The sequence below is a fragment of the Mauremys mutica genome, chromosome 10 (genome assembly GCF_020497125.1).
Source record: "Mauremys mutica isolate MM-2020 ecotype Southern chromosome 10, ASM2049712v1, whole genome shotgun sequence".
Taxonomy (NCBI): Eukaryota; Metazoa; Chordata; order Testudines; family Geoemydidae; genus Mauremys; species Mauremys mutica.
This window is the reverse complement of record NC_059081.1, coordinates 47,619,498-47,742,593: the sequence shown is the minus strand read 5'-3', so window position 1 is coordinate 47,742,593 and position 123,096 is coordinate 47,619,498. Positions and strand designations below refer to the sequence as shown.

The 123,096-nt window shown below is 41.0% G+C and overlaps 1 long non-coding RNA gene across 1 annotated transcript; it reads left to right on the top strand.

Moving 5' to 3' along the window:
• Positions 1-5,824: 5,824 nt before the first annotated feature.
• Positions 5,825-114,199, top strand: LOC123378185. Its single transcript, XR_006582497.1, has 5 exons — positions 5,825-5,976; positions 65,760-65,825; positions 66,579-66,671; positions 112,915-113,073; positions 113,746-114,199. It is a non-coding gene; the product is annotated as an uncharacterized LOC123378185 (long non-coding RNA).
• The last annotated feature ends 8,897 nt before the right edge of the window (positions 114,200-123,096 follow it).

Below are 123,096 nucleotides of genomic sequence, written 5' to 3'. Positions count from 1 at the left end.
TTTTTATAAATTAAATATTCATTAGAGCAGGTGTCCCCACTTCCAGATGAGTGCTCTAGTCACCAAGTTAGAGAGCCACTTTCTCTCTCTGGTCCAATGACTATAGAGATGTTTGTAGAAGATTATAATTTAGTAATGCTCCCTCATAAGGGACAGTATTATGAACATAGGAATTTAGAGATGTTCTCTGGAGGCAGAGGTTGGGAACACTGCATGGCTGTGTGAAGCAGTTCACCAGAGATGTTCTCCAGAGCAGGGATCTGAAGCTGGGTCTCCAACATCCCAGGAGCATTCCTTGGTTGTTGGGTATAAGGGCAGCAGTACCACCACAGTCCTTCAACCTCTCAAGAATGGTATTGAAGGCACAAGATGTGTCAAGAACCTAACCCTCAGTCATGTCTCAGTCAAATGGAGCATGGACAGAGGTGTTCTTCTCACCAAGGGCTGAGGTAGGCAACTCAGAGAGAAACAGAGCAAAAAGGAGACCTGAGTTGGCAGGAGTACAGGTGACAATGCAATACAAGAGTGTATAAAACAAAACTTAATAAGTCCACTTGGAACAGAAAAAAGTAAAGCAGTATATTCCCAAGGAATAAATATAGTGTAGATAGGACACTTCACAGAGAACTAAGTGAAGCAGAAATTAAAAATTCAGAAAAGATTTTAAATATGCTGTTTTATGTTCAGCTCCTAAAGCAATATTTTGGCACCTATATAAATGGACTAACTGAACACCCAACAGCAACCATTCAATGAAACAACTCACATGTGCAAAGTTACACATGTGCTTAAGTCTGTGAAGGATCAGAGTCTAAAAGAACAAAGCATTTTTAGATGAACAAGCAATACCATCTAGAGATGAACTAAGAGTAATCAGTTGTTTGTGTTAGCAGCCTCCCTTTAGGGCTAAAAATGTAATTAGGGCAAAGTGGGAGATTTTCCCATTGAAAGTAAATGGGTACTTTGTGTCTTTGAAAATCTTTCCCTAATAGTCTAGATTAAACTAGCAATTGTGAGATACTATATAGAATATCAGGGTTGGAAGGGACCTCAGGAGGTCATCTAGTCTAACCCCCTGCTCAAAGCAGCACTAATCCCCAACTAAATCCCTAAATGGCACCCTCAAGGATTGAGCTCACAACCCTTGGTTTAGCAGGCCAATGCTCAAACCACTGAGATATCCCTCCCCCCATATGATATGAAATAGCCAAATACAGAGTAAAGCAGATAGTTCTGCTCTTCCTCTTGTTCTCATGTCTTATAACACAAGACCCATTCCTGCATTCCTGCACTGAAGCCAATGGGAGTTTTAGGTGCACAAAGAATGCTGAGCCCATAATACAATCGAAATGTGGCAGCATGTGCGTTTCATGAAGTAACATCATGCTGTGAACAGTGAATTGATGTGACAAGGGACAAAGAATTTACTGAAAGCATAGTACTGTAGTAGAAAGTATGGATTGGCAATTAAATTGGATATAGAACTACTTTAGTTACAGAGAAGAAATCTGAAGTGAAACCGTATCTTAATCAAATTACACTTGAATTGAATTGAATTTGAAAACTGAAATGTGTTGTCAAAAGATCTTTGTTTTCATTCATATTTTTATATTGGATATTGAGAATGAGGAAATAATTTAAAAATAAAATAGAAGTTCTATAGCCTTTGGAGCCCATTACACTACATCTATTCTGTTTTTGTCAACCACTCACATTCTTCCCTTGGTTCTCATAGCAGGTGGCATGTTGTAATGGGAAAGCCCCAAGAAAGTCAGCAGGCTGCATACACTAAAGCAGGTGAGCAGGCAATAATCTCATGAACGCAGAGAATCAACTGTAGTTCTACTGCTCTTTTCAGCACTGCACTTGACTACTGTGATTCTGCTTCAGCAAATTACAAACTCATATTGTACCTTTAGTTTCCCACAGTCAGAGACTAAGGGTGAAATCCAAGCCCCATTGAAATCAATGAGAGTTTTGCCATTGACTTCAATGGGCCCAGGAAATCACCCTATAAAAGGAGCATGCACAGTCATGTTCCTTGTATTTATGTTTGTGTAATGTAAACATTTTGCAGTGCAGGAGACAATGGATCTAGCTAGCTGTTTAAGATGTGAACTTTGGCAAATAATATCTTCCAGGTCAAATGCACCACAGGACAAGAGAAGAGAGCATCAGGTCACTTGACTCACTGAAAGATATGGTTTGAGAGAGCAGAACTGTGCACTTGGTAGTTGTCTGTGAAAGTTTATAGGAATTGCCATATTTAGATCAGATTCAAGGTCCAGCATCCTGTCTCGTTCAGTGGCCAACAGCACATGCTTCAGAGCCAAGTATATAACCCCTCTGGAGGTAAATTTAAGATCATCTACTCCCCACATTAGGTTCTGGTTCTCTCAAACACAAACTGAATGCAAACCAGCCCAGTTGGCCTGAATGGTGCTAAGAATGGGCTCTTAATAGTTTTATGTGCTTAATTTCTAGTCCATATGTAGAATATAGATGTTGGTTGTCACACTTGGGTTAGAGAGCTCCTTTCCAAAACCAAGCAGCACATGTAGTTTTCACTTGTTCTTTAGCTCCTCTTTTTCTTTAGTTTTAGATTTTTTATTGTTGTCCTCATTTTTTTATCACCTTTTTAGTGCCTACATATTTTAGATCCTTCAGCTTGCAAGGTTTTACAAGCTTTTTTATTAATATTAAAAACCAAAAAGGTTTACTTGCTTCCAGGTGGAGTTTCCTATGATCTCTAATTTACACTTAAAAGTCAAAATAAAACCTTGCTTCTGTTGCTGATCAATATTAAACAGAAAACTCAAAAAGATGGCTCTGGACTTCAAAATATACTTCTTTTGCCAAGATATTTTCAACCTTGAGAAGATCAGAAAAATAAGCGTGGGAAGCTGTTGACTGCAATAGAGAACCATTAAGCTTGTCTCCTTGCAGAAAAAGCAGTCTGATCACTACATCTCACATCTGTTCTTTTCAACCTAAAAGCATAAAAGAAAATGAGACATTACACAGTGTGCAGGGGAGGGAGGAGGTGGGCGAAAATCTCAATGGCTCAATATGCCGGTACATGAGAGTGTTGATTCTATTGTTTTCTCCAACTGTGAAATCCTATTCCATTTAGCCTTAGAAATTTTAATGTATGAAGGAGGATTCTAAACATGTATTTAACTACAAGGTTGAGGACAAGCAAACTGTCCTGGGATTGTTTAGCTGAGTCAACACTGTCCTCAGGATGCTTCTCCGAAGAAGTCAGAGCTTGTTTATAGCCTGATTACCACTGGTTTTGGTACTAAATACAGATGACAAATATTGGATCAAAAGACTTTCTGATCCTCTTCATCTAAGGATTAATTCAATATAAAAAGCAACCCAACTTCTTTGTCAGTGTTTGCCATTTACCTAGAACATTCTGCAGTGGCAGCAAAACAAATCAATCTCACCTGATGCATGGGCACAATGAAGAGCTAGTAGAGGTCTCAGATATATTAATTCACCTGATGGCGTTTACACTAATCTCATGGAAAGGTCAACCTTGACTGTGGTGTTGAACAGTGAGATTTGAGATCTTGAGAATACTGACCTTCGCTCCTAAAATTCCTGGGCAAATTACCTGCAGTTGACTTATTTACCTAAAAATACCAACAAATGTATTCTGAACATACGGGCAGCTTCTTAGTGCAGGACAATATCAGACGATCATACAGTTAATCATCAGTCTCTCGAGCTAGCCTAAGTAATTTTCTAGTTATTTGAAGATAGCTTTGCATGGGAAAAACAAAAGATATAGATCTTTTGACGGACAAAGTTCACTAGGGCTGAAACTGATAGCATGCATCTTTAGAAAGGTTCACATTGAGAGGGTTCTTCTGTGCTAGGATCAGATAGAGTGATTTCTCATTTCTGTTATGGTTTCTGATATACACTAAAATACATGGTGCAGAATCGTTATGCAGCATTCAGATCTTCATGCCCATCAAAAACTTTAGGGCCGCTAATCAGTCTTCCAAGTGTTTTGTGAATAACACATACTCTGGCTTGACCTTCCATAGCAGTCCTGCTATTATTTAACATTTCACATTATCTGAGCAGACTATATGTTACATTATAGCCTCTCTTCCAGTAATTTGACAAAAAAAGTAAGATAAACATTACTCCGGAAGCGTCCTGTAGAAGAAGGTCATACTCTATGCATATGATATTATAATTAGGATCCTAACAAATTCACGATTGTGAAAAATGTGTCACAGAACATGAAATCAGACCACCCCTGTGAAATCTAGCTATGGAGGGCAGGGGAAAGGGCAGGGCTGGGGGTGCCCCAGCCGGGGCTCCTGCAGGGCTCCCAGCTCCAGATGCTAGTTCCCTCTGGGCTGGGACGGGATGAGATTTACTCTTCTCCTGCACAGTCACTCTGGCGGGGAGGTCAGACCCACCTCCGGGTACCTACCCCAGGTGCAGGAGGTGGATCTGATCTCCCGCGTGCTGCTGGAAGCCCCCTAGCTGAGGGCTCCTAGTTCCGGTGGATTGGGGAGGCACAGGACTTGCTCTTCCCCTGCACTTGGAGCACCCTGCAGCTGGTGGAGGTAACTGGAGGTGGGTCTGATCTCCCCGCAGAGATGGCTGTGCAGGGGAAGAGTAAGTCCCTTCCCTCCTCAGCCCAGGGACTAGCAGAATTCACTTAAAAATAGCTTTTATCTTATTGAAGTTGCAAAAACATTTGAAATAATAAAGATTTCATCTGTTGCTTAAAAGGTGTATTTAAAAAGAAATCACCTTCAGTGACTATCAAAGAAACATTTTGAATTCTCCCCCATAACATCTTCACATTCAGATGTAAGAAATGGGTAAAAATTTACACTGAGAGTAGGATTGGGTTTTTTGTTTACTTCTTCAACTAGTTTACACTGTGGGATACCCTAATTTTCTATGGGTAAGTACAGATGCTAAGCAATGCTTACTTTGAGCCACAGTACTTAACATACTATATTGAGTGTTCTTTTTCCCCCACTAGCAATTAAGGAAAACTATATAATACACTTTTACTAAACTGCTTTAACTGTTGCCTGGTAAATTATGCCATTAGATCTAAAATAAACATCATATATAAAGTATGCTTTTTTTAACACTAGTTTTTTGAGAACACTTACTGTTAATTTAAGGGGGAAAAGCTGAAATTATTGGGAGGCAGATGTAAATACCAGAAACTGGCCTCTTATGTACTAACATCTTTCAACATACTATATTAAAACCTTATTTCTTTCTTTTTGACTTTTTTACAATTCTAAAAAATGTGATGTTACAAGGCTTCTAAAATGACAGGAACTATCACAGAATGGTGGCAAATTTGTTGCTTCCCCTCCCATCTTATTTAGCAGGGTTGTTCCAAATGAAAATCTCAACTAGCACCAATTGCAGCCCTTAATTGTACAAGGACATCAGATGGATACCTTCTAGCCCACCCAAGTTACAATCATTGTAACTTAAACCCCAAATTCAGAGCAGCTGGCTGCTGGTGGAAAGTGGACAAAACCCACACAGAATTTTGCTATGGGGTAAAACTTCTTTTCAGACCTCAAAGCCAACAATCAGCCTCGCCCCTGACAACAGCAGTGATTCAGCAACTAGATCCAGGGTACATCTGAAACAGGGAGCACACAATGGCTACTGTGGTCAGGCAGCAAACTGCCCTTTCCTTCTTCCCCCTCCCATAAGGCAGTCAATCACCAGGTCCTAGCACCACCCTTAATGGCAGGAGTGTTGTGTGGAACAGGTCCACACTAGGTTTATAATCCCCTGAGCCAACAGGTGGGGAGAGCAGGGGAAAGAAGCAGCCTCCACCTGCTAAAGGGAAGGGGGGTAGAAGGAAAGGAGAGGATCAGCTGCTCCCAGTCAAGCTGTCTTCCCTGTGCATGAAGATGTCTCTGTTGTTCCTGCTCTGTGAAAGCCCCACTTGAGGCTAGTGAGGTGAGCATATTAAATGTTTGGTTTCTGCTGTTTGAAACTAATTTACATTCAGTTCTGTTCTATTGCTTGTGTAATGATAGGATCATAACACTTGTTAGAGAGAGGTCTAAGTCAACAGCCACTACCAAACATCTATCTGACTGTTTAAAATCTGAATTTCATGGCTTGGGCCAGTCTTCAGTTACTCGTGTTATGCTGGTGGCATTGAAATAAATCTCTTCCTTTTACTGTTAGTGTATTGCGGATGTTAATGTAAGCTTGGAAGAAAAGAGAAAGGCAGGGAATTTCTAGTGTTAAAGTAGGAAAACTTAATTTTACTCTCAAAATGGTGGTGCTGGTAGGTTACAGAAGTAGGGCCTGAAGTTGCAGGCTTTGATCATGAAAATTCTTATTTGATTAGTGAGTAAGGTAATAATTGGAGATATACCAATCTCCTAGAACTGGAAGGGACCTTGAAAGGTCATCAAGTCCAGCCCCCTGCCTTCACTAGCAGGACCAATTTTTGCCCCAGATCCCTAAGTGGCCCCCTCAAGGATTGAACTCACAACCCTGGGTTTAGCAGGCCAATGCTCAAACCACTGAGCTATAAATCATTGTTGGGGGATTGTAGGTTGCAGCCCCAACAATGATTTATAGTTTGAGAGCATTAATACAATATATGTTTCTGCTCCAAAGATGAATGGGGTCTCAATCTTGCAAACCTTATTTATATTAGAAATCAATGGGGACTACTCACTGTGTGTAAGGACTACTCATGCGAGGAAGGGTTTGTAGAAGGATCTGTGTAATCTGTAATGCTGATAGACATAAAACAAAAGTCTCTTCATAATTCACTGAGCTTTCTGACAGTAGTTTGGGCCATATTTCTATAACTTAATGTCTGCCTTTCTTTATGCTGTGTGGGATGTCAAAGTGGGATTATCATGGTAGAAATTTTATAACTGAGGAGGGATGTTCAGAGGTGCTAATTCTTAGGACTGCAGAGAACCTATAGCTTCTATTTATTTCAGTTGGAGTAAGGGCCTAGTGTTCGGTGGTTAGAACGGAGCATTGGGAAAGGGGTTCTGATTTCTATTCTATTCCCTTCCTTTCTAAGGACTGATTTTCACACCAGCAGAGTCCATGGGAGTCCTGCCATTGACTTCAGTGGAAGCATGTGGAGAGTTATATGCACACCAAGGAGCTCAGTAAAGGATTGTGTCTCTTTGAGCTCCCTCAGTGTGTGCCTCTCCATGCCACAGTTGTGCTTTAAAGGCACAATCTAGTGCTAAGCATCACTAGGCTTCAGTTTACCTATCTGCAGAACAGGTATAAAACATCACAGTGATGGTTACAATTAATGAATAACTGTAAAGTACTTAGAGATCTGTGGATGAGGGGGGCTTTATGGGTGCAAACAATTACTATTTTTCCTGTGATTATATGCATCTCTGCAAAAATGTTGTAGACTCAAAGCTGTGTCTCCTAATCTGAACCTCTGTCACTCCCATTCCATAAATTAGTTACTACTGAATTCCACCAGTTCCAACCATAATAGCTGCATTTAGCCACAGTTCTTAACACTTACAGTACAGTATAATATTATCTCTATCCAACTCCTACTGTAGCTAATGGATGGCTACTGACTTCAATAGGAATTAGATCATGCCCCATATCCACCCTTATTTTTGCATGTGTCTCACTGAGGACCTACCCATACATCTGTTTTTTCCATATAATAATTCTTATGGAAATTCCAAAAGCTGTCACAAAATAGACAAGAAAAGATTACCTTAGGGTTCTATATTTGTGCATTCTAGGTGAGTCAGAGAAGCTATAATATGTATCTACCTAGTCTTCAGAAGATAAATTCAGAAAGGGGGCAGGGAGTGGAGAAAAATGAAGTGGTAGGAGGGAACATAATTTAGTTTGTTTTTACAGAAACTTTAACTTTTGATTCAAGTTGCAAAAGATGAAATCTAAAGAGGACTGCCAATTGTCTGAACTGATGTTTCATCATTGCTAGTGTAAGGAAAATAAAATTCTGTAATTAATTTTGTTTAGTCCTTTCCCAGTTACTTGTTACAGAGATAGCTGCCACATCTAATTGTGTTTGTGGAGTCCCTTAATTTGCATGAAAGAAGATAATATAAATAGAAAAACTAAGGAGGAAGACAAGTTCAGATTACTAGCAGAGGCAAGCTAATTTGTTCTTCATTAAATGCTAATGAACCTAGCACCCATGTTTTATTTGTTCTTGCAACACAGCAAAAGTGAACGATATACAGATACACCTCTACCCCGATATAACATGACTTTGCATATAACGCAGTAAAGCAGCACTCCGGGGGAGGGGGGAAGGGGTGCACACTCCAGCGGATCAAAGCAAGTTCGCTATAACGTGGTTTCACCTATAATGCAGTAAGATTTTTTGGCTCCCGAGGACAGCATTATATTGGGGTAGAGGTGTATGTTAAATTAAAGGACAGCTTTCCTTGGTGTTTCACTTTAAGTGTGTTTGGAGATCTAAGGTAATTAAATATAGCTGTATGGAGCAGCATTCTTAATAGGGCAAACCTAAAATGATTTGGAAGGTTGTTTAGGATAAGTACCCAATTTGTAGATGTTTACATGAACTGTGGTTGACGTAGTCTGTCCTTGTGGGACAGACTGTTACATAATGTAAATTCATAGTCACTTCACAGAAGTTGGTGGAGAGGTTCTAGATCAGTGGTTCTCAACTTATTTACCATTGTGGGCTGCATATCCAGCTCTCTAGTATGTGGATGCGGCCCACATAACACACACACAGCCACCCACCAACCCTGTGTGGCCCTGAGGATGTCACATGGGCCTTAGCTGCGTACTGATTGGGTCGCAAGGGGCCTGAGAACCACCGTTCTAGATTAACACTGGTGTTGGACTCTGGCCCCTTATGGCTAAGCACAGATCTGTAAACTTGTCTCTGATGAGACTGATTTTGAGTAACTGGATAGCCCTTAACCACCTTGGGCACTCCTGAAAATGCTACATAAGTAGCTAAAAGCATGCCCACAACACCACTGGCTGCGGTTCGCTGCTCCAGGCCAATGGGGGCTACAGGAAGTGGCAGCCAGCACATCCCACGGCCCGCGCCGCCCCCATGGCCTGGGACAGTGAACCACGGCCAGTGGGAGCCACGGTCAGCCGAACCTGCGGACGCAGCAGGTAAACAAACTGGCCCGGACCACCAGGATGCTTACTCTGGCGAGCCGCGTGCCAAAGGCTGCCGATCCCTGGTTTAGGGGCACTCGGGATTTTTAAGGCTAAGGTTTATTAGCACCCAACGCCTATGCAAGCCCATAAATGGGCATCCAAATAGCTATTTGTGTTCATGTATGTTTTGAGCTTTTTGATCTTAACTTCTCTGTGCTCTTTAAAGTGCAGATACATTAATGAATGTTTGTAATGCACGTTGAGATCCCTGGACGAATATTCAGCCCCCAGGATGTCTACTATGAACTGCAGTTTTTAGCGCAATTTTTTCTCAGGAGCTGCCCATGTCTCTCCAAAGATGCTTTTAGCATATGAGGAATGATTGCACAGTGGACTTAACCTAAAAAGTTGGATTAAGAGTGAAAATCATAAGGGTTTATTTACATAGCAGGAATGAGGGATGAACTTGAGGTTAGTTTGTCCCTATTATAAACCGTATTTGCTGTTTCCCATCTTCACTAAAAGTTCTACCTCCTGCCCCACCCCACTCCACTCCCTTCACTGCATGCCTCACATATGTAGAGATTGGGGGAAGAGAAGAGTTAGAGGTCAAACTGTATATAGCACTTCTATATTTTCAGAATGTGGAAAAATAGCCATAAATACAGATACTTCAGGCAAGAGTGATTTGCGTAAGTGCAGCACACACAGAACTGCTTCAGAAGTCCACCAGCAATCAGGAAAGAAATGTTGGGTTTGAACTTGGAATAACTGTTGTGCATAGCCAAGACAGGACAAAGTAGCTTGATTCTGAACACCATTCATTTAGTTTAGCTCGAGTAAAACTGGCATTGTACACAATATACAAAATTGGGGGTTGTTTATTGTAAAGATTGTATGCTGATTTTAGATTAAATAGAAATATGGTGTTCATATTTGTGCTGATTAGGAGAAATAACTAAAAAAAATGCTAGGAACTCAGTGGAATTTAGTGTGTTTATAGCTGCAGAAATGAGCCTAAATCAAATAAGAATTGAAATTGATGCATTATAATTATTCTTTGCTATTATTATTGTAGCTTGTTAGGAGCCCACATCATGGACTATGACCCTGCAATACTATTATTAATGTAAGTGAATCTCTATACGATCAAAGACGTACTCAACATTTAGCTGTTTGTTTGAATTTTATCCAGATTATATTGCTCTTGAGGTACACCAACTGAACAGGAGAATTCATGGAAAAAAGCTTTATTTTAATGTTTTTTAACCTGCTTCCAGCTGGGTCTCCATTTCTTGCAGTCTTTCAGCCTTGTTTCCTGCTCCAACCAAAACTAGTAAATACAGAAGCATATGAAAACCAAAAGAATATTTAGTATCTTCTTTTAAAAATGTTTTAATCTTGCAAAAAGATTTAAGTTAGGGATAAAGCCTTGGATTATTTCTTATTTGTTCACCCATCCCTGCCAAGTTGGGAACTACACTTGAGGATTCACCTCCAAACAATGTAATGCATTGGGAACAGAAAAGTCTAGAAGTAATTAGGAAACACACTAGGAAGTAAATTGGGATCAGGACTGGTGGGGTGTTTTTTATATTCTTTACAAATAAGTTGCAGTGTACTGTCTCTTTTAGAGGCCAATAATGTGAGGGCCTGATGGAGTCATTTGCACTTGCAAAGCATGGCTGAAAAGCCAGTGGACCGCCCCCCATCTTCCTACTTGGCCTGCTTTACTCTTTCTCTGATAAACAGTATGTTTCCCAAAGGCTCCCATGACTGGTGTAAACTTTTATTATAAAACTTTCTTTGTGGCAGCTACTCTGCATATACCTGTGGGTTCTAGGGGCTCTAACTGCCTGATTTTTATTTCAGTGAATTGAAAATCCGTTTCTACAAATAAAATAAATGATGGGTGTGCTGGATTAGGGAGCAAAAAGCTGCTGTTATCTTTGCAGCTTCTCTTTGCCTTGCAGCCTCTTTCAGAATCTGTACAAGTGTCTTTGTCAGCTGTCCTAATGGCTGTACACCATGTACATTCCTGGGCGCTGGACTTGGTCCCATATGTGTTGACATTCCTTGTGCAACAGCTGATGTGACAACTTGTATCAAAATACCACAGTAACTTCTTCCAATACGTCTTCCAGCATGAGGTATCGATACTTCACTTTAACCTTGGAGTTCAAAACAGTGGCCATATAGTTTCCTGTTTGATTGGAGTTCTGTTACTGAACCTTGTTGCTTCTGAGCATGTTAAAAAATGACACTCAAATAGTTAAAGGATTCAGTCCTGAAGGCTGTCAATTTCATACTTACACCTGTGCACTGTATTTGTGAAAAATATTAAGAGGGAAGAAGAGCTCTTTCATGTAACCGTTTAATTTGTGCCTCCCTTCCAATTGACACTTTTGGACTGCTTAAAGCAGCACTTTCTAAACTTTTTGTACTTGGAGTCCTTCCAGAAACAATAGCTGAGAGGTAGGTAGAAGGTTGCACAGATTCTGCACTTTTTCTCTTGTTGCTGCTTTTCTTTTTTGTGTGATTGAAACAGTATTTTAATAAATGTTATAACATGGGGGCCAATCTTGCAAGATACTGAGTGTATCTTGTGAGATATTGAATGCTTGAATTCCTATTCATCCTATGGGAGATTAGAGCACTAAGCACCTTACAGCAGTGGCTCTCAACCTTTCCAGACTACTGTACCCCTTTCAGGAGTCTGATTTGTCTCGCCTACCCCCAAGTTTCACATCACTTTAAAAACTACTTGCTTACAAAAGCAGAAATAAAAATACAAGTGTCACAGCACTCTACTACTGAAAAATTGCTTACTTGCTCATTTTTACCATATAATTATAAAATAAATCAATTGGAATATAAATACTATACTTTTTAGTGTATATAGACCAGTATAAACATGTCATTGTATGAAATTTTACATGTACCGACTTAGCTAGTGCTTTTTATGTAGCCTGTTTTAAAAATAGTCAAATATCTAGATGAGTTAATGTACCCCCAGAAGAGCTCTGTGAACCCTTAGGGGTACATGTACCCCTGGTTGAGAACCACTGTCATAGTTTCTGGTCCACTAGCTCATGTTTAGTAATCTTCCATCATATCTTGTATCCTAGTGCTTTATTGGTTAATAAGCATAATCCTATTTCTAGTAAGCAATCTAATGTGTAATCATATTAGCATCTTGTAGATCATATCAGTGAAAATGAATACTAATATGGAGAATTAATAATACAGCAAAGCTTTCATGTTAGATTAATAGAAGTGTATTATTCCTGCCTGTTGGCGCACATTTAGTACTATGAAAGGAAAGATACACTAGACATAAGAAAGCTTTGAGAGAAAAATTCTCTGGCCACCATGAAAACACTCTTTGGAGTCTGATAACTCATTTGTCTGGAGCTTGGAAAAAATGTGGGCTGGTTACTAATGTCCAAATACTTGGTTACATTTTTTTGCATTGTTCCCCACTGTAAATGAGGGGGGGGGAAGAGAATGCTTAAGAAGGGATATAAGTTTTTTCAAAACAGTTGTGAATTATCTGCTAGCAGCCAGATCTTATCAAACTTTACTTTCTAAAAAAATAATTTTAATTAAAAATTAAGATCCAGTTCACACACTTAACTCGTGCTCTCTTTTGAGGTGGTCCTAGCAGCATTACATATTTAAAGTTTAAGGAATATTGTTGGAATCACTAATACATTTGAAGCTGAAATGAACCTTTAAGTGTACCCTCTATATGACACAGAATGGCTATTGCAAACCCGGAACTGTGAACAGTCTCATCACCGATATATGCCATGCCAAATTTCTCTGTCCTTCTGATTTCACATCCAAACTGTGTACAGTTCTTGTCTCTGATCCTGCATTATTAAATGTTTGGAGCCTGTACCTATTGGGTTTCTGGGAACTGGGCGGGCGGAAGTTTGGAGCCTGTATCTATTGGGTTATCCGGGAGAGGGGGCGGGCAGAAGTTTGGAGCCTGTAGCGGGGTGGCCACCTGCTCCTGTCCTGAAGGGCTTAAAACAGCCCTGGGAGCGAGCTGTGGTAGGGGAAAACCTGGGCTGATTGGGGTGTGGCCCAGCTGTGGCTACTTCCCCAATCAGGCCACAGCTGGCTGTATAAAGAGGATGTGGGCCAGGAGCCCAGGTAGTCTCTCTCAAGGAGCAGAGAGAGAAGGGCCTGGCTGCCTGGGACCTTGAGTAAGGTACTGGAGTAGAGCAGTGCTGGGGAATAGGGCAAGGGACCTGGGGAGTTCCTGTCTGGAAAACCCCTAGGCTGCAGGCCTAAGCAAAGGCCTGAAAAGGTACTGGGGTTGCAGAGGTGCAGCCTGGGGGTAGATGGAGGCAGCAGGTTCAAACCCCCTTTACCGGTGATGAGTGATACGGACTGCAGTCTGCCCCAGAGTGTGGAGGCTAGATGAGGACTGGCAGTGAACACTGAGGCAAGGTGGGGATTCTGCTGGGAGGGGAGCCCAGAGAGTGGGTGTACTGCCAGGGGGCAGCACCCAAGGGACAGGGGCACTGGGGTCTAGGAGGAACATGGGGCCAGCGACAGCCAGACATGGGCCTGCTGAGGGTGCTCCAAGGCTGGAGAACTAATTCCCAAACTGGACCAGCAGGAGGCGCCGCAGGGGCGAGTCCTGCATCGCTACAGAGTCCCACTGAAATCAGCGAGGACTTCTGTGGGCACAGGGGTCTGTCCAGGCATTGTAGTAGCAGGATCAGGGCCCTAGTTGGCATGTTTAAAAGTGTTTAGTATAATAACTGTTCTAACAAACTTGCTACTGCTTCTAGTTATGTCACAAAAATTGTTTTTAAGATTTTTTTTTTCAGTGGACTCTCTGGGATCTCCTTTCCGACAAGACTCTGTCATGGCAGAAGTATTTTGGCTGGATGTAGCTACCTCCAGATCATTTCAGATTTTTTTTTCCTTCCTGATTCTTGAACTGATATTTATATCACTTATTTGTATTTTGAAACGTACCATATAAATATAACTTTAATAATATAATAGAACCTATGAAAGGAATAAGAAGGAAACATATTTTAAACTCATTCTATACTTGGAATATGAGATGTCTGAGCACATTGGTAGTAGATTTGAACTCCTGAGGGCCAGATTTTCAGTGAGACTCCCTTAATGCAGTCTCATGACTGCTAATTGTTATGTATCACTGGGTGAACTGCACACTGATACAGCACATGCTGAGGATCTCACTGTAGTACTACTTTGCTCCTTTTCTCTCACCTGGCATCCCTGCCTCACCCTATTCTTAGCTCCCAGTACTCAGACAGGCAATCTGAATATAAAGTAGCAATTGTAGTAGAAATAGCTAGACTAGCCAAGTATATTGTGTCAGTACACAGCATCCTTCTTCCCAGTTCTCCCCTACGCTGCCAAAAGTAGTTTCAAGCTTTCTGGGGCTCTTCTCCTAGCTCTAACTTGCTGCTTATTATCTTCTATCCTGTCCCAGCAGCCCGTACCTTGGACTGCTTTAGCCATATCTATTTATCCAAATGTGACTATCGTGTGTAGCATTGTTCAGATGTTTGGTTTTGGTTGTTGCTTGGCACATATTCTCACCATTAAAAACATATGCCTTATTTCCAGTTTGAATTTGTCTAGCTGCAATGTCCAGGCATTGGATTCTTGTATCTGTCTCTCCAATATTGAAGAGCCCATTATTAAATATGTTTCCCATGTAGATACTTATAGACTGCAATGAAATAGATAAAATTCAAAAGTAGATAAATAACAATTGGGTATGTCATTTATTAAAATTCCATGAACAAATGATCTTTTACTCTGTTCATAAATTTGTCCCTCTGATTTAGCCATGTGGAATGAAAAGTAGAGAAGATACCCCTTCAGCTATGTATCCGTCTGGATAAGATGATGATCTTGCTGTTGATCTATGGATCAACCAATGAGGCCAGCTTTCCCCTACAATGATCTCAGTAATGTCACTTATAAATGAAAATAAAAAACAGTCTAAAAATGGCTGAAGTATTGAGCTCCTATTTCCTTAATGGTGGTGGGAGAGAGAAAATGCTGGACAATTAGGGACCTGATTTTTTCAGAGGTCCTGAGCATCTAAAGACTCCATTGGCTTCAGCTGGAGCTATGGGTGCTCAGCAGTTTTTAAAAGCAGTCCCTTTATTATTTTGTTACCTTTATTTCCGTATTGTACTGGACACGGTCCTTCTGTTTAGAAATTCCCAGCTGTTTTTATTCAGAATGATCTACTCCGGCTCTCATTGTCACAGGTTAGCATGTTTACAGACCCTTAAAATATTTCAGGGTGTCCTTTTCCCCCTCATCGTCATGAGGAAATAATGCTAATAGTGGAGCATTTGCTTCAGCATCCCTATAAGTTGTGAATGTGAAACAATGGGAAAGCTTTCAAATTTGTTGTCAAATAAAGATGTTTTCTCCCCTCTTACAGTACCTTCAGTGGTTGGAATAAAATATCTCTATTCTTAAATTTTATAATTGCAGCAAAATTAAAAATCTGAGCCAGATCCTCAACTGGTGTAAATCAACATAGTTCCATTGAAATCAGCTAAGGATCTTAACCATATTTTCTATTGTATTTTAGGAAGTGTTTTCTTTGGGTCAGGATGTGATACCTTGTATGAACAATGAATAATACTTTATGCTCAGGGTGGCCAAACTTACTGATCGCTTGAGTCGCATATGGTAATCTTCAGAAGTTCGAGAGCCAGGGTATGCTGGCCAGGACTCGAGGCTTCAGCCCCATGGGAAGCACCTGCTGGGGCTTGTGGTTTCCACCCTGCTCCTGCTGAAGCCCTAAGCCTTAGCAGGCATTCACTGAAGGCCTGATATCCCCCTCCCCACTAGGCAGATGTCCCCTCCACCCCCAGATTTTTGCCAGGGTTTGCTGGCCCTGCTCAGTTACATGGTGCTACCAGGCTCTTTCCCTGCATGTCAGCTGCTGGAGCCAGCAAGCTGGGAGCTGCAGCTCTGGGAAGAGGGAGCAGTGAGCTGCAGGGAGGAAGGTGGAGAATGTGGGAGTGGTGTGGAGCTCTGCGAGCTGCACTTTGACTGTAAAAGAGCTGCATGAGGCTCGCAAGCCAAATTTTGGCTACCTCTGCCTTATACCATGAATAGTCCCATTGAAGTAAGGTATGTCTTGGTGGGAACAAGGGTGTCACTGTGCGGCTGAGCGTGCTGCTTACTAACTCCTAGAGAAGGTGCGGTGTCATTAGACTGTTGGCTACTCTTGTCTCTTTGAAGGCATATGGCTACTTATTTTTTAAAACATGTATTTTTAGGCTATTCATTTTTTCAAAACAATATATTTTCACAATGAATCATTTAAACATAGCACCATAATTTACTTTGCAGTTAGTCAAGTGATTACAAACTCTGGGCTCAGTCCTGCAATCACATCTATGTGTATGAACCACTGACTCCACTCAGGGGTCTATAGTGTTCAGTGGGGTTCCACAAGGTCTGTGTCTGCCCATGAATGTTTGATTGCACGATTACAGCAATCACTTCATCCATTGCTGGAATACAGGCCCTTCGAGGATGGAAGCAGCAGGCTTTAACACTACAGTATATACCCACTGTTTTGAAATGTGCCACTGGGGTTTTAATAACCAGGGTTCATTATGACTGGTTTTACGTATCATCCAAAAACAGCTTAAGTGCTCCACCAGATAAATATTGTGGCCCTTCTTTCTAAAAATACTTTTTTTTATATTATTTTACTTAACAGAGAAATCTACAGTAATATTCCTATTGTCAAAATCCTTTGCATTATCCAAAGCTGGGCTGTGCCTTCATTGCCAAAAGGTGTTGCTCTACACAGGGGCAGCTCTATATATTTTTGCTGCCCCAAGTACGGCAGTCAGGTGGCTTTCGGCAGGATGCCTGCGGGAGGTCTGCCGGTCCCGCACCTTTGGCGTACTGCTGCGAAATTGCCACCAAAGCCGCAGGACAAGTGGACCTCCTGCAGGCATCCCACTGAAGGCTCCTTGACTGCAGCCCTCATGGCAACCGGCAGGTGCCCCTCTGCAGCTTGCCGCCCCAGGCATGTGCTTGGTGTGCTGGTTCCTGGAGCCACCCCTGGCTCTACAGTGAGATAAAAATTAACTGTGCTAAGCCATGTATGTTTACCTCAGTGTAGCTAGATGAGCTCAACACTATATCCCCTCACGGAGGCCAACCTTGCCTAGCTATGTCAAAGTAAAAAATTTAGCCTTGTCTCCATTAGGATTTTGCAGTGATTAGGTAACTCACATTATGTATCTCACTGTAAAGACTCATCTTTCTGGTAGCAAAGCCATAGCCTCAGGTTATTGGCTAAAGTTGGCTGATATTTTGCCAACATCTTCCCCTCCCCACCAGCCCAAAAAAGGGATGTAACTGGAAACAACATTTCTTGAAGGAAAATACTTATTTTATTTAAATGGGAAATTTTGGATTGTTTGTTTCTCCTCGGTCTCCCTTTTTTTCCTGTTTCTCCCCTCACCCCCGACTTATCTCCTTCCCTCTCCACACCCACAATGCACACAGTTTACGTTTTCAGAACTTCTCCATATTTGCAAAAGTTAGTGACCAAAAAAAAAGTAAATTTGCCATTCTGGAACTTTTCCAAAGTTGGAATTTTTTTCAAAGTTTCATTTAAAAACAAAAATCCTTCAAACAAAATTTGTTTTAATTCTACATTTTCTTTCTGGGGGGGGGGAAAATATTTTCTCACCCAGTGCTGTTATTGGCAACTCCTGCAACCCTTACTCATGTGAGTATTCCTCGCTAATGTAATTGGTTCCACCAGAATCAACAACACTACTTATGTCAGTAAGGAGTATTTGCATGAATAAACCTCAGATTTTTGAGATAAGTATGCTAATAATTTAAAAGAATTAAAAACATGCCTCTTCACTAGTGTTCTTTCACTGTATATGTGAGTGAACATGAATTAATAAGGGATGAAAAGTAGAAAAGCAGCTCTCAAAGTTCTGCAACTTTTCCATCTTTGGAGATAGTTGAAAATTTTCCAACAATTTTTTTTTCAATTGAAAATGCCTTGTCACTTGCAATAACATTTTGCAGATTTTGTTTTCATTTTGGTCAAATTTCAGTCAAATTTTTCATTTTTAAATAATTTCTAAATGAATAATTTTAAACTTTTAAAAAATGTTTTTTAATATAGGGGAAATACTTTCTCTCAAATGGTTTTACTTAGTCCCCCACTCCATTTTTCCATGATGGAAAAGATAAAAGGTGAGTGGTTATTTTTTTCATAAAAATGAAATTAAAGTTTTCCAATTTAAAAATAATTTGTTTACAAAATCATAAAAATGTGATTGAAACTTTTTCAAATGAATAGAAAAGTTTATTTTTTCTACCTTCTCTACATATCTTTGAATTTCATCTGCACTTTTATATCTCTATGCTGTTTTCCTTGCCTTTTACTTGTGTGTGGGGGTTTGTTTTTGTTTGTTTGATTAAATTTCCCCTCAGACATTTTCCTCTTAAAATATAATGGAAACACTGAAAGAGAAACAAACTCACATTTTTTTCTGTTATCACATTGAGTGATTTAGGTGCAAAGTTGGCAGGCCAAAGTTGTCGGTGACTATCTGAATTGTGACAGAATGTCACTTGGCCTATGAATCGTGTAATTTGAGAGTAAAGCCAGGCAAATAATGGCAAAGAAATTATAGAACATTTTATTCTGTCCATGCCTTTCCCCTCTACCTCAGCAACAAGCTGGGAGGAGTGGCACAGGAGGCCATATGTCACCTGATTTTAAGGCCAGAGTCCCCCAGCAGTGAAGTGGAAAATGGGCACCTCTTTGGAAAGGGCATCCACTGAAGTGTTTATGCCCTGGAGGAATAAAACAGTTCTGACATCCATGCCCGTTGTTCTTGATTGCAGCAGTTTGAAGTGGGAGTTGTCATGATGTGCCTCATTGTTCTGCTTTACCTCTTGCATGGTTACTGGCCTAGAGAGACCCACTTGTTTCTTTTCTTTTTTGAGCAGTGTTCCCTTTACTATATTCCTGCTCCTATCTCACTCCCAGGGGAGGCTATGGCTTGGGTCAACCAGTGGCATAAGTATATCATGAGGAGAGATTCTCTTCATGCCTTCTGGTTTTGGGCTGGGGAAAAAAGGCCACGAATGAGGCCTCTGATCTAATGTATTCTAAACTAAAATGAAACATCTTAACATAACACTAAGAATCCATATCCACTCCATGCCCAAGTAAACGCATGCACAAGGCTCCTTATAAAGTCCTTGTTTATAAATTGAAGTGAGTGAAAATGGAATGTCATCCTATTTCTATTCAGTAGCTTCTGTTGGCTTTTACCATGATCTTAATGCTATTCAAAAATAGTTGTTACATTTTATGTATTTTTCAAGGTCTGTGTTGGCTATTTCTTGCATGACCTTGTTTGATCTCTTGGCTGCCTTCACTGCTGACTGCTGTGATGCTTGTAGAAAAGCCTGCAGTTCTAGTGACAGATTTCTAGGACAGATTTCTGATGGACTAGTTTGCCCTTCTGGATGTCTTTCCCTTTCATTCTCTCTAGAGTCAAAAACCATCAGTGCTGTTACACTGTGTTCTGGTGTTGCAGCAGCTCTGCAAGGGCTTCACAAAAACAAAATTTGAAGGTTTCCTTATAAGAAAGAGGACTTAAAAATGTAACCTCCTTATATTTAGAGAGATTTCATGTACTGTTTTAACACATTGGCTTGTCTCAATATGCTAAAACCCTGATATTGGACAGAATGGATGTCAAAAGCCCAAAATGTGATACAGGAAAACATTTTTTAATACAACACATAATTAACCCATGGAACTCATAGCCACTATATATCATTGAAACACTGTTTATTAAGATTAAAAAAGGATTAGACATTTGTATGGATACTGAGAACATCCAGTTACATTCAACAGACATTACTATTTTTTTTTCTTCAAGGATATGAACCCTCATGTTTCACGGTGTAAGTAAACCATCATCTAACAGGTTAGAAGAAATTATTCCCTATGGGTGGTTTATTCTACTATGGGGGCTCATGCACCTTTCTTTAAAGCATTTGGTACCAATCACTATTAGAGATGGGATACTGGTCTAAATGAACCGTCGGTATGTTATGATGATAGCTCTGTTCTTCATCTGACCTCTGTGCAGATGTAGTTCAAACTCAAATCAAACGTGATTTCAGGTAGTTCTACCTTCTGTGTCAAATATTTCTATAACAATAAGGGCTTGTCTGCATGAACAATTACTTCATGGCATGTCTGGGAGTGAATCTACCTTGCATTAGCCTGGCGGGGTCTAAGTCTCCTTGTAAATCCTGTTGACCAGCAATCTAACTGTCCATGTGCACTAACAGAGACAAGGTGGGTGAGATATCTTTTATTAGCATATGTCCACACTACCTGCTGGATTGGCAGGTAGCGATCGATCTATCGGGGATCGATTTATCACGTCTCATCTAGATGTGATAGATCGATCCCCGAACGCGCTCCTGTCGACTTTGGAACTCTACCAGGGTGAGAGGCGGAAGTGCAGTCGATGGGGGGAAACTGTGGACGTCAATCCCGCACCGTGAGGACAGGAGTTAAGTCGAAATAAGATACGTCGACTTCAGCTATGCTATTCCCGTAGCTGAAGTTGCGCATCTTACATCGACCCCGCCCCCCAGTGTAGACCAGGCCTTAGATCAGATTCTGCTGGTGAGAGAGGCAAGCTTTCAAGCCTCACAGAGCTCTTCTTCAGGTCTGGGAAAGGTACTCTGAGCATCACAACTACAGCTAGACTGCATACAACATGTGCACTAACATTTCATTAGAGTGCTTTGAGCTAGTTCCATTTTAAAGAGGACTGAATCAAGACAATCTAATGAACTGTTAATGCATGTCAGCAGAGTGAACATGGAGTGTTAGACCCCGCCAGGCTAGTGCCAGATAGACTCATATCCCAGCTTGTCATGAATGAATTGTTCAGGTAGACAAGCCTTTAATAGAACTATTTTAGTTATTACCTTTTTGTAAATCAAATTTAATATTTAGGTTTTAAAGACTAACTCTTCTCCTTGTTATATCTGAACAATACTACCTTATCTTTTTGCCATGAGATGGCAGTATTATGTTGCTTCCTTAATTGTTTCATTTGTGTTTGGTCCTGATACATTTTTAATATTTAGTATTGTTAACTAATTATTCATGGTTGAAGTGTCTATATAGCTTGTGTACACAGTATATCCTATATATGTATACAAACTGTAACTTGAAAATATGTAAAAGGAACAATGGCAATATTTTATGGTTCTGACCTCACAAAAGGATTGTATGTCATGGTCCTGGCACTGCACCTACGAAATATGATTTTAAAAATGAAACTTCATCTTGGCTCCAGGTTTCAATAGTATTTTGAGGATCTATCTTTTAAAGGCACTCTGCATTATAAAATTGTAATCATTCTTATTTCAAGCAGTATGCAAGATTTTATTAAAGCCCCCCACTCCCTCCAGGAGGGCCAAAGGGTCAGACCATTCATATTTTACATTTTCCTGTCTTGTTTGGGAAAACACACATTAGACTCAACAAAAATCTTATATGCAGCTCTGGGCCAACAGCAAGATGTCAGTTTTTCATAACCCAGAATCACAGATAATGAATTGCCCTGAAAATTTTAAGAACAGGCAATTCTGTGGTGCAGGGTTTTCTTTTTAAGGGGAATTGGGTTCACATTTTTATAGACTTTGTGAATGCTTTCCTTAAATCAACTTCTGGACAGGATCTGTGCACCTCTCTAGTGGCTGTCAGGAAACAGGTTAAATGTTTCCAACCAAAGATTGAATACCCACTTGCATCCGAAGAAGTGGGTATTCACCCACGAAAGCTCATGCTGCAAAACGTCTGTTAGTCTATAAGGTGCCACAGGATTCTTTGCTGTTCCAACCAAAGAGAGGCCCATAGTTGCCGGCCTTAAAATAAAGGGATTTTCAGGCTGTCAGGCTAAGGAATTAATTCCACCCAGTTCATTCTTCCAGGTATGTGCTGTGGACAGCTTGAGGCCTGAGTGTAGAAGGACCTCTTTTTGAAGAGGATAGGAGCTGGGTTTTTCCTCTGACTCCTCCTTCAACTTTATCACATATGAAACCTTCAGACTTGGCTGAAACAAGTCAGACCTTCTCAAGACACTGAACTTCTGTCAAAGAAAGCCCTGATTCATAGTATCTGTGTTTGGTTTGTGCCGCTTCCAGCAGCTCCCTTTGGCCTGGAGCAGCGAACCGCAGCCACTGGGAGCCGCGATTGTGTACCTGCTGTGTCCGCAGGTTTGGCCAAACTGGCCCAGCCTGTCAGGGGCTTTCCCTGCACAAGTGGTGGAACAAGTTTGGGAACCAATGCTGTAGTGTTTTCAATGGGAGGGGGGAAGGAACTTTTAGAAACGTGTAAATAATGTAAACAAATTAAAAAGCTCAAGCACCAGATGACAAATATCAAGCAATAGTTTGAAACTGAAGCTTGCCAGCTCCCCTTCATAGCACACTGAAGCCCCACATTTGTAATGGAGTGGCATACCATTCAAGTAATACCCTACTGCAGCTAGATATTCCACTAACCACTTGGTCCCAGTGCATATAAGATGTTTGGCAAGTTTCGAAAGATCATTCTTCAGGGAATAGAACTGAAGCCAGAGTTGGAAAGAGGTTGAATTTCTTGAGCCATACAGTTGTAGGATACAGGTGGGACAGTCTGAGTGGGAAGTAAGGATTTCCAGGGTGAGGTGGAGTCTGGAAGGGTGCAACAGTTCTTTATAATTTTATAATGCCTTTCATTTGAAGATCTAAAATGCCTTGCAAATGCTAACAATTTTAAGCCTTGCAACTCTCTTCTGAGATAGAGAAATTAGGGACAGTACTCATCATTTTAATTCTGAAAGGTGCATGAATGCCAGAAAATCATGCTGAAAAGGAGCTACTTAGCTGTGATAGATATATCTTCATATATCTTCATTCAAGGCACAGAGAGAGTTGGCTGGGCAGGTGTCCATGAAGCAATGTCAGTTTCTGCTTCCAGCAGCTCTCCACAACTCCTCTCTGTTGAGCGGTTGACATCAAAGGGAGAATGAGTCTGAGTTGAAAGAGAAATAGTTGTTAATGCTAAGCAATTTATCCACATTCTCTAAAAGGTCTACCTGCCCCACTGACCCAGAACAGAGATACCACCAATGATGGGGAGAAGAGTAATACTCCAAGAGAATGAACACATGGAAGTATCATGCAAAATGGCTTTCGTGCACAGAAAGTAAGATCTACTATAAAGTCTAAGGGAGTGCAAGCATTTTGGCCAAATAGTCTTCAAACTCTTATTAGGAAAAGTCTTTTAGAGCATAAATAAAAGTGAAACCAATTGGCTTCTATTGAAATGACTGTAAAAAATCCATGGGCTTTAGTGGAGTATGTATCTTTTCTGTAGGGTGGTTTTTTTGTTTTGTTTAAATCATCCTATAGAATTCTACAGCAGGTATAAAATCTGTTTAAATTCTGTGAGTCGGTCCAAATAGTTTCCAAAAATCTTCACTTCACTTTAGATTCTCTCTAACTTTTTCATACAGGATAAACTGACATGGATTTAAATAACAGGTGTGTGTGTGTGTTTAACTACATTTTATTTTACATATAAAAATTCTACTGTAATGTGGTGGTGGTTTCTGAGGTATCAAATACTATTGTACCATCTTTCTGCTTTGAGCTGGAAAGACCCTAATCTACTTGTACAGTTATCCTGCTCCCATGTGTATTGATCATTAAGTCTTCTTTTAATGTACTTATAAGTACTTAACTTGAACACATTGGGTGAAGTTCTGCAGATGGGTGTAACTTGGATATAGGTATGTAATTTGCATTAAAGTCAATGGGAGCAACGAATGATCACATAAGGTTGGAATTTTGCCTTTCAAAACAGTTGCTTTTTTTAATGCAGACTTTTTCTGAATTCTTTACAGTACACAATATGCAGCTTGTTTCTCTGAGGCCAATGTTAAAAATGAAATAAAGTTGCATATAAAACTACTGGTATACTGGAGTGTATGTAAGTTGTCACTTGTTAACCTTACAGTCATATTTCATTTAGCCCCTTGATTTTAAGTGGCCTCTGAGGCCCATTGTAAAAGTCATCTCAGGACTTTTGCAGTATTGTACAGTTTCATCCGCATGTTACTGTCTGCATTTTTAGTGCTTTCATAATGTGGGTAGTAAAACCATCATTCCATACCCATTGTGCAGCAGTTTAATCATAGATTTTAAAATAAGAAAAGTCTACATTACTCCCTATTAAGCCCTAGTTAATGAAAAGTAAAAGTTAAAAGGTGCTGCAGCAATTGTGAATGCTATTGAAATGTGCTTTTGCATACAGAGGAGGAAAAGCTCCTTATTAAAAACTGGAAGTGCCTTCTGGCCATAGATTTTTGTAATTCTCATATACTGGCTAGGCGGCTTTTTGCATTTTATTAAAAAAGAAACCCTTCAATCAAGAATTTTTATTTATTCTGATTAAGCTTTTTTAATAAAGTTTAAACGCTACCAAAATTGTGGGTAAGCATTATTGAAATGCACACAACCACAAATGCTCCTGAAGAAAGAAAAGATGTTCTGTTTGAAACTGAAAGCTGCAGACTGGCAGTTTCGCAGCTAGTGAGAAACTAAATACATCTTTTACTAGCTTTCTTTCACTCTTTGGGTCAATCACTCTTCGAAAGTCTGTATGTACTGATAAAAAGATGCCTGAACTTGAAGGCAATGCCTGGAGATAGAATAGACACAGAGTTCTTGTCTACATGGCTAGTCAGTGTCTGGCAAGCCAAGTTGTGAATGTACAGCATGCTAGCTTGCCATGCGCTAACTGAGCACATGGACCATCTGGTCACATTCTACAAGTTGTACACGTACTATGTAACTTGTAGTGTGCAACACCAAGTCAATGGAGTCAGCTGGTGTGCGACAGGCTAGTGTCACACCCTGGCTTGCTATGTACTAACTAGATAAGTTTGAGATTTAGGGCTTTCTTATGACCTTCTATGCGGGGAGGGGTACAAACATTTACTGAAGAAACTATGGGCCAGCGCAGGAGAGACAGCTCAGACTGGGGGAGAGTAGAAGTGGTTTAGGCACCATTGTGCTTTCTGAATTATGGGTCTGGCCAGCAACTCCCACACAGTGGAGCAGGCCTGAAGGGGCATATGACCTGCGTGGGTGCAAATGTGGGACAAGGCACACACAAATATTACTCATTCAGGAATCTAAAAATGCTGTGGGTTTAATTCTTTTAATGCAAATAGTTCTTTCTAGAATCTTGATTTGCTTATCTGATGTAAAATATCTTACCCAAATAAAAATGGGGACATCAAATTGAGTGGACTGTATATAGGTAACTTTAATCTCAAAGTGATATCCCTGAAAATGAGAGGCACCTGAGAGAGCTGCTTTGGGGCTTTTCTGAACACTGCAGCTGGAGGTGTAATTTCTAGCTTGGGGTAGATGTAAAAGTTCTAGCTCTGATAGAGCCAGTGTGCTAAAAATAGCAATCTGGCCATAGTAGTGAGAGAGGCATGATGGGTTTCAGGCTGGATTGTACGGGGGAGCTAACCCTAGGTATGTGATTAGGGCAGCTAGCAGTCTTGCCAGTGCAGCTGCAGCTACGTTGCTTGATCAAAGCGAGCACAGATATGGCTACCTGAGCTGGAGCCTACACCTCCAGCTCCATTGTAGACATACCCTAAATTGCAGCACTTATGCATATATACACACTTACCAACAGTATGTTATAGGTTTCCCTTTGCCTGATCTGCAGAAGATAGGAGTCTGGAACAGTCTACTCTACCTTGAGAGCTTTAGCTCAAGTTGTAGCAGGTCATGCTTTTAGCTTTGGAGGTCTCCAATTCATTCCCAGGCATGTGGGCCAAGGTGGTGACTGTCATACGTTGTTACCATTGCGCTGCTCTAAAGCTCAGAACAGCCGGCATGCTGGCTATGCTAGCCATATTCCATCCCCTGGCTTGCCCCTTGCATCCTCTGGCTTGCCCCTATGCCAACATCTGTGCCGCAAACTCTGCATTCGTAGGGACGCTCATTTATCTGAGGGGGAATTCTGCAGGAGACTGTTCTCCCTTAATGAAGTAAAGGAGCCATAGCAGGGGACAGAATCAGGACAATTGAATTCCAGGGTGAAGATTGCCTTCACATCCTGCAGCTTGTGTGTGGGGGAGGGCAAGATCAGGGCTTCTAAAACTGCAAGGGAGAAGCCCTGTCCTTGGCTGCACTCCCTCAGTCCCAAACCAGCAGGGTCTCCCTGAGCCCTCAGGTGGTTTAAAAGCTCATGATGAAACTTCCAGTGAGGTCTGGTCATCAAATCAGCAATAGCTTTATGTTTAAATATTATCAAAACATGACAAATTTCAGTCCAAAATGACAGTTTCAGAGAAAATTTATGAGCAGCTGGAGACTGACATTTACAATCAAATAGCCTTTTTAACCTTACTTTCATAATGCCATTATCATTACTTTATGGTGTGGGGTGAATGCAATTCCATATACAATCTGGTTTTGTTCTCTTTTTTTCATTTTAAATAAATTGTGCCAGTTTCTGTTCTCTTCCCTTTCTGCTAAGACAGACCTTTTATGTTGAAATATTTCATAGTCTACTGAGCTGGAACACAGAAAAGGCTAGAGTAAGAAACAAAAGAGCAATGTGTCCTAGTGGATGGGGCACTGGACTGGGATTCAGCAGACCTGGTTTTATTCCTGGCCTCCTGTATGACCTTGGGCAAATTGCTTTATTTTTCTGCCTCAGTTTACCCATTTTTCAAATGAGGATAAAGATACTGACATCCTTATGTATTTTTTTTACAAGTTATCACCTGCAAATAAATAAATAAATAAAAAGCCCATATTAATCCATTTGTTAAGAGCCTGATTCTTCTCTCCTTAAAGCCAAAGGGAGTTGTGCAATTGATTTCCATGGGATCAGGATTGGGCCCTAACTGAGAAGTGTTAAATGAATCATAGCATTAATGGGGCCTTGATTATTTTTCAAAATGACACATGCTGCATTAATTAACAAAAAAACGAAACATGGGTGCTCCTAGTGACTAATCAGGCTGCTTACAGAACAAATCAAGCATGGTTGCTGATTCAGTTTAAAAAAAAAAGTGGAGAAAGAAATCCTAACAATATGTAAAATGCTTGTCTAATGCACATGCTTTTCTACTGCACCATTTTCTGTTCAGCAGGAGTGGGGAGGAGAGTTGGATTTATTTGAATCTGTTTCTCTGATGGCTAGCTGATCAGAGACAGATGATCTAGATATAAGCGTCCGGAAAACATCCAGAAGAAAGATAATTTTTCCTGACTCCACCCAGGACATTATTGTTGGTAAATGCAGTGTTGTAGCCATGTTGGTCACAAGATACTAGAGAGACAGGGTAAGTGAGGTGATATATTTTATTGCTCTAACTTCTATTGGTGAGAGAGACAAGCTTTTGAGCTACACAGAGCTCTTCAGATCACCCACCTTGTATCCCTATGTTGGGAGACAGTTCTGTGTGTCCTACACATCCTGAGCCCTAAGCCATTCCAGGGGGACTGTTCTAAATACAAGAACTCCTGAGCATGGAGTGTGGAGTTGGCTCTTTGGAATGTCTGTTTGATTATTAGTTTAGGAAAATAAGACCCAATATTCCTCAACCTTCCCCCATTTTACTCAACCCAAACTCAAATGTTTGGAGATCTCTCTCTCTCTCTCTCTCTCTCTCTCTGTTAACCTTCTCCTTCTCTTTTTCTTCTCCCCCTCCCTTTCATTTCTGGTTTTCATTTTATGAGATTGAAACCAGAATTGCCAAAATAGCGTGGAAGTCTCATGTGTATGAAAGTCTGTGCATGACATATTGAGCCATTTTTTAAAGACTCCAGAAGTTGAGAATTCACATAAAAATCTGAACACCAAACCCAAACTCCATGCTTTTAGAACTGAAAGTCAATGTAGGTACTGATTCTGTGTATTCCTACAGGAAGACATGTCTGTCACTTACACTGGATTTATATCAATATGACAGAACAGAATCTAGCCCTGTTTCTTCTTAAAATAGACTAATAAAGAAATTCAAATGAAAAATTACCGGATAAAACAGGTTTTGTTCTTTTTAAAAAATATTTAGAATGTGTAGAAGTTCAAAAATGTCTTAGTGCTCCTGCTATGCAACAACATTTTAAACAAAATAATGAACATCTGAAAATTAATGTTATCCAGAGGCAAAGTAACCTTATTATACAGAAAACACCAACAAACTCATGCTTGCATAATATATAATCCAGTAGTTTAATTTGTAAACTTGATCATTGCTCCTAATTGAGTTCATTAGTATTTCAAAGTCCTATAAGACGTTTAAATACTTGTTTTAATTAATATTTAGTCTTTAATGCTGTTTAGAGTCTCCCAAACTTTCAAAATGGTCTTGTAATTGCTTTTCTAAAATTTACCAGCTGTATAAACTTTATTGCTACAGGGACACAGATGCAATATGACAATGAATTGGTTAATTAACTGTTTGTACTCAACTATAGTAGGAAACTTGCAAGTGTTTTCTAACAAAGACTTGTTCATCATTCACAACTTAAAACTTCTTCCTGTTTCCATTTATTATTATTTTTATTTTAAAATTAATAAGAAAATAGTTCCTAACCTGGTAATGTCAGTCCCAACTGTGGTATCTGCTGAGCAAAGCCTTTGAAGAAGCCACAACTGGAGCAGGAGATGGCAGCAAAATGAGCATTCAGAGCCTTAAAACTTTTAACTCTTCAATTAATAAGCCCTGGTCTACACACAGCCCCTGGTTCGAACTAGGGTACGCGAATTCAGCTACGTGAATAACGTAGCTGAATTCGAACTACCCTAGTTCGAATGACTTACCGTCCAGACGCCGCGGAAGCGAACTCCGCGGCTCCAAGGTCGACTCCGGCAACTCCTCCTGCCGCGGTGGAGTACCGGAGTCGACCGCGGCGCTTCCGGAGTTCGAACTATCGCGTCTAGATCAGACGCGATAGTTCGAACTCCGAGAAGTCGAACTCGCCGCGTCGACCCGGCGGGTAAGTATAGCCGTGGCCATAGTTTCATACCATGCTAGGGCTAACTCAGTAGTTTCACTCAGCAGTTGTTGCAGCTCAAAAACACTCATGCTTTCAGGTTCAGCAAAGATCTTAAAGAATTTTTCTTACAGCTTTTGTTTTCCTTTTCTTGAAGGGGAGGTTAATATGCCAACCAAATGCTACAGTTGCCCAATAAAAGCAGCACTGGTTGGAGCTTGGAGATTAACCAATTACACATCACTTTCTTTGTTCAGCCCATTTTATAAGCAACACTCTAAAATATGTGCTATGTCTATAGCTCTAGTAAGGGAATTCTAGCAGCATAAAACACAGAATTGCTTTGTCATGTTGTGGGAAGTCTGATATGAGGAAAAAAAAAGAGATGGTTATAGTTGTTTGATACAATTTTAATGTAGAGATATAGATCAACCAGATTCTCTGCTGGTATAAAATAGCACAACATTTTGATAAGTTTGGTTTTTTTTCAGCTGTAAGGGAATAGAGCTGTATGACTACCTGACTTTTTGGTTTGCTGGGCGAACCGAAAGATTGGAAAAAAAAAGTGTTTAATTTTTGAAGCATTTTGGAAAATATTGAAAGATAATGTTTAGATTTTTTTTCCCAAACCTTTTGGTTATCTTTCTTGACTGAAACAATATGTCACTTTTGACATGATTTGTAAAATATTACTGTCAAACCAAATCTGCATTTTTGGGCTGTGGGGCGGTGGTCTGAAAAATCTTGCCCAGCTCTGTATGAAAAATGATGCTTTCAATGGAGCTATGCTCACATACACCAACTAGGGATCTGGCCCCTCAGGGTATAATCTGTTGCTTAGTCACCACTGCAGCCTTTGTCTCTTCTTCCAGCCTCCCTTTCATTCCTAGCAATAACATTCAAAAGCACTTACTCCCATCTATCTAATTCCAAGGTCTAACTATATCACAATCATTAGTATTTCATGGTTGTTAGCGGGGTTCTCTCTATTTTCCAGAGGGGAAACTGAGGTATGGGGTAGCGTAAGATTAAAAATTTCAAAGGAGGCTCCTAAATCATTTAGAAGCCTGATTCTTATTTGCAAAATTACTGTTGAAAATGGAACTTAAGCTCTTAATCATTTAGGGACTTTTTAAAATTTTTACCTTTTTATGGGTCAGATTTTTCAAAGAAGCTTAGGCATCTAAAGATGCAGATGGGCATCTCTTGGAATTTTCAAATGCACTTAGGCACCTAGGGCCAGATTTTTAAAAGGTATTAAGGGCACTTAACTCCCATTGAAATCAATCAAAGTTTCATACCTAGAAATTTCAAAAGCACCTATCATCTGCTGAGCTGGGAATTAACCCAGGTATCCTGAATCAGAGTTCTTAGTGCTGTATCCACTACATCCACTTTCCTATCCTATGACCATGCTTAACTTTTTTTTATACTTTATATTAAAAAAAAAACCCCTAAAGTTTGAGCTTTTAATGTGCTAATCTTGATATTAAAAGTTGCTTTATAGTAGGACTGTTCATTAATTGCAGTTAACTCACGCGATTAACTCAAAAAATTAATTGCAATTAATTGCACTGTTAATAGAATATCAATTGAAATTTATTAAATATTTGTGGATGTATTTCTACATTTTCAAATATATTAATTTCAATTACAACACAGAATACAAAGTGTACACTGCTCACTTTATATTATTTTTAATTACAAATATTTGCATGGTAAAAATGATAAAAGAAATAGTATTTTTCAGCTCACCTCATACAAATTCTGTAGTGCATTTTCATGCTAAAGAAATTGCAACTTACAGACATAGGGTTTTTTTGTTACATAACTGCACTCAAAACCAAAACAATGCAAAACTTTAGAGCCTACAAGTCCACTCTGTCCTACTTTTTGTTCAGCCAATTGCTAAGACAAACAAGTTTGTTTACGTTTATGGGAGATAATGCTGCCTGCTTCTTATTTTACAGTGTCACCAGAAAGTAAGAACAGGTATTTGCATGGGACTTTTGTAGCCGGTATTGCAAGGTATTTACATGCCAGATATGCTAAACATTCATATGCCACTTCATGCTTCAGCCACCATTCCAGAGGACATGCTTCCATGCTGATGACGCTCGTTAAAAGAATAACATGTTGATTTAAATTTGTGACTGAGCTCCTTGAGGGAGAATTGTATGTCTCTGGCTCTGTTTTACCCACGTAGAGTTCTGCCAACTCCAGGAGTTATATTTAAACTGTCCAATAGCATCTGCAAATTCCTGAGGTTTTATTTCATATTAATCAGAACTCACCATCTACACCCACCCACCTCCTTAACCCTATGGTAACAAGGGTAAGTAATCGCAGTCACCCTGGCTATTCAGTGAGGGGGGATGTGTGGTTAAACTCATTCAGTTCAACAGGATAAGTCAACTCTATTGTACTCAAACACGTCTGAAGAAGCCCTGTTTGTTTTATTGTAAGCACATTTAAGGATTTTTTTCCCCCTCCCACACCATACACTTCAGCTTTTTGCTGTAAATGGGTCTCTTTTTACACACACACACACACACACACACACACACGGTTCTGACAAACAATTTATTTTTTATTTAAAAGACATACAGCTCTTTGAAAACAAACCAAGATGCTTCATTAAAACTTTTAGCTCGACTTAAGGGCCAAAGGCCTTCTAACAGAAACACAGATAGTCACAAAGCCCTTTTCAATAGATTTTTTTTTTTTAAATTTGCAGCTACCAAGTTTTATCACATGTTTGTCCCCTCACCATTCTCTAACTTAATCCTTTTATATTTCTTACAAATAGTCTTTTTCTTAAGCAGGGTTCTGTAACTCTTTGTACGGACTAGATGGTCAATATAACTCTGTAAGCAGGCATCTTCCAGTTTGGTTATTTTCTTTAAAACACAGTCAGGGACTGCACTAAATTGCACAGCATTTATCAAGGTCACCCCTGGTACTAAATGTTCTTGGGTTAGGCACAGACATTGTATAGCATAACCTCTGGCAATAACGGTGTTTAATAAGCTTTCCCAACACAGCTCAGCACACAGGCCCTGGAGCTTGCACTTTATATCCACTGAAGTCCAAGTCACACAGTCATGGTGCCGTTGGGCTGGCGCATCTATGACACAGCCTTCACAGTCTTAAACACTGCCTTAGGGAAAAGCTTTTTGAAGGGCAGCATAAACAAAAAATGTGTACAATAGTCCGCATGACTTTTTTACACTCACGACGTGGCACTGGCTCAGTTAGCTCTATGCCAAGCCACCTCCTAAACTCCTCATAGCCATCATCCTCAAAGTCGTCTTCAACAATTTGTAGCGGCGTTGAGCAAAAACAAGATTGGCCCAGTTCATCCTCGCTGCTTGAAGCAATGCTATCCAGGGCCTCCGGGTCCTCTAGAAAGGCATCATCAAGTTGTTGTTGAGAGATTTTCAGAAAAGAAACAGTATAAGCACTCCACTGCTTGTTTTTAGATTTACACAATCCCCGGTTCCTAACCCATTACACCCCCTCCTCGAATGTCGCTTCTTAATCATTCATTTACCTGTGCAATGTCTTTTCCGTTCACCTTGTTTGCCAGTGACTCCCACGAACTGCAATTGCATTCCACCTCTAAGGAGGTGGACAAAGAAAGGCCACCATGCTCATCGGGGTGATCGCAAGCAGTTGGGTTTTGGGTTCGGGTTCCGGCATATCCATCAACGGCTGGGCCAAAGGGCTCCCCTCAGTCACTCCCTCCTCCTCCTTGGAACTGTCACTGATGTAGCACTTTCTCCACGGATGGTCCAAGACCCTCGGGGCTAAAACAAAGTCCGAAGTTCTCACGGGGGTGGTGAAGGAGTCCATGTTTCCTTTCAGCAGCCTTTCCACAATTTCTAAAACACATGTCCTTGGTAAGAGATGGCCTCCTCTGTCTGGTGCTGGGACTTATGGGGTAATGGTGCTGCACTCTGGCAGAGGGCCTTGGGAGGAATTCTTAGAGGGGTCACACGACCCACTTCCAGATGGGTCACCCCACCCCCAGAAGTCACCCTGATTGGTCAAAATCTCCTCTCAGGGTGGTCCTTGCAGTACAAAACTGATCCTGATTGGTAGAGGGTGGTGGGAGGAGTTATTAGATGGGTCGCATGACACACCTTGCTTCCAGTCATGTGGCCACCTTGACACTGGAAGTAATACCTCCATGGGGTGAGACTTCTGGTGACAGGAGGGAGGGACTTAAGGGGTGGGGTCAAGGGTGGGGCTTAAGGGTTGAATGGGCGGGGTTGGGGTTTGATTGATGGTAGGGCTCGTATACTACTCTTGGCACACGTTGTTCATTGTTAAATCTGCAGTGAAAGTATTCTTAAAATGTGAGATTTCTAACGATAGCTACAACACTCAACCCAAGGTTTCAGAATCTGCAGTGCCATCCAAAATCTGAGGGATGAGGGGTGGAACGTACTTTCAGAAGTCTTAAAAGAGCAACACTCTGATGTGGAAACTACAGAACCCGAACTACCAAAAAAGAAAATTAACCTTCTGCTGGTGGCATCTGACTCAGATTATGAAAATGAACATGTCAGTCCACTCTGCTTTGGATTGTTATCAAGCAGAACCTGTCATCAGCATGGACGCATGTTCTCTGGAATGGTGGTTGAAGCATGATGGGACTTTATCACATCTGGCATGAATATATCTTGTACACCAGCTCCAACAGTGCCATGAGAACACCTGTTCTCACTTTTAGGTGACCTGAACAAAAATCAGGCAACGTTATTTCCTGCAAATGTAAACCATCTTTTTTTGTTTGAGTGGTTGGCTGAACAAGAAATAGGACTGAGTGGACTTGTAGGCTCTAAAGTTTAACATTGTTTTACTTTTGAATGCAGTTATTTTTTGTACATAATTCTACATTTGTAAGTTAAACTTTCATGATAAAGAGATTGCTCTACAGTACTTGCATTAGGTGAATTGAAAAATACTATTCCTTTTGTTTTTACAGTGCAAATATTTTTAATAAAAATAAATAGAAAGTGAGCACTATACACTTTGTATTCTGTGTTGTAATTGAAATCAATATATTTGAAAATGTAGAAAGCAGTCAAAATATTTAAATAAATGGTATTCTATTATTGTGTAACAGTGCTATTAATTGCACAATTAATCTTTTTAATTGCTTGACAGTCCTACTTTATAGTACTGCAGCTGTAAACAATGCAGTTGAATTTCATTATTTTTTTTTCTATAGTATGACTGGCTGCCCATGTTGTCAGGCGTATTTGGGTAGATAGTGCTGACACAAGTTTTAAAAAATGTAGCAGAATACTTGATTGATGATGCAGTTGACTTTTCAGTGATGTGACTTTGATCTATGTGTAACAAGGTCTTTGAGAGACAACTGAGGAATAGTGAAACTCTGCCATCTTCCCATTATGGAATAATTATCCCATTTTCACCTGAACTAGGATGGGGGCAAAAGTTTCAACAAATTTGCTTAAGTGATTCTTAGAATTAAGCATTCTAAGCATAGGTATTCACTGGTTAGTTCTTTTCTCTTGATATCATAAATAACATTCTTGATGAAGCACTGTAGAAATACTATAACTGACAAATTAAAGAAACAATGAGAACACTCTCAAGTTTTCCAAAATGTTTCTTTAAAGCTTTCTAAGTGTACTGTCCACTAACTCTTTAAGGAATATGAGTCCATGTGTTTGTAGCAAGATAGTGTGTACACAGAGACCAAATCCAGATGTTATAATATATTGAATCCTGTGGCACCTTATAGACTAACAGACGTTTTGCAGCATGAGCTTTCGTGGGTGAATACCCACTTCTTCAGATGCAAGTGGTGGAAATTTCCTGGGGCAGGTATATATAAGCAAGCAAGAAGCAAGCTAGAGATAACGAGGTTAGATCAATCAGGGTGGATGAGGCCCTGTTCTAGCAGTTGAGGTGTGAAAACCAAGGGAGGAGAAACTGGTTCTGTAATTGGCAAGCCATTCACAGTCTTTGTTTAGTCCTGAGCTGATGGTGTCAAATTTGCAGATGAACTGGAGCTCAGCAGTTTCTCTTTGAAGTCTGGTCCTAAAGTTTTTTTGCTGTAGGATGGCCACCTTAAGATCTGCTATTGTGTGGCCAGGGAGGTTGAAGTGTTCTCCTACAGGTTTTTGTATATTGCCATTCCTAATGTCTGATTTGTGTCCATTTATCCTTTTCCTTAGAGACTGTCCAGTTTGGCCGATGTACATAGCAGAGGGGCATTGCTGGCATATGATGGCATATATTACATTGGTGGAAGTGCAGGTGAATGAACCGGTGATGTTGTGGCTGATCTGGTTTGGTCCTGTGATGGTGTTGCTGGTGTAGATATGTGGGCAGAGTTGGCATCGAGGTTTGTTGCATGGATTGGTTCCTGAGCTAGAGTTACTATGGTGCGGTGTGCAGTTGCTGGTGAGAATATGCTTCAGGTTGGCAGGTTGTCTGTGGGCGAGAACTGGTCTGCCACCCAAGGCCTGTGAAAGTGTGATGCCACAGCACACCTGGTTGCTGAGCTCTGTGGCTTTATCCTCACACACAACTATTTCAAATTTGCTGACAATATATATCTCCAGATCAGTGGCACCGCTATGGGCACCCGCATGGCCCCACAATATGCCAATATTTTTATGGCCGACCTGGAACAACGCTTCCTCAGCTCCCGTCCACTCACGCCCCTTCTCTACCTACGCTACATCGATGACATCTTCATCATCTGGACCCATGGGAAGGAGACTCTGGAAAAATTCCACCACGATTTCAACAGCTTCCACCCCTCCATCAACCTCAGCCTGGACCAATCTACACGGGAGGTCCACTTCCTAGACACCACGGTGCAAATAAGTGATGGTCACATCAACACCACCCTATACCGAAAACCTACCGACCGCTATGCCTATCTTCATGCCTCCAGCTTCCATCCCGGACACACCACAAGATCCATTGTCTACAGCCAAGCACTGAGGTACAACCGTATCTGCTCTAACCCCGCAGACAGAGACCAACACCTAGAAAATCTCCACCAAGCATTCTCAAGACTACAGTACCCACACGAGGAAATAAGGAAACAGATCAACAGAGCCAGACGTGTACCCAGAAGCCTCCTACTGGAAGACAAACCCAAGAAAGAAACCAACAGGACTCCACTGGCCATCACATACAGTCCCCAGCTAAAACCCCTACAACGCATCATCAGGGATCTACAACCCATCCTGGACAATGATCCCACACTTTCACAGGCCTTGGGTGGCAGACCAGTTCTCGCCCACAGACAACCTGCCAACCTGAAGCATATTCTCACCAGCAACTGCACACCGCACCATAGTAACTCTAGCTCAGGAACCAATCCATGCAACAAACCTCGATGCCAACTCTGCCCACATATCTACACCAGCAACACCATCACAGGACCAAACCAGATCAGCCACAACATCACCGGTTCATTCACCTGCACTTCCACCAATGTAATATATGCCATCATATGCCAGCAATGCCCCTCTGCTATGTACATCGGCCAAACTGGACAGTCTCTAAGGAAAAGGATAAATGGACACAAATCAGACATTAGGAATGGCAATATACAAAAACCTGTAGGAGAACACTTCAACCTCCCTGGCCACACAATAGCAGATCTTAAGGTGGCCATCCTACAGCAAAAAAACTTTAGGACCAGACTTCAAAGAGAAACTGCTGAGCTCCAGTTCATCTGCAAATTTGACACCATCAGCTCAGGACTAAACAAAGACTGTGAATGGCTTGCCAATTACAGAACCAGTTTCTCCTCCCTTGGTTTTCACACCTCAACTGCTAGAACAGGGCCTCATCCACCCTGATTGATCTAACCTCGTTATCTCTAGCTTGCTTCTTGCTTGCTTATATATACCTGCCCCAGGAAATTTCCACCACTTGCATCTGAAGAAGTGGGTATTCACCCACGAAAGCTCATGCTGCAAAACGTCTGTTAGTCTATAAGGTGCCACAGGATTCTTTGCTGCTTCTACAGAACCAGACTAACACGGCTACCCCTCTGATACTTATAATATATTAATACTTTACTATGATTAAGACCATTTAGCTAATGGTCAGTTTCTCTTTCCCTTTTTAAAAAGAGAAGTCAAAAGGACATTATGAATCATATTCATGCCATGAGTAATGATATTGAATTCATTTCTTTTCCATTCATCTTTGAAATCTTCAGTGCACTTTATCTCACTGGGAACAATGCATTATTGTAGTTAAAATCACCAATTAGTAGACCTGTGAGCAAGTAATAGGAATAGAAACAAACAATATATGAACTAAAATGAACCTCCATCCAAAATGCAAACCAACACTTAACAGTGAGAGTCTGGAAAGCACCTGTATAGCTGTCTATCCATTTTGTGTAATTTTTATAGATGCATATCCAAGGGTCAGTTCAACTCGCCCCCAAACATTAGGGTGCTTCTATAAAATCCTTAAGTTTGCTCTGCTGTCTTAGGATGAAGAGGACTGAGGGTAACTAAAATACAAACATGTAGGTGACTCTTTTAATATCCCTTATAAATATCCCTTATAAAATCTTGCTACTTCCATGTTGTCTAAAATCTGTGAGTTAATAATTAACTTACTCTCATTAAAGTCATAATATTATTGCCTGAGGCCAGGCTGCAGGCTTGGACTCATAGGCCATAACAGTACATATCATTTTCAGACTGCTGCAATTCCATGGCACTTTGGGGGTAATATGAAAAACAGAATAACAACCTTATATCTGATTATACTGTAAAGTCAAAGCTAAGCAAGTGTATCATCTAGAAGCTTGCATTGTCTGTGCCATCACAAATCATCATCTGTGTTCTCTTAAAGTTGACTCATTAGGAGATTGGGATTTAGGAAATAATCTGTTCTAAAGAGGTGGTTTGTGGTGGAAAGGTAATGATCTTTGGAAAAAAAACAGAGTTGGTTTGATTCTACAGGCATTGCAGAGCGTGAAATGTTCTGCATGAAACCTAGTCTTCTATGTATCATCTCAGGTCTTCATGGAAAATTAGAATCTGTTACAGTTCTTGGGAATGGAGGTTCTTCATAACTCAGAACAAAACATAATGGTTTACAACCAAACATTAACTTAAGACGGCTTTGAAACTTTACAAGCAGAAGAAAATTCTGCTTTTAACTGTCTTAATTTAAATGAAACCAGCACAGAACAAGTTTCCTTAACTGTCAAATCTTTTTTTAAACTTTATTTTTTTAATAGTTTACATTTAACACAGCACTGTGCTGTATTTGCTTCTCTCTCCCTCTCACTGCTGCTGCCACCTGACTGCATACTTCTGGTTCCAAATGAGGTATGTGGTTGACCAGTCAGTCTGTAACTCTGGTGTTTGTAACTCAAAGGTTCTACTGTATTATCAATTTTGTATAAAACTATTTTTAACCACATACTATCATCTCAAAAGGAAAGTAAAAGGTTGCCACAGTGGATGTTTAAATTTGCTAATGAGAGTGAAGTGAGTTGATGAATGTTGAATTGTTCTTTGGCAGTTTTAATGAAAGATTATCATTCATTCTCTTTCTTTCATGGACATGTGATTTAGCTTGTTGAAACAGAGTTCTCAGACTTGTAGTCAGCCTGTTGAAAATAGTATTGTACTGTCTAGCCCAGAAGTCTGGTAGCAGCATGTTGTATTGACATGTAGGGAATTGCAATTCAGGATATATTAGAACCTTAATTGTATTCTATGAAGTGTCAAGGGCTGAAGGAATTGCTCTCAGATGGCCCCTCCTAGCTACTAGCCAGCCATGATGAGCTGTGGAAACACACAACTGGCCTTTCACAAATGGAGGCAGGAGCTGGGGTAAATTTGTTTCATTCCATTCATTTCAGTGGAAGAACACTAACTTACATCAGCTGAAGATCTGGCTCAGGATGACCAGAGTGGGACATAATAATTATGATAAATAAGAGGGAAAGAAAATGGGTAGGATGTGAGGAAACCTACTTTCATCCAAGTGTGTGTGTGTGTCTTGCTATTTATTTATTTATTTATAAATGGTGGTGGCTCAAAATCTATAACCATAACAAGAGGCTGAAAGAGGAGTTTAGGTGCAATAAGCAAAATCAATCCCCAATTAAGGTAATGTAAGTGAACTACTTCAATTCCAATATATAGGTCTGAGACTTGGGGCTACTGGGCAAAAAATAGGTCAATTTTAAGCAGAACTATGATAAAAAACAGGGAATTTCCCCCAATTTTAAAAGAGGAAAAAAGTCCTTTTAATGACTGTCATGAATCTGTTACCAGATTTACTTACACTCATGGCTATCAGATAACAAATTAAAACATAATTGTATCACTCTTTAGTGTTGTACATTAATCCATGCTGACTCTGTAACATATTACCCATCACAGATTCCAAAGACTGCAGGTATTGACACCTCCCTGACTTTTAACAACCCATAGCTAGTTGTAAGTCTAGTTCAGTGGGGAAAAAAATCACCCACAGCTGCGAAATAGTTTAGTTTTCCCCTCCCCCCCATCCCAGTGTGTGTGAAGGACTCCATATGTGCACATATGCTCATGCAGCATGTCAAAGCCTGGCAAATACCTTGCCAAGTATAATTTAACTGTTACTTTAAAAAAAATGGTTGGTTGGGGCCTAATTTCCAAAGGTATTTAAGCTCTCGGAGATGCAGATAGGCATGTAGTGGGATTTTCCAAAGTACCACATCTAAACTTTTGGCAGCCTATTCCAAGAAGAGCAAGTTTCTGCACCTGTTTTCTCCTCATGAGTACCAACTACACTGAACCCTTCTACAGGGGCTGCTTGTTTGGATGGATCTAGCAAGAAGAATTAGCCCATATTCTTAACAGTAAAACAGCTGCGAAAACCCCCCTTAGCACGAAAGTATTCTGTCTTTGAAATACAGAGACATACTCTGTTTTGAGTAACTTGGCAAACAAGCTGTTCTATCCGAACAGTCCTAGTCAGACAAAAGTTGCTTTAAAGTCAATGGCCCCACCCATCCCCCACTTTACCTTGGACCCTCCTCTTGGTTGCTTTCCCTGTTTTATACTTGCCCTCTCCGGGTGACAAGCATGCCCCTCTATCAGGCTGTTTGACACTTTTCCCTCCAATACCTTGCCCTTCCATTTAAGATTTATGGAGAAGCAGGACTTCCCGCTGGGGGTGTTACGTTGAATCAAGAAGTGCCTTTTATTCCTTTCAACTGGATGGCTTTGAAAATCACAGTGATAGCTGTTCTAGATAGATAGATAGATAGATAGAACAGCTATCACTGTGGTTTTCAAAGCCGTGTGTGTGTGTGTGTGTGTGTGTGTATTTTTAAACGTCTGAGTACTCTGACTTTTACTATCTGTTTTCTCTAAGCCCTGAAAGAAGAAATGAACAGGGATCTAAGTAAGGGGTGAGGATAAGTTTTTCTCCAGTAAGAGGATACCAGGGCATTGGTCTGGAAGGGGGCAGCAGGGCACTGGAGTAGGTTCTGTGTGTGTGTGTGTGTGTGTGTGTGTGTGTGTGTGTGTGTGTGTGTGTGTGTGTCTTCCCATGTCACTTGCAGGAGTCATTTCTCCCTCAAAGGAAGAGTGTTGGGGGAAAAATTGTCAGACACTTAGGGTATGTCTACACTACAAGACTATTTCGAATCAACTTAAGTCGAATTTGTGGAATCGACCTTATGAAGTCGAATTTGTGTATCCACACTAAAAACAGTAATTCGACTGTGTGAGTCCACAGTAATGGGGCCAGCGTCGAATTTGGAAGCGGTGCACTGTGGGAAGCTATCCTACAGTTCCCGCACTCCCCGCTGCCCATTGGAATTCTGGGATTTCCCCCCAATGCATGCTGGGGGAAAAATGTGTCGAGGGTGGTTTTGGGTAACTGTCATCATTGAACCGTCAATCACGCCCTCCCTCCCTCCCCGAAAGCGCCTGCGGGCAATCTGTTCGTGCACTTTTCTGCTCAGTGACAGCACGGGCACCACAGCACTGCGAGCACGGAGCCCGCGGCAGTTATGGCCGTTGTCAACCCCTCGCACTTTATCGTCCACCTCTTCCACAGTCAGCTGCTGAGAAATCGGGCTACTTTTCAATGGTGCTGTGAGCACTGGTGGACCATGGGGGACGTTTTACCAACATCAACGTCGGGTGGCCGGACAAGGTTCATGACGCGCGTGTTTTCAGGAAATCTCGTCTGTTTAGACGCCTGCAGGAAGGTAGTTTCTTCCCGGACCACAAAATAACTCTTGGGGATGTGCAGCTGCCTATAGTGATCCTCGGGGACCCAGCCTACCCGCTAATGCCCTGGCTCGTGAAGCTCTGTGCAGGCGCCTTGCACAGCGACAAGGAACTCTTCAAGTACCAGCGAGCAGCGTGACCTGTGACTGTTCAGTTTCTTTACAGAGAAGCTGAACCTGCCCCTGTTTCTTTACCAAGTTACTGTTGACTAGCATCTGCAGTTACATACCCCGTCCACCCCGCTTCCCCCACTTCCAACACACGTTTAAAAATAAAACAGATGGTCCTCTGTGACTTTACAAAGGTTTCTTTATTGATGACTTTGCATTAAAGGGTTGAAACTGGCATGCAGACTGTGCTGGGTAGGGTGTGCGGTGATGTAAAGACCGCCTCTAAACTCGAGGAATGACAGGCTCCTGCTCCCAGAGCGGTCTGCAGTGCCGGACTGGTTGTTTCAATGGAGCCTGCCATCCCTCCTTTTTGGGACTCTGTGTGCGGGGGCTATGTGGCCTTGCGGCGGGGGAGGACGGATACAGATTCCTCTGCTGCGTGGCTCTGTGGTCCAGGACAGGGACCGTTGCATGAGATCTGTAACCCCCATCCCCCGCTACAAAGTCACGTACCCCCCCCCCACCCACACAGAACCTGCAAACCACCTCCCATACCGACCAGGGTGCCTACTGACTGCACTGTGTGTGTGACCTGCTGCTGATCCTGCCCCCGTCTCTGTACCCTGCTAAAGATGACTGTCCTATGCAATACCCTACCCCCTTCCCCACCCACCCCTTCAAACGCAGCGTTGTGTAAAAAAGCATGAGGGAAACAGTAATTAACAGCAAAGTATTTTTAATAATTAACCAGACAGTCAGGGGATGAAACTGGGATTGGGGCTACGGTGAGTCAGGAAGGGAAGGAATTCTCAAAAATTAGGGTATGAGAGCTTTTGGGTACTTGAGCACTCTGCTGGGGTGCAGTGACAGTTTTCATGGCCCCTGGCGCCACTCCTTCTGGTTACTTTGGGTGACGGGAGGTTTGGGACTTTGTGGCGGGGGAGGGCGGTTGCAGATACACTGCGGGGGGGCTCTGTCCTCCTGCCTGAGGTCCTGCAGAACATGCACAAGGCGCAGGAGCATGTCCGTTTGCTCCCTCATTAGTCCAAGCAGCGTTTGAGTCGCCTGCTTGTCTTCCTCACGCCACCTCTCCTCCCGTTCGCTGTGTGAGCGCTGCTGCTGAGAGAGGGTCTCCCTCCACTGGCTCTGCTGGTCCGCCTCGGCTTGGGAGCACCCCATAACTTCAGCGATCATCTCGTCCCGTGTCTTTCTCTTTCGCCGCCTAATCTTTGCCAGCCTCTGTGAGGGGGATGCTGTGGCAGGTCTGGAGACAGTCGAAGCTGTGTGATGGGAAAGAGGGAGTGAATTCCTTGCAAAGATACATTTCTGCAAATAATGAACACAGTCTAGTCTGTGTCTGTGAACAACACCATGCACAGCACCTATCTCGTCCGCACTCCTGCAGCAGGCAATCCGGAAAGCATAAACTCTGCCCCTGTTCTACCCCATCGCAGTGTCCCCCGACCCTTGCACTTCTGGGTTGAGATCCCAGTGCCTGATGGTGCAAATTTCATTGTCGCGGGTGGTTCTGGGTAAATGTAGTCCTTCCTTCCTTCCTCCTGGAAAGCAATGCCAGACAATCATTTCGAGCCCGTTTTCCCTGGATTGCCCTGGCATACGCCATAGCGTGGCAACCATGGAGCCTGTTTTGCCTTTTGTCACTGTCACCGTATGTGTACTAGATGCCGCGGACAGAGGCGATTCAGCAGCGCTACACAGCAGCATTCATTTGGTTATCAGCCATACTGCACCATCTACCACGCCAATGTAAATTGGCAAGGTGATGACGGGTAGCTGTCCTATTGCACTACACCTTCTGCTGCTGTCATAAGTGCCCCTGGCCGAGATCGGCCGGGGGCGCAAAAGACAAAACTGGGAATGACTCCCCGAGTCAATCCCTCCTTTATGGTATCTAAAAATAGAAACAGTCCCGCCTAGAATATGGGGCAACTGTACTAGGGTTTTAGTGTATCAGAGAACTACAGAGCACAGCCGCTCTGTGTCAGATCCCACAGGAATGACGAGCTGCGTGCCATTCACAGGGGGTGCCCCTGCAACAACCCTACCTGTTGCTTCCCTCCTCCTCCAGCCTTCCTGGGCTACCGTTGTAGTGTCCCCCCATTTGTATGCTGAAGTAATAAGGAATGCAGGAATAAGAAACAGTGACTTGTTAGGGAAATGGAATGAGGGTAAGGCAGCCTCCAGCTGCTATGATAGTCCAGGCATTACAGAATCTTTTCTTTACACATGAAGGGCGGGGGCTGATGGAACTCAGCCCCCTGTTGCTATGATGAAGACGGTTAGCAGGCTGTCTACCTATGGGCTGATGATGAGGATGGGTACCAGTCGTATTGCACCATCAGTCAGCCATGAGGCCGGGGGGGGGCGAGGATGCTACCGTAGCGTGCCGCAGCATCGCGTCTACCAGCAGCATTCAGTACACATAGGGTGACATTTACAAGAGTCAAGAGACGATTTCTTTCCCTTTCCCTTCTGGGGGTGGGTGGGGGGCTGTACATTGACGAGCTATGCCCTGAACCACCGCGGACCCTGTGTTTGACCCTAGAAGCATTTGGAGGTCAGCCAAGAATGCAAATGATTTTCGGACACAGCGGGAACTGTGGGATAGCTTGCGTCCTCCGCCCCCGCCCTCCCTCCTTCCCTCCATGAGCGTCCATTTGATTCCCGTTACACTTGTCACGCAGCAGCGTGCTGACTCTCTGCTACACCGTCTGTCCGGAGATTTTTTTAAAATACTTTGGACCGGGCGTAACATTACGGTAATTTTCCTAATTAGATGCAGGAGTCGCCGAGCGAGATCGCCCTGAGGAGGGTCACTGAAGGAGATAGAGAGCGCATGCTGCGTGAAAGCCAGCACAAACCAGGGCCCTATGCAGCCGTGCTCGGGGAGGCAATGCTCCCTGAGTACCTCATGAAAGCCTGGCACGGAAAGGTGTGCTACTACGGAGCACCCAATAAGGCAGCTCTCCCCAGGAACCTCCTGCGGAGGCTTTTCGATTACCTCTAGGAGAGCTTTGTGGAGATCTCCCAGGAGGATTTCTGTTCTATCCCCATATATATAGAGACCTCCTTTTCACATACTTCAGATTCCTGTTATATTAAGAATAAAAGTTTACATGTTTAAAGCACTTACCGAGTGATCCTTCCCCTGATTCAGGGTCCGGGTTAACAGCCGGGGAGGGTTCGTAGGGGCTCTCCGTGAGGGTGATGAAGAGATCCTGGCTGTCAGGGAAACCAGCGTTGTAAGCGCTGTCGCCTGCCTCGTCCTCCACAAACCCTTCCTCATCTTCCCCGTCCGCGAACATCGCCGAGGAACTGGCCGTCGACACTGTCCCATCGTCAGAGTCCACGGTCACTGGTGGGGCAGTGGTGGCAGGCTCCATAGCGTCGGTTTGCCGCTTTGATTTTTTGGTAGCCTTGTCTGGGGTCCTTGATTTTCACGCGGTGCTGCGTTGCATCCTGGCTGTATCCTCTGTCTCTCATGGCTTTGGAGACCTTCTCGTAGATCTTTGCATTCCGTTTTTTGGAGCGCAGCTCCGAAAGCACAGACTCCTCGCCCCACACACCGATCAGATCCAAGAGTTCCCGGTCAGTCTATGCTGGGTCCCTCTTTCTATTCAGAGATTACATGAACTCCTCTGCTGGAGAGCTCTGCATTGCTGCCGGTGCTGCTGAGCTCACCCCGATGTCCAACCACAAAATGAGATTCTAACTGTCCAGACAGGAAAAGGAATTCAAATTTTCCCGGGACTTTTCCTGTGTGGCTGGTCAGAGCATCCAAGCTCGGACTGCTGTCCAGAGCGTCAGAGTGGTGCAGTGTGGGATAGCTCCCGGAGCTACTAAATTCGATTTGCATCCACACCTAGCCTAATTCGACATAGCCATGTCGAATTTAGCGCTACTCCCCTCGTCGGGGTGGAGTACCGAATTCGAACTAAAGAGCCCTCTAGGTCGAATTAAATGGCTTCCTGGTGTGGATGGGTGCGCGGTTAATTCGAATTAACGCTGCTAAATTTGAATTAAAGTCCTAGTGTAGACCAGGCCTTAGATTAACATAATTTGCTGGGGAATAGTCAACATGGTTTTTGTAAAGGGAAATCATGCCTCACCAATCTATTAGAATTCTTTGAGGGGGTCAAAAAGCATTTGGACAAGTGGGATCCAGTGTACACAGTGTATTTAGATTTTCAGAAAGCTTTTGACAAGGTCCCTCACCAAAGGCTCTTAAGAAAAGTAAGCAGTCATGGGATAACCGAGAAGGTTCTCTCCTGGATTGGTAACTGGTTAAAAGATAGGAAACAAAGGCTAGGAATAAATGGTCAGTTTTCAGAATGGAGAGAGGTAAATAGTGGTGTCCTCAGGGGTCTGTACTGGGCCCAGTCCAATTTAACATATGCATAAATGATCTGGAAAAGAGAGTAAATAGTGAGGTGACAAAATTTGCAGATGATACTAAACTACTCAAGATAATTAAGTCCAGGCACACTGTGAAGAGCTACAAAAGGATCTCTCAAAACTGGGTGACTGGGCAACAAAATAGCAGACGAAATTCAGTGTTGATAAATGCAAAGTAATGCAGATTAGAAATCATAATCCCAACTATACATATAAAATGATGGGGTCTAATTAACTGTTACCACTCAAGAAAGAGCTCTTGGAGTCATTGTGGATAGTTCTCAGAAAACATCCTCTCAGTGTGCAGTGGCAGTCAAAAAAGCGAACAGAATGTTGTGAATCATTAAGAAAGGGATAGATAATAAGGCAGAAAGTATCAAATCCATGGTTCGCCCACATCTTAAATATTGCATGCAGATGTGGTCGCCCCATCTCAAAAAAGATATATTAGAATTGGAAAAGGTTAAAAAAAGAGCAACAAAATTATTAGGGGTATGGAACGGCTTCCGTATGAGGAAGATTAATAAGACTGGAACTTTTCAGCTTGGAAAAGAGACAAGGGTGGGTATGATAGAGGTTTATAAAATCATGACTGGTGTGGAGAAAGTACATAAGGATGTATTATTTACTCCTTTTCATAACACAAGAACTACAGGCCACCAAATGAAATTAATAGGCAGCAGGTTTAAAACAAACAGAAGGAAGTATTTTTTTCACACAACGCACAGTCAACCTGAGAAACTCCTTGCCAGAGGATGTTGTGAAGGCCAAGACTACAACAGTGTTCAAAAAAAGAACTAGATAAGTTCATGGAGGATAGGATATTAGCTAGGATGGGCAGGGATGGTATCCGTAGCTTCTTTTGCCAGAAGCTGGGAATGGGCAAGGGGGATGGATCACTTGATTATTACCTGTTCTGTTCATTCCCTCTGGGGCACCTGGTATTGGCCACTGTCGGAAGACAGGATAATGGGCTAGATGGACCTTTGGTCTGACCCAATATGGCCGTTCTTATGTTGCCTAAAACAGTTGGGGTGCTGCTTTCAGTTGAGGCCTCTGTTAGTATTTGTTAGCAAATATTTAACACTTTTAGTCCTTTTCTTTCTGTATATTTGCTTCATTTATATATTAAGTATTCTTTAGAATCTTTATGATATTAATAAGTATGTTGAATTTTAATGCCCAGAATACTGATCACTGACACTATTCAGGAATTCTTTGTGTTAGAGGCACCGGGGATTATTAAATATAGTCTATCTCCAGATAGTTTGGGAAACCATTCCCTTAATATATATACAGTGCTTGCATAAGCATATATAAATCTGGGAAACTGATAAGAGATGATTGTTATAGCAGATGTTGTCTGTTGGGGAATCACCAGGAAAGAAGAATTATGAGGGAAGAAAGACCCACTGAAATGTATTATCATGTTAGTTCTCTCAGCTGTAAATAATCATGACTTCACACAAATCAGGTAAATTGAGAATATATAAAAAATGACATCAATGTGTTTCTTTTGTTAAAGAGGGTTTCTTTGTTTGAAAACCCTATATAATGACACTGGCACGATAACTTATTTGGAGAATGAATCTACTGCATCCTTCCAGTTACAGTGAAGAAGAGAGCCAATGCCAGCTCTTTAGCATATCACATAAAGGGGGTAATGTATCTCTTCTTTCTGTATTCTATATAGTACTGAACTAATCTCTGATAGATATTTGATTAAACAATTCCAACTGAGCCTGTTGGATGACAATCTTGAGTCGTCCTCAACTCAGACACGCAACACCTTTAGGCATTATAATAATAAAATGATATGTAATGAGAACATGATCACAGTGAAACAGTTAACAATGTTGACATTTAAACTGTCACATTTAGGTACCGGTCTAAAAGCTGTCACGCACTGAAATGTTCTCATCTTTCCGAGCATTTGTCCGCAGAAGGCGGAATAGTGGATTTACTTTCCTTCACAACCATGAGAGTGATAATAGCAGCAATAATTTTAAAATGAAATATTAAATCAAAAAGTTCAAAAGGAGGGTGGTTTCTGTGACAAAGTCAGCAGCTGCAAAGTCACAAATACATGCATCCCTGACCCTAAGCTACATTAAGTTTAATCAATAATACTTTTTCAAAGTGAATCCCTACATGTTCACAACAGTTTAATCATCCTAGAGTGCATAGCTCTTAAAATAGAAGCAAATACATCACAAGCCTACCACAGTGGAATATATTTCTGTGTATTAACCCAAAGCCTGGTCTACATCATAAAATTAGGTTGGTTTAACTGCATCACTCAAAGGTGTGAAAAATGCACACCTAAGTTCCTGTGTAGACAGTGCTAGGTCAATGGAGGAATTCTGTCAACCTAGCTACTACCTGTTGGGGAGCTGGATTACCTACGCTGACAGGAGAATCCCTCCCATCGGCATAGATAATGTCTATACTGTGCAGCTGCAGTGGCACAGGTATACCGCTGTAGCGTTTTATATGCTGACAAGCTCTACTTCACGCAAATAAATAGATTATGATGATAAAAGCGATAGCCAGTGGCATCTCTTGGGGGTGGACTGAGAGGAGGAGTTATAGTCTTAATGTCTGAAGGACGAAGAGTTACAGACTTAATGCTAAATTGACAGCTAGCCAGGAGGGGAAAATGCGATCCCTGGTCCAGGGGCCGATCTTTGGAAGCAACCCTGCAGCCTCATGCAGTTCTACATCACAGGTGTGCACCGTGATCCGTTATTTCATATGTTTTCACCTTCCTCCATAGTAATCAGTCTTCTTGAGCAAAGGGGGAATCTAGTTCTATTTCTCTGAGACCAAACAGCTTTGTAGGTGTAGAGATACACATAGTTCTGGCCCACAGAGTCCATACGCTAAGTATCCACCTGCTGGATGCTCACATGGTGGTCTCTTGACTCTTGATACAGAAGTCATAGGAGCAATGCCCTAAGCCTTTCTTCCACCGGGGAATGGAGACAGGATTTAGGAAATGTCAAATTCAGTCTAAAATCATTCAATTAATGTAATTAAAAGGTAGTGGGGAGGGAAGTTATCCTGGGCAGGATGTAGATTGTCTTTATTCAGGTGGGAGTGACACTTTAATAAAGTAACAAAAAGGATAAAGGAAGCATGAAATATAATTGCAAAATAGGAGCATTGCTGAGGATATGTGAAATGAGCAATCTTGGTGCTTTCTTTGACAACAACTGTTTGAAAACTTTATATTATAGTTCCCTGCTGCACTGATTTAGTGGAGGAAATGATTTTAATAGACTTTTTCTCCCAGCTCATTACAGTCTGACCAATTTCATTCATTGTGTATAATTAGGACTAATTATAATGTGGTTTTTATCTCTGATTCGTAATTCATTTGTTTCGCCATTCAGTCTGCATTTCACTGACAGAGACCAAATTGAGAGCAAGGGTTTCAATGAAGTCACAGGCCAAATCCTCAGGTCCTTACTCAGTTTTTCGGAGTCCTTATTCAAACAAGCTCCCATTGAACCCCATATGCTCTGCTTCATGCGAATGATCAAAGGGGATAATTTTCTAGGCTTTTCTATTCTTCCTCCATGACCCAACCCCTAAAGCCCCTCCACTTATGTCTGATAGAGTTCATGTTCACAGAATGATGAAGTTGTGAATGTTGGTCTCTTAGTAATAAATTTTGTCATTGTGCTCTGGAGGTCTGTAGGAAATAAACTTTTTCCCCTGGGATCTGAAAAAGACAGGCATACTGTGGAAATACTTAAAAATACAGAGAAATTTTCAGAAGTTCCAGTGATAGACAATCCAATCCCATCAGCTCTAGAAACAACCCCAGTGATGAGACTTCCCATCTGAACAACTTCTTCCATGATGGGGGGAAAAGTGGACCTTTTGTCTGAAGTATCTGGTACTAGCTAATTGCGTGATGGCTAGATGGGTCACTAGTCTGATTCAAGCTGGGAATTCCTGTTTTACAGTCTGGAAAGAAACCAGCTAATGTTTTTGCACCATGCTGGGAAGTAATTTCAGTTTTAGCTCTTGTGAAAGGCAAGGCCTCTAACAATATGTAGTAGCAGACAAAACGAGAAGAAAATAGCAGGTTGCTGATTTACAGGTTGTTGAATGGGGAGATGGTGTTGGTCAGAATACTGCTATGGCAAGTCTTCTAACATCAATAGGTCTGCATGGATCAGCTCAGCTCATCTTACATTTCATTGTGTGATCTCTCAACTGTCAGCAGTATGAGCTCTAGACTGGTTACAATTATATAACTTTCTTTTGATGTGCTTGGTCAAAACTTTCAAAAAGTTTTTGCTGCTGCATTCCAAACAAATACATTCTTCTTTTGTTCAGAGAGTGAAACAAGAAGAATAGCTGCATATACATGCAGAGAATACATGACTAAAGAATAGGCCAAGTCAATAGCCACAGTCAGAACAAGTGGAACAGCAATATGACATTTGATTGCTGGAAAAAATATAGCAAAAATGATATACTGTTGAGCAAATGTATAGCTTTCAGCTTGGACAATGCTGCAATGGTTTATCAGGCAGACAGATAATTCTGTAATCAAAAGGCTAAAGTCAGTGAACCCTCTGATTGTCTATGCTCACTGCTTTGTGCCACTTGGGAGATCTTTGCAGCAAGTTTAGAATAAAGGCATTATATCAGCGTCACTCAAGAAGACGAGAGCAGACATCTATTGCCTCTTCAAGCAGCTGTTATATTCCAAATCTGTCACAGAATCTCTCTAGCTATTTAACTGGAAATCTAAATCAGCAAGTGGCCAGCTCCTAACTTTGCGTATGAACTAAAGCAGATCTTTTAGAAAAACATCCTGTCTTGATTTTTAAAATTGCCAGTGGTGGAGAACCTATTACATCCCCTGATAAGTTGTTGCAGTAGTTAATTACTCTCACTTTTAAATTGTACCTTATTTCTAGTTTAAATTGGTCTAGCTTCAGCTTCCAGCTATTGGACCTGGTTATACCTTTGCTTTGTCTGCCAAGTTTGAACAGCTCTCTATTATGAAATTTCTGTTTTTCATGTAGGTACTTCTAGACTGTGCTCAAATCCCCCCTCCCTTCCTTAACTGTCTCTTTGATAAGCTTAATAGATTGAGCTCCTTGAGTCTTTCACTACAAGACATGTTTTCCAATTCTTTAATCATTCTTGTGCCTCCTCTCTGAACCCTTTCCAATTTATCAACATCTTTCTTGAATTGTGGATACCACAACTGGACACAATGTACCAGTAGTGGTCACACCAGTGCCAAATACATAAAATATAACTTATCTATTCCTACTCAATAGTCTCCTGTTTATACATCCAAGTGTTGCATTAGCAGCTGTGTACAGTTAATACAGCATGGCCCTCAACTCTCTTTCAGAGACAGTTTCCCAGGCTAGCGGCTGTAAATATGCACTGCATTCTTAATTCATATGTGTATGACATTTAACTGTATTGAAACACACATTGTTTGGTTACACTTCGCCTACCAGGCAACCCAGATTGATCTGTATTAGCCCACCAGCAGCTTATCGTGGTGACCCAGGAGCCAAAGTTTGCCGACGCCTGAATTATTGGGTCAGCTTATGAACGGGTTATAAAAATTTTGCATATTTACTTATGCATCTTGAGGGGGAGAGGAGGGTCAGCTTATAAACAAACCGGCTTTGATTGAGTATATATGGTAATTGGTATTGTTTTGTCTGGGTTTTTTTGTTCTGCTACAACAAAAAAGCTTTACTAAAGATATTGAAGTAAATGTGACTTTGTGTGGTGTCTGTAAAGTATGTGCTGCAGCCATTTCATAAAGAGGTGAAACATTGTCCAATTTAGACATGTCTGTCATACATATACAGTAACTTCTTGCTTAACATTGTAGTTCTGTTCTTGAAAAATGCGACTTTAAGTAAAATGATGTTAAGTGAATCCCATTTCCCCATAAGAATTAATGTAAATGTGGGGGTTAGGTTCCAGGGATTTTTTTTTTGCCAGACAAAAGACATATACATATACAATGTCAAGTTTTAAACAAACAATTTAATAATGTACTTCACAATGATTGTGAAGCTTGGTTGACATAGTGGAGTCAGAGGGTGAAAGAGGGTTGATCGTCCGGCTGCTCCTCTTGCTGTTCTTTCCAAAGTGCTGGGGGGTGCTCAACCCCTGGCTCTGCCCCAGGCCAGCCCCGCTCCACTCCCTCCCCCTGAGTACGCAGCTTCCTCGGTCCCCCCCCCTCAGCCCCCAAGCCTCCTGAGCGCCGCAAAACAGGTGATTGCTGAAGGCTAGAGGAGGGAGGGGGGGGAGTTGCTGATCCGTGGGGCTGATAGCGGGGGCGGAAGGGAACTGATTCAGGGGTTGCCAGCCCACTCTGGTTCCAAGCCCCCATGGCCAAACAACATTATAAGCAAACATTGCAGAACTTCAAACGAGTATGTTCTCTAATAGATCAACAATGTAACAACAAAACAACGGTAACCGGAATGATGATAAGTGAGGAGTTACTGTACGTGATAACATGGAGGGGAAAGAAGAGAGACCCATTGTGCTAGGTTCTGTACAAACACATGGTCCACACTGTAATGGCTCTCCTTTTGGATAAATAGTTATGTTCAGAAATTCCAGTTTGCATTCTCAGTAAAGGATTGGTGTGTATCTGCGGAGGAACTAAATAGCAGGTGTATTCTAGTATTGATACGGAGTTAGACAGCCACTGCAGTGGTATACAGAAAACATCAATGTAAAGACAAGATCGTGTGGTTTTTGTCACAGTTTCCATGTACCCCTTTCTGTGATCTGCTGAAGGGATATCCTCTCATGTATCAGACCATCGCCTCTCTCTAGGCATGGGCCCACAGTCCCCTCCTTTCTGATGGGATTTGAGACTGCAGCTGTCTGCCATTGTACTGTGATTACCTGAAGCAGGTCTGAGTCCAGCCTCTGAGGTTTGCTTTCTCTCTAAGGGCCATAACGGTTACAAATGACAACACAGCTCATCCAAAGCAGAGTACTTTTATTTAAGGAGTAAAGCATACAGAGCACACACACACTGCAGTAAAAGGTCTAAATGCACACTAAATGTACCAGAAGTCACCATCATCCTCATAGGGGAGCCTGGCAGGTCCAAGTCCTTCCAACCATTCAACAGGATTGAACAAAAGACCCATATCCATTTGTTGAATCAAAAAGAAGGCTTCTCTCAAGTTAATCTCCACTTTTAATACCAAAAGCCCTTTCTTTGTCTCCGTAGGTTTCTCATACCAATCTGAACCAGTATATGCAAATCACCCCCTGTGGTGATACCTCTCTGGACCTGTTTACAGTCCCAGGATTGCAGTAATTACCCCCTTGCTTTTTTTTATTTCCGGGAGGAATTGTGGTAACACTCCCCCCACGGAGTAGAATAATCCCTTCTCCATATAACCTTCATAAATATTATGCAGTTGTCACCAAAGAAACTGCACATGGTTACAATATTTGTCACAGCCCTTATTCACATGAACAACACCTCTGAATACTCATTCTGGTGCAGAGCCAGAGTTCTAACTTTGACAATTTTAAAGCAAATGACTGATCAGTCATCATATATGATCATACAATTGACATTTAAAATACTGTGGACCAGATCTTTGGCAGGTGTAAATCAGTGTGTAGCACTAGTGAAGTCAATGGAACAATACTGATTTAGAGCAGCTGAGGAACTGACCCCACATACATGTATAATTATCGGCTAAATAATCATAAATTATTTTTTAAAAAATCCCATAGAAGAATTGCTGTGAAAATACTCCACCTCAATGCAAATGACTGAGTTAGGTAGCACACTGTCATCACATTTAAATGTTCCTTACTGTGAAGCATTACTAAAAGAGTTAAATACTCTCCTTTGTTCACAGCAGGATTCCCATTGATGTCACTTGCATCAAAGACCACATTTGACCTAACTTATAGATTATGGTTCATAATTCAGAACCTCCCACTTGAAATCAAGTTTCACCACCTGAAAGGAATTTATTTCAATGCCCCAAATATTACCAAAAAAAATTGGCACTGTTTTGTGGTGATTCTATCATATTAACTTGGTTGATCAATTTTGTAACCTTGAAACAGTTTCTGGAATACTGGAAAATAAAAGGCAAAGGCTTCTACAGAGATCTGACACAGAAATCACAGTGGAAACAGTGAATTTCATTGTTCATATTGTATCCATGACATCAGTACTCTGCTGAACAGCTGGCTGCAGGTACTGGCTCAGAGTTTGAGGGTCAGTGGCAACAAGTTTCACAGACAGTTTCTGATTGATGCCATCAGCAATGACAGTGGATTTTCTAGTGTAGTGGTGAAAATCAGTGGGGAGGTAGACTTGGCGAGTAGTGGCACACTGCTGCTAACTCATCACTGCCAAGTGAGGCAAGATTTTATCCAATCACTTCAATATGATGGACAGCAGCAATACTGCAGCAGTCCTTGTCTTAATGCAGGTTGTGAGCAACTACTGTGGTGGTACATTAAACTTGTCTGACCTGCAAATAGAAAATGGGTTAGGGTAGGAAAGTTCACATTGCCCCTAAAATGCATTGGACCTAATCAGTCTTTTATTTTAACTAATTGAGCTCCTTGTTCTTTTTCCCCCATTTGGTTTCATTTCTGTAGTTTTATTGTACTTTAACCAAGAGGACTATACAGTAGGTTATCATAAGCAAGTTCTCTCTCAAACTATACTGAGCATCTTTTACTTTGGATAGCAATTTTAAACTAACTAGATTAATGCAAACACATGAGACGCACTTTGATTTCCAACTGTTACAATATTTCATGATAGGTGATAAAATTAAACCTTGGTAGCTTGAGATCTAAATCTATCTATATCTAGTGACAAAGTTCCTCCTCTACCTAGGTGGGTCTTGCGCTTATTGGCAGATTTGCACACCTCAGTGATCTTTCCCTCTGGTAGAATCCACAGTCTGGGTCAACTCCTCCTATGTCCAATCAGGAGTTGGGAGGTTTGGCGGGAACCCGGGCCCGCCCTCTACTCCGGGTTCCAGCCCAGGGCCCTGTGGATTGCAGCTGTCTATAGTACCTCCTGTAACAGCTGCATGACAGCTACAACCCCCTGGGCTACTTCCCAATGGCCTCCTCCAAACACCTTCTTTATCCTCACCACAGGACCTTCCTCCTGGTGTCTGATAATGCTTGTACTCCTTAGTCCTCCAGCAGCACTCTCTCTCCCTCTCCCTCTCCCTCTCAGCTCCTTGTGCCTCTTGCTCCTAGCTCCTCACACACTCCCCCACAAACTGCAGTGAGCTCCTTTTTAAACCCAGGTGCCCTGATTAGCCTGCCTTGATTGGCTGCAGGTGTTCTAATCAGCTTGTCTGCCTTAATTGGTTCTAGCAGGTTCCTGATTACTCTAGTGCAGCCCCTGCTCTGGTCACTCAGGGAACAGAAAACTACTCAGCCAGCGACCAGTATATTTGCCCTCTACCAGACTCCTGTACCCCACTGGTTTCAGTCTGTCACAATATATATATGTCTGAAGAGCTGGGAAAATGAAAAGCTTTGAAATTATTATTCAGATAACTATATAGAGGTTTGGAATCCACAGTACAAATGCACTTTTCATTTTAAACACTGTCCTGATTTTTTCCCAATTAGTTATTCAAAGATCATTGTTGTTTCTTCCAAGAAATAATAGTCAGTAATATTGCAGTGAAAATGTTGCTTTTCCCCTCCCAAAATAATCATGTCTAAAAATATTTGATAAAGTCCAGTTTTGACGGTGATATAGCATGTAATGTTTTTCTCCTGTTTGGTTTGCTCCTAAATTCATTGTTACAGCTTGTGTTAGGAAAGACAAATGTGTACTTAGCATTCACCACTGAAGGAACAGACAAAAAAAGTTCTAAACGCTGAAGCCTGAAATCTCTAGTGGAATATCATAACAGTTGAAAGATTATGTTTCTGTACTTCTTCCTTGGCCACTTCTCAAATGTATTTGCTCCTGTCAAGAAAAAAAAAATCCACTGCTGAATGTTAAAAAGCATTTCTTTTTGTGTTTCAATATCTGTTTCTTAAATGTTTTGCTATCCTTTACCAGCAATTTTGACATCCTGCTGCTTCACATTATTGGAAATGAAAATCGTCTGAGTTCATGCAAGTTAGCCACGCTTTTGTTTCCCATTTTTTCTCTTGTCACTCAACACTTAGTATGTCTTATAAGCGCTTAAGTCAAGAATTGTATGAATATTATGAAGAGCCTACTTCACTCATTACATTTCTCGTAGAATAAATAGTTGAAACAGTAGTGAAAAGGTTTTTCTTTTTTAGTAGAACTATAGGACATTAGAGGATAATGTCAGAAAAAAACTTGGAGGCTTTAGTGTTCAGATATAACACCACTTCTTTATCTTCACTATTAAACTCTCTTAAAAGCTTGTCATAACTAGCCTAAAGATGATTTCTCACTCTGGAGAATTCATCAAAGATATAAACAGAACAATATTTGTATGCAGCTAACAATGTTCAGTCAAAAATGTTATACAGCAATCAATTATCCATTGGGAATTTAACAAAAAACTCTGACAAAATCATTAGGGCACTACAAACCATTGGTACTTGTAACAGAGCACTTGCATAGCCATACAGTCACCCTAACAAATATTCAGATATGAGATACTTCATAACAACTGCCTTCTGCCCCAGGTGGAGGATTTCATGTGGACATTTAGAAGCAGTGTTGTACTGCAACTGTTACCTTTATCGAACTCAGGATAGCCTGATGTCAGAGAAAAAGATCAGTTTTACAAAGGATTTAAAGGGGAACAAAAGCTATATGTTGTTGGTCTGCATTTTAGTTCAGAGTGTCTTAGAATCTCTGTAGAAAAAAGGAATACACCAATTTAGCATAGCTTTTAATACAGTAGTGTTCACAGATGGAGAAAGGAAAAATAGTCCCCCCCTACTGTACTACTGCTGTATGAAATATAGGGATATCTGTTGCGATTCGTGTAGGAGTACAGCTGTAAGGGGTAACACAAGAGTACTTGAGGAAAAACTAATATCCTCATAGAAGCTACAGTGATTCTGGACAAACCTTCAATCAATTTATCAAAATGCTTGCAATTCCCACTTCAAAGCAGGTGAAATAAATGGTCCAGAACATTTTAATAAACAACGACAAAAACCTAATGCATATTCCATTAGTTCTTGCCAACTCTTGTTCTATTAGTGGAAATCCATTCTCCATATGCTACAGTGGTGACCTTTCTATTATAAATTCAAGGACTCATAAAACAGATGGTTGAGACATCCACTCCCTCCCCCACCCTGTCCTGTTCTAAGGGACAAAGTATGCGTATTAAAAGAATCTAGGAAATGGCTATATCATAACTTTGTGACGATAAGTTATGATACACTTTATCTGCATTATTTTAAGCATACAAGCATTTGCTATGGTGCTATGGATGAATAATGTGTAAAGACTTTTTGGAGGGAGCTTGCGGGACGGGACATATAGCTTTAGTAATTGAGGCTGAAGGTAGCTCTTGTTTCCACAGGCAGATTGCTATCTAATAATCACATACTAATGTACAGTACTTCACTGACTTAACATTTACATAGCATTTAAAAATACCAAGATAGGTTTTTGCCTTTGTCAGTGAACTGAACATTTGGAAAAGAGGATAATGGAGAAAGTGGCACATAGGCGAATGTTTATTGTTAAAGCTGCAGACTGGGCCATATTCTGATCTGTTACATTTAACAAATTTAGACTAACTCCATTGATTTTTGTGCTGCAGTGGCATATTAAGATGGAAAACATACGTTCTGCACTATAAACATGGTTCTTGTATGGCAGTTTCTCAGAATTGCAGGATAAACTAAGAACACCTAAGAGGGGCAGCATCACCAGCTTTATGGCGGAGAAATCTCTTTTTCAGCACACCATTCTCTCTATCATTTTTTATGCAGATGTTCTTCTGAATCATCCTTCTGCAAAAAAGTAAATGAGAGATTGTTCTCTGTAGTAGGTGATTATTAAATGACACCAGTATAAATTAGTAGTAACTTTATTGAAAGTCCTGGATGTGGAAACAAGATTAACCTTGGTAAGCAGTGTTTTATAGGGCTCCAACCAAGTAGTTATGTATACTTCTGCTTATATTTTTATTATTTATCAAGCACTCCAAAGTATGTTGGGCACCATCCAGAATACAAATCTCTGCTTCTTACAACTTAAGAGCAAATTCTGACACCTTTACTCATACCGATTAGCACCTAAGTACTGGAGTGGTCCGACTGAAATCAACAGGTCAATTCACAGGGTAAAGTACTTCTCAATATGAATAAAAGAATCAAAATTTGATTCTAAATAGACAAAACTGGAGAGGTGAAAGGAATAGAACATACAAGCAAAATGTCTGAGACAGTTTATCAAACATCAGGTTAATTCCATATTCCCCCCCCCCTTTATTCCACCCTCCTTCACCTCTACTTTCTGTCCCTCTTGTCTCTCCAGTCTTCCCTTCTAAAAGAGAGTCCTCCTACCCTACCTCACATGTCCTTGTTCCTTTTCTCCATACTAGACCTTGGGCAGGGGTGAAAGTAGAAATAGGGACTTACCAGTACGGGATTGGGTTGGGGCTGGCTCTGGCCCCTGGAATGGGTGGGGATGGGGGGGGTGGGGTCAGAGCCAGCCCCAGTCCGCCCTGTACTGGTAAGTGGCCTCCCCCGCCCCTGCTGGGGGAGCAGCGGCAGCCGGGGCCTCTGGCAGAGGTTTAAAGGGCCAGGGCCGTAGAGGCAGCGGGAGCCCTGGGCCCTTTAAATAGCCCCCGCCGCTACTCCAGGGCTCTGGAGGCTATTTAAAGGGCCCAGGACCCCCCTGCTTCTACTGCCCCGGCCCATCAAAGCCCTGGGGTAGTGGCGGCGGGGCTCCGGCGGCTATTTAAAGGGCCCAGGGCAATAGAGGCAGTGGGAGCCCCGGCCCTTTAAATATCTCCCAGAGCCCTGCTACCCCAGGGCTCCAGCAGCGGGGCTCTCGCAGCAATTTAAAGGGCCTGGGGCTCCAGCTGCTGCTGGGCGCCCCAGGCCCTTTAAATTGCTGCCTGGGGAAGCCAGACCGCCCCGTACAGCGCACCGGCTTACTTTCAACTCTGACCTTGGGATGAATGTGAAAAGGTAAAACATGAGGATTACAACAAAAAGCAGTTAGCCAGTTAGGAGATACCCTCAATGCCCATACATACTGTAACTTCTCAGGGGACAGTATAACTCAGACTTGCCCTGCAAAGTTTTAGCTTGTGTTTATAGCTCAGTGGGGTTACTCTGGATTTCCTCCAGTGTGAGAGCAGAATCTAGCTGGTCCATTGTCTCATTTTAGTGTGCTACTGACAACATCTTCCCAGTGCAAATAAAATCTAAATGTTATCTTTAATTTGTTTCATGCTATGCTTATCTAACACTAAAAATGATTGTCCACAAAAGCATCTGTAACCATGCCACTTTTCTGTAGAACAGAGAAATGGTCAGAAACCCTTAAAATATCTATTCCATTTCCAAAGATCATTTCTTACATCCCTAAGAGAGGTTTAAATTCATTGCCTTCCCTAAGGGCACAGGGCAAAGCCCTGCGATTTGTCGTGATGTGTGGACGGGATATGTTATGACTTCGTGGAGTACTGAATTGATAGGGTCAAAGACAGAGCAGATCCCTGTTCTCAGGTTCAGGGCTTCCTGCTGTAGAATCCTGTCTTCCAGTTTAACTGCCATGTATGTGTTTCCAGTGTAGATCATCATCTCTCTTGTTACATAGCAGTGTTCTCACTTTGCTGCTCCCAAATGCTGCTTTGCTCATGTAACAGTAATTTTATATTGTTGATGCTTATTGCTGTCATTGGCATTCAGCCTATGTAACTTAATGCATCTTTATACTCTATTGATCCTGCTTGCTATGTCTTGTGTGCTGCAAAATCCAAGCCAAAATATGTATGTAGGCTGTCAGAGAGAAAATGATTGGCATCTGCCATCACTGCTTATTATGTCAAGGGCTTGACAAGTCTTTCCTTTAAAAATCCAAATGTAATGAATGTCATTCAAACCTTCCAGATGCTGCATTAAGAGACAAGCTGGATTATAGCTAGAATAATGGCTGATATGCAAGGTCATTTGTACACAATGAAATGCATACTCTCATTATCCTGCGGCTAAAAGTAGTAAATGCTCACAAAATATTTTTTTCTTAAGTCATAGCAAATCATGAAATCTAAAGGTTCTTTAGTGCCCAAGATTCTCAGCAGCAGATCACACATTTTCAATGGTTCAAAACATATTACATGTTTGTGATGGCAACACTCAAAAATTAATTTCAGATACACACCAAAAGTTTGGATATTTATCCTCCCTAAACAGACCTGTGAGAATCTGTGAATTTGAACTGGAAATCTCGTGAGAACAAGCTTCTTTACTAGATTTCCAATACTTTCTGCTTTTGGTGGAGCAAACAAAAATCCCTAACAGCCTTCTCACACTTCTTGAGTCCTTCTGTAGTGAACCATCTTTTTGTTCTAGCTGTACCATGAAAATGAAATTATTAGGACAGAAGAAATGAGTTCACTACAGCAGGTTCAGTTTGAGGTCATGTCTTGGGTTTGAATTGTCCCCCTTCCCTCCCGTTTATACTGCAATATTTGATAAAAGCAGAAACGTAGAAAGTATAATGATATTTTACAAGGAGTTGTTATAAAGATTATGTAGTTTTTGGAATGTAATTCTGGATGTTTATAATGCGAGGCAGCCTAAGATATGCCCATTACTTTATAAAACTTTAAAGTGTATTGGCTATTGTACTTAATTGGTTCCATGGTTGAGGGAGAGAGAGCTGATTGTCCTTTTGATGAGATGTAGATTTTCAGGGGCCTGGTGTCTGCAAAGAGTCCTATTTATATATGTGGCTTAGTTAAATCACTTGTTGAAGCACTGAACATTATTCCCCATTTAAATATGACCCATAATCACGTAGCATAGGAGTTACTCAAAAGACACATGAGATTTGCCAATTTAAAACAGTTCTTGTGTGCTAATTTCCAATAACTGAGTGTGGGCCTGGCACTGGATATTGAAAGATTCCAAATTTGTTTCCTTGGCAATTAAGAATCAATTAGCTGCCTCCAAATCTCTTTCATGCAATTCAGTCGTATAATCAATGCCTACTAGCATTCATAACAAAGGTTATGGATCTCCTCCAATCAGATTAATATAAAATTTCTGGATTTAAATCCAGAAAACATATGCCAGTAGTTTGATGGTAATTGTCGGAGAACAGAATAATGTATGACTCATATAATATTGCACTCTCACAATCATTTGTAAGTGATTTTTATTTGAGAAGTATATGTGTATCCTGGGGATAAGCGGTTCTGGACATTAGAGGTATAGGGTATGATCCTTTGAAGTCAGTGAAAACTCATTGATTTCAATAGGTATTGGATCAGGCTCATAGCTCTCAGACTATGACAGTTTGACAGCAAGTGTAACACATGCACACAGAGACATATTTTAGGTGATGCAGGTATCACCACTTATAGTTAAGATGTTTCCCAGCACTTCCCATTCTAAGACTGTGTTTTCAGTTGCTCATAAGTTTGCCAAACTAATAATTCAGATGAGGGTTTTATTTTTTATTTTTTTAATGCCAGATGTCTGCCTCAGGCTGCATTTTTTTGGGAAGTTTCAACTAAAATGGTTCAGTTTTTTCTGACAATGAGATGAAGGGAAAATATTTTGTTTTACCCATATTCAAAAAAATCTTACAATTGTTCCATTGAAAAGCTCTAAGGCCTCTATGCTTTGAAGCAGAGGCTTGGAATTTGGTAATGTATGTGTGCTGGGGATCAGCTTAGTGTCAGAAATATACCTTTGCTATTCCTGAGTAAAGGTTCCCAAAATTGGCCAAGTTACAAGCCTCTGGAAAAATCTCGGCTCTCACATGCTCTATAGAAACTTCTTAGAGTTTGGCAGCAAAATTCTCTAAAGATTCCAGCTACACTAAGTATTCTCCATCCCAGGATTGCAATGCCAAATATGAAAACTGCACATTTGTCTTAAAAGGCCATTCTCAGGCTTTGTGTATACATTGGCTCTCTGCTGCACTGCCTTGAGTCTGCACTCACATGTTTCTACTGTCACTCAGTCCTCTGCTGATTCTGCTTGTGGTGTCAGAGCATTGCATACATAACATGAACCTCTGCCTAGCATAGCAACCCATTCTAACCAGCTCTCGCCAGTGCCTCTCAAAGGTACCATTCCACACACTGCTGCTCTCCATCTCACTTCTGAATCTGCCTGGGATCCACACTGCACCTGCACACTGTTTCTCAGCCCTGCTTGAGACTCTGTACTAGCTAATACTGCAGAAGCTCATGTCAAATGTCTGTCACTTTTTAAAAAAAAAGGCAATATCACACATTCTGTGATAGCATGACAAACAATCAGCCCTAACCATTCTCAGCAATGCCTCAATTTTCTAAGCAGCTAACCAGTTGGTTTCTTCCAGTTTAGTGATGAAGTTCCTTCTCCACTCTTAGATAAGTTATTGCTTGAACATTTGCAGTAAAGGGTAGAATCTGAAGTAACTGAGACTGGTTATTGGAGACAACTGGCTATTGGGTGAGATGGCAGAAGGCCAATGGAGAAAACTTAAGTACAAAGTCTTGTAATAGTAGATACAAAAAATGCTTTTCTATGATATATTTTTGCTTAATGCACTCAGAGTAGAAATTAATTTGTTTTGCAAACAGGCTTAGATCTCGGTAAATTCTTAAGTTCCTTGGTCTTTAAAGAATTTATTTTCTGTGTCTGGTTCCAATTGTGGAAGGGCTACAATTTTCTATCCCTACAATACAGATTCTCTGATTTGATGGCAGTTTTGCAACTATGAGAACTGGGCTAGGTTTAGCTGCTGTAGGTAATTTTTGTTTTAGGTAGATGGGTAGTGTGGTTAGTTTGATCGACTGTATCATTTCTTGTTTAATGGGGCCACTATTTGTTCATGAATTGAATGGATGCAATTCCCAGACTGTGTGTGGTAAAGCAGATATATTCTATATCTTCTAATTTGGCAAGGTGAGATCACCTTTTTCTTTGCCAGTTGCTTTATAAGAAGCAACTAATTTATCGTGGTGGTCTTGCTGTTTTTCCTCCATAGGACAGAGCCAGATATGTTTTGTCTTCACGTTCTTCCTATTTTTATAGATAATTTTACCTCTATATGATTCTCTTTTTTTTGCCTTCTGGGGACTGGGGGGAAGTAGGATGGATGCAAACATGAGCTTGTGGAACATCTTTAAGTATATGAGAGAAGTTTGAGCACATCTGCTGCTACTTCCAAGAAGATTACTAACTAGTGCCTTAACAGGATGGCAGTGCCTGCCTGAAAGACACATACTCTTGAGGCGTTGATCTTTCTAGAAAATAGAGTCTAGGTGGTCTGTTATTCCACCTGGATAAGAGGGAGGTGGGAATGACTCTGCAGAGGGACAGTACCCAGGGTGTGTATTAAGGAATTCTTAGAGAACAGCCCAGGGAGCTTTGGGAAATAGACGGGGATGTATTTTGTTTTGTTTTGAGCTCCTTCTTTGAATAAAACCAAAACTCAGGAAAGGGGTAAGTTCTGATCTGCTAGAGCTTTTGTATTGTGTTTAGAGCCGGGGGGAAGCTCACATGCTAGATAGGATGGTTTTTGTGATGTGAAGACCTAGTAAATGGACTGAGTGACATTGCATAATAACTTCATATAAGCCACCAAATAACTATCAAATTGAAATAATTTTCTGTTACTGTTGACCTATTCAATATCATAATGGTGATCTAATGACAGAGGGATGTTTATTATAATGCAACAGTTTTGGTTTATAAGGGTTCATTTGAACTGTTTTCTGGTTTCAACTCTTGTGCTTCACACACCTTGAGTTTGAGTTGGAATATTCCCTACCTTGCCCCTGATAGCATGAAGTATCCCTGCCTTGCCCCTGGTTTCAGATAGTTTACACAGAGCTACTCTGTACTTCCATTATCAATCACCTGAGTCAGCCAACTGCCCCTTTCCCTCCCTCTGCTAAGTGATATTTAAAAGATTCATAGTATATTTACTGAGGCTATTTTAGATGCTTTGGAAAAATGGGACAATGGAAGCTCTGTGTGTGTGTGTGTGTATCAAGAGCAACAGATAGACCTTTGGGGTAAATGTACAAAAGCTGTATTAGGTTTTGCTTTGCTGGGATGATGAACTTGCTGTTCGTGTCATTTAGAGTATTGCCTCAGAACACGTAGCGTAGGTATCTAGCACAAAATCACTGATACTTTATTTTTGCCCTTGTAGTTCTTCTCCTGCTTAATATTCCAGAGTAAATAAAATGGGATTATTTTAGCAAATAATGATGTATCTTTTAAAATAAAAATCAGGTTTGAATGAAACATCATTAAAAGGTTAATACCAATTTTTCTTACACTTCAGGAACATAAATTTCACTGTTCGTGTCACCTTCACATTCTAATCCTGATTTCTAGCTGATGAATAAACAGACTGAAGATTATCTCACAGTGTACATTCATGTGTAAAATGAAATTCCCATTAAAGTTCATTGCTTCAAATGAAATATGCTTTGTAACATTTCCTGTAGAGATCCCTGCTGAGTTCTGTCATGATATGCTGCAATCCAGGCTGTCTTCTCTCATCCTTCTACTTAGCACTAGAATAATGTGACTTGTTTTTTTTTTTTTGATGCTTTGTAAAGTTTTTGACAGATGATGCCAACAATGTGTGCATTATTCAATAATTTGATTGGAGAGTAATGGCAAATGGTCTTGGGCCATCAGTGACATATTTATTTAAAAGATTTATTAAAATATTTTTAGTCCTTTAATTACATTAGTGTGATTTTAGTTCCCCATTGCCTCTGATTAACATTTTGGTGTTTATCTGTATATAAGTACGTATGGGATGAGACCTTCACCCCTGTTCCAGCCCCCAGGGGAAAGCGCTGGAGTTTAATAAAGGAGCTTTAAAAGCTAGGCCCACAATCCACTTGGAGTTGGAGTTGAATACTTGGAGAAAGCGGAATCTTCTCTTTCACTTTTCTTTCCATTGGTTCCTCGTCACTACGGTCTAGATGCTTTAAGCAAGGCCCTAAAGCTGATCCATAGCATGAAATATTCCCCAACACACACAAACATCTCTTCTCAATTATAAGACTCTCTGTACTCATCTAAAATAAGATGTATATAGATGATCACCTCATGTCTGATTTGTATATGTTAAATCATGTAATGAACATGAGCCGCTTGCAGGAGTAATGACCTTTGAAATGAAACCTTGTGAAGTTAGAACCAGATACCTTCCCTTAAAATAAAAACTTATCTGTAGGGGAAAAGGGTATTCCTTATAATCCTTCAGCACAAAAAACTAGGTAAATTTATATTCTCATTTGACATGCAACTAAATGGGGGGTGGAATCTTTATAAACTGAAAGAACTAAAAGATTTGGAAGAGGGCAAGACTTTCACCTGATCTTGTTGCCTCTCTGGAGAAGACATCTTCAGAATGGGTATAGGGCATTTCCTGGTCCTTGGTAAATAAAGGGTTAACTCAATTTAGCTCCTCCTGGCTGTTTCACAGGTGCTCAGGAAGAAGGCTATAAGAGTGGCTGATTGGGCAAAGAGCTGAGAGAGTGTTTGTGGAAAGGTAGGTTCTAGATTAGGGGTGAGGGGATAGATCACAAACTAGAAACCCTTGCTTTTTATTTTATCACTTTACTTCTGGCTGATTGTGGATGTTTGTTTCTTGCTGAGTCATTTCACCAGTTTATAAAACTTCTAGTAAGAATTTCAGACTTGCTGTTGCTAGATATTTACTCACCTCCTCCAAAGAAGAGGATTGTTACCCAAAAATAAAAAAAGCAAACACACAACCCAAAACAGAATCCCCTTCTTTGTTGAATCCTTCTTGTGTTACCACTGTTGTGTAAACTGAGAGCATTTAGATGTGATGGCTCAGCTGGTGTAAATCAGCATAGCTCTATAGATTTCAGTGGCGCTATGGTGATTTACAGTCAGGGCCCGCTCTAGGCACCAGCATTCCAAGCATGTGCTTGGGGTGGCACTTCTCAAGGGGCGGCACTCCGGTTTGTTTGTTTTTGCATTAGCGGTGGCACTCTGGTTTTTTTTTTTTTTTTGCTTGGCAAAAAATCTGGAGCCAGCTCTGTTTACAGTGGCTCAGAAACTGGCACAAAATGCTGGACACATCTGTTCAAAATTGTCTTACTAGTACTCATGTTTTCCAGAGGCTACTGTCTCCAGCGCAAACAGCATCACTTGCTATAATATAGACTTCAGCCTTTGTAAATGATTACTATCTAAAAAGGAAGAGAGAGACTAAGGGGAAAATAAAACTAGGAAGGAAGGATTCTGAGAGTTCTCTAATCTCTTTATCTCCCAGTGCAAAATTGTCAGTGGCAGCCACGTGGAAGCTTAACAGAGTTCCAGAAAAATGAAATCCACGTGCCTCTTGGTGGGAAGAAGAGCTGCTACAGTGAGTAGGGCACCTGCTCAGATTATTAAACTAGCTGCTAAATCTATTATATGAGCTAACAGCTGCCTGGTTTAAATGGAAGTGGGGTGGTGGCAGCAGCAGCATAATTTCTGTAAGAGAATTGCTAGAGAATTTCCTTCTCAGAACATGGATTGTGTAACATTCAGTACAGACTAAAAGACTCCCTCTCCTTCCGGCATTTCCTGGGAGTGAGGCGATTGATTGGGATTGAGATGGTAGTGGGGTAAAGCTCATTTGGAGTTAGGGATGTTCTCAGTTGGTCTGTTTTTGTTCCAAAGTCTGTTTTTTGATATGGCCTCGGTTTTGTAAATACTTACACACATGCTTACCTTTAAAGCAATACTTCAATATTTAAAGTTTAGTTTGTATATGTTTAGTATTGAGTCCTGTGTTTTTAAATTTTAATACATCCAAAGAACTTGACAAAGGCAACTGGAAAATATAAATAAAAAGTCATACAAAATTAGTGAGAAAATGATGTCTTAGTAGTCTAGAAATTTGGGGCCAAATTCTTAGCTGGAATACAGGGTTTCAAATCTGCTGAAGTTTCAGTGAATTACACCAGGAATGGATTTATTCCAAGGTCTCTAGACTTCAAGGCCCTAGACTAGATTAGGATGCACTGGTGTAAGGAGGTGTAAATCTAATTAACTTGAAGTTACATTAGTTGAGTCGTGTAAGGAGGTGAATGATTTCAGCAGAAATTTAAATCTGCACAGATGCCATGCTGTGGCAAGCTACTGTGGAAGGAATCTTTTGAACTGTAATCAGCTGTCTAAATGGTGTATTGGTTCTGCATCCCCAAAATGCCAATGTGAGGTCATGTGCAATGGCAATTCTAAAGTGGCAAATGTCTATAAATATCCACATATTCTGAACCTCAGTTTCAGCTACTTGCATGGGGAAGACTGGGGTGGCTTTCTGCCAAGGTCCCCACCTGAAATCTGTAGTTGCCAAGATGAAGATTGGCCTTGGTTTTGTTTTTGGAAATGGTTAGTCTCTGGGTTGGGCTGAGTAGAGAGTGGCTATAGAAGAAACACATTACATAAAATGCATTTGAAACAGCAAGGCCATGTTGTGTCTTTCTGTAGATGAGAAATATGATAGTGTTTAAGGTGTATAGTATGATAGCCCATCTTCCTAATAATCATGTGTTTTGTCAGAGTGGGGACAAGAGCATACTGAGCACCTAAATCCAAATCTCCCTATATCTTCCTTGGAGGACTCTTTGCACTAAAATATGCTAGCTGGAGGGTATCTTCTGCGTTCAGTTACATAGGAATGAGTTAAAATGCAAATCACACAAAACTACTGTGGAAACAGGCTTTTCATTTCACAGCTACAGCTTCTTGCCAGTAATGTTGTCGCCCACTGCAGTGTTGTCAGTTCCCTTAGCAGGATGGCTGCCCTCATTAACATGGTCAGAGGGAGTGCGGAGACAGGAAAAAGAGCAGTTTCCAAATAATGTCAGGTGACCAAAGTTAGGACATATAAATTCTTACTACTGCTCAGTAATTAATTATGTTAGTTGTAGTTTTCACTGTACAACTCAGATCCTGTGGCATCTCTAAGTATATGTGTTGGTAACCCATCCACACACTAACTTCCAGCTGCTGTTATACTATAAGCCTTGCACAGCTGCTGCATTCTGTGTAGATAACACCTTTTCTATATTACTATATGGTGATATGCCAGCCCAGCAATGCTTGCTCATGAGTTTATGATTTGATTACAATAAAATGACTGAGTCATGTGAGGATTCTTTGAAGCAGCACCATTTGCAGCACCTCTGCTGGTTTTCTTACACTGACCTTGGAGTAAGCCTAGTCCCTTTCAGAAATGAGCCCAAACATTTTTAAAACAGCAGCATGAAATATTGAAATTGTTTCTATTTTCATTCCATTTTCGTTTTGTTTCCAGGGTGAAAATGGACCAAATTTTTTAGTCTCCCCCCAATGTTTTAATATCAATTTTTTAAAAATTAAAAATGCTGACAAAGCCACTGTCAAAATACTAAGGGAAACATGCATTTACCAAAATAGTTCTGATGATGATGCAAAAAGCAAAAAAAAAAAAAAAATTGAAAAAGATTGAGTTCTTACCAAACCGCCCATTTTAGAAAATAAGCCGTATGTTTGCATTAAAACTTTTGATTTGAAAAATGTTGAATAGCTCTAATTCTTTTGCAGATGCTACCACCATGTTATACACAGACATGCCAAACCCATGGAAAAAATGCAGAAATTGGGCTTGTTTTTGGCTTAGTTGGCTTGTGAGTTGCTAGTTGGCTAATTTTTGGCTTGTTGCTTGTTTGGCTTGTAGCTTGTTGCTTCTATTTTTTTTATTGGCTCCCAGCAAGCAGGGTCAAGGGTGGGGAGAGAGTCAGTAGTGCACAGTGGGCCTGCCACCATCCCAGACTGCATGCTGGGGGGATCTAGTCACATAGAGTGTTAGGGGTTTTAGGGATTGGCTTGTTTTGAAATGGAATTAGCTTGATTTTTGGCTTAATGTGGAACTTGGGGCGCTTATTTACTAAGCGAAAGTTGTCAGCTGTGGTTATATACCTTTTCACCTAGCCTCCTACTGCCACTGTAGCTTCTGTTGCTCCTTGCACCACTGGCTCTGAATGTAGCCCCTTGTCTGTAAAACCAGCTTGTTAGGAGATAGATACATGTTAAATGACTTCAGGCCTCTTCAGGAAAAAAGAAAATTATATAAATAGAATCATACTCAAAAGATTAGAGATGACCTAATACCAAAGTCAGAGAAGGGTTTTTCTATGGTATATTTTTGAGTGCTTCAGCCAGTCTAGGCTTTACTGATTCATATGATGGGTTTCCAACATTTCCCTAGGAAGACAAGTAGACACACCATTTATTAGATGATAGATACTTCCCCTATTATCACTGTATCTTACAATGTTTAAAAGAATCTCAGGACATCTCACTTTCTCTGACTATTGCTATTTGGTTAGATTAATAATTTTTCAACCTGCCAGCCTTCATGAAAGGTCAGTTTGACTGGTCACTGCCACTTGTTAAAAGCTTTCTTCAAACACCAAAACTTCCTGGGACTGCATCATTTTACTCCCCAGGGTCAGTCCTACACTTTGAATCCATCTCCTGAGTCCCTGGATGCAGTTGTATGTAATAGCATAACTGACTGAGCTTTCCAGAAGCAATGTAATCACTATTCTTCTTTTCTTGCTATATAACATGTTTAATCATTGCCATCTTGAAAGCAACAGAACATTGATACAAACCTCTAACTACAATAATATAAAACAAAAACTGAAAGGAAATGCAGCAAATCTCACACTTGCTTATTTTTGCCTATTTATACTTTAGCTTATTGTCAGTTTTTCATTTAGAAAATCCTTCTTTGAGTAATTTTAGTTTCCTTGTACTTTACTGTTGTGATCTGCAAAGAGGATTAATTCACTGTGTGTTCTGTTGTGGCAATCCACTATTTATCAAAACCTTATGATGTCTTCTTTATTCATTTCTGAGATTAGGGCCCCTGCTTCCCATCTGTGTGTCACTCTCAAATTTGGTTTCAGTTGATCAGGTATTAATGCATATGTTTCCCCATTCTGATGATGACTAGAACTTGTTACTTCTAATTTATGGGAGGAAATTTTATTTCTATTGAGCTAGATTCTGCCCCCATGTTACTCTTGTTCTGTGGTGTTTTACTCTGCAAGAAATCCCACATGTTTAAATGGGACTCCTCACAGAATAAGGTACTACATAAAATGATTGACGGAAGCAGAACTGAGCCCTTGGAAGTCATTGTTGAATGTCTCCATCATTCTACAATCATTTCCTTCAGTTGGTTGTTGATGTTTCTGGTCGTTTTGCTAGCGTGGATGATGTTTTGTCCAGTTCTTCACCCTCCCTTTAGAGGGTGAAGCCTGAATGTAGGTGGTTTCTTAGTATTTACAACCCATAAGAATCATGTTCTCACCTTCTTCCTGTTCTGCAACAAGGAATATATTATCTGGGAAGATGTCAAGTATCAGGGGTAGCCGTGTTAGTCTGTATCCACAAAAATAACAAGGAGTCCAGTGGCACCTTAAAGACTAACAGATTTATTTGGGCATAAGCTCACCTCATCTCTCAGCATGTTCAGAAAGACAGTAGTACTAAACAACTACAAGTGGCAACTTCAGATCTGAAGAAGTGGTTTTTTTACCCACAAAAGCTTATGCCCAAATAAACCTGTTAGTCTTTAAGGTGCTACCAGACTCCTTGTTATTCTCTGGGAAGTGAAGATCATAGAAAGAGAGATGGTACTTATACTCCCTTTGCTTATCTGATACTCAGTGTCCCTTCCCCTCTGCAACATACCTGTTCCAATCCCCCTACATATCTCTCTGGTGTCTCCCCCCATTATTTTTACCCCCTTCTTCTGTCACTATTATGGTCCCTTTTTCTCCTTCTTACCCTACCTAGATGTTATACCTCAGTACCCCACTTCTTTTTCCTTTTCTCCTCTATCCTAGTGGTAAGAATCCCCTATATGTTTCCAACATACTAGGTCTGCTCCAAGAACATCTCCCGCTGATCAGTGTGCCACTCTATACTCTGAACATGTTGGATGGATGTAAAGCAAGAAGAATAGGCTAAACAGAACCATGATTCATAATATAAGTAGGCAATGTGAGGTGTTCCAAATAACACAATGATGAACAGGGGCATGGAAGCAGCAGCTCTTTTTCCTTCCCATCAACAAGTAGAGTACTTTCACTGAGTAGATCATCAGGCAGGGGTATTTCAATAGCATAACCATGTTTTGTTTAGCATCTGATGCTAACACTTTGCTTACATTCATTTCTCCTTCTTGTACTACATGACTGACCCATTACACCATTCACTTTCCTCCCTCAACTTTCAACAGCCTTCCATATCCCTGCTTCCATCTTTACCGATATTATCCCCAACGCTAACATCTATTTGTTCAAGAATGCCTTCAAATCTCAAAGGCTACACCCTAGAGAATATGAGATGTGTACCAGTTATCTTTTTGGGCTGAGATTCAGATAGTGGTTGTTTACCAAACCAATTAATCTATCCTTAATTATAATGAAGATTTCCCATAGGATCTCTCAAATCATGCATTCCAAGTCAATGCATTTCATTTTTTCCACTGGCATGAACTAATAATCTGTATAACCACTTTTATAGAACAATATGCAACCATTCCTTTCTGAGAACATTTTTTGTACCAGTAGACAATGGAGAGGAGCTATTGGAGAAAGTCCAGAGGAGAGCAACAAAAATTATTAAATGTCTACAAAATATGACCTGTGAGGAAAGATTTAAAAAATTGTTAGGATTTAGTTTAGACATTAGCAAAAATAAATTCCTAACTGTAAGGGTGGTTAGACACAGGAAAAAATTACCTAGGGAGGTTGTGGAATCTCCATCACTGGAGGTTTTTAAGAACAGGTTAGACAAACACCTATCAGGGATGGTCTAGATAATACTTAGCCCTGCCTAAGTGCAGGTGACTAGACTAGTTGACTTATCAATGTACCTTCCAGTCCTACATTTCTAGGATTCTATTTCCATCTATTTCTGATATCTACAAAATACAGGGATTAAAAGTTTGATAAAGTGTTTGTGTGTGAAGCATCTGGAATGAACACTGATGAAATAAGTGACAGTAAAATAAGCTATATTGTTAAATGTCACACCTGAATTTTTGGGGGGTGGGGGTGGGGAAGAGCTGGGGGTTTTTTTGTGTGTGTTTTGGTTTTGTTAGGGTTGCTTGGCTGATGCACTATTTCTGCATCAGGCCACTTTAATTACCCTGTCCCTATATATTGTGAAAGTTGTTGCAAACTGAGGAACTGACTTTAACAAGAAATGTGCTTTCCAAACTGCCCGGCAAAAGCTTTCTGTGTACCTTGTCTGTCTTGTTTTCTAATTGCAAACACATAGCATCCTTTGTCATGCATTACAAACTTTGTGTCCTGTATATCATTCAGCAAACCTTTTGAGGAGGTGCAAACTTTAGAATGAAATTTAAGGACCTTTCCTGTAAATCTTGGCTTAAATTGTTTAAAACAAGACATGGGTTTGGACAATTCTAGCACAGTGATGCCAGAAAAAGAATGAAGAATTTCTTGGGTTAAATTTAGATTTGCCATGGGGTACAGTTTTATTATAATGAAACATTTTTTTGAAGATGGGTTGTTTGGTGGCATAGTTTCATCATCTCTCACCTAAGCATCTCAGCATGTTCAGAAAGACAGTAGTACTGAACAACTTCAAGTGGCAACTTGACTTTCTGACAGAAAAATCAAACAAGCTATTGAAGCTCATTTCTTTCTTCCAAAATTGCATACATGAATCATTGGCACCTTTAACAAGTTGGAAGATCTCCAAATGTATTTGGTCAATAACTCTCAGCTTCAAACAGAGAGCTGCAGTAATTTCTTTCAGGATCTCAGTGATGTGCCTCTCACAAAGCTGACAAGCAAGTTCAAGGAAGCTTTTACGTTACTTATGTTGTTTTCTATTTGTGAATTTCTTTGATATCAACACTCTAGCACATCTCTAACATTCTTTGAATGTAGTGTTTGAGTGGGAATGTGGATCAATTGTTAGAGAGGGCACATCTGGGAGACTTTGACAAACAATCTCTTTGCATTTTTGAAGTCCATAAACTCAATTACTGCATCATCTTCATTTTACGAATGGATGATTCATGTTTTATATATAAAATATGTGATCTTGAAATGTGTGCATGTATATTGTGCATGTAAAATGTGTGTACAACTATATGGGAACAGGGTGCCATTCCCCCAGAATATAAGGATGCTTTCATAGTCCAACTATGCAAAATAAAGGGAAGCATATCTAGTGATGGAAACCACTGTGGAATTGCACTACTCTCTGTAGCAGGGAAGATCCTTGCACGGGTTGTCCTTAACAGGCTCATCTCTAGTGATCTTGGTCCCGCAGCATGTGCTCTGCTGTTACTTGAGCAGGGAAAACTTACTTCCGTGCAATGCCATCAGTGGACACAACCTCCCCTCTCCGGCCCCACAACCACACTCTCACTTCAGTTATATTCTATGGCAGTGGGACTCAGTCTCACAGACTTTTTGTATTTGATGGGGCTGAGCAACTTTGTGGCTACTCCCTGTAGAGCTTCTCACATTTGGATCTCGATACAGCTCTGGTAGCACAGAAGCAAGCTGAGGAATGGTGCTTTAGCCTGCATTTTTGCCCAGAGACATGGTTACTCAGGTTTTGGCTCATGGAAAATGGGACAAAATAAGTTCTACATAAGTTTTTTATATACTAAACACATACAAATGTGTCTATAATATACATGTTGTAGATTGAAAAGACACCAATACAATCTGAACCAGATGTGTACACCTCTATCAAAGACCTGGAATGTGAACAATACCATGGCAGAAAAGACAATGGCAAAGAGGGCTGGAGCCATTATGGATCCTTGTTTGATGCTCTTGGTGACAGGAAGGCTTCTGATGAGTCATCACACTCCATCACCCTGGCCATGATGTCATGATGAAACCAAATTAATGAAGGAGTTTCCCCTGTGATTCACCATGTCAAGGGCCTTGGTCAGGTCAACAAACACACTGTACAGGTCATTGTTCTGTTCATGAGCCTTCTCTCGTATTTGTCGTGCTGCAACAATCATGTCTGTGATGCCATAGCCAATATAAAAGCTACTCTGTGACATGATTTGTGCAGTCCGACAAATATAAGGGAACTTTATAGTGACTGGACTATAAAAGTGAAGGCCAAAACCATACCAAGATCTATTATTTTCCCCCTTATCTTTTTTACCTAAGTAGGCAAAGGAACCAGCCCTTTGGGTATGGGGGGATATCCTGGCTGGAGAATTTGGTCAGCTCTGTTGCTGGGAACATGTGGAAAGAAGTGAAACTTGACTTGGTTCAAGGTAAAATCTTTGCTCCTAAAAACTTAATTTTTTCTCTCATAACCATTTCTGACTTTAATGCCTTATACTTGTATTCACTTAAAATCTTTTTCTTTATAGTTAAATGAACTTTTTATTTTTTAATCAAAACGAATCCAGTTTTGTGTTTAAACTGAATTGTTTAGGTAAGTCCAGTTAAAGTAGCAAACCATTGCATATTGACCCCTTACAGGGTGGAGTGATGTTGGTAGGCTGCGGCTATACGCACACACCCAGGGTGTGATCTGCATGCTGTGTGTGAGTGGTCCAGGCTGGGAGCTACAGCAGCAAAGCATGGTGAGGCACCCAACATTGCAGGGCAGTTGGTGACACAATCTCTTGCTCATCTGGACTATGCCTCAGAATCAGGGGCGGCTCTATGTTTTTGGCCGCCCCAAGCAGTCATGCCCGGGAGGCGCCCCCGAGCCGCGGGAGCAGCGGACCTCCCGCGGTCATGACTGCAGAGGGACCGCTGGTCGCGCGGCTCGGCTGGACCTCCCGCAGCTGCGGGCGGTTCGCAGGTCCGGCGGCTCCGGTTGAGCTGCCGCAGGCATGCCTGCGGGAGGTCCAGCCGAGCCGCGGGACCAGCGAACCGTCCGCAGTCATGCCTGCGGGAGGTCCACTGGAGCCGCGGGACCAGCGTCCCCTCCGCAGTCATGCCTGCGGCAGGTCCGCTGCTCCCGGGGCTCCGGTGGACCTCCCGCAGGCATGACTGCAGCAGGTCCGCCAGCCCAGCCTGCCGCCCCCCCGGGAAAGGGCCGCCCCAGGCAGGTGCTTGCCCCGCTGGGCTCTGGAGCCGGCCCTGCTCAGAATGTCATAGTTTCTAACTACAGCTTTGAGTTTCAGACCTTGGTAGCTAATTGTGATATCTACCAGGCCCAACAGGCTTGTAACCTGAAAGAATTTCCATTCAGGAACCTGTGGACAGGAATAGTGTGCAAAAGAGCTGGATGAAATTTTTTGCTTAAAATGTTTTTTTACCCAAAAATGCAGATTTAGGTCAACCAAAATTTTGCATATTCGTGTTGATTTTACTGAATTGTTTCAGTACAAAGAACAAAATTCTGAAAAAAATCTGAACATTTCATTTGGATATTTTTTAAAGGAAACATTTTGATTTTTGATTTAAGACTACTTTCCATTTTGAAATTTCTATTTTTTTTTACTCAATCTAAACAAAACACTTTGTTTCACCTGAAACAGTTTTTTAAATTGTCAGTGGAAAAAAAAATCCTTATTCACTAAGCTGTAGTGTATAGCGATACAGGCACAGTTTCTTCATAACAAAGAATGGTTTATTTGCCAAAAGGTGCAGAACACTCAGAGAAGTGGATTTACAACAAGAAAGCTATTGGACTATTATTCTTGGCATTCCCCTTAATCCCCCATGTAGACATGGCTTTGTTTTATTCGTCCTTTTCTTCTGGAAACCACGGTACAGCCTGCTTGCTGCAGACCCTGGCTGTCTGTCAGTGGCTGTCACCCTGCAAGAGCTGACAACTTCTCTCTCCCTTTCTGCAGGGTGGAGTGTTAGTGCCTTGTGATCTCCAGATTCTCAGCTCTGGTAAAACAGCCATGTCACCAGGTTTGGGGCTGAGGAGTTGCCTCTTCACAGTTGTTAATTTGGGTATATTGTTTGTCTCTCATTGGTATGTTCCTTAACTAAGCCATTGTCTTACCTTTCCTGTTTGGTTCCCTTAATAGCCCACTTTTGATCTAACTCTATCATAAACACACAGAGGCATGCACAATAATCATGAAAATAATAGATATTTCCCAGTTCTCTCTTACTCCCAATGTCTGTGTTCTCCTGTCTCCCTTTTGAAGGTCATTCCCCTCAGCAATAGCTTCCATGACCTCCGCTTGGGTGGGAGAGGTTATCATGAGCCATGGAGAATAGCTAGGCCAGTGCAAATTTCCTTTTAGGAGAGTAAGGAGCTAATATTCCCCTCAGAATTGGAGTCCATGTTTGAAATCCCACAAACTGTATAGATGTCACTATTAAGGGGTGTGGTTAAAAACTAAGATACCACCCCATTCTTGTCGCACTTTCCATCAGGTAACTTCTGACTTCAGGCAGACAGCTCACTCGATTCTCCCAATTTCTTTCTTTCTGAAGAATAAAACAAAAACTCTTAAATATACTTGATCTTGCTAAGTCCCCTCACCAAATACCAAATGGACCAAAAAGCTAGAATATTATCCCCATTAACCATGAATTAAACATTTTGATCTGTGAGTAGGGTTATAATTAGACACCCTTGTGCCATCACAGTGGTGTTAAGAAGCTGGGTTTTGGATGGGCTTTTCAGACATGCTAACCATTGATCTAACTTTGTTTTTATTTGCTCTCTATGGGCATTTTTACCATTGACTTTGATGAGAACAGAGTTAGACCTCAGCTGCTGTATATAAGTAATACTGTTGTTCTGTTGACTTCAGTAGAGCTATGTGGATTTACACCAGCTGGGTTGCTGTCTGCAAAGGCAGCTGCTGATTTGTTAGGCAGAATTGTTACCTCCTCCTTTTAGTGGAAGACAACTTGTTTTATTTGTTCTCCTGAAAACTTGACTTTTCTTCTTTGTTTTGTTTCCTTTAACCTAAAATACACAATTGAGAAAGTATATGATTGCTCTTTGTGTATGTAAAAGATACCAGCAACTTTGTTTAAAAAAGGAAGGATAACTGCACTATTGCCAATGCAAGCAACTTAATCAGGCAGCAGTAAAACTTCTTCTTTGTAATCATTACTATCCTCTGATGATGAGAACCTTCTGCTGCCACAAGCTGTTAAATCTTTCATTTAAATAATAGCCTACAGCAGTTTGGACTCAAGTTATTTTGCACTGTATGTTAAACGAAGAGGAGAGATGCAGGGTAGGCCAAAAGCTAAACTAGCAACTTTGGGGCTCTATTACATTTTAAGTTAAGTTTCTCTTATGTCTTTCATACACACAGAGCAACCATATGCATTTGTCAATCATTCCTTTCAGGTAAAAGGAAACAAAACAAAGAACAAAATTAAAGTATCCAGGACAGAACAGACAATAATTTCTGTCTACTAATAGGCTGTATCAAATATGTGTGTGTGGTGAGAAAAAGGCTTTCATTTTCAGCAATAAATTTAAGGTGGCATAAATTCAAGAAAATGAGTTTTACAGATAATCTCAACACCTAAGGGTGTACGTGGAGAATTTGGGGGAGATCTGTATTTTTATGAATATTGTATCAGTTTGAGTATCTTGGTGTAGAAATAAGGTGATCCAGTGGCTGGGCAAAGACAAGTTTCCTTTCATGGGGGTTGGTGTAAGTATCTAGGGGCCTAATCCAAAGGCCACTGTTGGTCATGGAGGTTAAGGCCAGAAGGGACCACCAGGTTGTCTCATCTGACTTCCTGTATATTACAGGCCACCAACACCAACCAGCACCTGCGTCCTAAACCCAACAACCAAAATTGGATCAAAGTATTACAGCCCACATGAGACTAGACTATTACGTGCCCCAGGCACAGAAGAGGAGGGACTAAAGTGCAACCACTGCTAGAGGCCCTCACAATGACAGGGAATAATTAAGTGAGATATACCCAGATAATCCTGGCAAGTGACCCACACCCACACACTGCAGAGGAAGGTGGAAAACCCCAAGGTCACTGCCAATCTGACTTGAGGAAAAATTCCTTCCTAGCCCCACATATGGTGATCAGTTAGACCCTAAGCCTCTGAGCAAGAACCCCCCAGCCAAGCACCCGAGAGAGTGGATGCTTAGTACCACTTCAGAGCCCTGGCCCTTGCTTTCCAATGTCCCATCTCCAGCCGTAGCCATCCCTGCCTCTTTAGAGGCTAAAAAATAAGAACGGAATACAATGAAGATGGGGGGGCGTGTGAGTCTCTTCTTGGCTCCCTGCCAGTGGCTAGCTGAAACCTGAAGCATGAGCTTTAAGGAACATAAGATATAAATTGGAAGTGAGCCTCAGAGGCCTGCCCCACACCATCACAAGCAACTGTCTCATCCATTACACTCATAAAATTCTCCATCTCTCTCTCAAAGTTAACCATGTTGTTTTCCCCCCCACAACTCCAACTGGGATGCTTTTCCAGAACCATGCCTTTCTGGTGGTTAGAAACCTTCTTCTAATTTCAAGCCCAAATTTGTTCATGGCCAGTTTATATCCATTTGTTCTTGTGCCAGACTTTAAGATTAAACCTCAGTGAACCTTGGATCAAGCTCTAGGTGCACTATGGGAGCTGGGGAAAGTGGAGTCTCACCTTCCTCTGAAGCATTTGTTGCTGACTGCTGCTGGAAATAGAATACTATGCCAGATGGATCATAGGGCTATTGTATTTCAGTTCTTAATTTCCTGCCTAATGTCTGCTGCTGTGAGCTGCTCAGCATTTCCTGGGAGCTTCTGAGTACCCTCAACTCCCACTGACCAAATCCTGGAGATTATTTCTGAGTTCCTTTGTGGCACGATAGGATTTTTTTTTAGTGTGGTGAATCCATGCCTTTTGAGACATGAGCCGGTAACTTCTGGATCTCAAAAATATAAATCTATCACTTGATCTAAAGGAGAGACATTAATACATGCCAGTAGTACTAACGCATGCACTTTTTGCCTCTGAGCTCTGTGGTCAGAACAGCACAATATGCTTCTAAGTAACATGTGAAATCTGAGGAGCATATTTTTCAGTTCAGTAGAAGTCCCTTTTCAGAAATCTTTGAGGTAAATCACAGATGCACTCTAGTAGACCGGGAATTGGTGATGCATTTTCTTAGCAAGCTTTTGGCAAATATACTGCAGCTAGACTTGTAGCCACCTCAAGGAAGTTTCAGTTCTAATTTTTTGTGTGTGTGTCTGCCGATGCTATAAAGAGTATTTATTCACTACCTTAGCAGACTCTGTGCAGCAGAGATTAAGGAAGAAGAGAGAAAATTCTAAATTAAATAAAAATAGCATTTGATATAGGGAGAAGTTCCACTAAAATACTCTTTTCTTTTTGATATACAAGTTTAGACCATGATCCTGCAAACACTAATGTATAACTTTTAACACCTGAGTAGTCTCTGTCTTCAACAGAGCTATTTATGTGTTTAACTTTAAGCACATGCGTAAGCATTTGCAGGATCAGGCCCTTTATTTTCTTCTGTTGCTTGGTCAGGAAAAAGACTGTCTTCTCATATCTTTCTCTTTAAATGTCTTGTTTCTTCTAATCTTTAAATGTCCCTTTATCTTCAAAGACCAGCTTCAAAGATATGGTAGCGTCTGCTTTCAACTAGAGCAGAAGCACTTCAGATTTAAAGGGTTGGTTACCACCTGCTACATATTTTAAACTTATGGCTGGGCAAATGGTTCTCTTTCATCTTACATCCCCCAGATCTGCACTCCTAGGCATATTACTGAGTTAGACCATATTCTAGACCATGTATTCATAAAACACATATAGATAGCTCAGAGCTAAAATGGATACATTATAATCCTGCCTATGGATGTTAGAGCATATGGTCCTTATCATTAAAGAGGCAACATATATCCACTGTTAATAATACAATAGTATGAAAGAGACCTCAGTATTTTTAGAGTAGGAAATAAATGTGGTATTTTAGCTTACACTATGGTAACTATGTAAATGTTGCTTTTTATTCAGTGAGCTCTGTATGTACCAGAATGTTTGGTATGTTCATAAACATGTTATATTTATTTGAGGTTTTTGTACTTTGTCATCTGGCATTTTATGTTGTGTAATAAATTGAAGACATGTTTTATATAATGTCCTTTGAAAATTTTAAATAAGATAAATATTAAGACAGCCATCCTTTTTCTTTTACTGTCCAAATGTATTTATGCCAGGATTCATACATAAGACAGTTAAATAGATTTGCAGCTAACTTGCAATTTTCACTAAATCATGTTGTGTAGTGAACAGATTATCTAACCTAGGGCACAATTTATAATATACTCTGAATTGCTACAACACTCATAAACAAAGAACAAGCTGAGTATATGGGTGACAGATTGTGAATGCCATATTAGAGGATTTAACTGTATGACTCAGAAATTCAGCATATTCTTATCAGCAAATAGCACTTGCATGCATGAATAGCTAAATTTGAATTTAAATAATTCCAGTATTAGGTTACCAGTGGAAAACCCGTAAGATAAGCATCCACTACTGCAACCCTAGGCTTTGTGGAATTGGGTTGTTTGGATCAGATTCTGCAAACCTTGATCTATATGTAAATGCCTGTTTTCCCCTTGTCTATTCAGAATGTAACTTCTGTGGGGCAGGAACTGTCATTGTGTGTGTTTACTGTGTCTAGTGAAATGGCCCCCAACCTCTAGGCACTGCTGTCATAATACAAAAATAATGAAGAGTACTTTGTGGGAGGGTGTCTTTGAAATAAACATATTACTGAGGGTGAGAAGCTGAATGGCAAAAGTGGTTTAGTAATGGGTCACTAGAACCATATGGAAAATGTTTTCTTTTTTTTTTCTACAGGAAATTTTAACAAAAATGGAAAGCTGTCTTCATCAAGATTGTAACTAGAAAATGTCTTTTTATCCAAAAAACCCCAAACAAACAACCCAATCCCAAATGCAATTTTTGTTTTTATTGCCCCAAAAGTTTCATTTTATGGCAGTAGATCGGATGGGGCAGGGATGAGCCTAGAAACTAGGCTGTTTTGATTTTTCAGTTCTTAGGTTTTCAGTTTTCCATGTTTTTTCCCTAAAAAGCAGACTCTTTCCTAGAAAACTCCTGTTTGGTTGAAACACCAATTTTCTACTGAAAAAACTTTGAATAGCCCTATGAGAGTCACCTTTAAGTCACACTGGATTGAATCTAGAGCAGTGAGTGCGCTTAGTTACTTACTGCTCTTTGATGACCAATATTAAATGGGTCTCAGTACAGGACTTGGTGGATGTTGCTCACATATTACTAATAAGTATTTTGCTGGTGGCCGCAGTAGAAAGGCTTAGGAGCACAGGGAATGTTGTACTGCTGCTGTCTGTGCTGTAGCTGTTCAGTGTATCAACTGAAGGTGTCAATATGGTGCTACATTTAATAAAGCAAAGACATCTTAGTACTGTTGCCTGTCTCTCTGCGGTCAGACAATACCATACATCAAGTTCTCATACTTTTTCTCCTCCTGGTTTTCAGCACTATATTTCAGTCACCAATTATCCTATCAGAATAAGACTCATAAACATTTCTAATATAGTTTGGAACAAAACTTTCCAGCTCAGTCTCAGAAAGGGAAATCTAAAATATTATGCTTAAACACACGGAGCAGATGTACAAGGAAACGTTACCAGTTAACAGCAGTGAGCAACATAAAATAAATCAAGTACCCTAGTTGTATCTTTGCCACCACTGATTGTCATACACTTTTAAGTAAAGGTTAAGTATTAAGTATTTCCTATTATAGGTATGCATATGGCAGGAAGTCATTTCGGTACTTCCAGTGCCTAGAGCACTGTAGTGGGAGTCAAGAGGCCTGGGGTCTGTTCTTTGATCTGCAACTGGATTGCTGGGTGAGCCTGGGCAAGTCACGTCATCTCTCTGTACTACACTTTCTCTGTCTTTCTGTTAGATTCGGACACTTCAGAAAAGGGCAGACAAATAAATAGTGACAAGTTTTTAAAGTGCTTGTACACAAATGCTAGAAGTCTAAATAATAAGATGGGTGAACTAGAGTGCCTTGTGACAAAGGAGGATATTGATATAATAGACATCACAGAAACCTGGTGGACTGAGGACAAAATATATCGGAAGGACAGAATAAATTGTGCAGGGGGTGGGAGGGTGGAGGGGAGTGGCTCTATATGTGAAAGAAAATGTAGAATCAAATGAAGTAAAAATCTTAAGTGAAACCACATGTTCCATAGAATCTCTATGGATAGTAATTTGATGCTCTAATAAGAATATAACATTAGGGATCTATTATCAGCCACCTGACCAGGACAGTGATAGTGATGATGAAATGCTAAGGGAAATTAGAGAGGCTATCCAAATTAAAAACTCAATAATAGTGGGGGATTTCAGTTACCCCAATATTGACTGGGAACATGTCACCTCAGGATGAAATGCAGAGACAACATTTCTTGATACTTTAAATGACTGCTTCTTGAAGCAGCTTATGGTAGCCCACAAGGGGAGAGGAAACTCTCAATTTAGTCCTGAGTGGAGCACAGGAGCTGGTCCAAGAGATAACTATAACAGGACTGCTTGGAAATAGTGACCATAATATTATAACATTTAACATCCCTGTGGTGGGAAGAACATCTCAACAGCCCAACACCATGGCATTTAATTTAAAAAACGGGAACTATGCAAAAATGAGGGGGCTAGTTAAACAGAAATTAAAAGTGAAATCCCTTAAACAGTGACTAAAGTGAAATCCCTGCAAGCTGCATGGATGCTTTTTAAAGACACCATAATAGAGGCTCAACTTAAATGTATACCCCAAATTAAGAAACACAGTAAAAGAACTAAAAAAGAGCCACTGTGGCTTAACAACCATGTAAAAGAAGCAGTGAGAGATAAAAAGGCATCTTTTAAAAAGTGGAAGTCAAATCCTAGTGTGGTAAATAGAAAGGAGCATAAACACTGCCAAATTAAGTGTAAAAATGTAATAAAAGCCAAAGAGGAGTTTCAAGAATGGCTAGCCAAAATCTCAAAAGGTAATAAAATGTTTTTTTAAGTACATCATAAGCAGGAAGCCTGCTAAACAACCAGTGGGGCACCTGGATGATCAAGGTACAAAAGGAGTGCTTAAAGACGATAAAGTCATTGTGGAGAAACTAAATGGATTCTTTGCTTCAGTCTTCACGGCTGAGGACATTAGGGAGATTCCCAAACCTGTGCCGGCTTTTGTAGGTGACAAATCTGAGGAACTGTCACAGATTGAAGTGTCACCGGAGGAGGTTTTGGAATGAATTGATAAACTTAACATTAACAAGTCACCAGGACCGGATGGCATTCACCCAACAGTTCTGAAAGAACTCAAGTGTGAAGTTGTGGAACTATTAACTGTGGTTTGTAACCTGTCCTTTAAATCGGCTTCGGTACCCAATGACTGGAAGTTAGCTAATGTAACGCCAATATTTAAAAAGGGCTCTAGGGGTGATCCCAGCAATTATAGACCGGTAAATCTAACGTCAGTGCCGGGCAAATTAGTTGAAACAATAGTAAAAAATAAAATTGTCAGGCACATAGAAGAACATAAATTGTTGGGCAAAAGTCAACGTGGTTTCTGTAAAGGGAAATCGTGTCTTATTAATCTATTTGAGTTTTTTGAAGGGGTCAACAAATGTGGACAAGGCGGATCCAGTGGACATAGCATACTTAGATTTCCAGAAAGCCTTTGACAAGGTCCCTCACCAAAGGTTCTTACGTAAATGAAGTTGTCATGGGATAAAAGGGAAGGGCCTTTCATGGATTGGTTAAAAGACAGGGAAGAAAGGGTAGGAATAAATGGTAAATTCTCAGAATGGAGAGGGGTAAGTAGTAGTGCTCCCCAACAGTCAGTCCTAGGACCAATCCTATTCAATTATTCATAAATGATCTGGAGAAAGGGGTAAAAAGTGGGGTGGCAAAGTTTGCAGATGATACTAAACTGCTAAAGATAGCTAAGACCAAAGCAGACTGTGACGAACTTCAAAAAGATCTCACAAAACTATGTGATTGGGCAACAAAATGGCAAATGAAATTTAATGTGGATAAATGTAAAGGAATGCACACTGGAAAAAATAAACCCAACTATACATACAATATGATGGGGGCTAATTTGGCTACAACAAATCAGGAAAAAGATCTTGGAGTCATCGTGGATAGTTCTCTGAAGATGTCCATGCAGTGTGCAGAGGTGGTCAAAAAAGCAAACAGGATGTTAGGAATCATTAAAAAGGGGATAGAGAATAAGACGGAGAATATATTATTGCCTTTATACAAATTGATGGTACGCCCACATCTTGAATACTGCGTACAGATGTGGTCTCCTCATCTCAAAAAAGATATACTGGCACTAGAAAAGGTTCAGAGAAAGACAACTAAAATGATTACGGGTTTGGAACAGGTTCCATATGAGGAGAGATTAAAGAGGCTAGGACTTTTCAGCTTGGAAAAGAGGAGACTAAGGGGGGATATGATATAAAATCATGAGTTATGTGGAGAAAGTAGGTAAGGAAAAGTTATTTACTTAGTCCCATAATACAAGAACTAGGGGCACCAAATGAAATTAATGGGCAGCAGGTTTAAAACAAATTAAAAGGAAGTTCTTCTTCCACACAGCACACAGTCATCTTGTGGAACTCCTTACCTGAGGAGGCTGTGAAGGCTAGGACTATAACAGCGTTTAAAAGAGAACTGGATAAATTCATGGACGTTAAGTCCACTAATGGCTATTAGCCAGGATGGGTAAGGATTGGTGTCCCTAGCATCTGTTTATCAGAGGGTGGAGATGGATGGCAGGAGAGAGATCACTTGATCATTACCTGTTAGGTTCACTCTCTCTGGGGCACCTGGCATTGGCCACTGTTGGTAGACAGGATACTGGGCTAGATGGACCTTTGTTCTGACCCAGTATGACCATTCTTATGTTCTTTTGTAGATTATTATCTCTCTGGGGTAGGGACTGTGTCTTACAATTTGTATGGTGCCTGACACAATGGGGTGTGACAGTCCTAATACTGTAACATGGTAATGTTTACTTTTCAATAGCACCTCCCTACTCCTATGTAATATGTGCTCAGATTCCCAAATACCTGAGCTGTGAAAGGAAGATAAAAAGAAAGTTGAAAGGAATTTGTATTAACAAGCACTAGTAAAGCCTAATGATCTTTTAATTGTCTGCACTTGATAGAAAAGGAAAACATCATGGGAGAGAGAGAAGAAGAAAAATCATCTGGTCAAATGATTAGAGCAAGATGTGAAATGTATTGGTTAAGTCCAAGAGAGAGAACCAAGAGCTGTAAAGCTAAAGTTGTGTTCCCAGTTGTGCTTTGTATAGTATGAACAAAGATTCTTGAAACGATGGATGAGTAAGGATTTTATATGACTTTAGCCGGTAATGTTGCTTGTAATGTATTCCCTGGGAAGTCAATTTAAAACTTTCACAGATAAACTGTCCAGATCTATTGATCTGCTTGGCCCATGAGAAGTTGTCCTGTGTAAAATACATTATCCAGACACACATGGTTACAAAAGTACATTTCATGTTGTTCATAGGGATAAGCTAAATTATTACGTAACTTGGTTGGATGGCCTTGATATTATGATTAGATTTGAAGATGAAGTGAAGAATATTAATAGTTTTACTGAAGCTTAGAGGATCCAATTTTGTATTATTTTTCACATGTATAGTAAAAGTCACTTTTATGGAATGTACAAGTATATTTAAATTAAAATGGTTTATCCTTGAAATTGTGTATTAGCTACAAATCTTTCTTACTACTTTAAGTATATTTAATCATTCTCTTTTAAACACATTTATGCAGGCATCAATAGAGCAACTTACGTATTTTACCTTAAATATAGTGTTCTTGATGTGAATGATCTTATCAACACAATAATCTGTTTTACAGGGCCATCTACCAAAAACATGCTATTGCAAGGAATGTGTGGGAAATTTACATTTATCATGAAATTGTGAGCATTTTGTATCTTTTTCCTACACTAAAATATAACACATACGCATTGATATGTGCCATTTTCATCATTCTCATTTTAGCATGGCTAGTATTCCTTGACTCTTCACTTGGAACAGGACTCTTCACTTGGAACTGCTATACTTAATGCCACATAATGGAGTTAATTCTAAACATTTTAGCTGTTCCTATTGTTTGGATATTTCTTTCATCCACTAGGCTGCAATAGGGCCAGACCCTCAGTTGGTGTAAATTAATATTGCCACATGGGCATTGATGAATCTGTGCTAATTTATACCAGATGAGGATCTGGCCAGTGGTCTCTGTTTGAAGGTGAATATTTTCTGGAAAGTTGGAGGAGGGGGCTATTTTGCTGATTTTCTGTACAAAGAGTTGAAGAAAATATATTTCCCACCACTTTATGTATATTTAAATATGATTTAAAAAAAATCCAAAACCCACACTGGGAAATGGGAATTAGTTATGGAAATAGCCTTCATTGAGAAGAACCTTTATATGTTCTATTGAGCTTCTGTTTGGAATTGTCTGAGTTATTGAATACTATGGATGTACAGCAAATTTTGCATGCCTTTAATCTCTAAGGAAGATTGTGCACTCGTGTGGCTAGCTTAGAGAAGATTTAAAATCATTAGATATGCTGCATGTTTTGTAAGGTTTATAAGAGGAAATCCTTTCTGCTGCACATTAAGAAGCCCCACAATCAGAGGGTACACAGGCCCTAATGTCCACAGGAAAGGGATTCCCTCCTGCAGCCTTCCTAAACTGCTTGGGACAGAATATTCTATTCTCTACCCAAATAGTACCAGATTGTGCAATTTATATATTATATTGGCAACTTGCATTACATTTGATAGCTTTCATATCATAGAGAGTGAAGCTTCTCTTTTAATGGTGCACAGGCATTTAAATAAGGTTCTCATGGCAGGCTGTACATCCCATGCTGTTACTCTGGTGAAATGTGAATGGGAAAAATTTAAATTTGAACTCTGCACCCAGCCCAGAAATCTTATAGTACACTAACTTTCTAGGAATTAACATCTAGAGATGTTTTGTGAATGTCCTACAAAAGAGAAGGTTTAAAATCTAAAAGTCTACTTAGCCTTCTACCAAGAGCTAATCAAAGAACCAGGGACTTCATAAAAGATTCTGAGTTATACTCATCAAATCAGGGAACAGAAATTAGATCATATAACCAATTATAATTAACCAAAACTAAAATTATAAAAGTAACAACTGAATACTCAGACTATTCATAAATAGCACATATGTTTAAGAAACAAACATCCTAAAATATGAGTGGTTTGATTAAAAGAAAATTTGTGGAAATTCTGTGAGAAGAGAGAGGCAAAAATCACTCAATAAATTATTCAATTAGCTTTAGTATTCCTGTCAGGACAGATAGTTTTAAGAGGAAGCAATCCCTCATGTATTTTTTAACTCTTCACTTTTAAATGCAACTAAAACTTCTTTACAAATTGAACAATTTGCCCAAAGTTATGTTGTTGGCCTTTAAAAGCGAGAGAGATTACTTCATTTCTGTGCTACACCATCCTATACTGTGAGAATTGTATCAAGTATATAATATTTAAAGTTAACTTTAATAATGTTATTTATATTTACATTGGCTTTTGTATGGAACTGGATGAAAAATAGCCCCCCCCCAAAAAAAATTTCAACTAAAACAAATAATTTTAATTTTTATCAAATTTTTCTGCTAAAATTTTGATGAAATTTTATCAAAAACTGGAATTCTGGTTTTCCAATGAAAAATCAAGAAATTACAAGGAAAACAGACACTTTCAATGAAAATGTAATTTTGTCAAAGCCCCCTGTTTTCTTTTGGTGGGGGAAAAAAGTTTATGGACAATTATTGAGCAACCTTAGTTTTGTATTTGCAGTGTTTCTCTCATTGGGATCTACCTACTTGCCTCATACAAGGTATCATCTTCTTGGCAGTAATCCTCCAAGTTTTAATCGGGAAACGTGTCTGCTGGAGTCTTATGGGGGCTCTCCAGGACTATAAATCTGCTGTTGGAAAGAATGTATGATGTCTCCGTCTGGGGAAGCAGCCCTGGCCATTTTTCAAAACTCAAAAAGAAGCCTATAAATAGCACCTAGAGTTAGTTTTAAGAGGAAGGAGTGACTTTCAGATTTTTATCTGCCAATACCTCAGTTCAAGACCTTGTGTTTCCCTTGTAAGAATTTAATATCTCAAGCACCTGCAGGCATTTCAGCAGAGTGCTCTAGTTCACTTGCTTCTGATTTTTGGCTGTTGAAGGGAAATACAGATAGTAAGGCTTAAGTCTTGGTGGGTAAATAAAAGCAAAACTTTCCCCCCTCTGCAATATCATCTTGTTTTTAAGTGTTATGTTATTGAGTAAGTATTCAGAACATGCTTAATGTTAATCAGTGGAGTTGTCTCATTGGCTTCATCCTGTAATCCAATGACTTTGTCAAAACTACTTATGTACTTAGAGTTAGGCACATTCTAAAGTATCCCGTTGAATTGTGGCAAAGCCTAGGTATGTCCTGTATTGTTCTTATACTAATGATTTTGACTCTCATAATTTTTTTTAGTAACAAACTTTGCTGTTAACTTAAAACAAAATACATCTAAATGTAAGAGCATTTAAAAAAATGAAAAGAATAACATGGTCAAGACAAAGCCTTACTGTACAATATATCTTAAAATACAGCAGTTGTATAGTGGCATGACTAATTATAAATTCTAATTGGAACCCATTCAATTTTTTTTCATGTTGCAATATACAGGAAGATATTTGCTTAGACAAAGTTTACAATGTCACAAAAAGCTACATTAATCTGCTGGAATTTACTTTAAGGTAACAAAGGAGTCTAAATAGTCTACACTGTAGATGTTGCTACTAAAACAGCTTTGATGAACTACCCTGGCTGCTCTGTGTTGGTGATCATCAGTCAAATTGATGTGACTTTGGAGGACTGGCTCATTAGCTGACGCTGAATTACAGTACTGAAAATTTCCATATACAATATACCACTTGTTTTACATATGTATGCCTGACCAGCATGACACAAAACTCTGGTAACTGGGAAGAAGCAATGAATATTATGTGATTTATTAAATGAACCACCCCTTCCTTAAAGGGAAAGAAACAAAAACCCAGCAATCTTAGAATCATAAAGCTCTCGAACAGTGGTTGTTTTATCAGAGTAGCATGTTTCTGAATTGGATGAATATAAAAACTCTGGTGGATGATCATTCTTAATTTTCATCTTGGTGATGGTAATGACAGAACAGTAAACTTCTTATATTGGAACTGATTCACTAGAAGTGGTGTTAGTGGTTTCTTTCCCCTCACACATATATGGCATTTGCTTTGTCAAGTTACAGGGGCGGCTCTAGGTATTTTGCCGCCCCAAGCACGGTAGGCAGGCTGCCTTCAGTGGCTTGCCTACGGGAGGTCCGCCGAAGCCGTGGGACCAGCGGACCCTCCGCAGGCATGCCGCCGAAGGCAACCTGCCTACCGCCCTCACGGCGACCGCCAGAGCGCCCCCGCGGCTTGCCGCCCCAAGCACGTGCTTGGCGTGCTGGTGCCTGGAGCCGCCCCTGTCAAGTTAACAACTCAATCTGCTGTGCATGGACCACCAAACCTAAGGGAAATTAATTGTGCAAACAAACATTTTGGGGTCAGGTTTGTGGTTGTTCTGATGATGTTTATACTTAATCTTTTTTTCCCCTGAAGAATAAAATATTGCAATAGAAAAGAATGTATTTGGTGCAAATCCTGCCTTTGTCTTTGTAAACATGGAGGGTTCTCTTTGAGCAGAACCAGTGCACTGAGCAAGGGATGAAGGGCCAAGGGCTTGGCCACCGCCACAGCCCCGGGCCCTTTAACTTGCTGCCGGAGCACCATCGCCACTACCCCAGGGCTCTGGCAGCAGGGCTCTGAGGATGACTGAAAGGGCCTGGGGTGCTAGCAGCAGCCGGATCCCCAGGCCCTTTAAATCACCGTCCAGGCCCTGGCTGCCGCTGCTACCCCAGGGCTCTGGCAGCGCGGCTTGGGTGGCGATTTAAAGGGCTTCCACTGCTGCTACCCTCTGGGGCCCTTTAAATTGCCACCCGAGCCCCACAGCTGGAGCCCTGGGGCAGCGGCAGTGGGGCTCTGGTGGTGATTTAAAGAGCCAGGGGCTCCCGGCTGCCGCTACTGCAGCAGAGCCCCGGGACCTTTAAAGCTCCGCCAGAGGCCGGGGCCCCCTCTGATGGTGATTTAAAGTGCCCAGGGCTCCACTGCGGTAGTAGCAACTGGAGCCCCAGGCCCTTTTAATCACCCCTGGGGCTCCTAGCTGCTTCTGCAGCTGGTAGCTCCGGGGACAATTTAAAGGGCCCGGGGCTCCCAGCTGCTGCTATCACAGCCCCAGCCCTGGGCCCTTTAAATCCTGATTTAAAGCACTCAGGTATTTAAAGTCCCCACCTCTTCTGGTAGAGGCCCCGCCCCCTCCTAAGGACTCTGGAGTACCAGTAAGTCCTTTAAGTTACTTTCACCCCTGCCTGTATACCACTGCCCAGTGCGATTGGGATTGTTGTATAGATTACTGATCATTCTCACCCTCTGTCCCCAAGCGGTGTAGTGGCCACCTAAATAGCACTGATGACTTCAAGCCTGAAGTTGGAGAGATGGCATGGCCTGGGAAAAAAAAAAGTTTATCCCAGCATACCACACATCTACAGTTACAGAAAACTACAATTGCTAGTGATATAGATGAAGAGTTTGCAAACCTTTTGGTAGACCCTATCATCACAGACTACACTATCTTGTTAGATGTCCCACCCCACCCCCAATCCCTTTGGAAATACCATTCCTATGGCAACTACAGCAAGTACTAACTCAAAAGGATCATGAGAGAAGTATATATGGAATTGTAGCTGTGTTTAATGCATTAATTTGACACTTGTACCGTAATCAGAGCATCAGCTTTTTTTTAAAGTCAAAGTCCATTCAGTTTCTCTGACTCAGTGCACTGGTTTCTGTTACAGTCTGAACAAGCTCATTTTACTCCTTTCCCTATTAAGGAAAGGAGAAGAGAAGGAGTTAGGAATGCATTTCTTGGATTAAACCAATTTTGAACTCTGGAGTGCACAAGATTTTACTCTGGTCAATCCAAGATGCCTTCTGCTAGTTTCAATAGGTAGAGTCGATAGGAAGAAACTGTTGGCAATGCCCATCTTTGAGGATGCAGCTGCTCTTCCTTACTCTGCTGCCATTTTCTGTCCAGCAGAGGAGGTTGTAACTGTCACGCATGAGACTCTTGGGAATATATTTGGGCAGTGCACTTGGCATGTCAGATTACTATCCTCATATTTGTAGCTGACAAATTGTACTTAAGGTGCCTATTCTGAATCCACAATATATCAACACAGAGGTTGTTAGCTGATGTTTTCATCTGGGACCATAATAGAGTTTTATGCCCTACCTTTCTTGAAATGAGTATTGCCAGGGACCTGATCAGTATGCACCAGTCCCTCTTAAAGCACTGGTGTGCATCAGAAAAATCTGGAAGAATATTGAGAGAAAAAAATAATTATATAATAAATGCATTTTGGGCTTAACAGGTTCACACATGTATGATGGTAATGGAGCTGACAGGAAGGATTTTTTTTTTGAGATGTAGAGGAAAAACTGTTATATCCTTGGGGCAGCCGGTGTAGGAAGCAATCACTTGAGGCCAGAGAGCAGACAGCTAACAAAAACCTCCATTTTATTTACAGGAACAGAGAGCTCACTCAGCCGGTTGAAACCGGCTGAGCTATCCCTTAATAGTCTAACTCAGTTGCCATAGTAACAAAACCCATGACAACCAAATACACAACATATTCCTCCCCCCGTAATAAGAACATCCCCAAAATAAAACACACACTAAACTGAGAAGGAGGGTAGACTGCCTCCATTCCCGGCTTAACCCTGGGGATTATTTTGCCCCATAACCGTGGGTTCGCCCTAACTAAAGATCCAGCCGATGAGGAGGCCTTCTGTCTCTAGGTGGATTACGGTGAACTTCTGGTGTTGTTGCACCCGAAAGTACTAGGGGCTCAGGGTCCGCAGCACGAATAGGTGAGGAGGTGGTATCAGCTCGTGCTGGGCAAAGGGGTATCTCAGCTGCCGGCGGTAATGGAGGAGAACAGTCAGGAACAGGTGACTCATGATTCGGTGTCTCACCAGGAGGGGTGAAGTCAGACCTCTCAACTGCAGATGCGTCCTGAAGACTGGCATGACCTGGCAACAGCTGATCTACATGTCGCCGCCAGGTAAGATTCTCTGCAGTCCGGACTGTATAGGAAACAGGTCCTGTTTGAGTGATGACTGTGGCCGGGACCCATTTAGCTCTGGAAATATAATTCCGAGCCAAAACTGGCTGTCCTGGGCTAAAGGTTCGGTCTTTTGCTCTGGGTGCCCATCTGATGACTTGATATTGCTGCTGATGTTGCACAGTTTGTCTGGGTTCAGAAGGTTTCAGCAGATCAAAGCAAGTGCACAGCTGTCGTCCCATCATTAGAAAGGCTGGGGAAGCCTGGGTCGTAGCATGAGGTGTGTTTCTATAGGAAAGTAAGAAGGTATCCAGACGCTTTTGAATGGAGTGTTGTCCCTTTGCTGATTTCAAAGCGTTTTTCATTGTCTGCACAAATCTTTCAGCTAATCCGTTGGTGGACGGATGATATGGTGCTCACGTGATGTGGTGTATCCCATTTGCCTTCATAAAATTTTGAAACTCCTGAGAGATGAACTGCGGTCCGTTGTCGCTCACAAGTTGTTCTGGCAGACCAAAACGACTAAAGAGTCCTCGTAGTTTTTGAATAGTACTCTCTGCAGTAGTGGACTGCATTATAGAGACTTCTGGCCATTTAGAATGGGCATCTACTGCCACCAAGAACATGCTTCCTTCAAGGGGGCCAGCAAAGTCAACGTGAATACGTTGCCACGGGTTTTCAGGCCAGTCCCATGGGTGTAGGGGTGCCAACTGGGGCGCATTTCTTACACCCTGACATGACATACAAGCTTTTGCCTTCTCTTCAATAGCACTGTCCAATCTAGGCCACCAAAAATAGCTTCGTGCAATTTCCTTCATGCGCACTATTCCACTATTCCGGAATGTAGCTGTTCTAACATCTGTGATCTCAGGGGTGGTGGAATAATGACACGCCTCCCCCACAACACCAACCAGATTGGACCGATAACTCCGTCCGCCTGGACATGTAGGGAACAAGGTCGGGTGAAACCGGAGAGGTTTGTCGAGATTTTCTATGCATCACCAGGTCCATAACTTGGGATAATACTGGGTCAACGCGAGTTGCCTTCTTTATCTGAGTAGCAGTGATGGGTGTATTCTCTACCTGTTCAAAGTAGAAGATTTCCTTTTGGGCACTATCTTGATGTTTGACCAGTAAAGGCAACCTTGAGAGGCCATCTGCATTGCCGTGCAGAGTGGATTTCCGATATTTGATTTCATATGTGTGTGCAGAAAGTATCAATGCCCAACGTTGCATACGACTAGCAGCTAATGGGGGAATGCCTGTGTAGGGTCCAAAAATTGATGTCAGAGGTCGATGGTCTGTAAGAAGAGTAAACTTTCACCCAAACAGGTACTGATGAAACTTCCTAATTCCAAAAACAATTCCTAATGCCTCACGTTCGATTTGGGCGTAGTTAGTTTCTGCTTTGCTTAGAGTGCGTGAAGCAAAAGCAATAGGTCTTTCTTCTCCCGAAGGCATAATGTGTGACACGACCGCTCCCACTCCATAAGGGGAAGCATCGCAGGCCAATTGCAGGGGTAAGGATGGATCAAAGTGCGTTAGAACTTCAGAATTTAACAATGCATCCTTAGCTTTGTTAAATGCAACATCACAGGCTTCAGTCCACTTCCAGGCCTTGTTCTGCCCAAGGAGCTCATGAAGTGGTTTTAGCAGTGTGGCTAACTGTGAGATGAACTTTCCATAATAGTTCAGTAGTCCTAGAAATGAGCGCAGCTGGCTTACATTTCGAGGTGGGGGAGCCTCCACAATAGCTTTAACTTTTGCAGGGGCCTTATGAAGACCTGCAGAATCGATGATGTGTCCCAAATATTCAACAGAGGGCTTGAAGAATTCACACTTGTCTTTGCGAACTCGTAGGCCATACTCTTCCAGTCTTTGTAGGGTAGCCTCTAAATTCTTTAAGTGATCCTCTTCATTTCTTCCAGTGACCAGGATATCATCCAGATAGCACTGAACTCCTGACAAGCCACACAAGATCTGGTCCAGAGCCCTCTGGAACAGGGCGGGAGCCGATGTGATTCCGAAGGGTAGGCGACAGTATCGATAAAGCCCCTTATGAGTCACAATAGTCAACAGCTCTTGGGACTTTTCATCGACGTGCATCTGTAAATATGCTTGACTCAGATCAATCTTACTGAACTTTTGTCCCCCAGCCAGGCCTGCGAAGAGGTCATCGATGCGGGGAAGCGGGTATTGCTCTGCACACAACACTGGGTTGACAGTGACTTTAAAATCACCGCAAATCCGGAGAGAGCCATCTTTCTTCACTATTGGAACGATAGGAGTGGCCCATGAGCTATGGGTAACTGGTATTAGGACTCCATTGGTGACCAGGCGCTCCAGGTCTGCTTCAACTTTTGGCCTGATGGCATATGGCACAGTTCGGGCTTTCAGATATTTTGATGGACTGCCAGGTTTAATGGTCAATGTCACAGTGATTCCCTTCATACTTCCCAAATCATCTCCAAAAACAGCAGCATGTTTCCTTAGTATAGGGGTTAGACTGGTTTCTTCTTTAGTCATCCGGTGCACTTCTGCCCAGTTCAGCTGAACCTTCCCAAGCCAAGACCTACCCATTAAGGCTGGGTAGTTACCTCTCACCACAAACAGTGGCAATTTAGCTGCCCGTCCATTGAGCTCCACCTTAACATCAATAGTGCCCAACATGGGCACAGCTTCACCTGTATACGTCTTCAGAACAGTTTTTGTTGCCTTAAGCGGAAGATACTGTAGCTTTTCCTTATACACAGTCTCAGGAACCAGCGAGACAGCTGCACCGGTGTCTAGTTCCATGCGTATAGGTTTGCCCTCCAATAAGGGGGTTACCCAGTATTCATGTGAGCCCGCTGCCAAAGACAAAACATGCAGTGGCACTTCCTCTTGTGAGGCGGTGTCACCTTGATCATCCTGGGTCTGCTCTAGGGTATGCAAGGTTCCTCTTTTTGTCGGCCAGACCACAGGCCTCTTTTTCTTTTGTTTACAGGCACACTCAATGTGTCCCTTTTTGCCACAGTGTCGACACACCAGGTCCTTACACCAGCATTCTGATTCCTGGTGTCCTGGCTTACCACAGCGGTAACATTCTTGACTCTGCACCGTTTTATGGGTCGGTTCTTGTGACACTTTTTGCACCCTAGGGGGTGCACCAATGTATTGTGCCTCCCTTGTAGCCAGTTCCATGGAGACAGCAATATCAACAGCCTTCTGTAATGTAAGCTGAGCCTCTGTCAGTAGGCGCTTCCGTATAGCTTCACTGCAGAGGCCACACACTAACCTGTCACGCAGGGCATCATTTAACATCTCTTTAAATTCACAGTGTTCTGCTAGCTTTTTTAAAATGGCTACAAATTGTACAACTGTTTCATCTTCCTTTTGGTCTCTTTTGTGGAACCTATATCTTTCAGCAATTACCAGTGGTTTTGGGGAGAAATGAGACCCCAGGATTTTCACAATGTCACTGTAAGATTTAGTCTCAGGCTTAACAGGGTGTAGTAAGCTGCGTAGCAGAGAGTAGGTTTTAGCCCCTACAACAGTTAAGAATATTGGCACCTTCTTCGCTTCTGTAATGTCATTTGCAATACCAAAAAGCTCAAAACGCTCAGTATACACCTGCCACTGCTCTGTATTCTCATCAAAAGGCTCCAGGGGCCTGGTCAGAGTAGCCATGATTTTTAGTTTCACTTTCACAGTCAGTGCAAACAAGCAGCTTTTTTTCTTTGTTTGGTCTTTACCTTGACTTCTACTTCCTTCTGTTACTGGAGCAGCACCAGGATCCCATCCTCGTCGCCAGTGTTATATCCTTGGGGCAGCCGGTGTAGGAAGCAATCACTTGAGGCCAGAGAGCAGACAGCTAACAAAAACCTCCATTTTATTTACAGGAACAGAGAGCTCACTCAGCCGGTTGAAACTGGCTGAGCTATCCCTTAATAGTCTAACTCAGTTGCCATAGTAACAAAACCCATGACAACCAAATACACAACAAAAACCAATGGGTTTTAGTAATGGCAGCTGAGATTTTCAAGGGGACCTAAAAGAATTAGGGTGCATTTCCCTTAGGAATCCCAGCTAGAGTCCATTTGGGGATTGAATATGAGAGAGAAATGAAAAAAAATTGTTCTGATGTGAGCCTGGGAGGGACAAGGAGGATGGTGGAACAATCCCCAGTAATAGAAAAGGAAGAAGTTGAGCTTGAATAGATGGAGGGACACTTGCCAATAGTGGCATACACTTGCAATGTATGCCACTGTCAGGTAGACCAGTGCTTTGTTTTGACTGAAGGGAAGAAGTAGATGAGAGAAAGCAGGGGAAGTATGATTCTCATGGGAGTAATTAGCAAGTATAGTCAAGATAAGCTAGTGGCAATGACACTTCACTGGTGGTATATTTTGAGCAACACCTTTACAAAAGCCTGCTGCCTCTGCAATGATATGTAGGCAGGGAGAATTCATCCAGCTAGCTACACCTTTTTTCTCTGACTTTCCTGTTCTACCTGCTTTCCTCTGTCACTACAGAAGCTTAATACAACTGACATGTCCCATCTCGCCCACTGTTGTTTTATGGCCTGTGCACACAATATTTTAATCTTGTTCTCATAAAGAGCATGTTTTTGTAGTTGCTTGTTTCAGAAAAATCATGGGAGATGGGAGGGATTTCCTAACTTTTTGAGTGGTGCTTAGAGTCAGGACATGTCTGTTACATAAGTGCCTTTCTATTTTATGCTTTTTCTTCCATGCAATAGCAAGGTACATTAATCACACAAAATATGTCACTATGGCCATCAAAGGAAATGTGTTCTATGCTGTCTTCTTGAAATGTCATAAAACATTGACTTCATCAGAGTTGCAGCCAAACCAGGCTGAATTTGGCTCATTTTTTTTAATATTATGTAGATGATAAAGCTTTGATTTTTTTGGGGGGGGGTCTGATTTCCAAAGGGATTAACCTTAAAGTATATCTCCTGCAAACATTTGAAAAGACCCAAGACCCCTGTGGTTTTGGACAAATATACATTATTTTTATATTATTTCCATATCTAAATCACAAAATGACTATATTTTTGGTATCTGACCATATTTACTTGTACAAAAGTGTTTCGACTCTTGTTCTTAAGTATGGGGAAAATATGGAAGAGAGAAAATATTTTATTTTTTTTACACAATGCAGTAATTTCTACACACAAAGTATGCTTGTGCCAATAACTTGCCTGGTTATCCTATAACCTGAACTGAAATAGCTGAAAATATTTTTTCATACAAAATTAATTGTAAGGAGAACATCTAGTAATTCAAACTCATCTTCACATGTATAGTGTGAATCAATCCATAATCATCAGAAGGATCGCAGTGGGCCTGATTCTTTACTCATTACTCTAGCAAAACAATCTGTGCCGGGGGTTCCTAACATCTTCGTAGAATGGACCATATCTTCTTAGAGAAATTGTCTTGCATGCCACCTCTCTTGTCAGTCCCAATTGTATGGTTCACCTCCCACTCTTATCCATGTTGTGATTGGCCATCTGTGTGGTTGGTGTTCAAGGTGAAAAGTAATATATAATGTATCAACACTTGTATTTTAAGGCAATTTATCAGCAGGAAATAGAGATGGGCCACCACCATGTGATGGATCGGCTCTCTTCACACCCCCGCCAAGTGTTCTGTGGACCATAATCTGAGGATCGCTGGCTGATGTACTTTTAATGGTAATAAAAGATTTCATTGGGGAATATGGATGAGCATGTGAGAAGCCAAATGGGGAAAGATTGATTCCATTGTGATAATGTATATCCTCTCTGATCGATACTCCCTCTGTCCGTGCCAAAACAAAGTTATGATTAAGTTTCAGTTTCAACTCAGGGACTGAAGGCTCATTGAAAATCTAATCTCCCAAAATGTGAAGTAATCTGAAAGATTTCTTTAATCAGTAGGAAAGATCAAATTTCTAGTCCCAAATCTCAGCTGGGAACACTAGCACTATGCCCTTCACATCTTGCCTTTCCAGTAACAAATTCTGAGACACTTAAATTCTGAATTTTAATCACTCTGGAATTTCTTCTTCTTCAGTATTACAGAGTTTTCTCTAATCAACATACTTTCTACCCTGGTCATATTTTTTACCTTGGTGGTGGTTTCTAATCCATGTCAGTAACCAATTCAATCCATTCACCCCAAAGAGCTAAATATGCATGAAAACTTACATGCAAAAGTTTTAATAATAATAATGGAATCAACTTGATGTTCCATAGGATGTTGAATTATCTATTTAGAATTTAATCATTTTAAGATATTTGTTGAATTATCTCAGCAATAAAGTATCAGGGAAATAATATAATATGTTCATTAATATGCCAGAACAATAAAGTAACAAAACACTTGCAAATTTCTATAGCTCCATAGAAAGCCAATCTTTAGAAGAGAACAACAAAACAAGAAGGATTTAAAAATGAGGTTTATATTAGGGAGAGAAGATGCTGCATTGGAGTGCACAGAATGGTAGATAAATTAAAAGGTGATGGAACTGTTTCCCCACAACTAATACCTTCTTTATTGTGCAATCTTTTTTTCTTTTAAATAGAATATTATGGACACCTTATCACAAACTTCCTAACATTTATCTCCTTTATTTAGGAAGCGTAATAATGATTCAGTTTTGGGTCCCCCCAAATTATTATGCGGTTTCTAAGTTTAAAAACAATCTGGCATGCTTCCCAAAATATCAAAAATAAAATGATAAACTGCACTGTGCAAAATGTGAGTCTGTAGCTAAGTAGAGTTTTATATGCTTATAAATCCTCATCTCCTTCAGGTATATTGTAAGTTCTGTGCTTTACAACACCAAATCAGATTTATATTTATCAACAATATTGTTTTGTTAGAGTACCCTGAACAAGTCCCCCAGCTCATAATGGTGAATTGAGCTGGCCTTGTATGTTTCATCTGTAGAATCCTTTAAAAACTGCATCTTTCCTTTTCTCACTAAGTTTAGCGATACATATTTTAAATGAAAATATAAAAATGACTCCCATTTAATTTATAGAAGTTACTCTGCATGTTCTGAAAACTGTTTTGCTTAGCTAAACTTAATAGCTTTGCCTTAAAACTATTACCTTCTTGGCTCCCTGTGCGTCTCATTTGTCTTTAGCTAGCTAAATCACTTATGCATGTCTTAATCTTTGACATAATCTATGAAGATACCATTTCCCCAGGTATAACATTTATCTTCATTTCTAAAAGATTCCTAAATTTTTCCATTAGCTTGGCTTCGCAAAATTTGCACATTTAACTATTTTATCTTTCTGCACATTTCTCTGACCTCAATTTTAATAGAAATGTAAGTACATAATTTCTATTACATATTCAGTGACCCCCACTATAAATGTGTTTGCTAAGTTTCTGTTAAATATGCCCGTTTCTGTTTGTTTTGTCCTAGCACTGCCTGCAAGTCTGAGCTTGAAAAGTTCTAGAAAACAAACTCAAACCAAATTCTGCCTCTTCTGTCCTGTGATCAAAAGTGGAGGAAAAAAATTGAGGGCCTAATCTTAGTCATTGTGAGAACACAATTATTTGAGAAGTATGTTCTACTTAGAATGATTGACTGGTTAATATTGTGCGAAGTTCAAACATAGTGGGCCATATTTTATTTCCATTGAAGTAGTGAAGGTTTTGCCATTGATTTCAGTAGCAACAGGATCAGACCTATAATTTTGTTTATTATAAAATAAGACTTGATTGGCCTTTCACCTTCAGCTCAAATTTGGACCTTTTAAAATAAATAATATGTATACATATTGAGGTTTGAAAAGCTATTAACTTCTTTTGGCTGAGATCTGAAGTACCCAGTTACTGAAATAAAATTATCTTGGGAATTTGTGCCAGTAGCAGGGAACACAAAAATCTCATGAGAGAATCTCTTCTGACAACCTGTCTTGTATCGCAAAAGATGCTCTGAAACTTCTGAATACTCGTATTATCAATGAACCGTTCACCCTTATATTTTTATACCTCAAAATATAAATTAATCCTTGTCAGATCCATCTATCTCTTTCTCTGTCTCTCTCCATGTATACACACAATGTGACAAAACAGGATTTCTATTCACTTCAAAAATTGTATTCGAGGTCTTGTGGATAAGGGCTGGGATCCCCAGCTGATCTGTTTCCATGACATATGATGGCCAGCAGAGGTGGCTCTAGGTATTTTGCCGCTCCAAGCACGGCAGGCAGGCTGCTTCAGTGACTTGCCTGCGGGAGGTCCCCAGTCCCGCGGATTCAGTGGCACGCCTGCGGGAGGTCCGCCAAAGCCGCGGGACCAGCGGACCCTCTGCAGGCATGCCCCCGAAGGCAATCTGCCTGCCGCCCTCGCGGCAACTGGCAGAGCGCTACCCGTGGCTTGCCGCCCCAGGCACACGCTTGGCGTGCTGGTGCCTGGAGCCGCCTCTGATGGCCAGGCACTTCTATAGCACACCTCAGCAGTTCAGAAAATGGGGAGGCTGTAGTGTGTCATGAGAGAGGCAGTTCAGTCAGGGATCCTGATCTCCAGAAGAAAATGAGGGCACGAAAGACCCAAATAGTAACTCCCATGAAGCCCTGGGGAAGCATCTCTGAATTCAGATAAGTTTGAATTTTTTCAGTTTTAGATTTTTTTTTAAAAGTTGAAATTTTCAAGGGAGCGGTGTGGGGTGCAGTGTGGGAAGGGTGGGGTGGTCCAAACAGTGCTAGTTTGATCATCAGAGAAAGAGTTTGAGCAGAGAGTCAAAGGTGATGAAATAGCAGCTGGAATTGTGGGTGTGCAGTTGAATTAATTTGGAAGTGTAGAGTTACTTAACTAGGCAAATGACAGAACTGAAGAGGAGGAGACAATGAATTTGTAATAGAGGATGTCCCCTTGCTTATGGGATTTTTTCCAGAGATGCTCTGTAGAGCAAGGGTAGGAATGAACAAAGCAGCTGTTGGGCATGAGACAGGGTATGACAGACTTTGCATTGGGAGAGAGCAGCAAAAGAGTCAAGGGTGGAGGAGAATGAAGCATCGAGAAAGTCAACAACCATATTCATGGAAGAAAGGGAAGAGAGGGCAAGGAGGAGAGGGCTGAGTGCCGACAAGAGTTTATCAATGCTGACCGGAAGTCATGGAAAAGCCAAATGATAGGGTCTGGGGGGCAGGCTGATGGGCAGTGCTGAAAAAGACCAGATGATGACCGGAGAGAGAGAACTCTGCAACAGGAGAGAGAGAGCAATGCTTGGTGTCGACCAGGTCAAGTGAATGACCCTTTTGGCGTATGGGAGAGTTGAATCAGAGCTGCAGTTTCAAATGAAGAGGTGAGGGTGTGGAAATGTGCGGCTGATGGGAAGAGTGGATCATCAGCATGGAAGCTGAAGTCACCAAAAATGAGTGTGGGAGATTGAAGAGAGGAGGAGAGAAAATCAGGAGCTGAAATTAGAAAGGACAACTTAAGTGGATGGGGGGAGGGTGGAAGGTAGATGATAGCAACATGAACAAGGAGAGGAGAGAATAGGTGATCCTCTCCCAGGGAGGTGTGTTGCAGAAGGCTAACGTGAGAAATACACTGAGACTGTAGGAGCAAGTTACAGGTAGGACTGAAAGCTCATCCACATACGTTAAATTCAACTACTACAAGTAATAGAAATACTAATGTATTACTGTGTATTCACGGGATCTTAGCACTTTCTTATAAGCAGTTGATTAAAACATAAATATTGTGTTTGTAGAAATATTTATGAAGAAAATGAGTTATAATGAATGTAGTTAAGATGAAATGGGAGTACACTTGTGAGCAGAATAAAAACTATCAAAAGCAATGCAAAATAATGCCCTAATATTTTTACTGAAATATAAAAATGACAGATGTCCCGTGTGACTATTATAGTCTTACAATTACATCTGTTTGAATGTAAAGATTTTGATCTAGAGGGAAATAGATGATTCCAAAGCATGGATAGAATAACAAAATTGTGGTGGTGGTTAAGGTCATTTAGACACTAAATTATACTACTCACTCTTTATGTCTCCTATGTATTAGTTCAATTTGTCAACAATTCTTGCTACAAATGCTTTGTAACAGCAAATCCACCAAAAATTAAGACTTGCTTCAAATTTCATCTCTCACAGTTCAGGACTGATTGTTTCTAAATTAGTAGACATACATACAGGGACCGTGAAGCAATTTGTGTGGCATTAAAATCTTTCAGAGAGGAATTAAATGACTTGACCTGTCCAGCTATCTGTGGGTAATTAAGATCAAGACATACATCTATGTAGTTAAAGGTGTTAACTCCTTTCCAGAACAAGCTAATTTTTTACACAATTCTAACTCTCTTATCTCTCTCCCACCCCTATCTCCGCTGCCCCCCCGCAAAAAAAATGTAAAAATTGAAAATGTTGCAAATGTGGTCTCCTGCCAGAAGAGTATGGGTTTTGTATGTTTTTGAAAATTTCCAAGTAATTAAACAAGTTTATTTTGAGACACAATGTTCTATTTGCAATTTATCAGCACCTATGAACAATCAAGCCCTAAGTGTCTTAAGTTGAGCACTCAGTAAGTGAACACTTTTTAAAACTGAGTCTTAACCTTGTGGTTAATTGTTGAGACAAGTCTTGCAGAACACCTCCATAAAAGGTGTCCACTGAAATTTATTTCTTAACTCTGAGTATCCATAACTTTAAGTTGTACATTTAAGCCTTGCAAATTAACACCAATGTAACTAATGGGGTTTCAATGTGGACATGGTAACAGTGAGACACAGACACTATAATATGATTAAATGCACAAGACACAACTTAAATTGAACTAATACTAAATGGAGAACAAAGCCCATACTACCTGGTGAGGTTGTTCTACTGAGATTGCAAATGACACCAAGAGTCCCTGATGTACTGTAGACATGAAGAGGAATGTGAGGGCTATTCCCCCTGCACCCTCAGGCCTGCCAAAGGACCCTGAGTGGAAGCCAGGGAATCTACCTCCTTCCCTCTTCTATGCCAGAGGTATGAGGGATAAAATGAGGGGAGTCACAAGCTATGTGAAACAGAGGCACACCTCCTCACCATGTATTGTTTTGCCCAGAACCCATGTCGAGGCAACCCAGTGACTTATGGGGACCTCAGCTGGGCATTGTCTAACATATCAACTGCATTGGAACCTGCTGAAGTTTTAACTTAAATCCCAAAACCAGACCTCCTGGATATCAGATAAAAGGTGGGAGGAAAAAATCCCTTCCAGACCCTAAAACCAGCAATCAGTCTAGCCCCCAGCATCACCAGAGATCCAGCAACTAGACTGAGAGTGAGACTAATTCAGAGAGTCAAAACTTTATTATTTATTTATCGTTAAAGCCCTTACTGGATGATTTGAAAAGCTATATTGTAGAGAGGGAGAGCTTTTTTTCTGTCATGTGCCATTTAAAGTTTGGGGTTTTATTTCAGAATCTTATTTGAATTTTAAGCCTGTCTTCCAAAATACTTCCAACCCTTCCCATCCTGCTGTCATCCATAAATGTTCTAAACATATTTTCCAAGCTATTTATTCAACTCGCTAATGAAAATGAATAGTACCAGAGCCAGAACAGGTCCCTGCAGGATCCCACTAGCTAAGTCTGCTCAGTGAACCATTAACTACTCTTTGAGTACAGTCTTTCAACTAGTTATGCACCACTTTATAGTAATTTCATTTAGATCCCATTTCTTTAGCTTGTTTGAGTGTCACACATACAAAATCAGAAATGACTGCCTAGGAAGAAGTACTGCAGAAAGGGATCTGGAGTTTATAGTGGATCACAAGCTAAGTACGTGTCAACAGGGTAACACAGTTGCAAAAAAAAAAAGCGAACATCATTCTGGGATGTATTTCCAGGAGTGTTGTAAGCAAAACACAGGAAGTATTTTTTCTGTTCTACTCAGCACTGATAAGGCCTCAGATGGAGCATTTTGTCCAGTTCTGGATGCCACACTTCAAGGAAGATGTGGACAATTGGAGAAAGTCCAGAGGAGAGCAACAAAAATGATTTAAGGTCTAGAAAACATGAGGGAAGATTTAAACAAACTCATTTTTTTCATCTGCAGTGGAGAAGACTGAGGGGGGACAGTGTCTTCAAGTGTCCAGTATCAGAGGGTGTAGCCGTGTTAGTCTGGATCTGTAAAAGCAGCAAAGAGCCCTGTGGCACCTTATAGACTAACAGACATTTTGCAGCATGAGCTTTCGTGGGTGAATACCCACTTCGTCGGATGCAAGTAGTGGAAATTTCCAGGGGCAGGTATATATATGCAAGCAAGAAGCAAGCTAGAGGTTAGTTCAATCAGGAAGGATGAGGCCCTGTTCTAGCAGTTGAGGTGTGAAAACCAAGGGAGGAGAAACTGGTTCTGTAGTGGGCAAGCCATTCAGTCTTTGTTTAATCCTGAGCTGATGGTGTCAAATTTGCAGATGAATTGAAGCTCAGCAGTTTCTCTTTGAAGTCTGGTCCTGAAGTTTTTTTTGCTGCAGGATGGCCACCTTAAGATCTGCTATTGTGTGGCCAGGGAGGTTGAAGTGTTCTCCTACAGGTTTTTGTATATTGCCATTCCTAATATCTGATTTGTGTCCATTTATCCTTTTCCGTAAAGACTGTCCAGTTTGGCCGATGTACATAGCAGAGGGGCATTGCTGGCATATGATGGCGTATATTACATTGGTGGACGTGCAGGTGAATGAACCGGTGATGGTGTGGCTGATCTGGTTAGGTCCTGTGATGGTGTCGCTGGTGTAGATATGTGGGCAGAGTTGGCATCGAGGTTTGTTGCATGGATTGGTTCCTGAGCTAGAGTTACTATGGTGCGGTGTGCAGTTACTGGTGAGAATATGCTTCAGGTTGGCAGGTTGTCTGTGGGCGAGGACTGGCCTGCCACCCAAGGCCTGTGAAAGTGTGGGATCATTGTCCAGGATGGGTTGTAGATCCCTAATGATGCGTTGGAGGGGTTTTAGCTGGGGACTGTATGTGTCTCACTGTTACCATGTGCCACAGGATTCTTTGCTGTCTTCAAGTGTGTAAAGGGTTGTTATCACCATCATTTTTATAAATAGTTCCCATTCACCACTGAAGATAGGACAAGAAGCAATGGGGTTAAATTGCAGCAAGGGAAGTTTAAGTTGGACGTTAGGCAAAACTTCCTGTCAGGGAACAAAGCACTGGAACAAATTGCCTAGGGAGATTGTGGAATCTCTGTCATTGGAGGTTTTTAAGAACAGGTTAGGCAAACACCTGTCAGGAATGCTCTAGTTACTACTTACTCTTGCCATGAGTGCAGGATATTGGACTAGGTGACTTATGAGGTCCTACACTAGTCCAAGCCTACACTTCTATGATTCTATGTCCCGCGGGACTGTGTCAAAGCCTTACTAAAATGCATCCTATTGCTTCTCCCCTATTCACTAGGCCAGTAACCTTCTCAAAGAAGGAAATGTGGGTAGTTTGGCATGATTTGTCCTTGATAAATTCATCTCAGCTAATACTTATTACTCTATTGTTCTGTATGAAGGGTATACAATATAGGATTGTTCTCAAAATTTTCAGAAAAGAGAGGCAAAGGAAATGCAATTGGAAATAATGTTTGGAAGGATATTTACTGATTTCACATTTGAGAAGTTTATTCACAGGGATAATTTGACTCTTTATTTTTAAATTTGTCCCAATTTAAATTGAAGGTGATTAGTTCCTTCTCTCTAAGGGCTCTGGAGTTGATGCTTTTGGTTTGCCATGTGACAGAGACCCACATCCATTATTATAGTAAGCTCTCTCTGTTGATATTTTTAGTCCATATAAATGACTGAGGAATTGAAAGAAACCTTGCTAACTACCGCCATGCACATAGCAGGGAGGGATGGAAAATGGTTTGTCATGGTAGAATGATTTATAAATCCCATAACTTCATACAACAATGCACAGAATTGTAGGAATAAAATACAAATGTTTTTATATAGTACATTAATCCTGTTTTGTTATTCATGAAGCAGAATGTGAAGCAACAGACTAATGTGTTATATAAGTAAAAAGAAAAAGGCAAAAAAAAATCTAAAACAAAGAAAGCTGAGTAATTTGAAATGTAACCTTACTGTCCTGTTTTCACCTCCAAAAACATTAATTAATTATGGAATTATTATAGTGTTTCATATTCACACTGTTTATTGTTCTGAGGATTGTTTAACTGATCTCCTTTCAAATGAAAAAAATCTTATTAAATGGTTTCTGAAGAACTTAGTTCCTTGTTCAAACAGTCCTTTATCCTATGTGTATGCCCAAGATATTGTTTTGTTTTTTGTTTAAATCAGGGAAGTTTTCTTTGGAATATTTTTAGCATTGGTATTTTAGCCTTCCTGTGTTTAGTGAAATATTGTTTAGAAGATACAGTATACAGTAAAGGGAGCTTTTCTCAGGTTGCCAAGCACCCTGTCATAATTAACTCTTTTTTCTTCAGAAATCTAAGTAAACGGATGGTAATGTTGTAACATTGTATTGAGAAACAAAGTATCAGTGGGCCTAATTTCCCCACTGCCTTACACTTCGTACCATCATTTGCACCTGGGCAAAATGGGTAGAATGTTGCCACTAATGTAAATATGGAGCATTTTGTTTTGGTAGCATTTTACGCACCCATTTTGCACTGGTGCAAATGGCTACACAAAATGTAAGGAGAATGTGGCCAGTTTCTCTAATTTGGGTTTGGTTGATGACCCAGAAGAATCTCTGGCACCTAAATGCATGGAAGTCGTATGAATGGGATTGATTTTTTCCCCCATTTTTCATTATGTTTGACATTTTTAAGGCAGAGCTCTTTTTCCACAACTGTGGCCTTGACAGATGAAAAACTGAAATTACAAGGTGATATTGGTAGCTTCTTTGCAGCTAAACTTTAGCTTGGTTATGATGGCAGCTTACTGTGGTAGTAAAATGAAACCTGTGATCAGGTTTCACCTAGAGATATTAGGCAAAGGGAGATGGACTGGATGAGCTAATAGGTTCTTTCCATTTCAAACTCTCACAAACTATAGAACATTGAACACAAACTATCCATGCTTCGCACACCCACTTTCAACATACACATTTTTTCTTTAATGATCTAATTCCAATGGAAAATTGTACCCGATATTTGGAAATAAGAACTCCTTTCAGCCATATGCAGGACACGACCTACAGTGTTTTACAATCACTGCTGTGCTGTGACATTTGCTTTACTGTTAAATTCAGACCCTGCTCCTGACACTTGTGTGGCGATCCAGACTGGATAATGCACAGTGCTAACACAATGGAATAGCATACTTTTTCAGTAGCATACATTTTAATTTTTTCCTATAGTTGCCAGGGCAACAGCTGCCTGTAGAAAGATTTCTAGAGGATAGGCACAAGGTCTTGGCAATACAGGAAGAGCTTAAACTCTTTTGCCCCTATTGGTGTCAGATAAAATGAAATAACCTCACTCCCATGTTCAGTAATGTGGAACAATTTACGCATTTTATCCAAAATATGACAGTGTAATAAAGACTTGATGTCCTCAGATATTGTGCCAGAACCTTAGCTGATGTAAATTGGCATAGTGCTATTGAAGCAAAGGGAACTATGCCAATTTACACCAACTGAAGCTCCTTCTCTCACAGAGGTATAAATCAGGAGGAATTCCATAGAAATCAAGTTAGTCACATTGGTGCAAAACTAGGTTTGAGAAAGGAGAATCAGGCCCTTTGTCTGGAATAACAGAAGAAATGGGAGACCCTAGAGAAAACCGTTAAAATAGAGAACTCTGGAATCACTGGAACAAAGCATATGTCAGCACATTAGTGGGTATTAAATTGACTAGCTGCTAAGGGGTCGATACCAGTATCTACGAATTCAGGACACGCACATCCCACTTCCAGAGATGTTCTTCCAATATTTCAACAAAGTTTTCTCAAAAATATTTCCCTCAAGCTGTGTGATGTGGGAGAAGTGTCAGAGAGGATTGGCTCAGAGGAGAAGAGAAGGAGAAATTGGGGAATCTTCTTATTTGTTAAACCATTAAAAAAAACCACCTAGAGCAGGTTAAAATTATCTTTTCTCATTTTTATCAACATTTCCCACAGGTTACTTTTTTTTTCAACAACAAAAAAATTTTAAAACACCATGTTTAGTTTAAAAATCATTTAAAATATTCAGGTTTTGAAAATCAAACTCTTTCCAAAATATTTTGGTTTTTATTTTTTGACAAATAGAAGATTTCATGAACAATTCTTTTTTTCCACGGAAATTTTCATTTTTGATGAAAAGGCATTTTTTATTGAAACTTTGTCCAGCTATTAACCTCCCTCCCACAACTTTCTCATTATTAGCATCAAGAAAGAGAGCAACACTCTAGAGAAAACAAACTTGTATTCAGTGTACTTATCTGGAAATGTTTATACATTACTGTTGAGAGTATTTTTCAGGAGCAATGTAGTGGGGAGATGCTGAAGACCACTTTGGCCAATGATGATCCTTCCACGGGAATTTCTTTTGAAAGCATCTTCTGTTTGGGGCATTATGGTCCAGTCTGAAAAGCAAAAATAATTTAAGGGCTAAGAGTAATTTCTGTCAGATAATTGAATGCTTTGGTTCTCTATCTTTATCATATTGAGTCCTAATGCTTAAAATAGCGATCTTTCTATGGACCATTCTCCTCAATCCTAATTTAACACCATTCCTGTGTTAGTCTGGAATTATGTGATAAGATTAAAATATGTTATTGAATGTGAAAGGTGTGTCTGCTTAGTTATATATTGGTGCGTGTTATTTCCTCCTTCTGGATTTCTCCATGTTGCTTGTTCCAGTTTTTCCTTGTCACTTTGTATTTTGGTTCAGTCTTCCTGTGTTCATCCCACCTCTATTTTTGGTGTCCAGATTTGATCAGGGTTGAATTTATGCCAAAGGTATGAAGCAGTTGTGCAGGGACAGAGTTGACACAGGGATTTTATAGTTGTGTGTAAAGTAGCATCTGGAAACTAAGAGTCTACAATATGCTACTTCTCAAAGGAGATATCATTGACAGCTGATCCACCTCCATGACAGAAGCAGCTCCATGGACCAGAGACTTGATTTATGTAGCTACTGGAAACTTTGTGCTATTTTGTATGGCTCAACAACTCAGACCTTCAGGTATTACTGTTTTGGCGTTGGCCCATGGAAATATAACCAGATTGCTTCAGCTGCACTGATGTGCATAATTGTTTGTGCTGACTCAGTGATCCAGGCCCCAGAGTCAATTCAAATTGGGACAACAAATTGCACTTGTATGTGGAATTTGAGGGATTCCAGTACAGTCTGTTTTAAGATGCAGCTCTGAGGCTTCACATAGAATGAAACACGTAATCAGCTTTCAGTAAGCACTTGCCTTCATTAATCATAAAATGTAGGCAAAGTCAAAGCTTACGAATTTAAATCTTTTATTGTTGTTTCATGTTAATGACTATTGTCTTTCTTTTTTTTTCCTGTCGTATGTGACTCTCTCAGAAACTATGGTAGCACAGATGGCTAAAATCCCTAGCAGGAAAGTAATCAGCAACTGTGAACATGATCTTTCAAAATGAATGACAAAGGAAAAAAATATTTCATTGTTCTAGAAATTAAGAGGTAGATTAAACTATAATAGTGCATGTAAACACACACAGAGGAGCAGACAACAGCTTTGTTTTCGGCATCGATCCAATTTAAATTTATGCAACTTCTTGTTGAGTTTAGAGCTTATTGGCAGAACAAGAAACAAGTTTGAAACCTGGAGAGTAACTGGCTTAACCTCAGTAACTTATAATATGTGTTTTTAAAAGCTTAACAAAAAGTGACTCTATATATGCATTAATTAGCATGGACTAGATGATACAGTGAAGCAGCAAGAAAGTACACATTTCAGTATGGCTCAGAATGATCACATTTTAACTGAAAGCTGTGTAACTCCAAGCTAAAAGTTACAGTTGCTCACAAACATCATCTTGATAAAGCTGCACACTATTATTTGGAACTATCTGACACACCAGATTTAAACTGGCTATACAGTGTTGATCTAGTAATACATTATCTCTAGCACTGAGGGGCTTACACAGAAGCAACGCTTCAGCTGCCATCCTTACACTTATGAGCAGCTAAACCATTTATGGATAATTACTTTGAATTACAGGACATCTACTGCTAAAGGTAATTTCCGAGTGATCGAGTTAATTATTTGACAAAACATATCATATCCAGTCTGTGATCTCACTAACCAAAGCCTAAATTAAACACTAAAAGTGAGTCCAAGCCACGAATTTCTGATCTGAATCCAAATGCCCTGACAGGTTGGAGATGGATGTTGGACCCATTTTTATTACATTATTTTGTTTCTAACCATCAATGAGGTGATGTTCTAGAGCAGTCTCCCCATAGAAGTTGTGGGGGCAAACAACTTAATTAGTTTTAAGAGAGCGTTGGCAAAATTTGACTGCAATTGTATAATGTGTTTGCTTGTGATGGTGGGGGGAAGGGCTAACAGCCCATTAACTTCCAGTTTGTATTTTGTTCCTAAAAACTCCAGGATTTCAGCCAGGCACTGGAAGGGGTGAGGAAGAGATCCCCCCCGCCGTCTCCACTATGTGTTTTGTGTGGATTTCCCCCCTAATCTCCTTCCTCTAAAGCATCAGGAATGGTCATGGCTGGAGATGAAAAACATTGCACAGGGAGGGCCAGGGCTCTTAGGTGGTACTGAGCATGCTCTCTCTCAGGTGCTTGACAGTCTGGTTCTTGCTCACATGGTCAGGGTCTAACTCATCACCATATGTGGGGTTGGGAAGGAATTTCCCCCCCGGTCAGATTGACAGTGACCTTGGATTTTTTTTTCTCTGAAGCATATGGGTCACTTGCCTGGATTATCTGTGTATATCTCAATTAATTATTTTCCTGTCATTGTAGGGGCCTTAGGCATTGGTGCACCTGGTTCCCCCCATTCTCTACCTGTTCCATATAATAGGCTAGTCTCCCATGGGCTGTAATACTTGCTCTAATTTTGGTGGTTGGGTTTAGGGGTGCAGGTTCTGGGTGGTGTTGGTGGCCTGTAAGATACAGGTGGGTAGATTAGATGATCTGATGGTCCCTTATGGCCTTAAACTCTATGAACCCTCTTAAACCTGTTCTCTTTCAGATCATATATTTATGGAGAGACATCAGCTTCACAGCAGTAGATTATTCATAAAAGTAGAGGCAAAATTACACATCTCAGCACAATGCATATTGTCACTAAAATAAACATTCAGTGAATTTTAGTAGGGCAAAAACATGGAAAATCTGCCCTTTTGCGGTTGTTGGGTTTGTTGTTGGTTGTTGGGGTTTTTTTATACATAGGTTTAATATAGATTAAGAGACTAGAAATAAATATTAATGATGATAAGCTATGTGTCTTGGTTAATACAACTTTACCTTTGCAGTGCCAAACCAAGCATAGGGAAAACAAAATGCAGTTGTGGATATAATGGAATGGACTAGACTTGGGATTAGAGAAAGGTTAATGGCGGAAAAAAATCAATAGTCATTTATTCTCTATGTCTAATTTATGAGCTGTTCATATTTGCTTCTTTTTCAAATCAGTTTTATTTTTCAGTTGATTTCTACTTGGTATTATCCCCTGTTTAACTTCTGCTTCCTTCCTACTGCTTTAGCTCCTTCTGCTTTTACCCTGAGAACTACAGGTCTCCTTTGGTCTCTGCTCCCCCTACATTCTTACAAGACCTTATAGACTTTTCAGTACCTTTTAACAATTTATCACCTTAGCTCTAACAGACTTCTGCCAGTTCCATACTGTAGTCTGGTATATGTTGTAAAGTGCTTCAAGGAGACTTATCCCCACAAAGGCTACATAGTGCTGAAATGATTGATGCTATCAGCAAATCATTGTCTCTTCTTAAGCAGCACTTTAACCTCTGTCTGCAATTTGTTAATACAGCTCTTACTGAGGGTTGGTCTACACTGCCAGGTTTTATTTATTTTTATTTTTTTTTGCCAAAGGCAGCTTTTGGCAATGCAACAGCAGAGGTGTACACACTGCAAAGCCACTTTTTGCGACCAAACTCCTCAGATCCAGTGCTCTAAAAAAACCCACCTTGACGAGAGTCACAAGGCTTTTTGCGCCAAGCTTTTATCGCCGTAGTGCCTGTGTAGACACCGTGCTTGATTTTAGTGCTATTATTGGCTTCCAGAAGCTGTCCCACAATGTCCCTCCTGACCACTCTAGTCAGCAATTTCAACTCTGCTGCCTGCTGTCAGCTAAACAACCTTCTACCCCTCCCCCTGTAAAGCCCCAGGAATTTTGAAATTGTGAAAGGCTGAGGAAGATGTGGAGCCCACAGCGGGGTCACCTGGTGGTGTGTCCAGTCAGGAGCTGTTCTACATTCAGGAGGTGTCTTGCTAGCCTTGGGAGTCACCTTCTGGTGAGCCAGAAAGAGAGGAGACCCCTGGTAAGTGGTTTTGCTTTGTGAAGTTCTGAAGTGGGTTGAGGGCAGAGAAATGTACAAGGCTGGCTGTGTTTCGGTGTGCTGAGCATTTCTCTGCACAGCTAGGCAGTACGGCAGAACAGGGAGTTGATGCACTCTGAGATTTCACGAGAATCCCCAGAGAGATATCTCAGAAACTTTCCTGGAGGTACTCAGCAATCCTCTGCTGGAGGTTCCTTGGCAGAGCTGCTTTGTTCCTTCCCCCATTGACAGAGACTTTCCCGCACCACTCTGCAAATACTTGGGCAGGGACTGAAGCTGCGCACAGGAGAGCAGCACTGGGACTGAGGCAGAAGCCGTAAGTGTGTAGCAGATGCACCATTGCTTCCTTGCTTACCCTCAGGAGTGAGATATCTTCCATACTGACCCCTGCCTGTGGAAAATGGTGGGAAAATTTAGAGGGTTGCGCCCCATAAGTGCCCAGTGACCCTTTCGCATTGCTTTTTTGCAATGAACAATGCCTCTGCTCCTGGGTTCACTCACCAAGCTTGGGGTGTTCTCCTGCATGTATGCTTGCCTAGGGTCACCGAGAAAGTGATAGGTATGTTCCCATCTGTGTATTTTAATGTAGCATTTCAACGCTCTGTGTGTAGTTGCCAATAGTGCTTCTGTTTGTTGTTAATTATGCCTCTCCAGACATGACCTTGAGAACACCACCCCCAACAGCAGAGTGTCTGCGCCAAATAAGAGAATGCCCAAGGTGGAGCAAAGAAGATATGTTCTGGGAGGTGCTGCTGCAGTCAGAGGCAGACAAGACTGAATTCAAGAAGTGGAGGGAAAGCAACAAAAGAGGGAAAGCAGGAAAGAAAAGAAAATTGTGCGTACAATAGGGACGCCATGGAGAGGCTGATAAAAGTTTTGGCGCATCAAACCGACATGATCCAGTCTCTCCAGACTGAGCAGATGCATGCCCATCCTCCCTTTCATCACATTCAGAACTCTTTCCCGTGTACTCCACAAAGTCCCCCCATGCATCCCTTTCTGCTTACTGGCACTTTGCACTTTCCTCTACGTTCCACCCCGCAGACAGCTTTTCAAATGAAAACTGGACTTATGCTCAGCTCTGAAAGTCAGCCCTCCCGGTACCTTCTCCCCCACCAAGAATCTGTGTGTTTCTGTGTGTGCACGTGGTTTTGTATTGTGGTTTATTTGGCAATAAAAACAAAGTTCTTTGAATTATAAGCACTCTTTATTTGTTTCCACTTAAGTTATGATAGCAGATGGTACCTGCAAAGCAACAGGCACTTTTATCAGTTCCTTAAATTGAATCCTAGGCTTAACAATCACAACTGCTCCCTAGCATACCAAATGTAATTAACCATTGCAGTCCCAAGCATAGCAACAAACATTATTGGTTTCTTTGAAGTGTTGCCTCAAGGCATCTCTGATTCTTATTGCCCCATGTTGTGCCCCTCTAATAGCCCTGGTATCTGGCTGCTTAAAATCAGCAGCCAGGTGTTCTGCCTTGGCAGGCCACCCCAAGTAAACTTTTTGCCCTACCCTTCACAAATATTATGTACCGCACAAGTTATGGCTATGACTGTAGGAATATTTTCCTCATGAAGGTCTAACCTGCCATATAGGCATTGCCAGCATGCATTTAATCAGCCAAACGTACATTCAACAGTCATTCTGTACCTACTCATCCAGTTGTTGAACTGCTCTTTACTGCTATCAAGGTTTCCCGTGTACGGCTTCATGAGCCATGGCATTAAGGGGTATACTGGTTTCACAGGATCACTATGGGAATTTCAACTTCCCCTACAGTGATCTTTTGTCCTGGAAAGAGAGTCCCTGCTTGCAGCTTTCTGTACATGCCGATGTTCCTTTTTATCAGTGACCAAACTTTCGGCGCAAAAAAGAATCTGATAGTGTAGACATAGTCAAAGAAAGTATCCTTTGCAGAGCTGTTCTTAATCTTTGTTGCATTGTTTTTTGGTGTTTTCTGTATTCTGAGTTTATTTTATTCTCTCTGTTCTTGTTTTCTTTCACTTTTATTATGATCGCATTATGAGTCATGCTTCTTTTTCTTAGTAGATTTGGCTTATGGAAACCTTTTTATATGGTCCATGAAAGAAAATCTTCATTTTTCTGAAACAAATATTTTAATACACCTTACAATTGATTTCCACTTCCTCCTCTTTAATATACAGCAAGAAATTTGTACACTCTTTGTTCTCAGAGTCAGCAACTATCTTGCTCATCTTTCTTCCACACAATTTGTCCCTAGAGAATTTTGCAGATGCTTGTAATTACTAGGTTTCCTTTTCCCATGAACATTTCCACCTTTGGACACCTTTACAGGTGCAAATATAGATCTAAGCAAATTCATGAATGCATGTAATTAAAGATGCAGTTAGCGCTAGGTGAGATTTTTCAACTTTTTTCAAAATTTGAGGAAATCTTTTGATGGAAAAAAAAATCTTCAAAAAGTTTTCACCATTTTTGACCAGTAATAGCAGCTCATTATAACTTTGCAAGTAGAGAATTGATCTTCCTGTCCCTGACATTTACTAGCGTTCTTGATTCTTTTGACCAGCCTCTAAACATTGGAAGCTTTTGGGGCAGGGACTCCACTGGTTGCAGAATGTTTAGAACAATGAGGTCCTGGTTAGAGCTGGCTGGAAAAATTCGTAAGATGAGCTAGAGCCAGCTTCTGACACCATTATTCATGGTGATACTTTACCCTGTGAGCAGTCCCATTGAAATCAATGAGGCTAGTTGTGAGGATATGCAACTTAGATTGCAAACTCTTTGGGGCAGGGAACATCTAGTTAGGTATGTATACACTGCTTAGTACAACAGGGCCCTTTATTAGCAGTCTCTATATGCTACCACAATATAGATAAGCAATCATAATAATTCTGACTAATACGGGATGGAAATCTGACTTCAGATTCAGTAAGTACTATACATGTGTTAGCAAGAACATTTTTTCTAAATATTAAACTCTGAATGTTATAATAATATATTATGTTAAAGTAATAAACTCAGTTTTTACTTTGCTAATTAGTATCACCTTAAAGCAATTCTGTTAATCATATACTCAAACATAATCTAGTGTTTCCAATTATCCTTGACCAGCAGCAGAGTTTAAGGCTTTGTATAATTATGTGGCACAAGTACTTCATACTTTGATAAATAAAAGCTAATTTAGTAAAATGTAAAGGCAGGAATTAAGTGTATAACCTTGATTTCCACTTGGGCATTACAAGTTGGTCACAGTTGTGAGTGAAATTCTCCAGATGCTTTTAATGAGGGCTATTAATTCTACAATCTATAATGACATTAATTGTCCAATACAGGACATAAATGTGTCCTTTGAGAGAGAAGTTTCATGGTTTGTTACAGTCTGTGTGAATTCATTTCTGTCACTTAAAGTAAATCTGTTTTTTAAATGTTAATAGTATACAGTACATATGCAGACACAGCAGATGAAGTGTAACATTCAGAGGAAATTAAATATGGTTTCAGTTCTCTGTCTATAAAACTTATTGAATCACTCATTTCCATTTTCTAACCCAATATGCTATGAATTGCTCTCATGTCATTTTACACACCTGTATCTGAGAGGATTTTTGTAGAGCCCAGTATATCGGTGAATGCTGTTGAAAGTCTCCCCCACCCCCCACTAAATTTTTGGTACATGGAATCAATGTAAAAAATGTGTATTGACGGATTCATTGGCCTGTTGAATCAGCCTATTGAGTCAGGAAACAATGTCTCCATTGGTCTCTCCTCATGAAAGAGTGTTTCTTTCTGGTGCACAAATGGGCAAGGAAGGGTCCTTTTGACTGTTGAGCTGCATCAAAGGTGCTTTTTAAAGCCCTTATCTAGACAGTTTCCACTAGCTATGTGGCGTCATGTGACTGGTCTGAAGTTCTCAAATCTCTTTGAAGCCAACGTAGTTACACCAATGATGAATTTTGCCTATCAAATTCAGATACCACAAGAAAATATGTTCTAGAAGAACAGATACACCTCTACCCCGCTATAACGCGGTCGTGGGGAGACAAAAATCCCTACTGCATTATAGCTGAAACCCCATTATATCGGGATAGCGGCGGCAGGGCTCCAGCGGTGATTTAAAGAGCTCTGGACTCCAGCTGCTACAGGGAGCTTGGGCCCTTTAAATTGCTGGCAAGCCCCATTGCCGCAGCCCTGGAGTAGCGGCGGCAGGGCTCCAGTGGGATTTAAAGGGCCTGGGGCTCCCCACAGCAGCCGGAGCCCCAGACCCTTTAAAGCGCCACCGGAGCCCTGCTGCTACTGCGCTATATGCGAATCTATGTTATATCGGGTCACGTTATAGCGGGTAGAGGTGTACCTGTGGCCATGCTGGAATGAGTCATCTGAAAGATAGCAAAGTATTTTGCTGTTTGTCAAATCTTGATTTTTTTTTTTATAGATCATTTTGCAGATATTCCAACTTCTTATTTAACAGAAGATGCCATTCGAATAAGCTGCTTTGGGTAGATTAAAGTAGCCTGGTGCTACATAATGGAAACTCCAGTCACTGGAGCTAGTCAAGTTGGTCCCTTAACTCCTGAGAGTAGCGGTTTTGCTAGGAAGCTGGATTGATTCTTTCAGAATCAGGAGTAATTTTTCTAATTAATTAGATATGTAGTGTACTTGATCAAAGAAGCATTTAATGTCTTTCATGTGCATTTAACTGGCCTCTACTTCGTCTTAAGTGTCACATCAGATGTGGATAACATTAATGGTTTTAATATGTGTATGCAGCATTATTTTAATGGTGTATTTTTCTTCCACGGGTATCTAGCTGCATTATAGTACACCTCTACCTCGATATAACGCTGTCCTTGGGAGCCAAAAAATCTTATCGCTTTATAGGTGAAACTGTGTTATATTGAACCCGAGTGCGCAGCCCTGCCCCACCCCCGGAGCACTGCTTTACTGCGTTATATCCGAATTCATGTTATATCGGGTGGCGTTATATCAAGGTAGCGGTGTATTAGTATGAAAGGTGTCCATCATTACTGATTAAAGAAATTAGACTGAATAACAAATACATAGTAAGAAATCACAGTAGGACTGGAATCTGTGTCTATATAAATAATGCTATTCTTTGTAGATTTTATACCAAAAACTCAATAAGTGAACTCCATGCAAAACAAGTGAAAACATGAATTCTGTTTAACTTATTTAACCACATCACCACCCGACCTATGTTAACTACTTTAATATTGCACTGAAACCAGAGAAATTCATACATATTAAATGCAGCATCAATAGGTTTGAGGATTCTAGTTAGAATATAAAAATTGGGGTCACCTGAGCTGTATCTAGAAAGGAATACCAGTGTTCCCTCTAATTTTTCCCACACACGTGCAGAATGAATTTTGTTATGTGCACCAATTTGGAGGTGATATGTGACCCATCTCCATATTGGTGCACTTAAGAAAACTCATGTGGCGGGCGATGGGGCTGAGAGGTTGGGAGTGTGGGAGAGGGCTCAGCACTGAGTCAGAGCGGGGTGTGTGTGCAGGTTCTGGGGTAGGGCCAGGGAAAAGGGGCTCAGGGGTGGGGCACAGGGTTGAGGGAGTGAGGGCTCCAGATGGAGGTGTAGGCTCTGGGGCCAGGGATGAAGGATTTGGGGTGCAGGCTACCCCTGGGCTACAGCGGGGAGAGAGGACTCCCCCCAGCTCTCTTCTGTCAACAGCACCTGGGCTAGGGAGGAGGGACACCTCTACCTGCCATGGCAGTTCCGGGGTTGGGGCCATGGGATAGGCATCTCTCCCCTGGCCGTAGCAGGTCCGGGCCAGGGCTGGACTGGGGCCGGCGGGCAGAGGTGCCTCTCTCCCAGCCGCAGCAGGTCTGGGCCGGGCTGGGTGGGGTAGGGGTAGGGGTGTGTCTCCGCTGGTCGTGGCAGGTCCGTGGCTGGGTTGGGTCCGGGGCTGGGGGAGAGGAATCTCTCCCTGCTGCAGCCCTGAGCACCTGTGCAGCTCTCAATAGGCTGCTGCATGGCCACACAGCTTAGAGGGAAGTTAGGAGATGACTATTTTCAGTTCTCACTTTTAAGTTTACTTTAACCATTCTTAGTCCTTTTTGGTCTAATTTAGCCCCCAGTTGTGCAGTCTGAGGCTTTGTCTACACTACAGGCCTTACAGTAGCATACCTGTACCACTGCAGCTGTGCCGCTGTAAGGTATAGCCGCTCTATACTAAGCGGGGAGAGAGCTCTCCTGCCAACCTAATTGAACCGCCCCACAAGGAGTCATGAGGCCAGACTCTTATACCCTTGTTCAGTACCACTGAAGTGAATGTGGATCTGCGGAGGTCTCTCTACATATCTCAGCTTGCAGAATCAGGGACTTAGTCTCAGCTTGTTGGAGCCGTTGTCTTTCTGCAGTTGAGTTGCAACTTTAATTTAAAAAGAAAAAAGCATCCTAAAAGGAAGAACTCCCAGGTAAACTTGCTATCCATTCAAACAATTTCAAACACAAAGACTCTCAGCGATGTTGGGACTAACTCACTTGCTAGGCTCGCTAATGATTTGGGATGGCAGAATATAGCCACTTCAGACGTGTTCCAGGCAGCAGCAAAGATGATTTTAATGGCTGGACTCCCTGCAGGAGAGAATTTCCTTGATAGTTAAAAAATACAAGGCTATCAGCATGACGTTTACATAGATAGGAAGATTTCAGTTTAAGAGACTACTACTAAGATATGCTGCTTCCATAAATAATTTAAGAAGGTGAATTAGAAGAATGAACTGATCTGAAAACATAGTGAGGATAAAATATTTGAGATTGGCGAGCTGCTCAGGAAATTTGGGTTCCTAAGATACTGAGTATTCTGTTAGGACACAGCTGCCTAATTAGGAGTTCCAAATCCTGAAACTTTGAAATCCGAGTCTGTGTGAAGCCTGCTGTGTAAGAAAATCAATGTTGCTTTGTATATATTATACTGTATATCCTTAGTCTGTCAGCCCGTGTAATTCTAAGCATATCTGTTTAAAACAATACGATCGTGCAGCCGCACACATACAGTGGATACTGATCTGTCTTCAAACCTGTGTAACCTCCTCTAAATGAGTGTACACAGGATATCTGTAAGACTTTACTGAAATGCTGTTAAGTATGGACTGGACCTTGTGATGAGCTTAACCCACAGAGATGAGATGACAGACCAACTGGGTAATTCAAAGTGTATGTCAACTTTTGCTTTCACTGGCAAACTTCTAGAAAATAAAAAATGAAGACAAAATCTGCAGGTCTGGCTGCTGGAAGCTTAGGGCTATAACCTGTACAAAACTGATGGCATATTATTTTACCAAATCAATAGAGATAAAATGTTCAACTGTGTACCTGGAGGAATGTTAACTCACTTAGTACAAAGGCTGCCCCAGAATTGGTGTGCTATGGGGGATAGTACAGGGGACTGAAACCTCCATTGTGATACATTGGGTTTGCAGCAGTTACAGCAGTAAAAACGACTTCATTTACACAGCTTCCATGAAAGAGATGTAAATGTTGTGTAATGGGCCACTTTGGTGATGATCTAGTGAACCAGAACCATGTGTTGTGGTTGTTGACCACTGACAAAATGGCACCTGGTTGCCTCTTTCATCCCACATCATCTTTGCAGCTCAGTATATTACACAGATCACCAGTGGGAGGTGAAGTGGGTGGGGGAAAGGCTTCAGAAAACTAGTTACTAGTTTACTGTGTGAGAAACAATGTTTGCATGTGGCCAAAATAAAGAGAGCATTTTTATTTTTCAAATCCTTGGTTGTGAAATCCAGACCCATTAAAATACTCTGAAATATGTAGTTGTAATACCGGGGAAGAAATTAGGGGGAAGGCGCGGGAGAGGTGAGTTCTCTTGGGAAGTTGACAAAGAACTTTCTCAGAGAGATGTGGGCCTTCACCTCTGAGACTGACTCTTTCTTGCATTTTCATAGCCTGAATTCAGTAAGGCAGAGGGCATGAAGCAAACAACATTTTGTTTGGTTTACCTTTTGTGTAGGTTTTTATTTCTAGGTTGCATTTATGTTCTTTTCCTGAACAATTGATGTTACTGTTGACAGCAGAGAGGTTAAATTATGGTATTTTTATACAATTTATAAATGTGTACTTAAGCATTACATAGATATTACTTAATTTCAGATCCCAGCTTGAGTTTGCAGGGCTGGGAGGGAGGGAAAAACACACAATTTTCTTGTACACTTGATCTGGAGCATGTAGCAAACAGAACCTCACAATATCACTTTATCAATATCACACACAATATCACACAGCCACTTTTCAGAAAAATGGAGTACTTTTAACATGACAAATTTAAATCCTTAGGTGTTATATAAAGACAGTGTAGAACAGTGGTCCCCAACCTTTTCGTCTGGTGGGCGCCAAACGAAGGACCGTGGTGGCAGTCAAGCATCCGTCGAAATGCCGCCGCATTTCAGTGGCGACGCCTCTGGATGACGTCGCTTGTCGGCGGCAAGCAGCATCAGCCAGAGGCATCACCGACGAATTTCGGCGGCATTTCGGTGGATGCTCGACCGCCAGCCAGGATGGAGGTGCATTTAGATGCCCCCGCGGGCACTGCGTTGGGGACCCCTGGTCTAGAAAAAGATCACTTTCCCCCATCCTAACTAAATTAAAATTGATTACGATTGAGATAAAATATTCTAAAGCTAGAAGCTAATTCAGTGTTTTGTTTTGCTTTTCATAAACTCAGAAAAAGGGCCTGGTGGTTGGGGGTAACCTTACATGAAGCAGCCAATCTTGGCGCAGCTTCCTATAATGTGAGTTGTGGTTGAAGGCAGCTGAGATTTCTGACCTTGTTTATGCAAAGATTTTGCAATTCTGTAGCACTTTCCTCTTTAAGGACTATGAGCTCTTCAGAACTGTATTTATTTGGACCTCCTACCTGTCCCACAAGGAGGTTCTAGGTGTTTATATCCCCATTCTGAGGAACGAGGAACTGAAATACGAAGAGGGTTAGTGAGTTGCTGAGTGTCACACAACAATTCTTAGGCTGAACTAGGGATAGAATCCAGATCTCCTGATGCCCGGTTCCCTTCAAAATCTGGATATGGTGTCGTCAAAAATGGCACTGTGACTACAGATGTCTGATTGTTAAGATAAAATACCAGTGCTGACAGTAGCCAACTTGAGAATTTCTACATCATACATCTAGCAGGATCATTAGGTTTAACTTTCAAGGCAGAAACACCACCATCGTAATAATGATGAATCTCTGTCTTGAGGGTTGATTTTTTTCCCCCACACAATTACAGTGATAATAGCTGCTCCAAGTAAGGACTCCCAGCAGAACATCTGCCTCTTGCAGATGATCCCCTATATCCTACTAAGTCTAACATATAGAACCTGCTTCCTGGGAAGAATTTTCATAATTGGAATGATTTAAGTACCTAAAGGGTAAAGTACTCTATTTCAGAATTATAAGATGCTGCCTGATGAGTGGGAATTGAAATAAAAAACTTCAGTTCCTAAACACATGAGAGAGAGAAATTATATCTCAGACTATCACTCCTGGAAATGAGAGCCAGCAACAATCAGGCAAGTAATACTAACAATGAACCCATTCCCTCCCCACCCCCCCACCTCACCATCCTCTCTATGTTGTACATGGATTCAGTGCTAAAACATTTGCTAATTAGTTATGTTTTTATTGCTCGAGCAATTTTGCTCTGTCAATTCAGTAAAACTCCAAACTAGCACCTCTGGGAGAGTCCCACGACAAAAGCAGCTGTCCTTATTTCCCCCTTGATTCTATTTATCGTATTTATCATTTGTTTTTATCAAGAAAGGGCCCTGATATTTCACATCTCTTTTTTTTTTCAATAGTGCCCTAGAGACATAAAGGGCAAGAGCAGTACAAAAGCTGAGATGATTAATTTTAAATTGCATGCGATTATAAATGAATTTAAAGTGATGAAATACTTTTGTGCTGCGCAAAGGCCCTGGAATACAGTTTTAGAAAGAGGTTTATATTACTTAGT